Raw genomic sequence first — 143,642 nt, 5'->3', positions numbered from 1 at the left:
AGCTTCAGCTATAGTAAGAGTACTGTCAGATCTCCTCTGCCAGTAATGCAGATCAGGGAAATACATTCTGGGATGTGCACTGACTCTTCCTGTGGGCTAGGCAATGTGCTGGACACTGGGGGTGTTGAGGAGGCTGGGAGGGGAAAGGACACTGCCCCTGCCTGCAAGGAACAAGTGTTTACCTCCCTTTAAACATGTACATGTGATGGTCATGGTTTTGACCATGACAGAGGGCCAGCTGTACTCTCAGTCATAGGTGGGGTAATGTGATTGACTCTCAAGTCAGGCTGCCTTGGTTTCAAGACTGGCTCAGCCACTCGTTAGCTGTGTGACCTCAGACAAGTTACTTGATCTCTCTGATCAAGTTAAGTCTGATCTAAGTCTCAGTTTTCTTATCTCTGAAAGGTCCTTGCTTTCTAGAGTTGTGAAGATGAAAATTGTGTAATGCGTATGAATGTTTAGAATGGTGGTTTGCGTATGCTCAGTGCTGTAAGAGTATAAACTATGATTATTATTACTTAACATCTTTCTTTTTTGGGGAGGATGAAGTAGAAAAGCATAGCTTCATTGCTTTGCCAGGATTAACAGTTTTCTTTAAATAAATTTAGCTTATATATTAATTTAAAAAGAACTTAAGTCATTACTATAAATGAAAAGTCAACATAATTTTTCATTAATACTTGATAACCATAAAAACAAATATTAAAACGCAGCACTGTTATGAAATCTTAGGTTATGCCTGAATTTGCTCCCTCACTAAAGAGGAGGTAAAGCAAGGACTTCCAGTAATCGTGTATGGATGTGAGAGTTGGACCATAAAGAAGGCTGAACGCCAAGAATTAATGCTTTCAAATTGTGGTGCTGGAGAAGACTCTTGAGAGTCCCTTGAACTGCAAGGAGATCAAACCAGTCAATCCTAAAGGAAATCAACCCTGAATATTCATTGGAAGGACTGATGCTGAAGCTGAAACTCCAATACTTTGGCCACCTGATGTGAAGAGCTGACTCATTTGAAAAGACCCTGATGCTAGAAAAGATTGAGGGCAGGAGGATATTGGAATGACAGAGGATGAAATGGTTGGATGGCATCACCGACTCAGTGGACATGAGTTTGAGCAAACTCTGGGAGATGGTGAAGGACAGAGAGGCCTGGTGTGCTGCAGTCCATGGGGTTGCAAAGAGTCGAACACAACTTAGCGACTGAACAGCAAGGGCTAGAGGACTGAGAAATTGAAATCGGACTTTCTCGCTATGTGTCTGATTATTATTTGCACAGTGATCACCATCCACATCCTTCTCAAAGTGTGGTCTGAGGACCAGCAGCATCAGCATCCCTGGGGGGTGCTTGTTAGAGATGCATATCCTTAGGCCTCATCCCAGACCTCCTGACTCAGAACCAGCATCCTGGCAAGATCTCCAGGTGACCCATGGGCACATTATAACTTGAGAAGTCTGTTCTTTTGTTGCCAGATTTGCACGTTCCCACCCTTGGAGAGAGATGGGCTGAGTTCATTCTCTGTATTTTACACAAAAGGAGATTAAACTCCAAGAGCAGCCTGCCCAAGGTCATTTGATGACTTAAGAGCAACAGCAGTTCTGAATCCAGTTCTCCAGACTCGCTCTGCAGGGCGACGTCCTTGAGAGGAAGCCAAGCTTCACTCCATCGTTACTTACTGTGTGACCTTGAGTGCATTCTTTATCTCTCTGGGCCTTAATTTCCTTACCTGCCAAAGGGGACTGACAGTACTGCCCTTCCTCAGAGGTTGTGGTCAGGATCAAATGAAGTGATGCTCAGTCAGTGTTGCCTGCTGTTGTTTTTGTAGAAGACCTCAGGGCCTGCCTCTCCAAAGTCTGACTCAGCACCTGACCTCCGCTCAGCCTGGCTGTGATGGCCTCAGAGCTGTTGGTGGCCACGCTGGTGGCATCAGTGTGGCTCTTGTTTCTACCCCCTTTTGTTCTGCATGTTAGCGATGAGTCATTGATTGAACAAAGTAATTTAATATCTCAAGTCAGTGACTGTGCATCACTTGGTTGTATTCTGTGTGGTATTAACTTTTGGTTTTAATTAAATACAGGATTTTTTTTTTTTTTAAGCGATTAGCTGGTTTGCCAGGAAGAAACAGGAATTGTCTTGGCAAGTCCCAGATTCCACAATAACATACACAGTTGTCTCTTTGCTGTGAGGTTTTTGGAATAAGTGACCGCCAGGGGCCTTCTTCCTCCTCCAAGGAACAACAGAGCTGAAGCATTTCCTGATAATGAATTCTCACATCAAAACAATGTCTTTGCAGCCTTGTAACAGCTTCTCTTGTTTACTGAGTACACGCTGCCTGCCATGCTGTGCTTGGCCCCTTGTGGACATTTTCTTTCATGCTCAGAACAACCCTGTTGGTTAGTTAGATCATCTTGTCCTCACTTTTTTTTTAAGTTGAAGAATAATTCACATATCACAAAATTCACCATTTTAAAGTGTAACATTCTGTGGCTTTTAATATATTCACGGGTTGTATAACCATCACCTCGATCAATTTTGGAACGTATTCATCACCCAGAAAGGAACCCTGTATCACTAAGCAATTACTCCAGATTTCTCAAATCTCCCTCAGCCCCTGGCAACCCCCAGTCTCCTTTTGTCTCTGTAGATTTGCTTATCCTAGACGTTTTATGTAAAGAGAGTCATCCAGTATGTGGCCTCTTGTGATTGGTTTCCTTCCTTAACATAATTTTTTTGAGGTTCATCTTTTTTTTTTTTCCTGGCTGTGCTGGGTCTTCGTTGCCATGGGCAGGCTTTTCTCTAGTTGGGATGAGCGGGGACTGCTCTTGGTTGCGGCGCTTGGGCTGCTCCTTCAAGTGGCTTCTCTTGTTGCAGAGCACAGGCTCTGGGTTTGCAGGCTTCAGTAGCTGCAGCGTGTAGGCTTGGTGGGTGTGGCTTGCGGGCTCTAGAGCACCGTCTCAGTAGTGGCAGCACACAGGCCTGGTTGCTCCGCAGCATGTGGAATCTTCCCGGACCAGGGACTGAACCCTTGTTCCCTGCATTGGCAGGCAGATTCTTACCAACTGAGCCACCAGGAAAGTCCCGAGATTCATCCTGTTGTATCAGTACTTCATTCCTTTTTAAGGCCAAGTGATATTCCAGTGTATGGAGCTACCACCTTTTGCTTATCCATTCGTCAGTTGATATACATTTGAGCTAACTTCTACTTTTTTGAGCTACTTCTACTATTGCAAGTGGTGCTGCTGTGAACATGCATGTAGAGGATTTTGTGTGAATTTTTGTTCTCGCTTTATGGAAGGGGAAACTGAAGCTGGGGCTAAGTAACTTCCCTGAGACTCCATAGCACGAAAGCCTCGGCCCCAGAAAAGCCTCAGTTTGGATCTGGAGGAAGAGGGAGCTCTCAGGCACCTCTTCCTTCTTTACCTCTCTAGCTCTTCTTGTGTGGTTGGAGCATCTCCAACTGTTAGGTATGGTGGCTATTGGCTGGGGGCCAGAAGCTCAGCTTTGTTTTGGGAGGCAGACACTCTGCAGTCCCATCGTGTCTCAGAGAGGCTGGGACTCCTGCAGGAAGTCAAGAGAAAGCACCTCTGAGCTCCCGAGTCTCACATGTGCCGTGTTTGTGGTTGGGCTGTTGACGGTGCTCTGCGGTAGCCCTTCTGGGCTTGGCCCTCCAGGATTTTACCCCATTCCCCCCCGTCCCCATCAAGAGAGATCTCCACCAACCCAGCCTCCTTAGCCTGTTCCCATGGGTAGCTGGATGTTAGGGATGTTACTTTCTTTAAACTGAGGATAGTTGTAAGAAGTAATGTAAAAATATCACATAATACAGAGATCTGTAAAGTACATAGAAGAAACAACAAGCCCATGGTCATATTCAGGTTCAGTGGTCTCTCCCTGTCCCCAGAAGATGCTTTGCACCTTACCCCTTTCCTGAGTACCTTTCTGCCCTTCTCTAACTTCCTGCCAGGGCCCAGTATAACCGCTATTGAAGTGGAGTTTTCTGGACTTCTGCGATTACTCAGTGAGCTCTCCTGTGACCTTTCCTTTCCAGGTGGCATGAGACAGATGGAGAAAGGCCAGGAAAAGGCTGCTGTAGGGATTGGCAATTAAACACCAGCAAAATCCCCGAAAATGCCTAAAGTAGTTGTCTCTGAAGAATGGGGTTTGCCAGGAGGCAGTTGTCCAGGGATCCTTTTTATCTTAAACCTTCTACAGCTAGTTAGCTCTGTCAATGCTGTGTGCAGATAATAGGATACAGCCTAATTGTGTGCAGTGGTGCGTTGATGCCAGTCCTTGATGACTTGTTTCGCCTGCTCTCTGCATCCCACAGCTCCCAGCTTTAGAGACCAAATGGTCTTTCAGAGGCTGGCAGCCCTTTGCTTCTTACGCCAGGATGCCAGCTTCTAGCCCCAGCCCCTGATACATGCGGAGGTGCTGGAGTTTGATCTTCTGTAAGGCGTGCTGACTCTTCCCAGCAGGCCCATGTCTAAGTTTTCATTTTCATGTTTCAGAAAAATCTGTTTTCTTTATAAGTTCAGTTCAGTTGCTCAGTTATGTCTGACTCTTTGCATCTCCTTGGACTGCAGCATGGCAGGCCTCCCTGTCCATCACCAACTCCCAGAGCCTACTCAAACTCATGTCCATTGAGTCAGTGATGGCATCCAACCATCTCATCCTCTGTCATCCCCTTCTCCTCCTGCCTTCAATCCCTCCCAGCATCAGGGTCTTTTCAAATGAGTTGGCTCTTCGCATCAGGTGGCTAAAGTATTGGAGTTTCAGCTTCAACATTGGTCCTTCCAATGAATATTCAGGACTGATCTCCTTTAGGATGGATTGGTTGGATCTCCTTGCAGTCCAAGGGACTCTCAAGAGTCTTCTCCAATACCACAGTTCAAAAGCATCAATTCTTTGGTGCTCAGCTTTCTTTATAGTCCAATTCTCATATCCATACAGGACGACTGGAAAAACCACAGCTTTGACTAGACAGACCTTTGTTGGCAAAGTAACGTCTCTACTTTTTAATATGGTTTTCTCTATACCAGCCTCATGAATGAGAGTCTGCTGCCACTGAGGGCCTCCGATTTGAGTGCCTCACATCATCCCATGTGTTGTTCTGCTAAACTGAGCTCTCTCAGGGTAGACTGCCTGGGGTCACATTGCGGCTCTTCTGTTTAGCCCCTGTTTCTACAATGATGCCTGGAGGAAGAAATGACAACCCACTCCAGTATTCTTGCCTGGAGAATCCCATGGACAGAGTATCCTGGCAGGTTACAGTCCATGGGGTTACAAAGAGTCGGACACGACTGGGCGACTAACACACACTCTACAATGATGAAATGAGAATGAACTTAATAGTACCTTCTTCATGGGGTTGTTGTGAAGATTAAAGTGGACAAATTGTGTCAACTATTTAAAGTCTCAAGCATATAGGTGTGCCACATAAGGGTAAGCTATTATTATATTACTTTTGGGTTTTCTTTTTTTTTTTTTTGGCCGTACCATGAGGCATGTGGAATCTTAGTTCCCTGACCAGGGTTTGTACCCGTGCCTCCTGCAATGGAAGTGTGGAGTCTTAACCACTGGACCACCAGGGAAATCCCTATGTTACCTTTTTTAGGACTGTCTTCTGACCGTGGTAGGAGAGAGGGTGGTGTGGTGGACTCTGATGTGATGTAGTGTTGTGGAAAGACCATGGGCTTTTGGAGTTGGGTTTCTTGGTTCAAATCCCAGCTCTCTACTCATGGGCCTGGGTGACTTGAACCTCAGATCCCCCTGTTATAATACATGTTGCAGCATGTTCTAAGGCATGGACAATTCTGGAACACTTAGCTGCAGCTTGCAGCCTCTCCTCTTTGACAGGAGCACTGGCCAAAGGTCTTTGTTCAGTAGACTCATAGAGTCACAGAATGTCCAGCCTGGTTGAGAGTCCCCAGATCCCATGATCTAAACCCTCATTTACAGAAGAGAAAACAAGGCCCCTGGAGAAGCCTTTTCCCTGAGACCCCACGGCTAATAGCAGCGGGGCTGGGACGAGAATGTGGGCCTCCTGAACCCAGCCCAGCTGCTTCTACACCAGAGGTCACCTGTGCCTCTGTCAGAGTCAGAAACATGAACAAGCAAGAGAGAAGGATGAAGAGACAGTGGCTCTGTCTTGAAATCCCCCAATCTGATGAGAAGCGGGAGGCACCCAGGGCAAAATAACGTTCCCCATGTGAGCAAAGTCAAAGCCCCTGCACAGGCAGAGACCAGGCAGCTCTTAGTGCATGCAAGTTGCTTTCGCTGTCACCTTCATCACCATCCATCAGGGCCAGGAAACCACAGCTGGGGGCAGCCCAGTCTCTCTAAGCCAGGGTGATTCTCAAACTCAAGTTGGAGAGCTTGTTAAAACACAGATGGGGCTTCCCTGTGTGGCTCAGTGGTAAAGAATCCGCCTACCAATGCAGGAGACATAGGTTTGATCCCCTATCTGGGAAGATCCCACATGGCGCCGAGCAGCTAAGCTCGTGCCCTGCACCTGTTAAGCCCATGCTCTAGAGCCTGGGAACCATAAGTACTGTGCATCACAATTCCTGAAGCCTGTGCTCTGCCACAAGAGAAGCCACCTCAGTGAGAAGCTGGCGCACTGCAAGGGGAGAGTAGCCCCCGCTTGTCGCAACTATAGTAAAGGCCCAGCACAACCAAAAATAAAGAAAATTAAAAAACCGCCAGTAGGTGATCAGTGATAATAATAATAGTAAATTAACATCTTAAAACACACACAAACACAGATGGCTGGGCCCTGCCCCGAGAGCTTCTGATTCTGTAGGTCTGGAATGGGGACTGAGAATGTGTATTCACAATGGATTCTGGGGAGATGCTGTGGTCTAGGGGCCCTGCTTTGAGAACCACTGCATTGGACTAGTCCTTGCTACTGAGAGTGCTCCTTGGACCTGCCTGGTAGAAATACAGGATCTCAGGTCCCAACACAGACCTCACCATCAGAAGCCTTATCCTAATAGAAACCCTGGGTAATCTGTCAGCACAGTAAAGTTTGAGAGGTAACGGTGTGGTGCAGAGTTCTCTACCCCGGCTGTGTGTTAGGATCACCAGGGGAGCTTGAGAAACCCTGATCCTCAAGCCCTAGCTCACACTGTTTAAGTTAAAATCTCTGCGAATGAGACTAAGATATCAAGAGTTTGTAAAGCTCCCCTGGTGACTGGCTCATTGTGTCGCCAAGTCTGACAACCACCAGCTAGATTTCACAATGGCAGCCGTGAGGGGTCTCAGAGTGGATCAGCTCCAACCTCGGCATGTACCTGAGATGCGCACCAAGGGCATAAGAACCAAACGGTCTTGTCTGAGGTCCCAGAGCCAACTGAGTGACACATCCAGGCACTGGATAATTCTTTCACCAGCTCTTTCAACTCTTAAGCCTCCTTAATATAGCTCCATGGTAACTGTAATATACCAATGTCCATAGCAATCCATTGTAAATCTTGTAAGATCTGTCTGCTCATTGGAGCTCAAAATCTCTTGTTTCAGAGCAGCTGACCATCCTAAGTGACAGTTACATATCCTGGGGAGGCTGTGTACATAGGGGCACACTAGCTCAGGGCCGGCTATGCCACTTACTAACCAAGGCCACAGGCGTGCGTCTCAGATTCTTCTGAAAACAGGGATGGTGATAATAGTTCCCATCTCATGGAGCTGTTGTGAGGATTGAGTTAATATGGGACATGGGGCAGGGGAAGGGGAGAGTGGGACCAATTGGGAGATTGGGACTGACATGTATGCCCTACTATGTGTAAAATAGCGAGTGGGAAGCTGCTGCATAGCACAGGGTGCTCATCATCAGTGCTCTGGGATGACCTAGATGGGTAGGATGGGGCTGGGGAGGGAGGCCCAAGAGGCAGGGGATACATGTATACATATAGCTGATTCAAATCATTGTACAGCAGAGACTAACAACTTTATAAAGCAATTATACTCCAAAAAAATAATATTAAAAAGTAAAATGAGATGAAATACTGAAAAAAAAATGAGTAGATAGAAACAACCCTCTCCCCCAAATAGTTAATATAATACCACTTAACCATAAAAGAGGATGAAATTTTGCCATTTACAACATGGGTAGTCTTGGAGAGTATTATGCTTTGTGAAATAAGTCAGAGAAAGACATGCTTTTGTATGATACTGCTTATATGTGGAATCAAAAAAATCAATAAAATAAACTAATGAATATATGGGCTTCCCTGATAGCTCAGTTGGTAGAGAATCCGCCTACAATGCAGGAGACCCCAGTTCAATTCCTGGATTGGGAAGATCCGCTGGAGAAGGAATAGGCTACCCACTCCAGTATTCTTGGGCTTCTCTTGTGGCTCAAAGGGTAAAGAATCCGCCTGCAATGCCAGAGACCTGGGTTCGATCCCTGGGTTGGGATGATCCCCTGGAGAAGGGAAAGGCTACCCACTCCAGTATTCTGGTGTGGAGAATTCCATGGACTGTATAGTCCGGGGTTGCAGAGTCAGACACAACTGAGTGACTTTCACTTTCTTTTTTTCAATGAATATAACACCACCAAATAAACCAGACTGACAGATACAGAGAACAAACTAGTGGTTACCAGTGGAGAATGGGAAGCTGGGAAGGAAAACATAGGGGTAGTGAATTAAGAGGTACAAACTACTCTGGATGAAATAAATAAGCTACAAGGATATATTATATTGCACAGGGAATATAGCCAATACTTTATAAATACAGATAGAGTAAAACCTTTAAAAATTGTGAATCACTATGTTGTACACTTGAAACATAAAATATTGTACATCAACTAAAACTCAATAAAAAATAAAAAAATTTAAAGGTAGTATGACAGTGCTAAGTGGCTTGCACGTAGGAAGCCCTTTATGAATGTTGCTGCTGCTGCTAAGTCACTTGAGTCGTGTCCGACTCTGTGTGACCCCATAGATGGCAGCCCACCAGGCTCCCCCGTCCCTGGGATTCTCCAGGCAAGAACACTGGAGTGGGTTGCCATTTCCTCCTCCAATGCATGAAAGTGAAAAGTGAAAGTGAAGTCGCTCAGTCGTGTCCAACTCTTAGCGACCCCATGGACTGCAGCCCACCAGGCTCCTCCATCCATTGGATTCTCCAGGCAAGAGTACTGGAGTGGGATGCCATTGCCTTCTCCCTTATGAATGTTAATTATTGTTTAATTAGCTGGGGGACCTTGAATAAGTCATGTAGCCTTGAGCAATCCAGTCTTTAACTTCTCTGTGACTCAATTTCTTCCTCTGTTAAATGGGGGTAAGTACAGAACTGACCTTACAGAGTTCTTGTGGGGAGTAGATGCGATTGTAGGTCTGAGGCCCTGAGAAGTTTTAGACATACAGCTGGTGCCAGTGAGTGGTGGCTGTGGTCATGTTTTACAGACTGAAAGCCTGCACAGGAGTCAGTTCTGGCTTCAGCAGGGTCTGAGCTGGGCCAGTCCTGACTCTGAAGGGAGCATTGAAAACCATGGGGATTGAAGTTTCTGGCTGTTTTGCCTGGAGAAAAGCTTATCATGTCCTTCATCCTCATGTATATAACGCATTATCACTTGGGGGCAGATAGCTATATGTAATTCAAGAAGGCAGAAGGACTGCTAGGTAGTGGCAGGGTAACAGTTACCATACGGTTCATGAAAGAAGTCTCTAATAGTTAAAACCATTCTGTGAAAGGGAGGTGAGTGCCCCATCATCAGAGGCATTCAAGAAGAACTTTGTGGAGACAGTAAGAGAATTTCAGTTCTGAGTTGGAAGGCTGCATTACTCAGTATTTCCCAAGTTTGCTTATTGGTAACAGTCACCTAGGAATACTTGTTAAAAAACAAATTCCTTGCTGCCATTCTAGACCCACTGAGACAGAATCTCAAGGGTAGGTTTCTAGGACCCACCTCTCCAAATGGGAAGTTTGGAAAACATGGGTTAAAATGACATTCAACCTTCTAATCCTGAAAAAAAGATTCTATGGAAAAAGACTTTGTGAAAAGAGGTATTTTGTGAAAAAAGATATCCTGGGTGGGAGTGGTCACACTGGTGGCAGTTTTCCTTCTACAGCCTGGGGAGTCTTGTTTCTTGATCGGGCTGAGGAGCCCATGCACCTGCCGGCCGGAGTCCCTGACACTTCCTCCTCAGGCCCTGTGACTTGGTTACCCTCTCTGCTCCCACCACGGGGTCCTGTCACCAGGCCCACCTCTCAGCAGGGACTGAGCTGGGTCAGTTCTGAGTTTCTAAGGAACAATACCAGCTTGACTCAGCCCTCCTGATTTCCCACACAATGTTCTGTGTACTGCTAGGATTTTGCTTGTTTTGCCCAGCAGTTACTTCATTAGAATTTACAGGATAACCTTTAATGAAGGACTCAAGCATTTTGAGTTAAAAAGGTTCTTTATTAACACAAAACGCTATCCTGATTAGAGATTTGGAGACATGCAGTTTGACTTTCTTCCATTGATAGTTATAATTATGAGGCTAATTATGCCTTGGGTTTATTACAGTGCCTCCTGCCTAAAGGTCTCCTTTCTCCACTGTGGTTCAGGTGTCAGTGACAAGGGTACTGAGAACAGGTACACTTGCATCCGGCTGCCATTCAGATGATGGAGGACCCCATTGTTAGTATTCCCAAGCCCCTGATGGTGTCTGTGGGATTGTATGCACCACTAAGGAGCCTGAAATGCATTCGAGACTGGAACCTTCCTATCTCCTGAGCTCTAGGAAGTTACAGGAGGAGGCGGGGTTCAAAGGTCGAGCTCCAGAGGAATGAAGGTCTTTGCTCACACTGGGTTGCCTTCCCCGCTCCTCTCTAATTCTGGTAATCTCTCATCTGTCAGCGTGCAGCTGAATTTAGGGTAACCAGTTGTCATCTGCGATTAAGGAGGGGTCCACCAGGCTGTCAGGCTTTCGGTACTAAAACTGGCAACATCCTGGGCAAACTAGGACAAGTTGATCACCTTGCAGGAATCTTTGCCTTCCAGGTCTTTGTACTCCACATCATCTCCCTGAAATGACCTTGGACAATTCACCTATCACCACAGACCTCATTTTCCACCTGTGAGGGTAACTTAGGGTTGTTATGGGAATGTAAGGCATTAGTACGTAAAAAGGGCCTACTACTGTGCCTGGCATATAGTTAGTACAAGTAGCTCCGCTTGTTTTCTTTTGGTTGAATGAGACCTTGGAGATCACCTGGACTCCATCTGGTTCAGGAGTCCTCTCGGTGGTAACCCTGCCTGATCTCCCCATGATGTTGCACTCACTTCCTTACCTGGAGCCTTTTCCTTATGGCTGCTGAGCTAGCCCCAATCCTGCCAGCTCTGAGCACTCATAGAGAATGGGACTCTTGGTGACCTCCTGTGCCTCCTGGAGGATGACTCGCCTGTCTCCAGCCTGGCACTTCTTTTCCCTGGTCCTCCTCCCTTAGTGGGACTTGGCCCCCAGCTGTATCCTGGCTGTGTTTTCTGGAAGTCATGCTGTATGCCCCTGTGGACACTGAGCTTGACTCAACCCAAGGCTTGTCTCTACTTCACACAGGCGTAGTAGGTATAAAGGGTGCCCATCCTCTGAATTAGACCTGGAGAAGAAGTTCCTGAGGACAGAAGGCTCATGAAGAAGGCTGCGAGGCCTCTATCCCTGGATTGTGGGTGCTAAGGGGGAAAGTCCTACAGGAGTTTGTAGCCAAGGCCCTGGTTTCCCACTGAGCTGCTCAGCAGGGACTCCCCTTTCTCTGGCCTAGAACCAGACACCTGGGCACACTCTTGACTCAGCAGGGCAGGATAGCAAAATGGTTAGGACCCCTGGCTGCCTGATCAAGCCACATCCAAATCTTACACTAATTTTAGCTGAATGACCTTGGGCAAGTCATTGTATTTTCCTCATGTGCACAGAGAGGATAGGTCTGCCAGCCTAGCTTATATGAAATAGTGAGTGCTACTATTTATGGTTAATATCCCCACCCCCAGGGAATGGACATGAGGTGTTTTGCACCTTCTGTACAGATGGCAAGGTGACCGGGCAAGGCTGCGACTTGCTCCCACATATCTGGGTACCTGGATCTCCATACTCTTGTCCCAGTGACCATGGAGAGCTGTGCCCGAGATCACAGGCCTCTCCTCCCCACAGGGGAGGGGACTTCATGGGCCATTTTAGTGGCTGGTAACATGGCCTGGAGAGGGTGTTTGCATCACATCCCAGCAGGGCTTTTTGCAGGTATCCTTGGGGGCCTTTACCATCAAAGGCAACTAGACTGTTCTGAGCAGGAGCATCGTGGTACACCCTCCTCCCTGTGCACCAAAGGATGGAGGGAAACAGGCAGAGTCCCCAAGAACAAAATAATCATAGGGAAGCCACAGGGCACACTGCAAATGGTGCCTGGCACACAGTGGGGCCTGGATAGCTGTTTGCAGAGGATAAATGAAAGCAGCAGGTGTGGATGTACCCGGGCCCTCAGCACCCCTCAGGGGCCAGGCCATATGCTTCTGTGACTATTCGTGGGCAAGTGAAGCTGCAGAGGCCACGTGTTGCTTGTGCTGGGGAGTGGGAGAGTAGGGTGGTGTGCAGTGGGACAACATGTGGACAGCCCAGGTGGGAGGAACGAGGCTATGGGTTGGGCGTTTCATCTGCTTGGGAAGACAGCTGCTTTGAGCATTCTTGGGAATAAGTTGAGAGGCTTTGTGGCTTTTCTGCCTTCATTGAGAACATTTTCTGTCCCCACTTAGGAGAGCAGGGTGCCGTGTATGTTTCTTTGAGTAGTACTCAAGTCCTGAAAGTTCCATCTCATAACTTCGACTTCAGTCCAGGACAAAGAGCTACTGTCTTTTTTTCATGGGTCTGCCTTCTCTGTTTCTTGGATTGTTAAAGAACTGGCTGGCTTCAGTTTATCCTTGAATATGCCAGGTTATTTTTTCCAAAAAAAGTTATTTTTATGATGCATTTATTTTTCAGTTTTAAAGGTAGAGTATCACTGTATATACTGAAAATATTTTTATGCAAGTAAATAGTGGTACTTATTTTATATGAAATAAATAGCAGAACTATAAATAGTAATAAATTGCTCTAATCCTTTATAATAACTATTTAACATTCTGCTTAGATTTTCTTTCAGTCTTCTTTCCCAGGCATGTATACTTTTGCACATACTTGAAATTACTGTGTGAATATAATTTTTATATTCTGTTTTTAAAAAAACACCTAAATGCTGTAATATGAACTATTAAATGAGAAAAACAATGCACAGATGTAGGTTGATAATATTATTTAGGGAGCTCTACTAACACCTGGAGAGGGTGTGAGGCATGTGGAATGCCAGAACTCCAAGTAGAAAAACAGCCAGAGACCCAAGCAAGATATTCCATCAAGGTAAAAATGGTTAATTAATCATAAAAGGTAAACAGTCTTGTTATGACAGCAAAGGATATAATTTCCACTGATTATATTAGCAAAGATTTTTTGATGGTCCTCTTATTTGTTGGCCAGGATATATGTAAATTGATGTAAATATTCTGGAAAGAAGTTTGACAGCATATATCAGGGGCTATATATTTGTTTACTAATTATATTTTCTCGCTGGTGAATGTCTATCATCTGGTGGATTAATTTTTTAAATTGAGTTATATTGAGTATTTAAAATAATCAAGATAACAACTTATTCTATTTACAGATCCTTTTTCACAATCTGTTGCTTGCCTTATCTTCTTTTGAGCATCCAGGTGTGTTATATTTTTTTATAGTTAGGTTTGTTGATCTGTTTCTTTGTAGTCTTTATTGCTCCTACGTTGAAAAGTCATCCTCAATTAAGGGGCTGTATAAATGTTAAAGTCTGTTTACTTCTGATTATAAAGAAGGCTGAATGCCGAAGAATTGATGCTTTTGAACTGTGGTCTTGGAAAAGACTCTTGAGAGTCCCTTGGGCTGCAAGGAGATCCAACCAGTCCATCCTAAAGGAGATCAGTCCTGGGTGCTCATTGGAAGGACTGATATTGAAGCTGAAACTGCAATACTTTGGCCACCTGATGCGAAGAGCTGACTCATTTGAAAAGACCCTGATGCTGGGAAAGATTGGGGGCAGGAGGAGAAGGGGAAGACAGAGGATGAGATGGTTGGATGGCGTCACTGACTCAATTGACATGGGTTTGGGTGGACTCCGGGTGTTGGTGATAGACAGGGAGGCCTGGCGTGCTGCAGTTCATGGGGTCGCAAAGAGTCAGACATGACTGAGCGACTGAACTGAACTTCTGATATTTTGGTTTGATTTCAAAAAATATTAAAAATGTATTCTATCTAGAGTTTTATTTTCTTAGGTTAAGAGTCTTTTTCTCTCTTATTTTCCCAGAATTGTTCATTGGCTATGCTGACATCGGTTATTAACCCTTTTCTTCCCTAACTTATTTGTGAGGCCTCATTTAGCACTTATTAAATTATGACAGAGATCAAATTGCCAACATCCGCTGGATCATGGAAAAAGCAAGAAAGTTCCAGAAAAACATCTATTTCTGCTTTATTGACTATGCCAAAGCCTTTGACTGTGTGGATCACAATGAACTGTGGAAAATTCTGAAAGAGATGGGGATACCAGACCACCTGATGTGCCTCTTGGGAAATTTGTATGCAGCTCAGGAAGCAACAGTTAGAACTAGACATAGAACAACAGACTGGTTCAAAATCGAGAAAGGAGTATGTCAAGGCTGTATATTGTCACCCTGCTTATTTAACTTATATACAGAGTACATCATGAGAAATGCTGGGCTGGATGAAGCACAAGTTGGAATCAAGATTGCAGGAAGAAATATCAATAACCTCAGATATGCAGATGACAGCACCCTTATGGCAGAAAGCAAAGAACTAAAGAGCCTCTTGATGAAAGTGAAAGAGGAGAGTGAAAATGTTGGCTTAAAGCTCAACATTCAGAAAAATAAGGTCATGGCATCTGGTCCCATCACTTCATGGCAAATAGATGGGGAAACAGTGGCAGACTTTATTTTTCTGGGCTCCAAAGTCACTGCAGATGGTGACTGCAGCCATGAAATTAAAAGATGCTTACTCCTTGGAAGGAAAGTTATGACCAACCTAGATAGCATATTCAAAAGCAGAGACATTACTTTGTCAACAAAGGTCCGTCTAGTCAAGGCTATGGTTTTTCCAGTGGTCATGTATGGATGTGAGAGTTGGACTGTGAAGAAAGGTGAGTGCCAAAGAATTGATGCTTTTGAACTGTGGTGTTGGAGAAGCCTCTTGAGAGTCCCTTGGACTACAAGGAGGTCCAACCAGTCCATCCTCAAGGAGATCAGTCCTGAGTGTTCATTGTAAGGACTGATGTTGAAGCTGAAACTCCAATACTTTGGCCACCTGATGCAAAGAGCTGACTCATTGGAAAAGACCCTGATGCTGGGAAAGATTGAGGACAAGAGGAGAAGGGGACGTCAGAGGATGAGATGGTTAGATGGCATCACCAACTCGATGGACATGAGTCTGGGTAAAGTCTGGGAGTTGGTGATGGACAGGGAGGCCTGGTGTGCTGCAGTCCATGGGGTTGCAAGAGTCGGACATGACTGCATGACTGAACTAAACTGTTCAGTTCAGTTCAGTCACTCAGTTGTGTCCAACTCTTTGCAGCCCCATGGATTGCAGCACGCCAGGCTTCCCTGTCCATCACCAACTCCCAGAGTTCACTCAGACTCACGTCCATCGAGTTGGTGATGCCATCCAGCCATCTCATCCTCTGTCATCCCCTTCTCCTCCTGCCCCCAATGCCTCCCAGCATCAGAGTCTTTTCCAATGAGTCAACTCTTTGCATGAGGTGGCCAAAGTACTGGAGTTTCAGCTTTAGCGTCATTACTTCCAAAGAAATCCCAGGGCTGATCTCCTTCAGAATGGACTGGTTGGATCTCCTTGCAGTCCAAGGGACTGAAATTAGGGGCTGTATTTTCTGGACTGTAGATTTTCATTATATGATCTCTTTTCCTATTACCCTCTGTTTTAATCCCTGCAGCCTTATAAAATTGGTTATCTCCCTACTTTCTTCTCTTTTAGAGAGTCTTGCTTGCTTATTCCCTGGTTGAGATTTAAAACCATTTTATCAAGTTAAAAAAAAAAAACTTTTTTGGATTTGAGTCAGAATTGCATTAAACAATCTATAATTTACCTTCTTAAAAAAATCACCATTGTTATAGTATTTTGACTTGTTGTCAATGAATGTTATATATCTTCAGTGTACAAATCTATTTTTAAAAATATATTTGTGAACTTTCCTACTTTTCTTAATATTGGTCAAATGCATTTTCCATTATGATTAGCTCTATATTTTGTTTATTTATTTATTTATTTTTGTTTTATTATTTAAAATTTTTTTATTTTTCTGTATTTTTGAGCTCTATATTTTATATTATATTGCTGTTTGGGATAGGATCCTTAAAACTATATTTACTGTAGGCATTTAGGGATATTATTGAACTTTGCATGCTTAGTTTGATTAGCCACTTTGCTGAGATCTTTTTAATTTGTGTACCTTGTCAGATGACTGCTTTGTTGAGGTTATGCAGTCATTTCATATACACATAATCATCATTTTATCTGTTTCTGATAAAAAACTGTTTTTTTCTTTATCTGTTATGCTTTCTATTTCTTTGGCCAGAATGTCTATGACCGTATTTAGGGATACTGATGATGGAAGGCATCTTTATTTTGCTCTTTGTTTTAAAGGGAAAGCTTCTGACACTTTTCCTTGTTGTTCCCAGCAGGTCTGAGATCCATTGATTTTATCCACAGGGCCTGTTATGATTTATAACCACAACAAGAAACCTTTCTAGACCTTTGAGCATCTGGCACAAAGTACTAGGGGGCTCATTGTTTGGAAAGGTTTGCTTTGTCTAGAATCTTCAACTTGCCTCAAAGTTTGAGCCTGCAGGGCTGATCCAGTCCTCAATCTCTTTTTATTGAAAGTCTGACCTCTGGCATTCATTCCTCCCCATAAGACTTTGCACTCTCTTCTGCAAACCCCATCTTGCTGATCTAAGAGCAGGTCCCTGACATTGGACAGCAGCCGGGCTGAGGTCACCTAGCATAGCCCTGGACCAGAGGAAACAGTAAAGACACTTTTTTTTTTTTTTTGATTGAGCCTCAGGGCTTGTGAGATCTTAGTTCCTTGACCAAGAATTGAACCTGGGCCCCCTGCAGTGGAAGTTCAGAGTCCCAACCACTGGACCGCCAGGGGAGTCCCTAAAGACACTTAATGGGATGTCTTACCTCCCTGGTTCCTCAGTCTTTTGGATTTTTGCCCTTACCTCCATTTGCCCCCTTTCTATCCTCAGACCAGCTCAGTGAGGTCACCAGTAACTCTGTCCTGCCCACTGAGCCTGGTCCACCTCTGCTGGTAATGTTCTCTGGGGGTCTTCCTACTCCACTGGGAAAGTAGATGCAAAAGGAGGTTAATACAGTATGAGGTGAAGAGGTCTCTTTCAGGGACTGAAGCTTAGGGTTGTCAGGGAAGGCTTCGTGGAGGAGGTGACATTTGAGCTGCTCTTAGAGTCAGAATAGACATTCTGTGAAGCACATAAGGGTGAAGGGCTTCAGTTTTGATTATTTCCATAGACTGCATTATTGCTGCTGTTCAGAATAGGATCTTTTTCTTTCTTCTTTCCTCCCTCCCTTCCTTTCTTCCTGTCTTCTCCTCTTTAGAATACTTTAAAATATTTAAAATATGAATTAAAAAAATTTTTTTAGAATATAGTTGATTTATAATGTTGTGTTAGTTTCTGCTGTACTGCAAAATGAGTCAGTTATGAGTGAACATATATCCACTCTTTTTTAGATTCTTTCCCCATATAAGCCCTTACACAGTACTGAGTAGAATTCTCTATGCTAATCAGTAGGTCCTTATTAATTATCTGTTTTACATATAGTAGTGTGTATGTCAATCCCAATCTCAATTTATCCCTCTTCTCCACACCCCTCACCCCATAACCATAAGATTGTTTTCTCCATCTGTGACTCTATTTCTGTTTTGTAAATACGTTTATTTGTACCATTTTTTAAAATTCCACATATAAGTGATATCATACTCTTATATAACTGAGAAAGATTTGTTCTCTGTCTGACTTTCTTCACAGAATAAGATCTTTAAAAGCTGTCTTTTATTGTTGGCATATAGGAATGTTATTGAATTTTGTGTATTAATTTTGGAACAAGCTTCAAAGGCTTAGAGTCCTGGGGAAGTCTGGCCTCTTGAGGGAAAAGACCACAGTTTGCTGAGAGATGGATCAGTGCTGTCTGGGTCAGTGAGTGCTCCTGGCGGGGGCAATCACCAGTAATGCGGGCCTCCAGAAAGACTTCGAGAAGAGGTGGGATGGGACCTGGCCTTGAAGCATGGAGCATTGTGGGTAGGATGCGAAGGGGAGGGCAAAGTGGAAGATGAGTAGGGAAACAACATTTGTAGTAGGCCCACTATTTACCTGCTAGGCACTTGGTTAGTATATTGAGTACTGTATTTAAATATCATGTTATTTATTTTTGGCTGTGCTGGGTCTTCACTGCTCCAAAGGCTTTTCTCTAGTTGTGGTAAGTGGGGTCTACTCTCCAGCTTCAGTGCACAGGCCTCTTTGTGGTGCTTCTCTTGTTGCTGAGCACAGGCTCCAGGGTGCACTAGCTTCAGTAGTTGTGACATGTGGGCTCAGCAGTTACAGCTCCCAGGCTCTAGAGTACAGTCTTGAGTTGTGGTGCACGGGCTTAGTTGCTCTGTGGCAGGTGGGATCTTCTCAGGTCAGGGATGGAACTTGTGTCTCCTGCTTTGGCAGGTGAATTCTTTACCACTGAGCCACCAGGAAAGGCCCACTGAGTACTTTCTCTGATATTTACTTTTCCTGACTGCCTTACTAGGTAGACAATGATGTCTCCATTTTAAAGATGAGAAAACTGAGGCTCAGCAAAGGTAAGGGACTTAGATGAGCTGGACAGCTAATTTCCGAGCCTCCATACTTTCAATGTCTCTCTGCTGCTGTATATATGAAACAGCTTTATTGAGATATAATTCACATACCATATAGTCCATCCGTTTAAGGTGTACAGTTCAGTGGTTTTGAGTATATTCAGTGTGCAACTATCACCGCATTCAATTGTGGAACATTTGCATTACCCCTGCAAAGAAATCCCTCACCCCTCAGTACCCCCAGCCCTGGGTAACCAATAATCTACATCCTATCTTTACATTTGCCTGTTCTGGACCTTTCATGTAAATGGGCTCATACAGCATATTGTCCTTGGTGATAGGTTTATTTCACTTACCATAGTGTTTTTAAGGCCCGTCTATGGCTTAATGGTAAAGAATCCTCCTGCCAACCAGGAGATACGGGTTCGACCCCTGGATCAGGAATATCCCTGGAGAAGGAAACGACAACCCACTCCAGTATTCTTGCCTGGGAAATCCCATGGACAGAGGAGCCTGGTGAGCTACAGTCCATGGGGTCACAAAGAGTCAGATATGACTTAGCGACTAAACAACAGTATATATTGGTATTTTATTCCTTTCTGTTGCCAAACAAAATGAAAGTGAAAGTGAAGTCTCTCAGTCATGTCTGCCTCTTTGTGACCCCATAGACTGTAGCCTACCATAGCCTTCTCCATCCATGGGATTTTCCAGGCAAGAGTACCGGACTGGGTTGCCATTTCTTTCTCCAGGGGATCTTCCCAACCCAGGGATCGAACCTGGGTCTCCCCCTTTGCTGGCAGATGCTTTACCCTCTAAGCCACCAGGGAAGCCTGCCAAACAAAATGAGTATACCACATTTTATCTATTCATCTGTGGATGGACACATGAGTTGTTTCCATTTTTTGGCTATTATGAATAATGCGAGGATGAGATGGTTAGATAGTATCACTGTCTCAATGGACATGAGTTTGAGCACACTGTTAGGGAAGGACAGGCAAGCCTGGTGTGATGCAGTCCCTGGGGTCGCAAGGGTCAGACATGATTTAGCAACTGGACAACAACACCACGAGTAATGCTGCTGTGAATATGTGTACTGTTTTGTGTGGACACATGGTTTCATCTTTCCCAGATATACACCCAGGAGTAGAATTGCTGGATCATGTGCTAACTAGGTTTAACCATTCAAAGAACTACCAGACTATTCTTCAGAGAGGCTTCCCTGCTGCCTCTTGGACAGACCTATTTTCAGAGTGACAGGACAGGGAAGAAGGTGAAACCACAAAGTCTGTGTGAATTGCCTCTTTTCACAGAAGTAGACTGTTATAAAGCACTCTTAAGACTGTGACTTCACTGTTGAGTCTGATGATCCAGGAAGGACGTGTGGGTCCTGCAGGGCCTCAGGCACACGGCCATGTGGCCTGGTCGTTGGTGTGCTGGCAGAGCTCTGCCTTCTGCATTCTGGCTAGCAGGCTGTGCTATTAGAGAATGTGCTAGAATCAGCCCTAAGTTCAGGGCGCTAGATGGGGACAAGTGTGGTGAATGGTAACGAAGGCTCTTGGAGGAAAGAGGAGAAGGTCTCGAGCCTGGCACAGGGAATATGGGTCGGGGAGAAGGGAGGCAGTAGGAGAGACAGGGTCAGGGTCTTTGGGGTTGGGGGCAAGTCTGTGGTCAACTGTGGCTGCTAACTCTGGTCTTTGTCCTTTGACTGCAGACCTGGCCGAGTGCAAGCTGGTTTCCTTCCCCATCGGCATCTACAAGGTCCTGCGAAATGTCACTGACCAGATTCACCTCATCACGCTGGCCAACAACGAGCTCAAGGCCCTCACCAGCAAGTTCATGACCACGTTCTGTCAGCTCCGAGGTAGGCTGGGAGGGCATTCTGGCTCTTGCTCTGAAGGCTCCGACCCTCTCTGGGAACTGTCACCAGGGCTGGTCCCCTGGTCAGAGGGTCTCAGGAAACAACTCCCAAGGAGGGCCTTTAAGGGTGGACCCGTGTCCTCCCTGCAGCCTGGATATCTCCCCTACCTCTAGCTGGCTGTGAATCAGATTGACTCATGGTTAAGGCCATGGGTCCTGGAGTGATTCTTTTGTTTTGAATAGACCAGCAGGGTATTTGGGGTCTTGCAGCTCTGGAGTAGTTTTTTCTCGGTAGACTTGTTAACGAGCCCCCTTCTGCACCCCGCCAATCTAGCACTGTTTTCCCATGTGGCTTTTTCAGTTCAGGAGTGACATGTCAGGGATGTTGTTTTCTCTGCTGTGCACACGCAGAGCAAGTGGACTTGGGTGCTTGGCAGAGAGATGAGCAGGAGGCTGACAGGTGGGCGTTATGATGCATATGAAATTTCTCCTCCAGATGGAGGAGCAGAATGCAGTGGCCACTGCGTGTCCACTCCCTGCTCCTTCATCCTTCTGCGGGAGTTCACTGCTGCTCAGCCCAGTGACCTGTGGGGTGGAGCTGTAGCCTGGGGGCTTGGTGTGTGTTTGTGAAATGGTGGGGTGGGAGAGAGAATTGGGGAGGGCACAGAAGAGGTGATTCCTGCCTTCTGGAATTCTCTATGTGTTAGGGGCATGAAAGGGGTCTTAGAGTCTGTTTAAAGAAACCAGTATGTAAAATGCTGCTGATGGAATCTGAGGGACCTGAACAGCCTATTTCCTGCAGCTTCCCAGAGGAGATGTGGACTCTGGCGGAGCCCAGAGAGGAGAGGGAAACGTGAATTGGCAAACCTGGTCCAGGGACAGGAAGCAGCTTGGACAGTGGCTTGGGAGAAAGCTACAGGCGGGACCTGGGCTGGGTGCAGACACAAGGGCCGGGAGGAGGGATTGATCCGTGTGGTCGTTTCTGACTGAAGCTCACAAAGCTCATTGCATTTGTGTTTAAAATGTTAAAGTGCTTATGATGGGGGGTGAGTCAAGGAATCCCAGGGCTAGACATGTTTCCCCAGGAGCATCTGTGGATGGTTTTCACCAGGACCATTTTACCATCCTTCCTTTTCTGGTGGCTGCTTCTTTACACAGGTGAGATGGGTCCTAGCCAGGGGGGCCCTTGGACCAGCAGCTGTCAGCCTGGCTGAAATTAGAATCGATTTGCCTCGGCTTTACCCCAAGACCCATTGAATCAGAATGTCTGGGTGTGGGTCTGGGTGGAGGCATCTGTTAAAACCTAAATCAATCATTCTAAAGTGCTGGCAGCCAAAATTGAGACCGTAGTTTAGACCAACGCAAATGCCAAACTGAACTGAACTGAAATGCCAAAGAGACTAGCATGTAAGTTATGAGTGACTCAGATTGGTAATGATAAGGAGTGGTGGGTACTGTGGCCAACTGGTACCTGCCCTGCTCAGCTTCTGCCAGACGTGCCATGGGATTGTTCTTTTTTTCCTTCTATTTTTTGGCCACATCATGCAGCATGTGGGAACTTAGCTCCCCAACTGGGGATCAAACCTGTGCCTCCTGCAGTGAAAGTGTGGAGTCTCAACCTCTGGACCATCAGGAAAGTCCCTGGGATTGTTCTGATTATTTTATTCAATTGAAGCTAGAAAGATGGGTCTTTATGTGAAATTTATCCATTTTTACTTTAACGTGGAAGCCAATAAAACACATTTTGCAAGTTAGACTTAGCCAGTTGAGAGAATCTCCCATAAAATATTAGAGCTGTTTCTGCCATCTCATCTCACAGTGGAAACAGAAGGTCAGGGAAAGAAGCGATGTGTCCAGGGTCTTCTAGCAGGACACTCACATCACCCACTCCGCAGGCGGGATTGCCTTTCCAGACCACCTGCATTAGTTAGCTCAAGGGCCTCCTGGAGAGGACTTGACATTTGGCAGCACCTTGTGGAATGAGTGAGCAGGCCCTTTCCTGGGGACACAGCAGCAAGTACCAGAGAAATACACTTAGGGTCCCTATATTTGTGCCTCAGTTGTGAAAATATGCTTACCATGATACCCTTCCATCAGTCAGTCGTGAAAATGTACTTATCATGATACCCTTCCATCAGAGGTCTGAGGTCTGTTGAAGGATGCTGTTTGCCCTCCCTCCTGTGCTCTGGTACTCCTGCCTCCCCTATACCACCTTGGATTACAAAGAGAAGGCCCTGGTGTGCCCAGTGATTGGACTTCACAGAGGCAGCAGTGGACCCAGGGAGGGTGACCAGGAATAGAGGGGCTGGAGCGGAGAGACTCACCTGGCTTCTACAGTGATGTCTCTGGGTCCCAACCTTTATTCTGGTTTCTCTTTCAAATAGAAAAACCTTTTCCTTTCAAGTGTGACAAGGAGGCTTGAATAGGCTTTGCTAGGCTCCTCATCTCCTGCTAGCATCCTCTTGTGGGTTCTTGACAGAGAAGGTTGGCTGCCTCAGTGTTGGGGAGAGAGCGGCCTGCTTACTCCATGCCTGTGCCTGTCAAGTGGTCTCCTGTGGGTACTCTGGACACTTCTTTTGCTGGAGTCATGGGCCCATTTGAAGTTGGATGGGTTTTTTTTTTTTTTTTTCACTTTATTTTTTAGCCACATCATGCAGCAGGCAGGATCTTAGTTCCCCAATCAGGGATCCAACTTGTGCCCCGCCCACCACCCTCTGCAGTGGAAGTGCTAGGTCCTAACCACTGGGAAACCAGGGTTGTCTTTAATGGTTACATCCCCTTGACATCTTTCACCCAACTTATAGTGGGAAAAAGCAAGATCTGAGATGGACAATGGCACAGATCGTATCTGTCCAAAGGGCAAGTAGGCTCTGCTGAGAGTGGGTCCCTATGTCTGGTTGTGGCTCCTCTGGCTCACCTCCTCCTCCCATGTTCCCATCTCTCCACTTCCTCCTGATGCAGGTCATTCAGGTCTTTTTATTGAGTGTATCCTGAGTCTGCCAGGCCAGAGGTGTCCAAGACACACCTGCAGAAATAGACAAAGACCATCCAAATGAGAACCAGCAGAGGCATTTCATTCAGAGCTTGCTCTAGCCAGGGATTCAGCCACTGTCACTTGCATTTAGCAGGGAGTCAAAGGCAGACAGAGGAGTGGGAAGGCTTTATAGTGGATGAAAGGGAGAAGGCTTCAGGTGTGCCTGAAGGCAGGCTGGGAGCCCAGGGAAGCTGGAGGCAGGCGGGCCAGCTGGCTGCAGGGCGTCCTGTGTGATTGCTTAGGATGTACTTCTGGCTGTCTCCTCTTGGTCCTAAATGGAATATTGGGATAAACATTAGGGAAACTCAGTAATCAAGTTCTGGCCATTGGGGGCCAACTGTTACAGAGGATGTTATTTGTCTTCTTGGATAGTTGATGGAGATGGTAGTCTGACTGCCTACAAGTCTGACTTAACAGAAGGCTAGCTTCCTGGGTGGTTGCTTTACTAACCGGATGATTTCCTGGACAGGATGCTGCAGGTTGTGGGTCACAGATCTATTTTTATACTTGGTCTGGCCATTGTCTGTGTGTATATTCAGTCTCACAGCCTGCTTTTCAGCTCAGTTCACTGGCTTCTCCTGAGCACCTGTTCTGGGCCTGGCAAGGGCATGAACCAGTGACTAATAACACTGGACCCAAATTCCCTGGGCACTTAGCACCCCCAGCTCCACACTGAGGGTTTTACATGCGTCATCTCATTTCACTGTCATAGTGTTGCAGGAAGGGGGACCCCTTCCAGGGCCCAAAACTAGGCTCTTGTCTAACCCTCAGAAATGAATTGTCCGAGGAGACACATGTGCTGACAAAGCAAGAGATTTTATTGGGAAAGGGCACCTGGGTGGAGAGCAGTAGGGTGAGGGAACCCAGGAGAACAGTTCTGCCACATGGCTTGCAGTCTTGGGTTTTATGGTGATGGGATTAGTTTCCGGATTGTCTTTAGCCAATCATTCTGACTGAGAGTCCTTCCTGGTGGTACACGCCTTGTTCAGCCAAGATGGATGCCAGAGAGAAGGATTCTGGGAGGTGGTTGGACGCGTGGTGTCTCCTTTTGACCTTTCCCGAACTCTTCCAGTTGGTGGAGGCTTATTAGTTCCCTGTTCCTTACCAGGACCTCCTGTCGTAAAACACGCATGCACATGGTTACTACGGTGCCTGGCCAGGGTGGGCGGTTTCAGTCAGTGTGCTTCCCCTAACAATAGCAGTGACACTTGGAAGGATAAGAAAACCAAGAGCTAGACCTTGAAGAGCTCACAGTCTCCCAAGGAGGCAGGTGTGTAAGCACAGAAGTGAAGTGAAGTGAAGTTGCTCAGTCGTGTCCGACTCTTTGCGACCCCGTGGACTGTAGCCCACCAGGCTCCTCCGTCCATGAGATTCTCCAGGCAAGAATACTGGAGTGGGTTGCCATTTATAATGTAAGGGGATGTTTACTCCAAGTCTGGAGCCTCTGGGAAGTCAGTACACTTATTATCTTTGTTTTCCATGAGGAAACTGAGGCACAGAGAGCTTAAGGAACTTGCCCGAGGTCACACAGTGAGAGGATGGGGAGGACTGTGGGTCCAGATCCAGAGCTCCTTAATAAACTACTGACGGGAGTAAGTGTTTGCACAGTTTTGCAACTTGCTGCTTTTACTTGGCAATAGATTTTAGGAACTGGTTCACGTCGGTACAGTGAGACCCACATTATCCTTTTCATGGGGGTGGGACGATTAGCACTTGAGTTTAGTCTGTCCCAGACTCATCAGTTAGAAGAGTTTTCTCCAAGAAGTGGATGTGGCTTTCAGAAACTTCACTCTGTTCCCCTCTGTCCCCCACAGGTAGCAACTGTCTCTGTGCGAAGCATCTTCAGTGCTGAGTATGGGCCATTTGAAGGACAATGATTGTCCCACCCAACCCACTGACTCTGCCCTGCAGGAGGGCCCTAGCAGGCAGAACAGTAATTGCTCAATGATGCAGGGTCCCAGCAGCCAAGATGCTGATTGATACTCAGTGGGTGGGTATTTTTGGAGCTGGCACATTCCTTTACCACCAGGCTGAGTAATTACTACAGGCCGGCCACATCTGTCCCTTAATGGAATCGGCAGGGCTTGTCTCTCCCCTGGGGTCAGTCTGAGGCCCCTGAATCAGCCCTGACAATTGTTCAAGATAAGGATGATGCAGAAGTAATAAGAGGAGCTTGGGGGAAGGAGAGATCCATCTAGCCAACACCAGAAACCACAGTTCAGAAGAGATAGTAAATAAGGGAATGTCAGGCCTGTCTGCTCTCAGGCGGGGGACAGTCTGGGGAGTGGGATAGAGAAAGTTCTCCCAGAGCCCCTGTCTGTCCTCAGAGCCCAGGTTGTTTGACTCTGAACCCTGGCACAAAACAGCAGGAAGAAATATGCGGAGCTCCTTGAATATATAGCTCCCTGGGCCAAGAGGGCATTGAGACCCTGGGCATAATTGTGAAAGTCTGATTGATTTTCCTGGAAGCCACATGTCCCAGCAGCAACCGCCTTCTCTTCTTTTACCTTTTGAGTCTTGCCTTTAATGTTAGCTTTTAATTTTTTTTCCCCACAAAAAGCTCCATAATCCAGTAATTAAGTCTTGTGGATCTCATAACCCTCTAACAGAAATAGTTCCATTTATTGAGTGCTTCTACTTTTCAGAGATTATCCTTTTCATTTTCAAATATGGGACCGAGCACACAGTAGGTGCTTAATAAATGTATATATTTTGCCACACATCCTGCTTTTCACAAGACTCACAACTCATTCTCACAGCCATGCTGTGAATGGGCAGGGAGGACCTTCTCACGGAGGCTGTTCAGGGAGAGGATGGGCCTAAGGACACATGACGAGTTAGGTCAGTACCAGCTCCTCTTGTTTTTTAGCCCATCATTCATGCACCACTAAGTAAGCAGAGACTTGCTAAGGATCTACTCTGAGGACAGGTGCAGCAGGAACTAGGCACGCAAAAGTGGAAAAAGAAGGCCCACTTCTCATGGGGAAGCTGGCTGGGGTTTGCACCCTAGCTTGGGGGTTGGGAGAGGAGAGTCAGATTAGCTAGGGGAGAGGGTGGGGTTCTGTGTGACCTTGGACAAGTTATTTCATCTCTCAGTAAACTGGAGGTAGCAGATGATAGTAAAATGAAAATGATGATTGTGTGTAAACCCCAGAAAACTAGTGCCTGGAGCAGAGTGCTGCTCCTTAGATGTTAGCCATCATTATTCCTTTTTGTTTCAAGCCCCATATCCTGAAAGACTGGGCATCTGGCATAAGAGCTCTTGCCTGGAACCCCCTCCCCCATCCAATCCCAGCACTTCAATACTTTGTTAACCCAGCAGGAGCCTGACTCACTGGCGTGGGTTCACACTGCCTTCCTAGTGCAGATCTGGGCCCCCTTTGAAGATCAGTAATAGAAAGCTTTCCCTTCCTTGCCAGTTTCAGCACAGCCCCTCCGATTACCCTAACGCAACCAAGGAGCTGAACGCCAAGGGTGCAAACCCTGCTTTCCAGCCACAATTCCCTCTGCGCCTTTTGCTTTTCAATGATGCTTCTGAGCTGGTGGGGAGGCTGCCTTTCAGGCCAACTCAGCTCCTCCTTCTTGCAGCTGAGCATCACCTTAGACCCTGGAGCTGAAAAAAAGGCTGGACTTCAGAGAGCAACCTTCCCTGGGGAACAAGAAGCTGGGCAGGGGTGTGATTTTGTAGCCCCAAGTCTCAATCTTGACAGCAGTGATCTCTAGAGGAGGATACACCAAGCGATGATTTGGAAACCTGCCTTGGCTTTATTGAGTAAAAAAGCAGGAATCAAAAGAGCATATAGGCTATGATTCCATTTTTAAAAAATATTTATTTGGGTGCACTGGGGCTTAGCTGAGGCATGTGGGATCTTTAGCTGTGGCATGAGAACTCTTAGTTACGGTATGTGGGATCTAGTTCCCTGACCAAGGATTGAATCTGGGCCACCTGCATTGGGAGCACGGAGTCTTAGCCACTGGACCACCAGGGAAGTCCTCCTCCATTTGTTTTTATAATATCTATCCATCCATCTATCTATTAGTATGTACATAGGAAAATATAGACTAGTGAATACCAGACAACTGTGGTTCTAGGGGTGGAAACAGGATTTTCATTTTCCGTGTTCCATATTTTTGTGATGTCTCTATTTTTACAATGAGCACGCATTGCTTTTTATCAGAAGATGCGTTTAAAATGAAACAAACTGTATCGGTTACGATAGGCCCGTTTTGGATTAAAGTGAAAGTAAAAGTCGCTCAGTTTTGTCCGACTCTCTGCGACCCCATGGACTGTAGCCTGCCAGGCTCCTCTGTCTGTGGAATTCTACAGGCAAGTATACTGGAGTGGGTTGCCATTCCCTTCTCCAGGGCATCTTCCCAACCCAGGGATCAAACCGGGGTCTCCTGCATTGCAGGTAGATTCTTTACCATCTGAGCTACCAGGGAAGCCTCAGTTTTGCATTAGGAACTCAGACAGTAAAGCATCTGCCTACAATGTGGGAAACCTGGGTTTGATTCCTGGGTCAGGAGGATCCCCTGGAGAAGGAAATGGCAACCCACTCCAGTACTCTTGCCTGGAAAATCCCATAGACAGAGGATCCTAGTAGGCTACAGCCCATTGGGTTGCAAAGAGTCAGACACGACTGAGCGATATAACTTAATTTTAAATCTCAGTGGCTTCAAACAACAAAATCTTGTATTTACAGTTGGGATAGCATTGAGTGTCTGTGATGGTTATTGGCACTGTTCACATGCCTGAGTGCTAGGCGACTTGCTGTCTTCAGTGGTGATGGAGGACTAGACCTGAATCTTCTTGAGAAGATAACTCAGCACAAATATGGCCCAGGAGGTCTGTGCACAGAGTGGGGAAAATATTAAAACAGTGACAACAATAATCTCCCTTGATGATAGTAAATTTCAGCAAGAACATCTAATTTTAAGTAGCACATCTTTCTGAAGCTTCTCCCGGATAAACCAACTGCAAACGTTGTCCGTGGTAGCCAGCCAGGCGACCCTGTGTGTGTCAGGAGGGTGTGGAGAGTCAGTAGGTGGCACGACTACAATTGCAGAACCTAGAGCCACACTGGCCTCAGGGCAGAACCTGGCTCTGCTGTTTCTAATGTCCTGATCTATATGATGCGATCCATTCTACACCATTCAGTGGGTCATCGTAAGGATTAAGTTGAGGTAAAACATGGTAACATTGAACAGAGGGTACCGACATGTGGTGAGTATTCAAGACGGTTTGCTCTATTGATCATTATGTAATCGGTCCCCTGTGCCGTCATGTCCCGATCCTGTCTGCTCCTCCCAAGACGACCTGAGGTATCCAGATAGTGCATGCCAGGAGGATCTGTTGTACTTTTGGGATGGACCACCTAATGAGCAAATAATCTGTAATTTGATAGGAGTAAAAGTTGCCCTTTTCTAGAATGGGGTTCACCCAGATGGAATCAAGCCAGAAAGTCATGAGGAGAAAAAGAGCTTAGGAAGAAGAACCTGCTGTTCAGAGTGGTTCTTGAGCAAACACTGCTGAAACAGGAATGCCTTGTTTGTCTTGGAGTTTTTTCTAAAGTTTTTATTTACTTATTTTATTATTTATTTTTGGCTGTGCTGGGTCTTCTTTCCGTGTATGGGCTTTCTCTAGTTGTGGCGAGTGGGGGGTACTCTCCAGGTGTGGTGCACAGGCTTCTCGTTGTGGTGGCTTCTCTTGTTGCACAGCATGGGCTCTGGGGCACTTGAGCTTCAGTAGTTGTGGTTTACGGGCTCCAGAGCACAGGCTCAGAAGTTGTGGTGCATGGGCTTAGTTGCCCCGAGGCATGTGGAATCTCCCCAGAGAAGGAATTGAACCTGCGTTGGCAGGTGTATACCTAACCAATGGACCACCAGGGAAGTCCTAACTTCGGCTTTTTAATTAACCTCATTGATGAGGGAGCAGTCTTGACCTTCTGACACCTGGGTTGTTGACGTTGGTTTGTAAAGCTTGGAAGAGAAAGCCTCCCACGGGTCTGTCAGGCTCTGAGCCTGAACAGAAGATCCCTGCCCTCCCGCTTCTCCCCCAACCCTGAGAGGAGAGGACGTGATGATGCAAAAGCCTGGGGATGATGTTCATTGTAGCCACACATGATGGCAAGGAATTTAAAGAGCCTTTGAGTCATGAATGCAGCAAGACAGAGATGTGGAGAAAAGCTATTGAACAGCAAAGAAATAGAGCTGGCAGGGCACGCTGTGCTTTCATTAAAACGCTGTCAGTCAGATGAAAAGCTTTCAGCTTCTCAACTGCGGAGATGCCCCTGGCTGATCCCAGGCACATCTCCCCAGCAGGACTCGCAGACTGTGCTCTGCATGGAGGTGTCTCCAGCCTCCACCAGAGGCTCTGCTCCCTGAAGGCTCCACTCAGCCCTGACCTGATATCAGTGCCTGAATGGACCCCTCCCCGACCCCACCCCTGAGGAAGTGGAACTGTCATTCCATCCCTCCCTTCCTTCTCTTATCCGTGAATCTCAGGGAACATGGGGAACATCTGACCACCTGTTGGGATCTGCCAGGTGTGTGTGCCTTTGGGCAGGTTATTTGATCTCTGTGATCCTCAGTGCTCTCATCCATAAATTGGGAGATATTTGTGAGATTTCATGAACAACTAATACATTGCCTGGGACATAGCATCACTCATTAAATATTCACACCTGTCTCCTCACCTTGGTCATGTTTATCCCATGTTTGGTGACCAGTACCAGGACATCCAGGCCATCCCAATCCTGGCTTCTCTGCCACCTGGAGGTGTAATCTTGGCAAATTGCTTAACCTCTCTAAGTCACCATTTCTGCTTCCATCAAATGGAACAGAGTAAGACAAATCTTGCAGAGCTGTTCTGAGGATCAAATGAGACAATAAGTATCGCTCCTGGTGGCGTCTGGGACTCATAGTAAGTAACAAAGGAAAAAGGAGCTCCTGTTACCACTTCTGTAGTACCACAGTGGAGTCCAGCAAGATGATGTTGTGTGACTTCTCCTGTGTTGTGTGAAGATCATCCCAGAGGATGTTCCAGGGCAGCCGGGGCCTGGATCCGAGTGTGAGTGCTGGACCTGCAGATCCTCAGCCTAATCATAAAGGGTCTGGATTACCTGGGGGAGGAGGCCTTGGGGATCCACTGAAGAATTACAAGCTCAGAGCTGTGCTCATGAAGTGAAATAGGTCCCACTGTGCAGTGTTGATTGGAAAGGGGCTGGAGGCAAGAGTCCAGGGAGGAGGCTGCCAGAGTGGTCCAGGTGAGAGGGATTGGGAGGAACAAAATCAAGAGCCTGTTTGAGCTGCAGTAAGGAAAGCCTGTCTGGTCATTCTGGATACCTCAATGCAGGGATTCTGTGGCCCCTAAATCAGCCTCAGGAAGGACCCCAGATGTGCCATCCTGAACAGGGGTGAGAGCCTTGCTTTCCAAAGCCAAAAGCAGGGCACCCAGCTGGAATGATGGGTGGCAGTGGTCAGGGTTACCCCTCCTTTTGCATGACTATGGAATTCGCCCTTTGGGAAGACTTCCTTTGGATCTGGGTTTCCTCGCTGCTTTCCTGGCCCAGGCGGCCAGCAGTCACTGTGGTCTCTGGGTTGTTTCCACTTCCCCCCTCCTTACTCTTCCTTCCCCACCTGGCAGAACTCCGCCTGGAAGGGAACTTCCTGCACCGCCTTCCCAGTGAGGTCAGCACCCTGCAGCACCTCAAGACCATCGACCTGTCCCGGAACCAGTTCCACGACTTCCCCGAGCAGCTCACCACCCTGCCTGCGCTGGAGAACATCAATCTGGAAGAGAATGAGATTGTGGGTGAGTGGACCCAGCCCATGGCCCTGCCCCTCCTCTGTCTGCAGAGCCTGCCCTGAGCTCCCTTGCCTGAGGTGAGGCTCACAGGGCCTTCTGGGGCACAACGGATGGGGCTCTGGAGGCAGAGTTTCATAGACAAGAGTGCAAGGTTGGGCTTTCTGGTCTGAGATTCCTGAGTACAGGGCATTGAGCCTAGAAAGGTAACTATTATGAGGTCCTGCTGCCTGCCAGGGGCTAGGCTGGACACTTGCTTTCACCTGGCAGGTAGAAGGTCTTGGCTTTTCACACCGCAAGCCCTGAACTAGTTGGGCCACCTTGGACCTCAAGCTCTCCTCTTGTCTCCATCTGCCAGCCTTGGCTGCCTTTACAACCCTTCAGCACAGACCTTCTATGTGTTAACTCCTGCCTGAGCTCCTGGCTCTCCCTCCCTGGCTTCACAGAAGCTCTTTGCCATGATTAAGCAGGAGCTCCTGGGCAAACAAGTTCAGAACAGCCTCTCTGTACCTTCCAGTACAAATACTCTCCCCCTCAGGGAAGCAGGAGGTCTCTCCCTCCGAGTTGGAGGTGTGCCTCCTGCAAACAGCAGACCCCAGCAAGCTGGATTCCTCTGAGGTGGAAGAGGGGTTCCTTTCTTCCTTTGGTAACACTTGCATACCTCTTGGTCTCATTAGACCTCAGCATCCTCTCCAACTGCTGTCTAGCCCCTCCAAGGGAGAGCCCGGCACTCACAGGGTACCTCAGCGCCCCTCCTCCTCGGCTCCTCCTGCTGCTGCTTTGGCAGGCTCTGGAAGCCCATCTCCAGCTCCATGTCGCCTTCTCTCACGTGGCCTCTAATGTTGATGGTTAATAATAACCCCCTTCAGTTATGCATTCACTTTTGTAAGCTCTTTTGCAGGCATTATGCTATTAGATTAAAAGCAAGAGGCCTCTGGTGGTTCGGTGCTGCCTGGTGCACTGGTGAGCCTCCCTTCTATCAAGGATGCTGCCTGCAGGGCTCAGGCTCTGGCTGAGTGGGAGGGGGAGCCAGCTAAGCTCTGAATTTCGGGGTCCATCCTTTTACAGGTGTGTAAACTGAGGCTCAGAGAGGTCATGAGAGAGCATGGGGTTACACAGTGAGATCACAGAAATGCCAGGCTAAGAGTGCATGATTCTAAAACTCAGCCCTATGCCTGGAGAGGGCTTCCCTTGTCTGGCCTCTGGGAAGGCCCTGGGAGTGGGCTCTGGTTCAGACTTGCCGTCCCAAGACCAGGATCACTGAGTTGCTGGCCCCTGGATTGGCACCCCCTGGGCCACTTGGGCCCTTGTGCTGTCTTTAAGCAGAAGTACCTGTTTACTGTAAAGCTCCTGACCACCTAGGGCTTCCCTGGTAGCTCAGTTGGTAAAGAATCCGCCTGCAATGCAGGAGACCCTGGTTCAATTCCTGGGTCGGGAAGATCCTCCAGAGAAGGGATAGGCTACCCACTCCAGTATTCTTGGGCTTCCCTGGTGGCTCAGCTGGTAAAGAATCAACCTGAAATGCCTGCAGTGTAGGAGACCTGGGTTCGATCCCTGGGTTGGGAAGATCCCCTGGAGAAGAGAAAGGCTACCCACTCCAATATTCTGACTTGGAGAATCCCATGGACTGTATAGACATTACTTTGCTGACAAAGGTCTGTCTAGTCAAAGCTATGGTTTTTCCAGTAGTCATGTATGGATGTGAGAGTTGGACTTTACAGAAAGCTGAGCACCAAAGAATTGATCCTTTTGAACTGTGGTGTTGGAGAATACTCTTGAGAGTCCCTTGGACTGCAAGGAAATCAAACCAGTCCATCCTAAAGGAAATCAGTCCTGAATATTCATTGGAAGGACTGATGTTGAAGCTGAAACTCCAGTATTTTGGCCATTTGATGCGAAGAACTGACTCATTTGAAAGGACCCTGATGCTGGGAAAGATTGAAGGTAGGAGGAGAAGGGGATGACAGAGGATGAGATGGTTGGATGGCATCACCTACTCAATGGACATGAGTTTGAGCAATCTCCAGGAGCTGGTGATGGGCAGGGAAGCCTGGTGTGCTGCAGTCCATGGGGTTGCAAAGAGTCGGACATAACTAAGTGACTGAACTGAACTGTATAGTCCAGGGAGTGGCAGAGTCAGACGTGACTGAGCGACTTTGACTTTGCAGATCACTGGGGTCTTGCCCTGAGCTCTTGATTCTTGGCCAGGCCCTCCTTGCTGGGCCCTTCCTCTGCTGCCTTTTGTTCTTTGAGGCATTCCCGATGTCTGCTGCTTTTCCAAACGGGGCAGTAACCAAGAAAGGACTACTTGTTTGGGCTAATGTCAAGACCAGAGCTGGGTGGGTAGCTGCAGGCAGGCAGGTCAGGATAAGTATTGGCCATTGGCTTCCTCACTTCCTGACTGTATCTTTGAAAGACTTGCATCCCTTCTCTAAGCTTCTGCTGCTTCTCCGCTTTCATGTGGTGGTTCTCCGACCCTCCCCAAACCCCTGCCCCAGAAGGTGGCTTTTCCTCAAGCAGGAGAGCAGGGTGAGTGGGCATCTCTGCTGGCTGTAGTATAAGAAATGCCTCTCCCCAAAATGAGAAGTACAGGGTGACAGATCCCCTAATCTTACCCCCTCCAGCAAGGCTGACAACATTCCTTAGCAGTAACAGCTCCCAGAACCTAGATCAGCTGTTTTGATTTATTCTTTTGTACACATATCTCTTCCTTTCTACAGAGTGACGGTAATAACTCTGCACATGGAAGCATCTTGCAGTTTACCAGGAATGCTCATGTGCAGGCCCAAGACAAGAGCGTGATTATCCCATTTGATAGATGTAGAAACTGACGCACTAAGATTCCCCCGGCCTTCATGGTCAGGTGTCTATTGTACATCTGGCCAGGTAACAGAGACTTCAGCCACTGGGCTGTGTTTCCCAGTCAGTTCCTGCTGCCCAGGCCTGGGGGACATGGGGAGACTGGGGAATGCCCCTGCCTCCAAGTTTTCCCCAAGTGCCCAGCGGCTCCTAGAGGTGCTTGGCTGATCCCAGGACTGCTCCACTGTGGGATGCCCTGGGTGTTCTCCCTGCACCAGGTGGAGAGGGGGGCACACGGAGGCAGTGGTGGTTCCTTGCCGGAATCTCCTCACTTCTACGTTCTACCTCTCTCCAGCCCACCCTAGTTACTTGGATGGTTTCCTGACTCCCAGACCAGTGGAAGACCAGGCCACAGCCTTTGCAGCCCAGGTTGGAGGGAGGAGGGCTGTAATCACAGTGAAGTAGGTGAGGGCTGCACACTCCTTCATTATGGAAATAGCTTTGTACTGTTCGCTTGTTGTAGCTGATCTCCCACAGGAGCTCATTGGGATAATTGTGGTAGGAACTTAGGATGTCTTGAGTGTGGCTTATTTTTCCCCTCAGAGCTCTCAGAGGGGATTGGAAGATTTTCAAAAAAAATGTTTTCTAAAGAAATAAATTGGAGGTGCATGAATCTCCTTAAAGCTTTAGTTCTGTAAGTAGAGAACAAGCAGCTCTGAAACAAGCTCCAGGTGCATCTGAAGGGACCTCCTCAAAAGATGTCTCTGGCCCAGCCTCAGGAAGGCCTGGAAGCTTCCAAGAGCAGTAGCATCATCTTTTTTTTAATTTTAATATATTTTTTTTCCATTTATTTATTTGGCTGCGCCGGGTCTCACCTGCAGCACGCAGCATCTTCAATCTTCATTGCAGTGTGTGGGATCTCCAGACAAGGCATGCTGAGACTTTAGTTCCAGCTTGTGAACTCTTAGTTGCGGCATGCAGGATCTAGTCCCCTGACCAGGGATCGAACCCAGGCCCCCCTGCATTGGGAGCACCGAGTCTTAGCACTGGACCACCAGGGAAGTCCCCAGCAGCGGCATCTTGTTTCTGAACAGTGCCACTGGCTGGCACTCTCTGGGCCATGATGCGGGGAGTGGCTCGGCTCAGGTCCAGGGAGGGGAGAAGACACAGGGCCTCATCAGCGTATGCAGGCTGGGAGATGCAGGGGCACTGCCCTCTGCTTTCTGGTCCAACTGCGGGTGGCGGGAGGATGGTCGTCCTTGGTGCTCACTGGTAGCCGGAGGCCCTCAGGTCGAGGATCTGGGTGGCACGTGGCGGCCTCATTGCTGCTGCCTCCTACAGACAGTCCTCTGGTTTGTGTGTGACTTGGCTTTTGAGTCCTGTCATCTCCAGAGCCAGTGTGAGTGTGGTGTCTGCATGCAGCTGGCTTGCAGCTGGTTGGGAGCACAGTGCAGAGCAGGAATCCCAAAGCTCGAAGGCTCTCTGAAATGACTGACACTGAATAGGGCCGATTGTTTCAAATTGCCAGCTGTGACCCACTAGTAAGCTGTGAGACCAGCATGTGCTGGAGTTCCTCACCTGTAGCATGGTACACACTGCTTTGTGACTTTATAACAGTTTTTCTTTATGCCTGCATGAATATAGGTACTGGGTCATGATGTAAAATATATTTCTTTTTTTTTTTGGCCACTCCACGAGGCTTGTGGAATCTTAGTTCCCTGACCAGGGATCAAACCCGTGCCCCCCACAGTGGAAGTGTGGAGTCCTAACCCCTGGACCCCCAGGGAAGTCCTAAAATGTATTTCTTGCTGTGAGTCGCAATGAGAAAATAACAAAAGCTGCTTCTCTGAGTGGTCTCACAGCGACCTGGGGTCTGTGCTCAGCTGGCCTAGCTCCCTGTCCTTCCGCTCTCGTCCCTCAACTACACTGCGCTCTTCCCTCCTCCCATGTCCACCCGCATCTATGTCCATCTTGGTCACCACCACTGCGTCCTCCTGGCGACTAGCTGCTGGGGTGGTGGAAGGATGGGCAGTGGGGCCTCAGCTGGGGGGATGATCTCAGCTCTCCTCTCACCTGAGTGTGAAGCCACGCAGATGCTAGGCTCAATGCTACCTGACTGTCTATCCCCATCTCACCTCACCTCACACACACTGCACGGCCTGAGCTCATAGTCCAGAAGTCCTGCCTCTGTTCTTATCATTCTCTCTGCCTCGGTCCTAACCCCCCAAGTGCAGGTCCGGGCCTGGTGCACATGAACAGGAAGTGGTGCAAGTGACAGGACTCTGCCTCCCCCACTCGCTGGCTCCCAGCACACACACCGCAAGTGCCCCCATCCGGATGGGAGGCTTCCTGGCTCCTTGGAGACAAGCCTGCCAGGACATGGTTTTCTCCAGGCACTCCTGAGAGAGAGAAAAGGGTTTGTAGCTTAGAGTGTTTATTCCAAAAGCAATGCATCACAGGTTTCTGGGATATGGAATGGTTCTTGTATTTTCCAAACCAAAAAGAGGTATATGGAAACTTCTGCGTGTGTATAAACAAGACTGCTTGGGGAGAGACAGTCTCTGCAGAGGTAGGGGCTACAGAGATGAAGGAGATACAGATCCTGACCTCAAGCAGCTTGCAGACAGTCGGGGAGGTCTGAGTGGAAGTGGAGAGTAAACTGCTAGATAAGACATGGTTGGGGGACTTCCCTGGTGGTCTCGTGGTTATGACTCCTTGCTTCCACTGCAGGGGGCGTGAGTTCGATCCCTGGTCAGGAACTAGGATCCTGCATGTCTTTCGGCACAGCCAAAAAAAGACCAGACGTGGTCAGAAGGGCTGAGGGTGGCCATCCAACTATCCTTGTGAGGCGGGGTTCCCAAGAGAGCCCTGGGAAAGTTTCAGAGGAGGTGGAAGTGTTTAGTCTGACTGTGAATGGTGACATGAGGAGAAGATGGGTCACTCATCCTATGAAAGCCAGGGAGTCAGTGCTTTATCCCAGCAGCTGTCATAGAGGGCTTGAAGGTGGGTGCTGAAGCAGCGTTCACGCCTAAGAACTTGGAAGTACTTGATGCTACAGAGCAATTCAACACGTTCCTGGAACATGTGGGGGTGAAGGGAAACCAAGTATTGCAGAACCTTCATTTTGCTAAGTAGGAGGCTGTTTTGGCTAAGCTAGAATTTCACTTTTTGTCACCCTCAGTTCACTGTTTTTTTGTTTTGTTTTTTACCTGATGCATTCACTGTTCCAGAGAGAGCAAGAGATCATAGGAAAAGAAAATCTTGTTAAGAATTTAACAAATAGAGCAATGGTACTTTTAAAAGGAAAAGTACAGATATCCTTGGCTTTTCAAAGGTTTGCTTTACATCTCTTCATTTCACTTTGATTTCACTAGTCAAAGAAATCTGAAAAGGATTTTCACTTTTATGAAAACTAGGAAAAGTGCAAACAGCATTCAGCATTCATTTTGCAGCAAGTGCTAATAGAGGAAGCCCCTACCCTGAGCAGGGAGAGTGGCCCCGCCAAGCTTCTTCCCGGGATCCCCACTCAGCATCAAGCCGCCATTGCTTTGAACTGTGTCTGTGAGCATCTGTGCTATATCTCCATTTATTTTGTGTGTCTGTTAGTAAGTGAAAGTGAAAGTCGCTCAGTCATGTCTGACTCTTTGCAACCCCATGGACTATATAGTCCATGGAATTCTCCAGGCCAGAAAACTGGAGTGGATAGCCTTTCCCTTCTCCAGGGGATTTTCCCAACCCAAGAATTGAACCTAGGTCTCCTGCATTACAGATGGATTCTTTACCAGCTGAGCCACATGGGAAGCCCAAGAATACTGGAGTGGGTAGCCTTTCCCTTCTCCAGCAGATCTTCCCAACCCAGGAATCAAACCAGGGTCTCCTGCATTGCAGGCAGATTCTTTACCAGCTGAGCTATCAGGGAACAAGATGTGTCCTAAGGTGATCACTTCTTCACTTTATACCATTTCTGCTTTCAAAAGCTTTTATGTGAACTCTCTGCTTTTGGCTGGCGGGGCACATCTGTATCTGTATTACATAGAGATGCTTTGGGCTGCACTTGCTTAATTCTGCCCAATACAGTTTCACTTCTTACTGTTGAGCCCAACAATTCTCGGAGTCAGTGGGGGCAGGGGTGGTCCCAGGACCAGCAGCATCATCTTAGAACTTGATAGAAATACATATTTTTAGGCCCCTCCCCAGACCTCCTCAATCAGAAACTGGGGGAGAGAAGTGACCTCATCAGTCAGAAACTGGGGGAGGGAAGTGGACAGCAAATGGTTTTGTTTTCTTATTTTGACCTGTGGGATCTCATTTCCCCAACCAGGGATTGAACACAGGCCATGGCAGTGAAAGTGTTAAATCCTAACCACTAGACCACCACCTGATATGAAGAGCCGACTTATTGGAAAAGACCCCAGTGCTGGGAAAGACTGAAAGCAGGAGGAGAAGGGGATGACAGAGGATGAGATGGTTAGATGGCATCACCAATTCAATTGACATGAGTTTGAGCAAGCTCAGGGAGTTGGTGAAGGACTCACAAAGAGTCAGACATGACTGAGCGCCTGAACAACAACAGACCACCAGGGAACTCCCTAGCAATTTATATGAATAATCACCGACCCTGCCCCCAAATGATGCAGATGCATGCTGAAGTTTGAGAACCCCCATCGGAGGCTCTGGCTTCTCCAAGTGCCACCCAGAGGCAGGGTGGGTATCACCGGTTAGAAATTCAGGACCATGGACAGAGGAGCCTGGTGGGCTACAGTCCATAGAGTCAGACATGACTGAGTGACTAACACTTTCTCCTGGGCATGGCTCAGTGTGTAAAGAATCTGCCTGCAATGCAGGAGATGTCAGAGACGTGAGTTCAATTCCTGGGTCAGAAAGATCCCCTGGAGGAGGGCATGGCAACACACCCCAGGAGTCTTACCTGGAGAACTCCATGGACAGAGGAGCCTGGTGGGCTATAGTCCATGGGGCCACAAAGGGTTGGACACGACTGAAGTGACTGAGCACACACAGGCTTCACCTCCAACCTCCTGAGAAAGACACCCAGATGCTTTCTATGCATCGCAGGACCTTTTTCCTAAAGCTCCCAGTGCCATCTCTAGGCAGCTGACTGTGCTCATTGGCCCTGCCATCCTCCCAAGCACAATGCTCCTTAAGCTTCATGGAATTCCTCAGGGTACCCGCCACAGATCCCCATTTGGATCCCTCTGGAGCACTTGTTAAAAAGGAAGGCTCCTGGGTCTCCTCTCAGACCCACCACATCAGATTTTGTGTGGATGGGACCCAGGAATCTGCCTTTCTAACACATGCCATGGGCGAGGCAGTGGTGTGTTGATTGAGAATCTCTGTGCAACTGATGTCTCTATCATTCTCTCCTTTCCTCACATCTATCCAGCTAGTGCCTAGTACAGCCCACTCTGCTTCCTGAATCATCTACTGCAACTGGTTCTTCCTTTCACACTTCACAACCCCCACCCTTGACTCCCAGTCTTTCATCATTGTTTATCTGGTGCCATGGCGCCAGCCCTCAAACATAAGGTTTCCACAAAGTACAGGACCCTCATCCCCTGGGATACAAGGGTGAGGGTGGGGGGCACCATGGAGACTTGGAGGGAGCACTCCCAGCCCAAGGGGACACCTACACGCCTGCCATGGCCCAGGCCCTCTGTCGCAGTAACTTCTCCCTCCTCTGGGAAGGTGGTGGGGGGGAAGAGGCAGATCCCTGCAGGGAACCACAGCTTCACTCTGGTCTCCATCAATACAAGAGAGTCTCCAGAGTGCCCTCCCTTAGCCTGGGGCACAGGTGCCCACTAGGGCCTCGGGATCGCCTCCCCCGCATTGATGTCTTGTGCCAGCCTCACCCCGTTTCACGGAATTAGCTGATGAGCATCACAGGAGCAGAGAGGCATGGCTTTATTTCACTTTGGGGCTCTACCAGGCTGCCCCTTGCTGGGAGGTCCTGCAGGCTCTGTTGTTCTGGGAGCTCTCGACAGGATGGGGAGATGAGCCACAAACGCGGAGTACCAAGTGCTAAGTGAGAGGCCACGTGGCAGCTGAGCAGGGAAGGGCTTCCTGGGGAGCAGGAGTGAGTGGGACCCAGTCCTTTTGTTCCGAAGCACAGCCTCTCTGTGCCTCTGGGGGGACAAAAGGCAACTTCTTTCATAAGAGCCCAGGAAATAGTTTTTAAATAGAGGAAACCCTAGAAAAGCCGAAGTGGAACTAATGTTCTATTTGATCTAAAAAGATAAAATCACACTGATTTAAAAATCTAACAGTCATGGCTGCTTGACACTGCTCTTCTGTAATCCTCCTTTAATTTGTTCAGGCCTCTCTTCTGGATAGGAGGTGTTACCTTCACTTGACAGCTAAGAGACAGGCTCAGAGAGATTAAACAGATTGCACAGGGGTGTGGTGGAGGCAGGATTTGAACCCAGGTCTTTGGCACTCCTGGGCCCACACTGTCTTTGGTGTTCCAGAGCTTGCCAGGTCTACCTGTGATGGGAGTGGAGGGTGTGGGTGGCGCCCAGAGAAGCGTGTGCAGGTCCACATGTCTGGTGGCACCAGGACGCTGTTGGCCAGGTCACAAGGGGAGAGTTTTCTTACACAGGCCTTGCTCAGCCCTGGCATGATCCCTGTGGTGGCAGAGAAAGGAGCTCTCCCTGCAAGGAGTCACACTACAAGGGCTTTTAGCTGGTATTTACAAGGAGCTAATTGGCAAGCACACTTCCTCTAGCTTCCTGCCTGCCAGAGAAGGCTGTTAACATGTGCGTGTGTATGTGTGTGTATGTGTGTGTGTGTGTGTGCGTGTGTGTGCATGCGAGTGTGTGTGTGTTTTAGCCGCTTGGTCGTGTTAGACTCTTTGCGACTCCATGGACTATGGCCTGCCAGGCTTCTCTGTCCGTGGAATTCTCCAGGCAAGAATACTGGAGTGGGTTGTCATTCCCTTCTCCAGAGGCTCTTTCCAACCCAGGGGTTGAACCTGGGTCTCCTGCATTGCAGGTGAATTCTTTACTGTCTGAGCTACCAGGGAAGCCCTGTTAACCCCTAAGACATGTCAAAACAGAGAGGGTCTGGGAAGACAATGTCAAATCCCTGACACTAGACTCCTGCACACAAATCCTCCTGCCCCTGGTTCTTGGGCTCTAAGCCTGTCTGAGGGGAAATGGAAAGAACCCTGGGCACTAGGTTTGAATTCCCCCCTTCCCCACCCTCCGAGCATACAACAGTCTGAGCCTTGCCCTACCCCTTCCACCAAGCACTAAGTGTTACAGTGCCCAGGAGAAGAGAATTCACCCTCCAGGGTGGCAGCTGTCTGTGTGGCACAGTGGACTCATGCCCTCTGCCCAGTACGCCCTTGTCCAGCACCAGCAGAGCGCTGCCGCATACCCCACGAGCAGTGAGCACTCAGTGCACACATCGATCGTGAAGCCATCGTTAGACACAGCGTAGGAGTGCATGCTGGCTGTGGAGCCTCTTGAGGGAGAAGCTGGGAGTAAACAAACAGTCTTCAACATCAATTAGACTTGGCCCCCAGATGTGGAGGGGAGGGAAGCTCTTGTTGCAGCTCCTGCCCACGTGTGTCTGCCTGGAGGGAACTAGCAAGCCAATTCTCTGCCCAAATGGCATTCCCTGTGCCAACCAGTGAGTGGTAAAACCTTGATTACCCAGAACCTCCAATTATCCAGGATGCTCGTGACGCTCTGTCGGTAGTACACAAGAGAAGAGCAAGAAAAGTTCTCTGACATTTGCTTCAGTTCATTTCAGTTCAGTCGCTCAGTCGTGTCTGACTCTTTGCGACCCCATGAATCGCAGCACGCCAGGCCTCCCTGTCCGTCACCAACTCCCGGAGTTCACTCAAACTCATGTCCATCGAGTCGGTGATGCCGTCCAGCCATCTCATCCTCTGTCATCCCCTTCTCATCCTGCCCCCAATCCCTCCCAGCATCAGAGTCTTTTCCAATGAGTCAACTCTTCGCATGAGGTGGCCAAAGTACTGGAGTTTCAGCTTTAGCATCAGTCCTTCCAATGAACACCCAGGACTGATCTCTTTTAGAATGGACTGGTTGGATCTCCTTGCAGTCCAAGGGACTCTCAAGAGTCTTCTCCAACACCACAGTTCAAAAGCATCAATTCTTCGGCGTTCAGCTTTCTTCACAGTCCAACTCTCGCATCCATACATGACCACTGGAAAAACCATAGCTTTGACTAGACGGACCTTTGTTGGCAAAGTAATGTCTCTGCTTTTTAATGTACTGTCTAGGTTGGTCATAACTTTCCTTCCAAGGAGTAAGCGTCTTTTAATTTCAGGGCTGCAATCACCATCTGCAGTGATTTTGGAGCCCCAAAAAATAAAGTCTGACACTGTTTCCACTGTTTCCCCATCTATTTGCCATGAAGTGATGGGACTGGATGCCATGATCTTAGTTTTCTGAATGTTGAGCTTTAAGCCAACTTTTTCACTCTCCTCTTTCACTTTCATCAAGAGGTTTTTTAGTTCCTCTTCACTTTCTGCCATAAGGGTGGTGTCATCTGCTTAAAACAAAGCAATTCCATGCGGCCTTAGACAAGCCAGTCTAAGAGACAGGCTGTGCCTGTCTCTATCCAGGGTGCTGGATAGCAGCCCAAATGCTCTGACTCTCAGAACTCAGCCTTGCAAGGGTCTTATTCAGGGAGTAAGAGGCTCCCAGGGGCACAGACAGATTTAGGCATTGGAGAAATGTTCATTCACCAGCTGTTTTTTGATTGAGCAGCTTGCTCTGCACTAGGCACTGTGCTGGAGATAGAGATGGACAAAGCACGCTCCCTGTTCTTGCGGGGCTCGTGGCATGTCAGTTACCCTGGCTGATACTTAGTGATTGTTTACTTCACATCTGGATCTTCTCTAAGCATTTTCAAGTGTGCTTTTGTTTAACGTGGGCGACAGCCTTATGTTGTTGTTGCTTAGTTGCTAGGTCATGTCTGACTCTTTGCGACCCCATGGACTGCAGCATGCCAGTCTCCTCTGTCCTTCACTATCTCCTGGAGTTTGCTCAAATTCATGTCCGTTGAATCAGCGATGCTATTTAACCATTTCAACCTCTTCTGCACCCTTCTCCTTTTGCCTTCAATTTTTCCCTTTGAGGCAGGTCCTATTATTCTCCCCAGGTGAGGAAACCAAAGCTCAAGGAAGTTAAGTAACTTGGCCAAGGTCATGCTTCCTGGACAAAACCAGGATCCCAGCCCAGACAGTCCTCTCCAGAACCCCAGCTGTTGAGGACAGTGCTTTGCATAAGAAGAGGGACTATAGCTGGAGGGAGATTGAAAGCCACAGGAAAATTATGGCTGAAGCACGTAACTTTGGTTGGAGGAAAATTCCCTTGGGAAGGAGAGACCGGGGGTAAGGTAATGAGGCAGGACTTCCTAAGCCATGAGTTCAGGCAATCAGCCTGGCTCTTGGCGGGTGCGCCCCACACAGTGCAGCAGATGGGCCGCGTCCTGGGATGGAAGTGCTAGATGAATGTTTTCATCAGATTCTGTCATTAAGCCTCACCAGAAGACCAGTGGTACTCAAACTAGCTTTGCATTCAAATCACCTGGGAGATTTCAGAATACCTGTGTCCCGGCCATACCCCATGCCAGTTAAGTCAGAATCTCTGATGGAGGGTTTGGGGCTTGATGATTTTTTTTTAAAGCTCCCCAATGATTCCAATGTGTAGGCAAGGTAGAATCACTGAGCTAAACCGGAACCTTCCAACAACAAACATTCCATCCCTCAAGAAACTATAACCTCCTTCCTTCTCCCTATGTCAGCTGTGTGTGTGTGCGCACGTGTTGCTTAGCTACATCAGGATGAGAAGAGCAATCAGCCCAACCATGAGAGCTGACAGTTGGCTGGGAGGGTGGCAGAGGTGAGCACTGAGGACTTGCCTCTTGGCCTGTGTTCCCACTGACCCTACTGGGCCCCGGGCATGGTGCTGCTGTCGAACAAACCGCCCCTCCTGATTTCCTTGTCGCACACCTAGCGTTTTCATTTATAATTGAACCAAAGGCAACTGAGAGCATGTAGACAGCAAAACCGTGGGCCAGTTCCCAAAGTTCAGGTTTATTCCAAAGAATCATAGTGTAAACAGACAGGATGGGCCTGAGCTCTGGCACCCTGTGCTCAGGAGCCTGTGGTCCTGCCTGGGTGGGCTACTTGACTTGGCTCCCCAGTACTGGACATGCTCACTCAAGTTCAATGACCTCACCGTGGTAGCTTGAAATTGACCATGGAGGGTATATTTATACCATGAAAAAACTGGCAAATTCTTGGAATTCCCTGGTGGTCCAGTGGTTAGGACTCAGGGCTTTCGCTGCTGGGGGCCTGGGTTCAATCCCTGATCAGGGAACTAAGATCCCACTGCGTGTTAGTCTCTCAGTTGTGTCTGACTCTTTGAGACTCCATGGGCTGTATATAGCCTTCCAGGCTCCTCTGTCCATGGAATTCTCCAGGCAAGAACACTGGAGTGGGTTGCCATCCCACTGTGTAGTACAACCAAAAAAAAAGAAAAAGAAAGAAAACCTTGGCAAAGGCCACAAATCAGGGATGTTTCTGTGCAGTAAGTGGAGTGTTAAACCTTAGCCAGCACATCACTTCCTTGTTGGTGCCCTACCACCCCTCCCACGTCCCCTCCACCACCACCTTTAACTCATTTTGTTTTCTAAAAGCTGGTTTCCCTGGTGAGGCCCTCCCTTACTCATTCCCACCTAGTGCTTACCTTAAGAGCGTTTCTTCTTATTTTTCCAATTTATAAAGGAGATCTTATTTCACTGACAATGATCTTAAGTCTGAGCAGAAAGAGTTGTAAAGTTGGTAGCAGTAGGCTTAGGTTCTGACCATGGAGAGGATTTACAAAGGAGCCACAGAGGAGCCATTCACACGTCTGCCCCAACCCAGGAGAAGAGCTTTCAGGAGGCCATTCCTTTTCTATCCCACGTTACCCCTCACTTCTAGACTGTTGGTGTACACACAGCAGATGAGGCGGCTCTTGTCCTCCATCCTCCAGCTGCAAGGAAGGGACCGGCAGACAATGGGAGGCCACAGCAAAACTGCCATTGTTTCCTGAGGCCCTCCCAGAGCTTCTAACTGAAACAGTTGGAGGAGCAGAGGGGTGGGGGTGGGCTGGTGCAGGGACTTCAGTGGGGAGGGGGAGGGACACAGGAGAGCAAAAGGGGAAATCTGCCCTGGAAGACAAATTGCCAGGCTTGGGCCAGGCAATCTGAGTTCCTTACTTGGCTGTCTCCAGGGCAGCCAGAAATAGGACTATGTTATTTCTTTATTTTTAATTTCTTGTTTATTTATTTTGGACAAAGTCTCCAGCATGCGGCATCTTAGTTCCCTGACCAGGGATTGAACCCATGCCCCCTGCACTGGGAGCACAGAGTCTGACCACTAGATCTCCAGGGAAGTCCCAACCGTGTTATTTCTGAAGAGAATCGTTATGACCTGGCTTTGACTGCATATCAGATCTGGGCTGGGGAGTGCCTCTGGCAGGCAGACGCACTAGAAGCCACGGGCCCACCTTGCTGACCAGCCTGCGATGAGGAGGAGGGAATCACAGTGGGGCTTTTCTCCTTCTGTGTTTTTCTTTCCCCGGAACCCTGCCCTTAGGGAAACAGTGTCTCAAGGGTCATTGGTGGATTCCTTAAAACACTGTGCTCCCCATCCTCTTGATGGGGTGCCTAGCATGCTCTCTGCACCTTCTTGGGGAGCACTGTCTGGTCCCTTCTGGGGGCCTCTGTAGCCTTATGAGGCAGAGGACCATTTAAAGATGAGAGGTTGGGGTTCAGAGAGGTTAGGGGCCCACCTGAGGCTGCACAACTCCAAGTGGCAGATCTGAGGTCAGGGCCTGAATCCCTGCCCCATCCTCTCCCCCAATGGCCTCTCTTCACCAGAGGACTTGGAACTGCCGCACACAGCCTGCCCTGCGGGACTCGGCCTGCAGGACTGTTGGGTGCGTGTCTCCCGTGCTGCCTGAGCGCAGGGGCAGCTTCAGCTTTCTCCCTGTGCCGCGCCCGCCCCAGCACCCAGGGCTCAGCCCAGTGCTCTGTGGGGTGGAGGAGGCTCAGGCATGGCCCCCACCCGGTCTTCTGAAGGGACAGCCCTGGCTGTGAGTGTACCCCGGGAGCCTCCTTGTTACAGGCACGATTCTCCATCCCACCAGTTTACCATAGTTTGGCTGCTTGTGTCCTGTGGCATTTCAGATGGGGCTGGAAGCTCGGTATCCTTGATCGTAGCTGTTGCAGGCTCCAGGCACCAGGAGCTGTGGCAGGGCTGAGGAATGGGGACGGCTCTGGCTGCCAGGCCAGCCTGGATTCTCGAGCATGAATGTGCCTGCAGCACCCCCGCCCCACCCAGGGAGACTAAGATAGCCCCTGTGTGCTGACCACCAGGACTGGGACACTGCCCCTGCATCTTTACCCAGCATCCCAGGTCCCACTGAAGGAGGCAGCAGGCTCCCTACTCACTGCTCGGGATTCCTTGGGGATTGAGGCAGAGATGCTGAAAAAAATCCTGAAAATTCAGGCATTCTGGCTGGAAGGGTTATCTTCTGAATCAGAAGTGAGACTGCCAGCCATGTGTAAGCGTTGCTTACAGTGTTGATCCAGCCTGGGCAGCCCACAGGGCCCCATGATTTGTGTCTAAGCTGCCAAGAAAACTGGCAGACTGGGGCCCTAGGCCACCAGGCTGGGGAGCCTCTGATCCCAATTCCGGAAGGGACCAGAGGGGCTCAGCTCCACCCAAAGTGGGAATCAGAAGTCCCACTGGCCTCTGCTGTGACTTCTGGAGCTCACTCAGTAACAATTGCCACTTCCCTGGGCCCAGACTCCTCCTGTCAGCATCCTTTTAGACCAGAGGTGCCACACATATGAAGAATCATGCTGTGGAGGGATCATTTTTATCATCTTGTGTCTAGCTTGTGCCCCTGGCATGAAACAAGTTTGCCAGTCAATAGTGCCAATGATTAGTGAAGAGAATTCAAGCTAACCTTGGAGGAGTAATTTTCTCTAAATACTGTCCATTCTGATGCTGCTATTATTATTTTAAGCTTCCACAGACATAAGCAGGAGTCTGGGAGGGCTGTCTGCGGTGGAAAGAGGGTTGGAGTCATCTCTCATTTTCTGGAATAATAAAAGTTGGAAACAATCTGAATGTCTTTAACAGTGGAAACGTGAGCCAAAGCATGATTGCTCCATTCTTTGGACCACCAAGTGGCCATAATACTGTCACTGACTTGTACCTGAAAAGATGTTCACAATGTGTCATCAAGAAAAACTATGTTATGGCATAGTATCTAGGAGGCCATTTTTGAAACATAGTTGTGAACAAACATACGTACACACACATACACGTGTAAAAAAGTTGGTAAGGCCATATACCTCACATTAAGTAATTGGTTCTACATGGTGAAACATGGATGATTTTATTTCTGCTCATCAATATTTTCTCATTTTCCAAATTGGATTATTGTGCTAAAGAACTAGTAACCTATCACAGCCTTGGCCCACAGAGGCCTGGCCCTGACTAGCAAAAGTGCCCAGAGTGGGTCAGATCAGAGGAAGGGTCCCAACTCTTCAAAGTACTGAAGTTAGAGTTGTTTAATCATATGGTGTTGATGGCGGGTCCACTGTGTGCCCAGCCCAGGTTGGTTTTAACTAGGAACTTGTGATCTAGTTCAGGAGGTAAAACGTTCAGTCATTTATTCGTTCATTCACTCATCCAACAAATAGCTACTGAGCGCCTGTGGGCACTGTGCCAGCCAGGTACTGTACTTACAGCGTGAGCATAGTCCCAGAGTGTGATGTAAGATACGTTCTCCCATAAAGTGGTTCAGGAGTTTGGATGGGGACCAGAGGGAGTGACAGAGGAGGGGGCCTTTGAGCTGGAATGTGAGGATCCACAAGACTCGGTGAATGGGGATGAGGGTATGCCCCATGGGAGGGATGAGCTGGGGCTCTTCTTCCTCTCCAGGTGTGCCAAAGTCCGAAGATCTGGCTTCTGTTAGCAGCATGATGCCAATGTACCATGTAGCCCTGGGGAGCTTATGTAACCTCTCTAAGCCTCAGTTTTACCACCCACAAAATGCAGATCATTTCATATCCTCCCCTCCACCCTCCAGCCACGTCCCTCTCTTCTTAGGATGCCTGAAGACTGAATGTTCTCCTTTGCGCTTTATCCAGAAACTCTCCATTTGCCTCTTGGGCTTATTGTTTGATAGCCTGGCTAGGCCAGTTGTTGATTCTGCCAGCTTTAATGCAGTCTGTTGGCCCCATTGGTTCTTCCTCTAAGCTGCTCAAATGACCTCCATGGTTAAATCAGGGGAAAGAAATACACTTAATCCCACGCCATCACTCTCCTCCAGGCAGAGCCATTTGGAGAACGCCAAAGACTCTGAAGAGGCCAACTCCGTGGGTGGTACTTGGAAATGACAGGCTGAGAACTCAGGGAGCGCTGAAAACTCAGGGAGCGCTGCTCTCTCTAGGCCTGGAGTCACACAGATTTGCTCTAAGGCTGGGCTGCAGCAGGTCCTCATGCCATGCCCAGCAAACCTCGGCAGGGGCATCACAGGGAGACCCTCCTCCCCATCTCAGGCACACTGGCCACTTTACAATCCTCAGGCCTCCCTAGCTGCAGGATGGAGGAGTCATATAGTTCAGAGAGAGAAAAGTCCTTAGCAACCCCTAGTTCTTGCTTGAAAGCAGGCCAGGGTGAACAGACATCACTTAGGGGATGGTAGACAATGGGGAACCTGATTAGGTATTGAGAGTGAAACTTTCTGGCTCAACCAACTTAGCAGAATTCTTGCTAACATTAAACATGAGTGATGAACACTGAAATTCAAAAGTCAGGCCTAGTTGAAAAATCCAAGGGAGCTAGAGTAGAGTCAGAGAATCATTGTCAGCATAGAGAATCTATCGTTCAGTTTCCTTATCTGCCAAATGGGTCACTATGAAGGACCATCTAGTGCAGGGCCTCAAATATCAGTTCCCAGAATCAGCCTCTTTTCTGGGGCCCATTTTATTAATAACAATGTGTTAACCTCCCTGGGCCTTGATTATCTCCTGTGTCACCTGGAATATAATGGTAAATACTCTGTGAAATGACCTGAGTTTTTAAAAAAATAATTAATTAATTTTAATTGGAGGATAATTTCTTTACAGTATTGTGGTGATTATTGCTATACATCAACGTGAATCATCCACGAGTGCACGTGTCTCCCCATCCTGAATGTCCCCCCCACCTCCCTCCCCACCCCATCCTTCTGTATTGTCCCAGAGCACCAGCTTTGAGTACCCTGCTTCATGCCTCGAACTTGCACTGATGACCTGACTTTTAAAAGAAAATTGTTTATTATTGACTGCTCCAGGTCTTTCGTTGCTGCGTGCGGCTTTCGCTAGTTGTGAGTGGGGGCTACTCTTCCTTGCAGTGTATGAGCCTCGCATTGCAACGGCTTCTCTTGTTGCAGAGCACAGGCTGTAGGGTGGGGGCGCTCAGTAGTTGCGACTCGGGGGCTCTAGAGCATAAGCTCAGTAGTTTTGGCGCATGGGGCTTAGTTGCTCCAAGGCATATGGAATCTTCCTGGACCAGAGATGGAACCTGTGTCACCTACCTTGGCAGGCAGATTCTTATCCGCTGTGCCACCAGGGTGGTCCATGAACTGACTTCTTAAAAGCCCAAGGCAAGAGGATTTTCTTATCTGGGCCATCCGGGGCAGAGGGGATGATGTCTGTCCCGCGTACCCAGCTGCTAGATGTGCTGTCGGCCATGGCTGGTACAAAGCTGGTGTGCTCACACAGAGAAGGGGAAGCTTCCAAGTCATTAGTCCTTCTCTTCCCAGCCACTGTTGGTAGGGCACTTGGGAGCTCACTGTACATGAAGAGAGACCAGGAATTCCACAGGCAGCCCCTTCCTTTGGCTCCCACTCCTGCAGCACCCACCCACCCAGTAAGGAGCATAGAGGAAGAGGCTGCTAGCAGCTGGGTGATGTGACATTAACATGCGGATGTGCTGCAGAGAAAGCAGAAGCTGAGTGGGCATCGATAGCAGTTGATCTTGCTTTTCCTCCACTCCCAGGAACAGCGTCTGCTCACAGCCTAGTGATCTGGAGATGCCTCATCTCTGCGTCTTTCCCCCGCTGAGCCTGCGTGTTTGCCTTGGGCTCTGGGTCCCTCCCCATCAGCTCCTTCATGGCTCCTGTCCTCTCATCTATCACGTAGGTTCCTGTCTGTCAAACGGAGCCCCCCTAGCAGCGCTCCCGCCAGTCTTGCTTGGGACCCAGCTCCCGGCCGTGACCCACCCTAGTAACTCCCTGCCCGCTGCCCAGAACATGTTTTTGTGCCCACCATGTCTACGTGCCACCTATGGTGTTTGGCCCTGGGGATTCAAGGACAAAGAAAAGACTCTACTCTTAGGAGGTTAAGAATTTCTCCTGCCTCCAGCACTAGACCCTTGGTCTAATTGATAGAGCCAGTCCCCAGGGAGCTCAGAGCCAGTCACCCCAGAGTACTAAAGGGAGAGCAAACTCTTGTGACCTGTGATTAGATGTTTGATGTTACCATCACAAAAAGATTGTGACTTGCTGAAGGCTCAGATGATGGGGAACATTTTTTTTTTTAGCAATAAAGTATTTTAAAATTAAGGTACGTGTATATATTTTTAGACATAATGCTATTGCATATTTAATAGACTACAGGGTAGGGTAACAACTTTTATATGCACTGGGAAACCAAAATATTCAGATGACTCCCTTTGTTGAGATATTCACTTTGTTGCGGTGGGCTGGAACCAAACCCGCAGTGTCTCTGAGCAATGATTGCACAGATATTCTCTTTCATCCTTAAACAACTATGTCAGGTATATACTGTTATTATCCTGATATGAAGTTCATTTTATTATTTTTTAATTAAAGTATAGTTTTAGGTATATAGTGAAGTGATTCAGCTATACATATATTAATATATACTTTTTTCAGGTTTCTTACCCACATAGATTATTACAAGATAATGAAGATAGCTTCCTATGCTATACAGTAAATCCTTGTTATTTTTTTATATATAGTGGCGTGGATCTGTTAATCCCATATTCCTAATTTATCGCTCCTCTACTCTGCCTTGGGATTCCCAGGTGGCTTGGTGGTAAAGAATCCAGTGCCAATGCAGGAGACACAGGAGACTAGGGTTCAATCCCTGGGTCAGGAAGATTCCCCTGGAGAAGGAAATGGCAACCCACTCTAGTATTCTTGACTGGAAAATCCCATGGGCAGAGGAGCCTGGCAGGCTACAGTTCATGGGGTTGCAGAGTCGAACACCACTGAGTGCACACACATGCACCCCGCCTCTCCCCTTGGATAACCATGAATGCGCTTTATATGTCTGTGAGCCTGCTTTTGTTTTGTAAATAACTTAATTTGTATTATATTTTAGATCCCACACAGAAATGATATATGGTATTTGTCTGTTTCTATCTGACTTACTTCACTCAGTATATTATTCTTTAGGTCTATCTGTGTTGCTACAAATGACATTATTTCATTGTTTTTTCATGGCTGCATAGTATTCCATCATGTCACACACGACATCTTCTTCATCCACTCTTCTGTTGATGCACACTTAGGTTGCGTCCATGTCCTGGCTATTGTAAACAGTACTACTATGAACATTATGTTGCGTATATCTTTTCAAATTAGAGTTTCTGTCTTTTCTATATATAGGACATGAAATTTAGTAATCTGCTTTAGGCACACAGCTGTTATGTGGCTGACCTGGGACTGGAACCAGAGACTGAGTGATTCTAAAGTTTAGGTGTGAGGAACTGTAAATGTTACCAAGTTTTAGTATAGCTTTAAAGAAAATGTGATAAAATTAACCATTTTAAAAATGTCCAGTTAAGGGGCATTTGATACATTGACACTGCTCTGCAACTGTCAACTGTGTCTAGTTCCAAAATACTTTATCACCCCAAAGGAGGCCCTGCACCCATTAAGTAGTCCCTCTCCAATCCTTCCTTCCCCAGTCCCTGGCAACCACTAATCTACTCTCCATCCCTATGGTTTTGCCTATTCTGGACATTTCATAAGAATAGAATCATGCACTCTGTGATCTCTTACGTCTGGCTTCTTTCATTCGGCATAACGTTTTTCAGGTTCATCTATGTTGTAGCCTGTGTCAAGCTAATATTCCATGGTTTGTCTGTACTGCTTTTTGTTTATCCATTCATCATTTGTGGACACCAGCTATTGTGAATAGTGCTGCTGTGAACACATGTACACAGTATTTTGAGTACCTATTTGCAATTCGGTGAATTCCACTCAGGAGTGGCATGGCTGGGATAAGTGGTAATCCTGTGTTTAATAGGATGCTTTCCTGCCTGTGGTTGTATCTCCCTGGTGGGTCCCAATGGCCCCTCACACAGGGCTGGGTACCTAGTGCTCAGCCCACATCCAGTGAGTGAATCCATCATCCTTCTTCTCTGTCCGCGTGTCCCCAACCCCCTAACCTGTCCCTTTCTCCCTGACAGACGTGCCCGTGGAGAAGCTGGCTGCCATGCCTGCCTTGCACCTCATCAACCTGCGCTTCAACCCTCTGAACGCCGAGGTGCGCGTCATCGCCCCACCACTTATCAAGTTCGACATGCTCATGTCTCCAGAGGGCGCCCGGGCCCCCCCACCCTAGGCCTGCCTCCTCATGCCCACCCAGCAAGGGACAGAGGCCACCTGGCCTGGCACCCTAGGGGAGGGAGTCCCATGGGCCTGTGTGAGGCCAAGCTTGGGGGGCTGGGGGCGGGCGGGCTGAGTAGAGCGTGGTGGGAGGGTGCGGCGGTCCGGGATAGATAGCGTAGAGCAGTAGTGGGCCCTGAAGTACCTGGATGGAGGAGGCAAGGAGGGGCTTGGAGCCCAGACTCCCCCCACTCACAGCTTCTGTGCAAACCTGAGCAGGTCCTCTGAGCCTTACAATTTGAGAAAGGGGGCAATGGCAGGGGCTTTTGCCTCCTTTTGGCTCCGAGAAGGCTTTTGGCAGAACACATACCTCCAAGTTACCTTCAAGTCATCAGTACCTTCTGGGCCCATGGATGAGCATTGCTGCGCACTTTCCGGGCCCTTGTGGGTTTGAGGCCTTGTTTCTAGTGCTGAGAGCCAGCAGCTGCCCTGAGAGTGACAGAAGACAACCTCCATCTATTTATTGTTTCCTGAGGACCGACCTGGATGAGGCCCTCCACTGTGCTCTGTCCTCAGCCCTCTGGGCCCCTGGATTGGCGCAAACCAGAACTAGGAGTCACGGGAAAGCTGCGGAGAGAGTGTGGCCCAGCGCTGTGGCACGGCTGAGAATGTTTGTGTAGGGGCCCAAGGACCGGTGGGAGCATATCAAGTAGGCTCTATGCTTCCCCATGACTAAGAAATCAGTGGCGTTGGAAGTCCAGACTGCTCCATCCCTCACCCGTGGTGCCCAGGTTTGCCTGGCATCAGTCCTGCTGCGGGAACGGCGACCCAGAGAGAAACATGGCCATTTGCACCTGTGCCACCCTCAACAGTCGCCCTCAGACAGTTGGCTGACTGCCTTGTCATTGGTCCACGTGGGGGCAGAAGGCACCACGGACCACTGGATTTGTGACCAGCCAGTTCCCAGGCTGCCGCCATCCAGAGCCCTGATGACCTAGTCATCTCTAGGCCCTCGATCTGGAGTCTAGGGTGTGGCCAGGTAATTGTGTGACCAGCCATCTCTGTGTGCCCGGGACTGGGGTTTCCTGGGACGTGGGACTTTCAGTGCTAACACTGGGACAGCATCTGGCAAATGGGCAACTGGTCCCTCCATGGGGCCTGGGGCTCTGGCTTCCTGACCACACCTGTGGTTTGGACAACTACTGACCCCGTGATCCCTAGATATATCTACCTCCCACCTTCTCATCTGTGGAGCTAGCAGACTCAGAGCCCAGAGCCCACCTGGCCTGATCTACAGGAGACAGTGGAGGCCTCAGGACTTGCAGCAAGCTGGACTACCCGGATCCTACATCTGTGGACTACTGGCCCTCTTCCCATCCTGAGGTTATGCTGTTCAGAGCTCAGACCACTGCTCAGAGCACTAACCCGTTCTCAGAATGCTCCCAGGCTCATTCCCCCTCCCTGGCTCCACGACCTGCCCCTGCCCAGGCCTTTGGTCTTGGCAAGAGGCTGACTGGTTGGGCCACTGTTGGCCCATTGCTTGAGTGATCAGTGTTCGCTCTGCTCATCTTCCAAGGCCTTGTTGGTGAAGCTTTGGGGGAAAGTGTTTTCAGGTTGAGGAGGCTGAAATGGGATCTTCTAGGGCTTCGGAGTTCAGCCCTGGACGGTAGGGACAAGTGGGCAAGCCTGTGGTCCAGCCCAGGCTGGTTGGGATACCCTAGACTGTGTCCTGGAGTGGGGTTTTCCTTGTCAAAGAAGGGGTGCACTTTTCTGGCATGCAGGAAGACACTGTATGGCCAGAGCCTTGCAGCTCTAGTGTGGTCTGTGGGGAAGGCTGCAGAGTTGGCATCCATGGGAGCGTGATAGAAATGCAGAATCCCAGGCCCCATTCTACACTTCTGGAACCAGAAACTGCATTTCAGAAGATCGCCAGCTGATTCCCACAAACGGGGGCCTGGGGCGATCCTGGGGACATTCTCAGAGTCAAGGGTGAAGGTTCTCAGCTCTCCCTGTGCACCATCGGTGGAGTCTGAGTCTGCTTATGCCCCCCTAAACCAGCCCCCAGAGCCCCTGGGCCCCTTTGATTTTTCCAGAGGCTGCGTGGTGCTCCCAGTGAAGGGACTGACCCAAAGCCGCCAGGAGAGGAGAGCCAGCTTTGCTTGGCCTTCCTGGCTAACCTCTGCTGCTTCCCCAGGTCATCGCCTAAGGCCCTTAGACAGGGTGGCTTCTGGAAGCTGTTTTCTACTCTGCTTGGAGAGTTTGCCCATGCCTGCTGGGAAAGCTTGGGCAGTCAGAGAAGGCCCCACATCAAAGCCCACTGTGTGAGTGAGCCCTTTGCTTCAGGCTGCAATAAAGAATGCGTTGGTTTCATCTGCCTGTTGGTGTTTGATTCATTCTCATGCACAGATCTCACGTGGCCCAGGTGGTGACCCCATTCACCGGCAAAGAGGAGGGGCTGCCCCTCTGATTGAAATTATGGGGTAAAGCAGCTTGCGGCTTGGAATATTCACAGTGGGCAGAGGCACAGGCAGGCAGAGTTGATGCCTGCCCTGACACTGTGCGGCTGCAGAGGTCTAAACATCAGTCTGGGGGGACCTGGTACCTGCAGAAGGATGAAGGGGCCCACTGTCCCCGCCTTGCCATTTCTCCCTGACTGATGCCAGAAATTATACCCTTAGTGGTTCATTTCTCAGGGTCTAAAGTTCTCGAGGAGAGGTCTCAGGACCAGCCAGGGAGCTGATTAGAGATCTCACCCCAACTCCACAGCTACAGAATCAGATCCTCCAGAGGTAGAGCCCAGCACTGCACTTTAATGATTTTTAACTCCACGTATTCTGATGCAGGTGAGAAACTGCTCCTGGGTTCAAGGTTTAAGTCAGTTTTCGTTTTCTGAATCTGGGAGATCAGCCTGAGTTTGCCTTGAGTTTTAGGCCGGCCTTGCCATCACTTTTGTTTAACAAACACATGTAGAGCTTAGTGCACACCAGGCAGTGTCTAAGCATGTTATGGATATTAACTCATTTAATCTACCTAACAACAGTAGTGAGTTCTGTGCATTGGACAAATTCCTTTCCTGTCTCTGGACCCTGTTTGCTGTCTGTAAAGGGAAGGGGCTGTAAGGAGATCCCCAAGGGGCTTTCTAGAACTCACTCTGTCTGTGGTTCTGGGGGCTTCACTATAGCTGTGTCTTTGGACCAGCCTGGACTCAGGCTGCCACTCACCCCACCCCAAAGGTCGAACAGAAGACTCCTCCGACTCTGTTTTTTCTTGCTGAATGCTGGCTCACCAAAAATATCATAGGCTGAGAGCTGTTGGTCAGACAGAGCCGAGGCAACTCTTTTCCAGGTCGGGGAGATCCTTACCACGCCTTCCCAGTGTGCCAGCATAGGGAGGGCACAGTCACAAGATTTCCGAGTCTGGTTTCAGGTGGGGCTTTCCGTGCAGGGAAGGATGCCTTGACTAGGATAGCATAAAGATCGTGATAGAGTTTAGGATCGGTGGACACAACAAGGAGACTTTTTGAGGCGAGGGGTTCAAAGAGTCTTAAGATGTAAGCTCTTAAAGACTTAAATGTAAGATCAGAAACTATAAAACTCTTAGAGGAAAACATAGGCAGAACACTCGATGACAAAGCAGTATCTTCTATGACCCACCTCCTAGAGTAATGGAAATAAAAACAAAAATAAACAAGTGGGACCTAATTAAACTCAAAAGCTTTTGCACAGTAAAGGAAACTACAAACAAGGTGAAAAGACAACCCTCAGAATGGGAGAGACTGACAAAGAATTAATTTCCAAAATATACAAGCAGCTCATACAACTCAACACCAGAAAAACAACCCAATCAAAAAGTGGGAAAGAGACCTAAACACATTTCTCCAAAGAAGACATACAGATGGCTAACAAACACATGAAAAGATGCTCAACGTCACTCATTAGAGAAATGCAAATCAAAACTACAATGAGATATCACCCTGCACCAGTCAGAATGGCTATCATCAAAAAGTCTACAAACAATAAATGCTGGAGAGGGTGTGGAGAAAAGGAAACCCTCTTGCATTGCTGGTGGGAATGTAAATTGATGCAAATCAATGTAAAGTGATACAGCCACTATGGAAGACAGTATGGAGATTCCTTAAAAAACTAGGAATAAAATCACCATATGACCCAGCAATCCCACTCCTAGACATATACTCTTGAGAAAACCATAATTGAAAAAGACACATGTACCCCAACGTTCATTGCAGTGCTATTTACAATAGCTAGGACAGGAAAGCAACCTAGATGTCCATCAACAGATGAATGGATAAAGAAGCTGTGGTACATATACTTAATGGAATATTACTCAGCCATAAAAGGGAGCACATTTGAGTCAGTTCTGATGAGGTGGACAAACGTAGAGCCTATTACACAGAGTAGAGTAAATCAGAAATGTAACTATCATATGTTCTCGCATATATATGGAATCTGGAAAGTTGGTACTGGTGAATTAATTTTCAGGGCAGCAATGGAGAAACAGAAAACAGACCTAAGGACACAGGGAGGGGAGGAGGAAGAGGGTGAGATGTATGGAGAGAGAAACATGGAAATTTACAATACCATATGCAAAACAGATAGCCAGCAGGAATTTTCTGTATGACTCAGGGAATTCAAACAGGGGCTCTGTGATAATCTAGAAGGGTGGGGTAGGGAGGGAGATGGGAGGTTTGGGAAGGAGAGGAAATGGGTGTACCTATGGCTGATTCTTGTTGATGTATGACAGAAAATCACAAATTCTGTAAAGCAATTATCCTCCAATTAAAAAAAGTGAAAAAGAAATATTTATTAAAAGGAAAAAAAGATGTAAATTTTTTTCTTTCTTTTTTTTTTTTTTTGGCTGTGCTGAGTGACATGTGGGATCTTAGTTTTCTGACCAAGGATTGAACCTGTGCCCCCTGCATTGGGAATAGTTTCTTAACACTGGATGGCCAGTGAAGTCTCTGTAAGCTCTCTTTTGATGCTGTTTACTAAAGAGTTCAGAGAAGGAAATGGCACCCCACTCCAGTACACCTGCCTGGAGAATCCCAGGGACGGGGGAGCCTGGTGGGATGCCATCTATGGGGTCTCACAGAGTCAGACACGACTGAAGCGACTTAGCAGCAGCAGCAGCAACTAAAGAGTTAGGCAGTTTGATGTTCCTTTAAATGATGGTTTCAGGAATTTCCTAGAATGAACAATACAGTGATTTACAACTTTTACTCTCTGGGCGAGAATTTCCTGGATTAGTACAGTTGTGTTGAATATGATAAGATACAAGGACTTATTAATGTTGACAGGAAGATGTGTGGGGCTAGAGGGCTGCTTTGCCTGAGAATACAGCTGACATATAACATTATATTAGTTTCAGGTGTATAACAGTGATTCCCTATGTGCATAAACTGTGAAATGACCATCACAGTAAGTCTAGTTAACATCCATCACCACACATAGGGGGTTTTGGTTTTCATTCTGCCCCAGGTTCAGTGTTGGACCCTAGGCCTGACTTTGGAGTTACACTTTACTGACTGTAAAGGGTACCCTTTACTTACCCTTTCCCCTTTACTTTACTGAAACGTTCCTGTCCCTTCTCAGAAAGCTGGCCCTGGGACGGGGAGCAGTTCCTGGAAAGGTGAGCATTGGCAGGGGCCCAGAAGTTCTGGCCAGAGTGCTGGGAGAGATGCCAAGGCCAAGAAGGGCAGGCCTGGGAGTCTGCATCACTGGGCCACTGGGCAGGACATGAGCTGGTCTGGGTCCAAGAGCAGTCAGATCACTCTGTGGACATGAGCCTCAGGGATGGGTGGGCTGAACCTGTCCCTCAGAAAAGGGGCACAAGTCTAGCTGCTCTAGGTCTGAGCAGGAGCACTCATTGGGCCCCTACTGTTTATCAGCTCTGGGCAGTGCTTCTATGTCTTCTTGCTTACTATCAGCAACACATCCTTGGTCCTCACTCTGCAGACAAGGACAGCCTTAGGCCCTAGGGGTTAATGTGTGCCTTGGAAGAAGTGGAGCTGGGGTTTGAGCTGGGAGGCTGGCTGGGATGGGAGATGCCATTGCTTTTTCCAACTCACATGTTCTTTCTCCCATCACATTCCTATGAAGACCCCCTGCTTTTCTCATCCATAAAATGGTGCTAAGACTGCCTCCCGTCATGCCTCAGGTGGTAGAGGTAAGTATCCCTTGGCGGTCAGCCGTATGCCCACTTCATACACCTAAGAGCTTCCTCATCCTTCTGCTTACACCGGCCCTTGTGTGGGCTCAACTCGAGTGCCCTGACAAGAACCTGTCTCTCAGGGAAGCACAGAGCTGTCCGTCACGCACCCCTGGAGGACATCTGGATGCTGATGGGAGATTTCATCCACAGGAAATGAGAAGACTGACAGTTCACTGGTCCCCCATCTTCACAGCTCAGGAATCTAGGAGGTTCTGCGTTGGGCCGCCAAGGACAACTAATAACTCGTGTAACTCAGAGCCTTGGCCAGGAGTCAGCTGAGGCTCATGCTCCTCTGTGTACACCCTCTCTCCTCTAGATGGAAAACACTTACATTAGGGTGTCTTCAGGGGTGGGCCCTGCAGAACTGCCACAGGACACAACTCTGATGGGTGCCAGTCATGATGCATTCTAGCTCACTGGCACCAGTTACCTAGAAAATGGGTTCCCAGGTGGTTCGGTGGTAAAGAATCCACCTACCAAAGCAGGATATGCAGGTGCGATCCCTGGGTCGGGAAGATCACTTGGAGAAGGGCAACCCACTCCAGTGTTCTTGCTAGGAAAATCCCTGGACAGAGAAGCCTGGTGGGCTACCGTCCATAGGGTTGCAAAGAGTCAGACACAACTGAAGCGACTGAGCGCACATGCCCTCACAAGCCATGGTGTCGTGGCTGGGCTTTTCCTAATGGAGTGCTGGGTGCCAGTGTGCACTAGCCTACCACTGTGACCACTGCTTTCGGCTTAGCATCACCCTCTCCCTGTGATCCTATTCCAACCCTTGATAGGATTTCGAGAAGGATTCCTATACCCAAAGTTGAGAAGTTGGAGGGGGCTCTTGCTCTTGGTGTGGTCTTCAGATGAGCTGCATCAACAGCCCCTGGGGGGATGTTAGACCCAGAGGATGGGTCCCTCCCCAGACCTTCTGAATCAGAATCTGCGTGTTTTCTTTTTCAAGAAAATTCTGAAGTTTTAATTAGCATTTAATCAGCATTCATTAGTCCTTCTATTCACTGATATTGAAACTTGCAAGTAAAAATGACAAGATTCATTTCATTATCTTATCTGATGTCCACTTTAAAGGACAATGATACAGTTCTCATGTGATAAATTTCATACTGCTCAAGCTGCTAAAAATGAGTAAAAAATTAAGTATCTGGAAACAGGATTATCAAGAATAGTTTAAACCAATCCTCTTTCATCTCCTGGATTGGAAACTACTTTGACCCTTAACAAAATCAGCATTTTTCTGTTATCGTAACCTTGAACAGACAACAGGGCTGTGCACGAATAGGGTAGATACAAGTTAGAGAATACGGGGAGGGAGAAAAAGCGTAATTTACAAAGCACTGTCTGGTGTGAATTTTTTAGTGAATTCTCTGAGGAAAACTGGGCACACAGAGATGAGTAAGAAAGCCCTAGGTCCTGGGAGAAATGGAAGAGGAAACAGTTTGAGAAAACTGAGAAGGGAAGTTCAAGGACTAGGCGAGGTTGTTGAGTAGTTGGGTGTTTACCCAACAGTAACCGGCACATCTCCTACCTCCAGCGCTCAGGCTCTTTCTGAGGAGGCAACACTCTCGACAGTTTCCTATTCACACCCCTAGACTCATTGATACATATTCACATCATATCTCACTTGTTAATGGCTTTACCCAAACGGCAGTATATTATACACACTGACTGCTCTGCACTTCACTTTTTTCATTTAACAAAATAAATTGAAGACTTGTTCCATTTTGATACGTAATAAAGTCACTTGCTTCTTTTTAATGGGTGAAAAATATTCCATTGTATCAATGTGCCATCACTTATCCAGTCCTCAGCCAACCCTGACAGAGATACAGAGTTTAGTCTAAAAAGTCAAATATAAGTGAGAAAACGTATTCTTATATATTCCCTTTTACATACAAAATAAGGATCATTTTGGATCTTATATCTGCTAAATCAAACTGGATATTCATAGGTCCGGGACTTATTTCATGATCTACTTCAGTGATGAGAAGATGCCTAGAATCACTATCCATATTTGCCATTTTTCTCAGACTCTAAGAACAGTTCTATGAAGACCTACAAGACCTTCTAGAACTAACACCCAAAAAAGATATCCTTTTCATTATAGGGAAGGTGAAGGTGAAGTTGCTCAGTCATGTACGACTCTCTGCAACCCCGTGGACTGTAGCCTACCAGGCTTCTCCGTCCATGGGATTCTGCAGGCAAGAATACTGGAGTGGTTTACCATTTCCTTCTCCAGGGGATCTTCCCAACCCAGGGATGGAACCCAGGTATCCCGCCTTGGAGGCAGACACTTTAACCTCTGAGCCACCAGGGAAGCCCTTCATTATAGGGAACCGGAATGCAAAAGTAGGAAGTCAAGAAGCACCTGGAGTAATTTGGCCTTGGGGTACAGAATGAAGCAGGGCAAAGGCTAATAAGAGTTCTGCCAAGAGAATGCACTGGTCATAGCAAACACCCTCTTCCAAACACAAGAGAAGACTCTACACATGGACATCACCAGATGATTGACACTGAAGTCAGATTGATTATATTCTTTGCACCCAAAGATGGAGAAGCTCTACACAGCAAAAACAAGACTGGGAGCTGACTGTGGCTCAGATCATGAACTCCTTATTGCCAAATTCAGACTGAAATTGAAGAAAGTGGAGAAAGCCACTAGACCATTCAGGTATGGCCTAAATCAAATCCCTTATGACTATACAGTGAAAGTGAGAAATAGATTTAAGGGACTAGATCTGATAGACAGAGTGCCTGATGAACTATGGATAGAGGTTCGTGACAGTGTACAGGAGATAGGAATCAAGACCATCCCCAAGAAAAAGAAATGCAAAAAAGCAAAATGGCTGTCTGAGGAGGCCTTACAAATGGCTGTGAAAAGACAGGAAGCGAAAAGCAAAGGAGAAAAGGAAAGATATAAGCATCTGAATGCAGAGTTCCAAAGAATAGCAAGGAGAGATGAGAAAGCCTTCCTCAGCGATCAATGCAAAGAAATAGACGAAAACAATAGAATGGGAAAGACTAGAGATCTCTTCAAGAAAATTAGAGATACCAAGGGAACATTTCATGCAAAGATGGGCTCAATAAAGGACAGAAATGGTAGGGACCTAACAGAAGCAGGAGATATTAAGAAGAGGTGGCAAGAATACACAGAAGAACTGTACAAAAAAGAGCTTCACGACCCAGATAATCATGATGGTGTGATCACTCACCTAGAGCCAGACATCCTGGAATGTGAAGTCAAGTGGGCCTTAGGAAGCATCACTATTAACAAACCTAGTGGAGGTGATGGAATTCCAGTTGAGCTATTTCAAATTGTGAAAGAGGATGCTGTGAAAGTGCTGCACTCAATATGCCAGCAAATTTGGAAAACTCAGCAGTGGCCACAGGACTGGAAGAGGTCAGTTTTCATTCCAATCCCAAAGAAAGGCAATGCCAAAGAATGTTCAAACTACCACACATTTGCACTCATCTCACATGCTAGTAAAGTGATGCTTAAAATTCTCCAAGCCAGGCTTCAGCAATATGTGAACCGTGAACTTCCTGATGTTCAAGCTGGTTTTAGAAAAGGCAGAGGAACCAGAGATCAAATTGCCAACATCCGCTGGATTATCAAAAAAGCAAAAGAGTTCCAGAAAAATATCTATTTCTGCTTTAGTGACTATGCCAAAGCCTTCAACTGTGTGGATCACAATAAACTGCAGAAAATTCTGAAAGAGATGGGAATACCAGACCTCCTGACCTGCCTCTTGAGAAACCTGTATGTGGGTCAGGAAGCAACAGTTAGAACTGGACATGGAACAACAGACTGGTTCCAAATAGGAAAAGGAGTATGTCTAGCCTGTATATTGTCACCTTGCTTATTTAACTTATATGCAGGGTACATCATGAGAAATGCTGGGCTGGAGGAAACACAAGCTGGAATCAAGATTGCTGGGAGAAATCTCAATAACCTCAGATATGCAGATGACACCACCCTTATGGCAGAAAGCAAAGAAAAACTAAAGAGCCTCTTGATGAAAGTGAAAGAAGAGAGTGAAAAAGATGGCTTAAAGCTCAACATTCAGAAAAATAAGGTCATGGCATCTGGTCCCATCACTTCATGGCAAATAGATGAGGAAACAGTGGAAACAGTGGCTGACTATTTTTCTGGGCTCCAAAATCACTGCAAATGGTGATTGCAGCCACAAAATTAAAAGATGCTTACTCCTTGGAAGGAAAGTTATGACCAACCTAGACAGCACATTAAAAAGCAGAGACATTACTTTGTCAACAAAGGTCTGTCTAGTCAAGGCTATGGTTTTTCCAGTGGTCATGTATGGATGTGAGAGTTGGACTATAAAGAAAGCTGAGCACCGAAGAATTGATGCTTTTGAACTGTGGTGTTGGAGAAGACTCTTGAGAGTCCCTTGGACTGCAAGGAGATCCAACCAGTCCATCCTAAAGGAGATCAGTCCTGAATGTTCATTGGAAGGACTGATGCTGAAGCTGAAACTCCAATACTTTGGCCACCTGATGCAAAGAGTTGACTCTTTTGAAAAGACCCTGATGCTGGGAAAGATTGAGGGCAGGAGGAGAAGGGGACGACAGAGGATGAGATGGTTGGATGGCATCACCGACTCAATGGACATGGGTTTGGGTGGACTCCGGGTGTTGGTGATGGACAGGGAGGCCTGGCGTGCTGCAGTTCTCGGGGTCACAAAGAGGCGGACACGACTGAGTGACTGAACTGAATTAAGCACTAAAGAAGGGTGTCCTAAGCAGGCCAAGCCCAGAAACTCAGAGAGCTCAGTGGGAAGGAGGACACCCTTCCCCAGTCTGCTCACCTTGCTGCAGCCCAGAATCTGTGTTTTAACCACCACCACCCCGTCTCCCCCAACATGATTCACAAGGGCTTCCTTTGCGGCTCAGCTGGTAAAGAATCCACCTGAAATGCCTGCCTTGTGGGAGACCTGGATTCGATCCCTGGGTTGAGAAGATCCCCTGGAGAAGGGAAAGGCTACCCACTCCAGTATTCTGGCCTGGAGAATTCCATGGAGTCGCAAAGCGTCGGACACGACTGAGCGACTTTCACATGATCCATGGGCATATTCAAGTTTGAGAAGCTTGACTTTTGATGACTCTGTGATCCCCTCTCATATTCTCAAAGTGCCTGTGATAGGCAGTGCCAAAGTGTGATTTTCAGAAGCTAAAAGCATGACTTTTATAAATACAGGGTGATCATGTGTCAGAGATTTTATTCAGCTCATTAATGAGGGAACCAAGACAGTAAAGCTGATTCCCAGGGCATTTGCATAATCCTGGAAGAAAAAATAATGTTGAAATATGATCACCTTTACATGCAACACTGGTCAGTGTCCTACAAGGCAATAAACAGCCAACGGTGGGGTTGACATTCTTTTCTACTGGACACAAATCCACAAATTACCATGTAACCTCTGAGCATCCATGTCCTTAAGCAATGGTAACGGACAGAGCCACAGGGGAACATTTCGTGGGCAAGCCCTTCAAACAGAGCTTCACGCATACATGCAGTTACCATCTTGGCCTCATCTCTAGGTTTTGGGTACTCTTTTCTAATGACCGATTCTCCTGCAAGGATGTTAATATTCCTAGGACCAAGCTGAACCAAGCTGAACCACCTGCTCTGTGTTTCTGGTAAAGGATGGGAACCATCCACAGACGGCAGGGAGAGGAAAGAGCCAGAGGTTCACAGAGGAGGTGAAAAGAAGCTAAACTAAAATCCATATCAGCAGCTCACCACCCATATGTGACTGTGCAGAGTGCTTCCCTGCAGGGTGGGAGGGAGCTACTCTTTTTATTTCAATTTTCCAGGTGAAACACTGAGAACTGGAGACGACAGAGAACCTGGTCAAGGTCAGACATTAATCGGTGGGGCAACCAAACCAAGTCCATATTTCCAGGGATTGGTGACCAGGGCCTGGGAAATGGTTTACAAAAGGCTCTGTCTTGTCTGAAGGAGGCCCTGCTGCCCCCAGAGAGCTGTCCACCTCTCCCAAAAGACCTCAACACTTTGCCAGTACTTCTCTGGTCCTGTGATGCTGACCTGACCCCACCTTGACCTAGAAGCCTTCAACCCACCCCCAATCATCAGGGCATAGGACCCCAGCCAGAGAGCTGCAGTTTCTTGGTGTGACCCCAGCCCCTCCTCCTGAGGGGACTCTTGAACCTGGGTTCTCAGAGAAGGTAGACCCCAGAGTGGGAAGTTCTTCTGGTCCATAGCTCTCCCACTTTACAGAGGGGAACATTGAGCTCCAGAGAGAGTGTTCCAGAGGGCAGGTGGAGCCCTTACCCAACGATATGCAGCTCAGAACCCAGAAGAATGCTCAGGCTTCTGGCTCCGGCCTTGGGTTCTTTCTGGGGTCCTTGCTGGGTCCTTAGCTCTTCTGCTTGGCACTTCTGGCCTCTCCTTCCGTCCTCTCCTTCCGTCCTGGCTGTGCTGTGGGAAGTGAGTCAGCTTGTCATTAAACACAAACATAAACACAAATAACTCTTCCTTGGGGAGAGCTCATTGATTAGCATTTTAAACCAGTTTGAAGGAAGTGTTGGCTGGCGAAGGAGAAAGAGGGGCACCTCCTGACTCCCAGGAAGGGAGCCCACTCTGGCCCAAACCTCGGTCTCTCGGAAGCTCCCCGGCCTCACTCTTCGCAGGGTTATTCCTGCCCCCGCCACCCAACAGATGCTGAAAATGCTGGCAGTGTCACTGCTTCCTGAGAGCCATGTTGCCGCCAGGCTGAGACCCCGCTTCCCCTCCCCTGTGGATGCTGATCCTTTATGAAATAGTGGCAACACCAATGGCCTCCCTCACCCCAAAGGCCTGGATGCATTTCCAGCCAGGGAGAGAGATCGAGTCTCCCACTGGAGGTGCTGACTTTCCTGCCACTGGAGAGGCATCCTACAGCGCACCCTGTGGCTTCATGTCAGCCCTCCGCGTGGGCACCTCCCAATTCCCTTGGGCATCTCAGAGCACACCTCTATATGCTTAGAGGAGAGGGGGTGCCCGGGAGAGGCCTGTTCGTGCACCCACAAGGAAGGATGCTAGGGTATAGCAGCAAACAACCAAGGATCTCTGCTCCTGGTTGGGACAGAGAAGGAGTGATTATAGGCTAGTTAGGGAGACAGGTGTGGGAAGGGAACTAGTACTTCAGTACCAAGACAGTGCGGAGAAGGCAATGGCACCCCACTCCAGTACTTTTGCCTAGAAAATCCCATGGACAGAGGAGCCTGGTGGGCTGCAGTCCATGGGGTCGCTAGAGTCGGACACGACTGAACAACTTCACTTTCACTTTTCACTTTCATGCATTGGAGAAGGAAATGGCAACCCACTCCAGTGTTCTTGCCTGGAGAATCCCAGGGATGGGGAAGCCTGGTGGGCTGCTGTCTATGGGGTCGCGCAGAGTCGGACACGACTGAAGCGATTTAGCAGCAGCAGCAGCAGCATCAAGACAGTGATTCTCAAACTTTGCTGTACAGTAGAATCACCTGGGGATCTTTAAAAACTATTATCCGGTGATGTAATTGGTATAGGGTGTGGCCTCAGCATGGAGTGGGTGGGGCTTAAAGTCTTCAAGGTGAGACTAACAGGGAAAGGTTGGTCTAATAGCTGCTCTAGAAATGTGGGAGCAGAGAGGATGGGACAAGGGACTGGCTGATGGGCAGGTGAGGAGAGATAGGTATATCAGGAGGTAGCCAGGCAGTGGGAACAGAACAAAGGCATGGAGCACTTAAACAGGAAGAGCAGGGATGCTCACTGAGGGACGTTTGGGTGATCAAGGGAGAAACAGTAGGACTCGAGGCTGCAGGTTGTGAGGGGCTTGTATGGCATATGGAGGAGGTTTTGTTTTGTCTTTTGGCCTCGCAGTATGCAGGATCTTAATTCTCTGACTAGGGACTGAACCCATGCCCCCTGCAGTGGAAGCAGAGTGTCCTAACCACTGGACCACTAGGGAAGTCCCTGGAGGAATTTAGGTTTCCTCTGGGAGGTACCTGGACATCCACAGAAGGGGCACAACTAGATTCATGATTTGGGAATAGTATGGGGGTGAGCCACAGACAAGGGGATCATTCATTCACTCGCTCACTCACTCATTCATTTCTCCCCCTAGCTGATGGTGAGCTCCATGAGACCAGGACCTTTGTGGAAGGGGAAAAGCCAAGAAGGGGCTTGCAGTGCGTCTCTGTCTTGCCCTTCTAATACCCTTTTTGGGTATTAGAATCACCCAGAAAGTTTTGAAAAAGTACTGATTCCTAGGCCCTGCCTGCCAGAAACTTGATTCAATTGGTCTGCACTAGGAGATCCAACCAGTCCATTCTGAAGGAGATCAGCCCTGAGTGTTGTTTGGAAGGAATGACACTAAAGCTGAAACTCCAGTACTTTGGGCACCTCATGCGAAGAGTTGACTCATTGGAAAAGACTCTGATGCTGGGAGGGATTGGGGGCAGGAGGAGAAGGGGACAACAGAGGATGAGATGGCTGGATGGCATCACTGACTCGATGGACGTGAGTTTGAGTGAACTCCGAGAGATGGTGAAGGACAGGAAGGCCTGGCTTGCTGCAATTCATGGGGTTGCAAAGAGTCGGACACGACTGAGCGACTGAACTGAACTGATGGTCCCAGCACTGGTGACTTTTTTTTAAATTTTATTTTATTTTTAAACTTTACATAATTGTATTAGTTTTGCCAAATATCAAAATGAATCTTTTAAATTCCTGTGTAGGATTCTAATGTGCAGCCAAGGTTGAGAACCACTGGCCTGTAGAGATTCAAGAACTTGCAAAAGGGCCTCGAGCTGAATTCAGTCCACAGATGTATTTTGTTTGGCCTGCACAATGTTTAAAAGTAATTTTGAGTTAGTTGCCCAACCATTTAAAATTAAGAGCTGAAATTCATGAAAAATATCTGGGTTTCCGGCTTCTGAAAAAATCAGAAAAGCTGGCAACCCTGAGCCTACATTCTGATGGCAGCGATCTCCAGGAGCTGGGTGGAAGAAGCCAGGCAGGAGTGCCTTGTGGCCGTGCCTGGCCACATTCATTTATGCATTGGCCTCCTCTGTCCAGCCCTCGTAGGGCCCTGAGTCTGTCACCAGGTTAGTGTTCAGGCCGTGCAGGGTGGGGGTGGGGGGTCTTTCCCTGGGAGGACAGCACAGCAGGAGGAACAGCCAGCAGGGGACGGGAGGGATGATGAGCCGATTTGTAAAGAGGCAGAACTTTTCCATCTTGTGTTCACTGGGAGCTAGGAATGCGAGGACTGGGAGACCAGATTAGCAATCACTAAATGATTTGCTTCCAATCCATCTCCCTCTTCACACTGATGCCCAGAGAGGTTGAACCACTTGCTCGAGGTTACACAGCAAGTAGAACTTGTTCTAGAACCAGAGGCTCCTGATGCCCAGACACAGCATCACACATGGCACACTGTCAGCCTGAACCTCAGCCAGGCTGCCCCTAAGCCTCAGCTCCCCTACATTCACTACAGCCCATTAAACCCTCCCGCCCGTGGCTGATGGTTACTGCTTTGCTCAGGCTTTTGCCTCTTTGACTTCCCTCAGTGTCCCCCGGAAAGCTTGATTTCAGATCTCTTTCTGTCTCCTCCCCCTTCCCTTCAGACCCTTTTCCAAGCAGGTGTCCACACAGGTTCCAGTCAGCATAGGAAGCTCTTCTCCCTTCAAGGGCCTTCTCAATCTTATGACCCCATGCCACCTCCTGGCATCCAGCTTTTCAGATGAAAATCAGTTTCCAGGAAGGTGGAACTGATGGTTAGAACACTCCCCGGGACACAACACAGGGGTCCAGCTACAGCTATTGGGGGTGGGGTGGGATGGGGAGCAGCGCCTCTGAAATGAAGGGCTTGACTAAAATGGGTAGAGTGGGAAGCCCTGAAAGACAAAGGGCTCCCCAAATGAGCAGGGGTTGCTTCTAAGCCTTGGATGACCACACTCATAATTTCTCAGATGCTCTCAAATGGCCAAGAACCTTGAAGGTAGGCTAGGGTGAAGGGCAACAGAGCCAATGCCCTACAAGTCCCCAGGAGTGCTCTTTCCTCTACTGTCCAGCTGTGTCATATTGGGTAAGGCATTAACCTCCGTGGTTTCACGTGTTAAATAAGAGCAATGATGCTTTGCTTGGCTGGATGGTCAGGTGACCCTAGGAGGCGGCATGATCTGAAACAGAGCAGTGGTGGGCAGGTTTCCTGGGAGGTTCTTTGGAGTAGGAAGGGGAGTGAAAGGTGACACCTTTAAAATTTGCATGGAAAGGCTTTTTTACTCGAGCTATCTGTTCCACCTCCACCCGTAACTTTGGGGAGAAGGAAGGTCACTGGGTCTGTGGCCCTTGACTTTTAATCCTCACAGCAGTCTTGAGAAGAAGATGATAAATTCCTTTTTAAAGATGTGGAAAATGAGGTTAAAGGGCCTAAATGACTTACGCAGGGCTGCACGGATAATAAATGGTGGAAACTAATTTCACACCCATATCTTTCTGTCCATGGCACTACCCTGTCTGGCCCTCAAAGGCTGAACTGCTGAGTTTGTTTTGAATGGTACCACTTGTCCTTGGACATGGCACAAAGATTCTGATGGTGAAGGAAAGAAGTCTGTAGAAGAGGAAAGAGAAGGTCAGGAAAGTGGCTCTGATTCAGAACCATTCAAATAAAAAAGAGGGTAAGTGGGGGGAACTGATTATGAGCTTACGTTAATGCACTAAAATGATGTGGCTGCTAAAGAAAGAAGAAAGGGAGGGGGGAAAAGGGGGAACCAAAAAAGGTGAAACTGAACCATTAAAAGCCCACGTAATAAATATAGCTCACATTTATTTAGCACCTACTATGCCAGGCAGTGTTTTAAGTGCTTTGCTATATATTAGGCTCAGTGGTTAAGAATCTGCCTGCAATGCAGAAAACTGCCGGCGGTGCAGGAGATGTGGGTTCCATCCCTGGGGCAGGAAGATCCTGCGGAGAAGGAAATGCAACCCACTCCAGTATACTTGCCTGGGAAATCCCATGGACAGAGGGGCCTGGTGGGGTCGCAAGAGTTGGACATGACTTAGCACCACCAGGTACTATTATCATCCCTATTTTGTAAATGGAGGGAAACCGAGGCCCAATGAGGTTATATAACTTTTCCAGAGTCACACATAAAATAAATGGCAGGGCTGGAGCATGCAGAGTTTATAGCCGATTCCTAAACTCTGCATTGCTCAAAAGGGCCTGATAAGACCTGTCCCAGTCCTGGGTGCTGACTGTCAGGGAAACTTTGAACACTTCCTCAGTAAGGTGGACTCAAGATAGTAATGATATAAACAACTTATACTGATATCTTGTGTCAAGTGCTATTCCAAGAGCTTTACATAGAGGAACTTCTTTCATCTTCACAACTCTAGGAGATAGGCTATCATCCCCATTTACAGATGAAACTGAGGCAAGTCACAGGAAGCCAAAAGTCTAAAGAAACTCCGATGTTTCCCCTGCAGAAGGGCAGACCTGAGGGGGCGCCCTCCCTCCTGCAGGCTCTCTGAAGGGCTTTCCTGGGGAAGACAGAACGAATGGAAGACAGAAATACCCACCGCTGGCCATTAGGATTAAGACATTTGCCCAGTCAGGATTATACTCAGTGTCCTCTAAGGCCCCTCCAGTCCCGAGACTCCACCAGCCATTTGGGTCAGAGAATGGGCTAGAGGGATAAGGGAGGCTAGGAAGTGGCCTGGTGGGAATCATTTCCCTAGAGTCCCTCCAGGATAAACCCCAGAGCTCCCCACTAAAGAGAAGAAAGGGCCATTCACTCTCTTCCATCTGCCTGGAACCTGGGATCTTCATTCAAATGACAAGTCTATGGTGGTGCCTGACCAGGGCTGGAATGGTGGGAGGGAAGTAGCCTCTCATCCAGCCCAAGGGACCACTTACTGGGCATCTACTACATGCTGGGCAGAAACTTTGACATCATCTCATTTACTTCCCTCAAAACAATTTCACAAACGCAGAAACTGAGGCTCAGCTGCAGGTAAGACACTTGCCCAGGAGTAGACATCTGGGATTATCTGTCTACCGACACACTGTCCGTTGCTCTCCTCGCCTTATGTTGTATGACAGCTGCCTCTCATCCCCTTCTCAGGAGGGCCTCAGGGTCCTGTCCACCAGGGTGCTTGGCTGGGGGTCAGGCTCCTCTACGATGTGGACAAGGAGTAGGGGACAGGCGCTGGGATGGGGGTCCCAGGGAGAGGGACACAGAGTTATGTCGCAGCCGGGGCTGCAGTGGTCAGTGGGTTGTCCTCTACTTTGGAGGGGTGCTCCGTCTCTGCGGAGGGAGCCACATCTGGGAAGAGGCCGGGGGCCGGGCGCGTGGGCAAGGGGGCGCTGCGGCGACACAGGTGTGCCGGGTGCCATGACGACCGCGCGGTGCAGCGCGAGCCCCCTCCCCCTGGCTCGGGAGCGCGAGCGGCGGGCAGCCGGCGGCGGGCAGTAGAGCCTAGAGCCGGGCGGGCGGGCAGCTGCGCGGCTCGGGAGCCTTCCATCCCGGCTGCTGCCCGCGCGGCGAGGGGAGGAAGACCCCGCTCTGGGCTAGGGCCTGCGAGCGCCGGACTGTGAGGCAAGGGCGCGCGCCCTCAACCCAGCACCGGAGACCCCCTGTCCCTTGCCGGTTCGCAGGGGCCCGCTGCCTCCCTCCGTCGGGGACCGTCCTGGAGCAGGGCAGAGTGGGCAGGATGGATGGTGAGTGACCCCGGGGCTGAGGCTAGGGGCGAGTGGATGGGTACTGAGGAGCTCTTAGCTAAGAGAGAGGGGAGGGGAGGGGGTGTCCTGATCGCAGAGGGCTGTCCAGAGCCCAACACTGTGACTCTGAGTGTGTGTGTGTGTGTGTGTGTGTGTGTGACAGTCAGACACACACTGAGAGAGGGAGAAAGACCTAGAGTGCTTTGTAGAGTGTGTGCCTGAATATGTGTGTGTGAGACAGAGAGAGGTAGGGGAAAGACCCAGAAGCCTCTATGCCCCGAGTGCCTAGAACACTCCCTCCTGCCTGAGAGGGGGCTCCTTTGAAACTAGGTGAGGACAGCTTGCCTATTAGCGTTAAAGGAACTGTCATTCCTTCCAGGCGGCAAAGTCGGAGAGATGGAATTCTAGACAAGGTCTCCTCCATGCAAAATTTCCCTCCCTGGGAGAAAGGAGAGGAAACTATGGACCTGACCTCCAGAACTTTAAGGCAGGGGTCCCCAACCTCTGGGATCTAATGCTTGGTGACCTGAAGTGGAGCTGATGCGATAATAATAGAAATAAAAGTGCCCAATAAATGTAACGCATTTGAATCATCCCCAAACCATCCCACCTTTCCACCCCTCTTACCCCCCTACCCCCCGACCCCTGTCCTGGTCTGTGGAAAAATTGTCTTCCATAAAGCTGTTTGCTCCAGCCTTACCAGGTTGGGAGCCAGACCTCTGTCTCAGCTGGTGTAGGCAAAGGAAACCATCTTTTAGCTAAGGAACTGGAGAATCCAGGGCTGGTCCACTGGCTTGCTGGGTGATTTGGGGATTTGCCTAAATCTCTCTGTGCGAGGTGGTGCTAGTGGTAAAGAATCTGCCTACCAGTGCAGGAGACCTAAGAGACGTGAGTTCGGTCCCTGGGTTGGGAAGAGCCCCTGGTGGAGGGCATGACAACCCACACTAGTATTCTTGCCTGGAAAATCCCATGGACAGAGGAGCCTAGTGGGCTACAGTACATAGGGTCACAGAGTCAGACACGACTGAAGCGACTTATCACGCACGCACTTTGTGCAACTGGTTACCTATCTCTTGAATGGAGAAACTTACATTCGGCTGGACTCACAGTGTGGCTGTGAGGGTAAAATCAGACAAGATGTGTTGAATAAAATCATACCGTAAAAGAAGGCTGCTCCAGGAGGTAATAAAACCCGGAAATTCCAAGCCAGTACAATTGCAAACATGGCTGGCAAGAAAGAAAAGGGAGTTTTACAGAACACGGTGTGCAGCTGCACCTGTTGCTTTCCAATGAGCTAGGGTTGAAAAGTGCACACACACAAGATTCAATGAGAAATGCAGAACTCAAGATGCGTCTAGACGATTAGTGGGATCTGGAAGGATAGTGTTAGCAAAGCACGGAAGCCTCCGTGAACAGAAGCCAAGGAAAACTGGTAAAGACAGAGCAAAGTGCTTTCAAAGTTTGCATAAGGATAGCAGAGGAACCTGCGTTGGGCTTGGGCTTGTGGTGCATGTAACCTTAACACACAAGGGAGGGCAGCCTAGCAGGCCGCACAGGCAATTTTACTTCAAATGGTGAAATGAGGGACCTAAGGGGGAGATTGAAGCCCAAGATAAGTGATGGGATAAGGCATCAAGCCACATATAATCTAATAGCAGACAAATAGCATCCCAGGGACCTGGAGGCATTCTCCGATGTGGGCATTCTCTGATGTAATCTTTGTCTTAGAGGAAATGACAGAGAATGAAGTGCCAGACGACTGAAGATAGGCAAATGTCCTGATTTTCAGAAAGGAAGAAAAGGTAGATAAAAACAAGCCCTAAACTGCTAAGAAAAATATTGACCTGTATTTAAAATTTCAGAATAAATTATCAAACACTTAGTGAACACTTGTTCAGTCACTAAGTCATGTCCGACTCTCTGTGACCCCATGGACTGCAGCATGCCAGGCTTCCCTGTCCTTCACTATCTCCCGGAGTTTGCTCAAGCTCATGTCCAATGAGTCAGTGATGACATCCAACCATCTCATCCTCTGTCGTCCCCTTCTCTTCCTGCCCTCAATCACTCCCAGCATCAGTCATTTCCAATGAGTCAGTTCTTTGCATCAGGTGGCCAAAATATTGGAACTTCAGCTTCAGCATCAGCCCTTCCAATGAATATCCAGGGTTGATTTCCTTTAGGATTGACTTGTTTGATCTCCTCGCTGTCCAAGGGACTCTCAAGAGTTCTCCAGCACCACAGTTCAAAAGCATCAGTTCTTTGGCGCTCAGCCTTCTTTATGGTCCAACTCTCATATCTGTACATGACTACTGGAAAAACCATAGTTTTCTCTATACAGACCTAAGTTGGCAAAGTAATGTCTCTGGTTTTTAATATGCTGTCTGGTTTTGTCATAGCTTTTCTTCCAAGGAGCAAGTGTCTTTTAATTTCATGGCTGCAGTCACCATCTGCAATGATTTTGGAACCCAACTAAATGAAGTCTGTAACTGTGTCCATTGTTTCCCCATCTATTTGCCATGATGTGATGGGACTGGATGCCATGATCTTCGTTTTTTGAATGTTGAATTTTAAGCCAGCTTTTTCATTCTCCTCTTTCACCTCCATCAAGAGGCTCTTTAGTTCCTCTTTGCTTTCTGCCATAAGGGTGGGGTCATCTGTATATCTGAGTTTATTGATATTTCTCCCAGCAGTCTTGATTCCAGCTTGTGATTCATCCAGCCCAGCATTTTGCTTGATGTACTCTGCATATAAGTTAAACAAGCAGGGTAACAATATACAGCCTTGACATACTCGTTTCCCCATTTGGAACCAGTCCATTGTTCCATGTTCCATGCTAACTGTTGCTTCTCGACCTGCATACAGATTTCTCAGGAGGCAGATAAGGTGGTCTGGTATTCCCATCTCTTTCAGAATTGTCCACAGTTTGTTGTGATCCATATAGTCAAAGGCTTTAGCATAGTCAATGAAGCAGAAGTAGGTGTTTATCTGGAATTCTCTTGCTTTTTTCTATGATCCAACAGATGTTGGCAATTTGATCTCTGGTTCCTCTGCCTTTTCTATAATTCAGCTTGTAAACCTGGAAGTTCTTGGCTCACATACTGTTGAAGGATTTGAAGGATTACCTTGCTAGCATGTGAAATGAGCATAATTATCTGGTAGTTTGAACATTCTTTGGCATTGGCCTTCTTTGGGATTGGGATGAAAACTGACTTTTTGTAGTCCTATGGCCATTGCTGAGTTTTCCAAATTTGCTGGTGTATTGAGTGCAGCATTTTAATAGCATCATCTTTTAGGATTTGAAATAGCTCAGCTGGAATTCCATCACCTCTACTAGCTTTGTTTGTAGTAATGCTTCCTAAGGCCCACTTGATTTCACACTCCAGGATGTCTGGCTTTAGGTGAGTGATCACATCATCACGGTTATCCGGTTCATTAAGATCTTTTTTGTGCAGTTTTTCTGTGTATTCTTGCCACCTCTTCTTAATCTCTTCTGTTTCTGTTAGGTCCTTACTGTTTCTGTCCTTTATTGTGTCCATCTTTGCATAAAACATTCCCTTTGTATCTCTAATTCTCTTGAGATCTCTAGCCTTTCCCATTCTATTGTTTTCTATTTCTTTGCATTGTTCACTTAAGAAGGTTTTCTTATCTCTCCTTGATATTCTTTGCACTCTGCATTCAGTTGGGTATATCTTTCCCTTTCTCCTTTGCCTTTTGCTTCTCTCTTCTTTCCTCAGCTGTTTGTAAGGCCTCCTCAGACAACCATTTTGACTTGCTGCATTTCTTTTTCTTGGGGATGGTTTTGGTCACTGTCTCCTGTACATTGTTACAAACCTCCATCCATCGTTCTTCAGGCACTCTGTCTACAAGATCTAATCCTTCAATCTGTTTGTCACTTCCACTGTATAATCATAAAGGATTTGATTTAGGTCATACCTGAATAGCCTAGTGGTTTTCCGTACCTTCTTTAATTTAAGGCTGAATTCTGCAATAAGGAGCTGATGATCTGAGCCACAGTCAGCTCCAGGTCTTGTTTTTGCTGACTTAGAAGACAATAAAGCGATCAGACATCACAGAATTTTTTCAAAGGAGGCATCTTGTACACTTGCAAAGATATGTGCATAAGCATTTTCATCACAGTGCAAAATTAGAAATCATCTAATGTCCCTAAGTTAAGTAAATTAAATGATGAGAGCACTTGCAACAGCATACTATATGAGTTGTAATTAGGATTTTATTTACTGGTATGAAAATATATTTACTACCTACTGTAAGTAACTTTTTAAAAAGCAGGCTTTAGAACACACATGTAGTATGATCTCCTTTATGCAAAATTAAATAGGCTTATTATTAAATGTATATGTAAAGTATATGCAAAGAGATGGTCACTAGTATCTTTGGGTGCTCCTGCTTCTGAAAGTATACCCTAAGAGAAGGAGCTGGTGCCTGAAAGCAGAAGTCAGGAGACTGAGATGGGAAAAGGAGAAAAGGCAAGAACAGAACTGAGCTTCAAAGAAAGCAAAACAGAGAGCCCTGGTGTTGGCTTCATGAGATGCTGGAAATGCAGGGTACAGTCAGTCGACTTGGCCAGAACCTTTGGGATGTGGCTGGGAGCATCACAAAGGCAATGGCCACGGGGGCATCTCTTGGTGTGAAATTTCAGGGATGTTTATTTCACTTTTCTTTTGTAGTGCTCAGAACTGCTTTATAGTAAACATATTGCCTTTTTTATAAAAACAAAAAATTTTTTTCAAAATCAAAGAAAAAAATGTAGTAATGTAGTAGTCATTAGGGGCCAATATTAGTGCTAAAACCAACTCAGGCTAAACCTCCCACATTTCCTCTTTCACACTGGGTTTCTAAGAGGTAGAAAGATGAATTACGAGATTTTAGCAGGACCCTGCTAAGATCTCTCATGAGAGCCCTTGAAACTGAGCTGTGTCAAAGGGGCTGGAGGACTGATGACAAGACTTTGTATTAACTTTAATGCAGCTTAGAGGGCCTTCAGACTTTGACCTTGACATTGATGTTAAATAATTGAGAGGGAAAACGAAAGGCATGCTCGTCACATCTGTGGTTAAGAGCCGTAACACCCACATAGCAACAGGTTCAAAATTTAAATTAGGGTATGTTAACATTCTGGAACACTGGATCAAACCCAAGAAAATGAAATGTAAAGTAAATTGCAAAGACCTGAATTTAGGTCCAAAAAAATCAATTGCATACATTTGAAAGAGAGGAGATCTGGCTTGTAATCTTGAGGAAAGTTTCTGGGGAGATAAAAACCAACTGCCTGACGGACATGGGCCCAAAACTCCCACTTACTGAAAAGACCCTGAGATGTTGAGAGTGGGGGAAAAAGGCCGGGAGAGGGGGATGACCTTGGGGACAGGGGCCCATTCTTGTTCAAGGAGCAGAACTGGAACAGGTGGGGGACAAGTTGCAGTAAGACAACTCAACAACAGGAAGAATTTTCTGGCGCTCAGAGTTGGTCTAGAAGCTGTGTCCTTGCCAGGTCGAATTAAGCAAGGGTTACTGACTGGCTGGATACTGACTGGAGGGCAGAAGGAGGTATTCTTGGGTGGCTGGACCAACAATAGGGCCTGGAGGATCTCTGAGGGCCTGCAGACAGACACTGCAGTCTGTCTGTCCTCCTGCAGAGTTGCTGGATCAGCCGGGCAGTAGTCCGTCTCAGGCCTTCCCCACTGGGCCTTGGCTGCGTGGTGTGCTATGCAGTGAGGCATCAGAGGGCACAGTTCCCACCCTGCTCCCAGCCCAGCCCCAGTCTAGTGGCTTCCTCAGAGCCTCTGGCAGCCTCCAGAGCTGCCTGCCCAGCCTGGGATCTCTGTGGCTGAGGGAGGCCAGAGGCGAGGAGGATGTCTGCTCACACTGCCTGGTGTGGGAGACCTGTGGGGAAGAGGCCCATGCAGGGGAAGGTTGCCAGAGAGAGGAGCAAGCTAGCTGGTTTCCCTCCAGCGCAGGACACAGAAATTTCTTGGAAATCCAGGTGGGTTCTGCTTCCCATGCCCCCAAAAGTGCTGCCAGTGGGGCCGTCAGAGTTGAGAACCAGAGCTGTCGTGAATATTTTAATCATATTTATCAGAGTTTCCTTATGATGAGAAAGGTTAGATCTCAAGTTAGTGCAAAGGAAAAAGAAATTACTTAAAACACACTGTTACACACTGTTAATGTCTTTTGTTTGTTCTGGGGTTTTTTGGTCATTTGTTCACACACACACACACACACACACACTTTTATATGGAACACAGTTTATAATGCTTCTACCTACTATTTTGTAACTATTGCCACCTTGGTCAGCATTTCCTCCCACCATTAGAACTTGTTCTATTTCTTAAGTAAATCCCTAAAAGTGGACTGGCTGGCTCTTCGAGTGGGTCTTGGATCAGGGTGCTGGATGGATGTGCCCCGTTTGCAAAGGCTGAGCTGATGTGTGTCCTTCCAACCCCCACAGTGCAGAGCCACCCCCTGGGGTCACCAAGCGCTTTTCCTCTCTGCCAGTCTGATTGATGGCATGCTCACCCAGTGTTCTTTTAAAATTGCATTTCTTTGATTACAAATGAATTTTTCGTCTCATGTGTTTATTAGCCATTGTACTGTGCTCTTTTGTGTTCTTCAGAAGGTCAGGCCGTGTTCACCCTGAGGCTCTCAGGAAGTGGGCGCTGAATGGTGTAGTTCAGTTCAGTCACTCAGTTGTGTCCGACTGTTTGTGACCCCATGGGCTGCAGCATGCCAGGCTTCCCTGTCCATCACCAACTCCCAGAGCTTACTCAAACTCATATCCATCGAGTCAGTGATGCCATCCAACCATCTCATCTTCTATCAACCCTTTCTCCTCCTGCCTTCAATCTTTCCCAGCATCATGGTCTTTTCCAATGAGTCAGTTCTTTGCATCAGGTGGCCAAAGTATTGGAGTTTCAGCTTCAGCATCAGTCCTTCCAATGAACATTCAGGACTGATCTCCTTTAGGATGGACTGGTTGGATCTCCTTGCAGTCCAAGGGACTCTCAAGAGTCTTCTCCAACATCACAGTTCAAAAGCATCAATTCCTCCGCGCTCAGCTTTCTTTATAGTCCAACTCTCACATCCATACATGACTACTGGAAAAAACATAGCCTTGACTAGAAGGACCTTTGTTGGCAAAGTAATGTCTCTGCTTTTTAATATGTTGTCTGCTGCTGCTGCTGCTGCTAAGTTGCTTCAGTCGTGTCCGACTCTGTGCGACCCCACAGACGGCAGCCCACTAGGCTCCTCCATCCCTGGGAATCTTCAGGCAAGAACACCGGAGTGGGTTGCCATTGCCTTCTCCAATGCATGAAAGTGAAAAGTGAAAGTGAAGTCACTCAGTCGTCCCCGACTCTTCGCGACCCCATGGACTGCAGTGCACCAGGCCCCTCTGTCCATGGGACTTTCCAGGCAAGAGCACTGGAGTGGGCTGCCATTGCCTTCTCCAATATGCTGTCTAGGTTGGTCATAATGGTATAGGAGTGAGGAGTGAAGTTGCTCAGTCGTGTCCGACTCTTTGAGACCCCATAGACTGTAGCGTCGAAGAAGGCAATGGCACCCCACTCCAGTACTCTTGCCTGGAAAATCCCATGGACGGAGGAGCCTGGTAGGCTGCAGTCCATGGGGTCGCTAAGAGTTGGACACAACTGAGCGACTTCACTTTCACTTTCCACTTTCCTGCATTGGAGAAGGAAATGACAACCCACTCCAGTGTTCTTGCCTGGAGAATCCCAGGGATGGGGGAGCCTGGTGGGCTGCCGTCTATGGGGTCGCACAGAGTCGGACACGACTGAAGCGACTTAGCAGCAGCAGCAGCAGACTGTAGCGTACCAGGCTCCTCTGTCCATGGGATTTTCCAGGCAATAGTACTGGAGTGGATTGCCATTTCCTTCGCCAGGGGATCTTCCCAACCCAGGACTCGAACTTGGGTCTCCCGCATTGAAGACAGACGCTTCAACGTCTGAGCCACCAGGTAACTAACTGGGTCTCTAATCTAGGGCTGAGCTCTGTGTGGTACCAGGGCAGACCAGTAGGTGGCGCTAACGATGCAGTCATTAGTGGGAGAACTGTGAACTTGGAGTACCCAGCTGGATTCCGTGCTCTGGACCTTCATTTTGGTGTTGCCTTCTCTCTCACACATCTTCCAGGCTTTTCAGGGAGGCCCACAACAAGAGTATTATAAAATATTACCCTCGGATCCATTGTGCAGTTTAATACCATCAGCACAGCTGCTGCTGGGTTAACACATTGAGTGTTGTGTGTCCCGCATTGTGTCAAGTTTTCTTCACATATCTCACTTTTTTCAGTAAGTGTGAGCTTATCTCCATTTTGGGCTTCCCTTGTGGTTCAGCTGGTAAAGAATCCGCCTGCAATGCAGGAGACCTGGGTTTGATGCCTAGGTTGGGAAGATTCCCTGGAGAGGAGAAAGGCTACCTACTCCAGTATTCTGGCGTAGAGAATTTCATGGACAGTCCATGCGATAGCAAATAGTCGGACACGACTGAGCGACTTTCAGTTTCTTTCACTTTCTCTCCATTTTACTAGTGAGGACTCTGGTTTCCAGAGAGGTGACATGACCTACCCGAGGTCACAGCCAGGAATTGTGTGTTTCCACTCTAAAGACAAGAACAGTAACCTCCCACGCAGATGAGGAGATGTCTTACTTTTGCTGCTGTAACAAAATACCATAGACTGGGTGGCTTTTATGCCTATGTGCATGCTCTGTCGCTCTGTTGTGTCCAACTCTTTGCGATCTCATGGACTGTAGCCCTCCAGGCCCCTCTTGTCCATGAAATTTTTCCGGCAAGAATACTGGAGCAGGTTACCATTTCCTACTCCAGGGGATCTCCCCGACTCAGGGATCAAACCCGTATCCCTTGCGGTCTCTTCCCTTGGCAGGCGTATTCTTTCCCACTGCGCCACCTTGTGGCTGTTAAACAGCAGAAACTGACCTGTTACAGATCTGGAGACTGGCAAGTCCAAGATCGAGGTACAGATTCAGTGTCTGGTGAGGATCCTGTTGTTGGTTTATACACAGCTTCCTGTGTCCTTATGTGGTGGAAGGGACGAGGGAGCTCTCTGAGGTCTTTTTAAAATGAAGGCACTAATCCTATTCAAGAGAGCTTGCCCTTGTGACCTAATTAGAGTTGACCCTTGAACAACACGGGTCTGAAGTGCACTGCTTCATTTATACACAGATTTTTTTCCCAATAGATGCATACTACTGTACTACATGATCTGAGGCTTGTTGAATCCATGCATGGATTCGCAGGACTGACTGTAAATTTATATTCAGGGCTGACTGAGCTGAATTTAAAGTCATATTTGGATTTTTGACCGCACAGGAGTCAGAGCCCCGAATCACCCCCATGCATTTTTCAAGGGTCAGCTATGCCTCCCGAAGGCCCTGCTTCCAAATACCATCACACTGGGTATGAATTTTGAGGAGACACAAATATTCTGTCTATTGCCTGAAGTCAGGAGAAAAGAGGGCTGGGACTTACCAGTCTATGTGCATCCACTACCTCCAGGGTCTTTGGGCTAAGACCTTCAGCTCTGTGGTTCCCAGACTGGAGTGTCCATTGGAATCATGGGGAAGATACATTAAAACAGAGATATCTGGGTTTCTGGTTCTCTAGATCAGGGGTGATTCCTGAGAATATGCATTTCTAGCAAGTCCCAGGTGATGCTGATGCTGCTGGTCAGGGACTACACACTGAGAACCAGGGCTTCCTCATCTTCTCTGGCCCCAGACTTTCAGTGGCTCAGAGCTTAATCTCTGAGATCATGAGAATGCCCTGGAGGAAAGGGGAATGGCATAATTGGGTAGAGCGGATGAAATTTTCACAGGCTGTAATGTATCCACAAGGGCACCAGGCGGATCCCCAGAAGGACAAGTCCAGTTGTTAATGAGGTCTCCAGCTTCTGGTATGGGGTCCAGATGGGGTGGGAGGCCTGCCTGCCTCCAACCCATCTCACCACCAGCCAGGGGAATTGCCAGGAATAGGAAGGAGTTTAACTAAATTGAGAATAAATCAGTCTACAGTGCTGGAAACTGTCCTAAGTGTAGAGACTGATGCTCAGGCTCAGCCAAGGGTCCAGGGATGGGCAGGGTTGCTCCCAGACACTTCTCAGGGCCAGCCTTTGGGATATGAGCTCACTAAGCAGTCCCTTGAAACCAAGTGAAAGGTAGCAGGGCAAACACACAGGCTAGAATTTAGTTGGGCAGGTTTTGACAATTTCCTCTGCTCATCCACACCCATAGATTTCCCCAAGTTGTTCAGGTTGATTTTGAGGCTCAGCAAGAGTGAGCTAACTAAGGAGGCTCCCAACAGACTGTGGTGGGGGTTCTTTCCAGAGGACCCTGGAAAAGGCCTCTCAACACTAGCAACGCCAGCCTTGAGCAGGACCCTGTCACCTGACATCAGGATCTGCCTTTCCTTCCTTTTTCTCTTCATACATGTATTTATCCTCTTAACAACCATTTAGTAAACCATTTATTAACAACAAATGATCAGGCCCTGCTGAGATGCTGAGGATATCTTCCCATCAATGAGAAAGAAAAGATCCTTCCTCTCCAGGAGCTGATTTTCAAAGTTGGAGGAAAAAAAAATCCAATAAAACTGGGGGGGAAGAAAATATTGGCAGATGGAAGAAAATAAGCAAGATGCCATGAGAGATAATAGTGGGCACCTAAATTAAATAATCAGGTCATGCTTCTCCAAGAAGACAGTATTTAAGCTGAACGCTAAAGGAGGGGGAAAGGCAGAGGGACTAGGAAGAGATAAAGGTGTTGAGATTGGAAAGAGCAAGAGTTCGTTGGAGGCATCAAGAGGGGACCAGAGCACAAAGGACAAAGGGGAGGGTAGCAGGGGGATGAGGCCAGATCGATGGCAACAGGAATCAGACCATGCAGTAAGGAGTTTGGGTTGTATATGAGATGCAATGAGGAGTCTAGGCAACAGTTAGTGGCTCCTGCTGAAAACATTGGTGAAAGCTAATGAGAAAGGCTCCTTGATAGAGGAGGGATCAAGCTGACATCACTTAAGCCCACTGTTCAACCTTAGCATTAAGAAAGAGACCACCAGGGAGTTCCCTGGTGACCTAGTGGTTAAGATTCCAGGTTTTCACCACTGCAGCCCAGGATTCTGCAAGCTGCAGCCAAAAAAAAAAAAAAAAAAAAAAAAGAGAGAGAGAGAGAGAAAGTCCACCAGACATAATCAGATCAAGCCTCTAGATCTAATTGTTATTTACAGGAAATACAGCAGACAGAGAGCAGAATGTGTAAAATGACATCAAGAGGGGGCAATCAGCAAAATCCAGTCTGTGAGAAATTCTACAGACAAATGACCCAGACATTTATATGATCCCAAGAGAGACCTGCAGAAGGGCCACTCAGATGACTAAGCCACAGTGCCATGTCACTAGATTTTGGGGTGGTTTGCCACATAATAATACATAATAGAAATGGAAATCTCATTTGGATCCTTACTCAGACAAACCAGTTATTTAAAAAATTCTGTAAATCCTTCAGTAAAAAATAAATTAGTTAAAATATCTAACAATGAGGGAATTTTGAATGCTGCATAATTGATAATATTGTGACACAATGGTTAATTTTGACACTGGATTATGGATTTTTTGAGTCCTACATTTTAGAAACACAATCTGAAATATTTATGAACAAAAGAGAAGTGATTGTGCTTCAAAATCATCCAAGGAGAGGTGTGGGTATGGATGAAGCAATATTGGCCTTGAGATGGTAATTGTTGAAGGTGAATAATGTACGCTTGGAGGTTCTTCATACCCTTCTCTCGTCATGGTTCATTAAACTATATACTCTTATATACATTCACCCTTACATTCTCTCTTGTACATGTTTGTCATATTAAAATAAAGATGTTCGGGTACAATCGGATGCCCCTGGAGGGCCTAAGCAGATCATTTCCTTCACCAAGTAGTATCATTTCCTTCTCACTGTGCACCCAACACTCCCAGCGTCTCCTCCTCCACTGGCACACCCTTCTCCTCTGACCCGAGTGCCCCCTGCACCTGCTGGTCCCTGTGACCCCACCATGCCAGCTTATTAGCCTGTGCTTCCCCCAGGGTCTTTCTAGTCTCTGGTCCCAAGGCTCCTGTGGGCCTCCAGGCCAGTGGCTGAGCTCTATATGCAACAGAAGACTCCCCAGTGACTCCTCATCTCCTGAACAGGCCCCATTCAGTCCCAGAGGAAAGCAGGAGGAGAGTTTACAAGACAATATCATGAGTCACCACAACTAATGACTTCCCAGAAGATTTGTGGTTGGACACTCAGCCACTCCTTCCAAAGGTGACTGGGGAAACACACACTGAAGCCTGAGGCACATTAGAGACACAGAACCACGGCAACTCAGCTGCAGAGATTAGTGTTCTCTTGAGCAAGTCTGGGAACCCCTCTGGTCACAGTCCTGCCATTTCAAATGGGGTTAATACCTAACCTATTTACCTCATGAGATAGCAGGAAGGATTGGAACAAATAACAGATAAGGAAAAGTGAAAATGTTAGTTGCTCAGTCATGTCCAACTCTTGGTGACCCCTATATCCTGCCAGGCTCCTCTGTCTATGGGATTCTCCCCGCAAGAATATTGGAGTGGGTTGCCTTGCCCTTCTTCGGGGGAGCTTCCCAACACAGGGATTGAACCTGAGTCTCCTACACTGCAGGCAGATTCTTTACCATCTTTACCACCAGGGAAGCCCAGTAGATATGGAAACTCTTTGCTAAAAGCTGTGCAAATGAAGCAGCTGATACCACGATGGGAGAAGGTGAAGGATGGGTGGTGGCCTTGGCTTTGGATGGTCTGAAGAATTGAATGTGTGCCTTTGATCCTCAGCCCTGGTTCAGAGGCCCCTTTTAGTCTTCCTCCCTCTACTGCCTTCTTGTCTTCCACAACTAAAGTCTGTGGCGATGATGAGGAGGGACGCCAAAGATATTGAGGGTGTAATAGGATCCCAGAAGAAAACAGGTGGTGCACTCAGGAAGGGTTTAACTGAAGAGAATTTGGTAGAGACTCTTGACAGCGGGGAGAGGAGGGCAAGAGAATCAGCATGGGATGGTGATGCACACAGGGATGGCCAACCACAGGAAGCTGTCGCTGCAGAGGGGGAACCTTGTCATTGCAGCCCTGCAGGAACTAGAGCCGTGGAAGAGGAGTTACCCAGCCAGAGCTGCACCCATAAAGACAGCCCCATGGGCAGACCTGGTCCAGGCAGGGAGGGAATCAGGAGATAAATACCCTGACCTCTCTCTCCTCCACTCCTTCAATCTCCTTCAGTGCCTCCCATTGGCTGAAACCCAGTTAAAAAACCAGAAGGCAGGGAATAGAATCTAAAAAAGAGTGGAGATACATATATATATGAAAGTGAAGTAGCTCAGTTGTGTCTGACTCTTTGCAAGCCCGTTGACTGTAGCTGTAGCCTACCAGGCTCCTCCGTCCATGGGATTCTCCAGGCAAGAATACTGGGGTGGGTTGCCATTTCCTTCTCCAGGGGATCTTCCTGACCCAGGGATCGAACCCAGGTCTCCCACATTGCAGGCAGACGCTTTAACCTCTGAGCCACCAGGGAAGCCTATATATGTATATACATACATACATACATACATGTATAACTGACTCACTTTTGCCGTACAGCAGAAACAACACTATGAATGAACTGTACTCCAACAACAACAACAACAAAAATGACCCAGAGAGCAAGGGAACCTGGCTGACATAGGTTCCTGAGAGGTCAGCCTCTGGGGCAGAGAGCAGGGCTGAGAAGTATGGGGCCTGGATGCGGCACAGTGGGACTGTGTGCAATTGGAGAGTGACCAACATTGGGAAATGAAATGACAGGTGGACAAGCGGGTTGGGAGGTGTGAGATCACGGTCTGAGTGGGTGTGAGATCAGGGTCTGAGTGGCTGTGAGTTGAAAGTCTTGGATCGGTGAATCCAGTTGCAATTGGAGTTGAGCTCATGCCCAGGTGCTGGGCATGGTCAGGGTCTGGAGCACAGAAGGATCTCCCAGTGGTGAGAAGTCAGTCATCTCTTCTTCACCTAAGATCCTGACCTGTGTGCTCCTTTGTGCCTAGGGGAGCCCGCCCAGCCTTCCAACAGCAGCTGGCCCCCAAGTGAGAATGGGAGTGATGCTGAGGCCACCCCGGCTGCAAACCTCACCTTCTCCTCCTACTACCAGCACTCCTCCCCAGTGGCTGCCATGTTCATTGTGGCCTATGTACTCATCTTCCTCCTCTGCATGGTGGGCAATACCCTGGTCTGCTTCATCGTGCTCAAGAACCGGCACATGCACACTGTCACCAACATGTTTATCCTCAACCTGGCCATCAGCGACCTGCTGGTGGGCATCTTCTGCATGCCCACCACCCTTGTGGACAACCTCATCACTGGTGAGTAGGGGCAATAGAGGCAGCTTCCCCCTGAAATCGTGGCTGGCCTGGTCTCCTGGCCAAGGTGCCATTGTCTCAAACTCCCCAGTCTTATGGCTGAGGGATTAGACTAGAAATAACAGATACAATGAATTAACCATTTGCTTTGTTCCAGGCTTTGTGTGACTTATTCTTCCTGCATTATTTTAACTAATCCTCACAACAATCCAATGAAGAATTGTTATCCCCAATTGATGGATGAGGAAACTGAGGCTCTGAGTGATTAAGGGGTGGTTCTGTAGTTTACACAACTAAGTGTCTGTATTTCTAACCACTGCACCATTCAGTCCTACTCTCCAGGGGAGCTCCCATCTAGTTCTGGGCAGAACTAGAACCAGCAGGAAGAAGTGCTAAGATGGCAGGTTTCCTCTGAATAGGGACCTAAATTTGAGATGTTCTCCACGATAAAAAGTTCCTGCCTACAGGTATTGTGCTCCCTGTCACTGGGAGTGTCTAAGTAGGGACTGGCCGGCTGTTTAGCAGGGATCTGGTAGAGGGATTCAAGCAGAACTAGGCCACTTGACTTCTAAATTCCCGCCCAGCATCTAAAAATGTCAGAAGGATCCCACTATCATCTACCTTCTCCCAGGATTCACTTTTCTTGTTTCAGAGTAAGGCGCCACAGAGTCTAGGTGGGAAGGACTAGTTTCCAGAGCTGGGGAGACCCCTAGAGGTCTGTGCCTGCAGCTTCTGTGCTCAGAGCTCCCAGAAACTTAGGATTCAGAGCCTGGACAGCCCCATTTGGAGTGACTTCGGTGTCTCTGTGGTATAGTTGGTTAGCACGTTGGACTGTTAACTGAAAGGCTAGTGGTTCGAGCCCACCCAAGGATGCTCCCCATTATGCCAGCCATTTGGGCTTGCCAGGTGACTCAGCAATAAAGCATCTGCCTGGAATGCAGGAGATACAGGAGATGCAAATTCTATCCCTGGGGTTGGGAAGCTCCCCTGGAGGAGGAAATGACAACCCACTCCAGTATTCTTGCCTGGAGAATCCCATGGACAGTGGAGCCTGGCAGGCTGTAGTCCATGGGATCACAAAGAGTCAGACACGACTGAGCACACACGGCCACACACTACAGCGGATGTGAGGCTGGGGACTCACAAACCCAGAAAGTGAAGCCAGGGCTGTCACTTCCCCCGTGGCTGTCCTCTGGCTAAGCCTGGTGGGATCTTTAATCACAGCTGAATCACAGGTTCCTTCAGGGATGTTGAACAGAGGCTGTGCATCCTTCTTCCCAAAACACACACAAACATGTGCGTGCACACACACCTGCACATGTGCATACACAGATGTGCACACACGCATGCTCACTCACCAGTTAACAATAGTGTGATGGGGTCACTAGTTGGTTACAGTAGTGTCTGCCAGTCCTTTTTTATCTGTATAAACCATTGTTTATTCAACAACTTCTTAATGTGGGCATTTAGAGTTTCTCTGATATTTTGCAGCCACAACAGTGCTACAATTAATAACCCTGTGCATATGTATTTTGTGTCATCAGAGGTGTAGATTCAGAGTAGAGTGAGACTGTTAGATCAAAAGACAAGTGCATAAATTAGGCATTGCCTAGATCCCCTCCAGAAGGACTGTAATGCTTTGCATTCCCACCAGTGATGTCTGAGAGCTCCTATTTCTCCACAGCAAGTATCATTTGCGTTTTTCTAATTATGAATGAGGTTTGAACATTTTTTCATGTTTTTCCATCTGCTCTCTACAGCGATATTGACTTTCCACACATTTAAACTCCCTGGCACCCAGATCAAACTCTCAGCACTGATCCATAGTGATTTAGAGACAAAGAGATTGTAAATTAATCTCCCCCTTCATTTTCACATCTGTAAAAAGGAGACAGTAATGGGGCTGGAGTCAGGACTGAGCGGGCCAGTGCCTGGTACCTTGTAAGGGTACAGACAGAAAATCAACACGGCAGAGGCCATTGGTGAAAGAAGACCCCAGTCTTGGGAGATGACTCCTGTCCACAGGCACAACAGACAAGAACAAGCTGCCCCTTCCCATCCCAGGCCTACAGGGCTGGAAACACCAGGTAGTTACCAACACAGGGCCGCAGGCAGCCAAGAGGTGAACCTGGCTACCAGTCCTGAAAGCAGGTGGGACCCAGGTCTCATGAGAAAGCAGAAGCTCAGGGGTCAGAGTGAGGACATCAGGTAGGATGGGCTGGAGCTGCTTATACCTCCCCCACTTGTGAGTCAGGATGGATCTGTCCTAGTGGGTCTCCACTTCGGCTGCCACTTAAATCTCCTGGGTCAATTTGGAAAATATGGTGGTCTGAGTCCCACCCTTAGAGATTCTGTTTGTGATTAGTCTGGCATGGTCCTGGGCACTGATCCTTTTCCAAGCTCTCTGTTGATTCTAGTGAGCAGCCAGGTTTGAGAACTACTGGCCTCAAACTTGGAGCTGGGCTATGGGAGCAGAAATCCAGGCAGGGCTGGATGGATCTAAAGCTCATGGAGAAAAATTGCTGGTCGGTATAAAGGCTGTCTCTAGTAGGACTGACCACGGAGGTACCGGCCGGTCAGCTCCTCACTCCTGGAAGTGTGTAAGCAGAGGTGGAATGACAACCTAGCTTGACTGGAGGGAAGATACAAGCCACAGAGGGGACTGGCCCAGGTGGCTGGAGGTCTCTGGCTCTTTGTGGATGAGGCGTCTCTCACTTTGTAGTGGCCTCTGTCATTGCAGGCTGGCCCTTTGACAACGCCACGTGCAAGATGAGCGGCTTGGTGCAGGGCATGTCAGTGTCTGCTTCCGTTTTCACGCTGGTGGCTATTGCTGTGGAAAGGTGAGAGGGTTCCTGGCTGGGTTACCCTGGGCTGACTGGGGCACAGCATGAGGACTAGCTGCTGTTTCCACTGCTGGGCCTGCTATAAGGCCAGGACTGCTCTGCGATCTGTGGTCCTGAGCCACAGAGGGAAGGGTGGTGGGGCTGCCTGCCCTCTAGAATTGGGGGACTGCAGAGGATACTGCCACCTCTTTCTGGAAGACCTTGAGGCAGCTTCTGAGGAGGTTTAAAAGGTATTCTTGGGCCCTAAGAGGAGCTTGGGGACAGTCCTTGTCTCCTGAGGGGTAGACCTCCTTGCTGGTCCCTGACTCCCCAACTCCACCATCTTCTGCTGCTTCTGGTCTTTCAGCCTCAGATTCCATCAGAGTCTCTGATAAGTGTGGTTCTGCTAAATAGAATGGAGCCAGGGACCAAGCAGCTTGCAATACAACTGACCCAGTTGCAAGAGGGTCCTCCTCCCTCTCCGAGAGCCCTTTCAATAAGGGTGCTTATCCCAGAGCAAGGGAGGCAGGCAGGTAAGTTGGAGGGCTGCCTAGCTGGATGACTTTGGGTAGGTCATTTAACTACATTGAGCCTCCATCTTGTCACCTGTCAAATAGTCCACACCCTATTGGCTGGCTGGGAGGCTTCAGTGAACTTCTGTTTGTAAAGCTGATACATACTACCTGGTATGGAGACCATATGTCAGCAGTTAATAGCATTCTATTTCATCTTTACACCCACACCCCCCTCCTTGTCTTCTTCCAAACTCAGGCACTACTAGCTGCACCCTTCCTAGAATCTAGTGTCCTCATCGTCCTTCCACCTCTGCCCTCATCAAATCCAGTCTTTTGTGACCCAGTGAAGAAGGCAGCTGGGGAGATAGAACTGGGTCCCCATCTGCAAGGCCACTAATTAGCTGGGTAATTGGGGGAAGTCCTCCTTCATTGGTCTTCATTTTGTTGTCATTGTTAACGATGACAATGTCTCCCAGTGGTGTTTGGGTATTCTTCAAGTTCCTATCTCCTCCGGGAACTCTTCCTGGTCTGTCCTAGGATCCTTCTCCATTCATTAAGTGCTATTGCACTTAGAGCCAGCACTGTGTGCTTTAAGAATTCTTTGTTTTCTGGCAGTTCCTTATTTGATGTTATGAAACCAGGAGGTCAAAGTTAGGTAGGTTGAGAAAGTAAGGCTTGAGGCAAGCTGTGGGAAAAGTGGAAAGTGCTGTCAGGTGAGGAAAAGGGTAGGAGGGAGGAGAGCAGGACAGTTTGGTGAAGGGGAAAGAGCAGTTGGCTGGGAGTCAGCTCTAGGCCTGTGTTCTAGCGCAGGTTTAGCCCTTAAATTGCCCCATGACTTTCCTAAACTAGATGGACACCTTTGACCAGGAGAACTGGGCCTAGGTATTTTTAAAAACACTTCAGGAGATTCTAATGCACAATGAGGGTTTACAGCTGCCGGTTTATATGGCATAGTGGAGCAAGACAAATCTGTATTCAAGCTTGGTCCTTGGTACTAGCTAGCTGTGTGACCCTGAGCCAGTTACTTAACACCTCTGAATCCCATATGTAAAGTAAGGGTGTAATAATAATCACAGCTGAGACATCCTAAGGAGGAAATGGTGCAGAACTGTCTTGATACTATGGAGGCACTGTTGGAAGGATGCTGGCTAAGATGATATAGGGAGAACCTGTCACATAGACTCCACACCTGACCTCCCAAGGTTTTCTGGAGAAGCCATAAACAGCTAAAATTTGTTTTCTTTGATACACCTACCCAATCGGTCTACTCAGGGACAGAATCTGCCAGCTAAGTCACTGCTAGCTGCCAGCTATTCAGTTTATCCTCCAAAATGCACTAACAGGATTCAGTTCTTGTGAAACCTGCCCTTTTGTCTTGTTCCATGGCCACCCAACCTTGGAGTTGATCGCCCTACAGGTGAGAAACCAATTTCCTTGTCAACGAACATAATTAACACCCGAGTCTTCTTTGACACCACCTAAGGTGCAATGGTGGAGGTGAAGTGCCCCAACCCTGCCACCCCCCAGCCCTCTGCCCTCCAGGGGTTGGCGCTCATCCCTGGGACCCTTGGGACCCTCCCAGCCCCCTGCTTTTCTTTCCTCCGTCGCCGCAGGTTCCGCTGCATCGTGCACCCCTTCCGCGAGAAGCTGACCCTGCGGAAGGCGCTGGTCACCATCGCGGTTATCTGGGCGCTGGCCCTGCTCATCATGTGCCCCTCGGCCGTCACGCTGACCGTCACGCGCGAGGAGCATCACTTCATGGTGGACGCCCGCAACCGCTCCTACCCGCTCTACTCGTGCTGGGAGGCCTGGCCCGAGAAGGGCATGCGCAAGGTCTACACGGCCGTGCTCTTCTCGCATATCTACCTGGCGCCGCTGGCGCTGATCGTGGTCATGTACGCGCGCATCGCCCGCAAGCTGTGCCAGGCCCCGGGGCCCGCGTGCGCCGGCGGCGAGGAGGCGGCGGGGGAGGGCGGGCGAGGCGCGCGGCGCAGGGCGCGAGTGGTGCACATGCTGGTCATGGTGGCGCTGTTCTTCACGCTGTCCTGGCTGCCGCTCTGGGCGCTGCTGCTCCTCATCGACTACGGGCAGCTGAGCGAGCCGCAGCTACACCTGGTTACCGCCTACGCCTTCCCCTTCGCCCACTGGCTGGCCTTCTTCAACAGCAGCGCCAACCCCATCATCTACGGCTACTTCAACGAGAACTTCCGCCGAGGCTTCCAGGCCGCCTTCCGCGCCCAGCTCTGCGCGCCGCCGTGGGGGAGCCACCGGGAGGCCTACTCCCAGCGGGCCAGCCGGCTCCTGCGCACGCGGGTGTTCGTGGAGGTGCAGCCCAGCGACTCAGGCCTGCCCTCCGAGTCGGGGCCGAGCAGCGGGCCCCCCAGGCCCGGCCGTCTCCCGCTGCGCAATGGCCGCGTGGCCCACCATAGCTTGGCCGCCGAGGGTCCCGGCTGCTCCCATCTGCCCCTCACCATCCCAGCCTGGGACATTTGAGGGGGATGCGGAGCGCAGGCCTCTGAACCCGAGGGCCACGACCGCACATGTGACACCCAGGCATGACAGCGTCTGGTGTGGTGTTAGGAGAGGCTGCCATATGTCTCCCTCTCAAACACAAGGCAGTGAGCAGTTGTTCGTGGAATCTTCTCTGTTACCTTCCCCCTCAGAAAGAGGCAGAGGAGGGGAAAGAGAGAGGCGCTGTTTCCCTGAAAGCCTCTGCAGCAGAAGCCACAGGCATCATTAGGCATCGTCTCACTGAATTCTCACACTTTGGGGATAGGGTTTCTTATCCCCCTTCTGGGCCTTCCCTGGTGGCTCACTGGTAAAGAATCGGCTTGCCAAGTAGGAGATGCCAGTTGAATCCCTGGGTTGGGAATATCCCTGGAGAAGGAAATGGCAACCCACTCCAGTATTCTTGCCTGAGAAATCCCACGGACAGAGGGGCCTGGCAGGCTACAGTCCATGGGGTCGCAAAAGAGTTGGACACAACTTAGCGACTAAACAATAACATACCCCCTCTACGGGTGCAAAACTGAGGCTGGAAGAGGAGATGAGACTAGTCTGTCTCTCATCTAGAGCCTGCATGACTCCAGTGCCTGCCTGTCTGGTTTTGACCATCTCCAGCTGCCTCCAGAAGGGCCCCTTAGGGCGGAGCACAGTGAAAAATGTGAACTCTAATTAAACATTTGGGAAGAAATGAAAAGCAAAGCTGGTCTGTCTGTCCATCTGATGCTTGGTGTCCATGTCCTGGAGTCTCCTATATATGATTGAAGCCACTCCCCTGATCCCTTCCCAAGAGAACACAGTGTGTTCTGTGTAGGTCTGTCTTGTTTGTTTCAAGAAGTGTTCAGGGCCATTCTCTTCTCCCCAAAGTACCATTAACAGGACGTCACGCCTGAGCATGAGCTCTATAAAGAAAGCTGAGCACCGAAGTATTGACGCTTTTGAACTGTGGTGTTGGAGAAGACTCTTGAGAGTCCCTTGGACTGCAAGAAGATCAAACCAGTCAATCCTAAAGGAAATCAGTCCTGAATATTAATTGAAAGGACTGATGCTGAAGCTGAAACTCCAATATTTTGGCCACCTGATGCGAAGAAGTGACTCATTGGAAAAGACCCTGATGCTGGGAAAGATTGAGGGCAGGAGGAGAAGGGGACAACAGAGGATGAGTTGGTTGGATGGCATCACCAACTTGATGGACGTGAGTGAGCAAGCTCCAGGAGTTGGTGACGGACAGGGAGGCCTCGTGCTGCAGTCCATTGGGTCGCAAAGAGTTGGACTCGACTGAGCGACTGAACTGAGCTGAACTGATGCCTGAGCAATTGCAGAACAATCCCTGGGGAGCCTGTGTCAATTGCAGAGAGTCTGGGTCTGAGCCCAGAGAAGGGGTTGTCTGCCCTCCCTCCTCTCTCATAGGACCCACCACCATCACCCAGACCCAGGTCAGAGCTCACAATGTGAAAGGCAGCTGCAGGGTCACAAGAAGCATCAGTTTATTTATGCACAGACAGGAGGAAAGGAGAGCAGAGCACCCACTTTCAGCCTTCCAAAATACATCTGCTCACTAGAGCTACAAGTACACAACATTCCCAAGGCCCTTTCCCTGCTCCCTCCAAGGGATTGTGGGGGCAAAGTTGGCCAACCAAAGCTATGGTGTCCCCTGAGGCCTCTGGGATGACAAGCACTAAACCTCTCCCCAGCATGGATAACTCATGTGCCCTAAAAAAGGATGGGATCCACCCCTTGTTTGCTCTGGCTCTCACCAGCATGCCTGCATCACCTTGAGGAGAGAGGCTTCTCTCCAGGAGGTGGGAGGAGTTGGGATTACCCTGTGATCCTTGCATGGCCCCAGTCATCTGTAGTTAACTGGATACTTCCTCCTTATCTCTATAGAACACACACTGTTGCCAGAATTTTAGTGAATAAATAAGAAACATTTCCAGGGCAGAGAATGTGACTCTGAGGCTCCACTAGTTTTCTTAATTGACACTGGATGACTTAATCCTGTTGACTCCACTCTAAGTACTAACTAGATGTAGGGGCAGAAGAAAACTCCTAAGCCATTGTACAGTGTTTTCTACAAGCATGTCCCCAGACACGTTTGATCCATGCAAATGCGCTGAAGGAGATGTTGCCATTCTCAAAGTAACTGAGGCTCAAAAGGACTAAAAGGGGAAGGGCCACGGTGGGGGTGGGGGGCAGGGTTTGAGTTAGAATTTGTCTTCTGATGGTTTCTTCCCATGCCCCTTCCTGCCTCTCAAGGAAGGTGGATTGGGGAGGAGAGGTGGAAATTCCCACAAATGCTGTTTGCGTGATGGTGAGCCAGAATGCTCACAGAACCAGCAATCGCACCTTCCCTCCCCAAGCTCTTGGTCTGGGAAATGAGAGTCTATTGTGTTTACTCTTGTAATATCTGGCTTGCGCTGTTCTGTGTATGCTATCTATAACCCATGAATGGAGCAGGCTGCCAAGATCCATCATGACCCCACCCCAGTCAAGGTGTCTAGGAATGACGGATGAGGGTCTCAGGAAAGGGTGTGCCATCCTGTTCCTCATTCGCTAGTACGTGTCTGGGACCCACTTCTGGTCCTCTCTCAGTGTTCTGTGTCACTAGAGTATAGGCTGGAGAATTCCCGGCTGCTTGCCTTAAAGAACTCTGACGCCAGGCTCTAAAAACAGACCAGAGAAAGGACCATCTTAAACCCAAAGCTTGTCCCTGTGGCTGAGGGATCTGTTGGGAGACACTGTCTGGTCTTTCCTCCAGTGCGTGTTTTTCCCTTAGCATGGCCTCCCCAACCACAGAATCACAGCCTAGGGGGAGACCAGGGCACTCACCCAAGCCAACCTTCTATCAAGGCCCCTTTGTTTCACTTTTCCCCAAAGATGCCATGCTTTGAAAGACAGGATTGGCCAAAAGAAAAAATAAAAAATTGCACCAGGCCATAATTCATATGTTTGCTGGTATTTTCATTTCTTTTCTAAAAAAAAATCCATCAAGGCTGTGTCTGCTTGTTCAGATTTGATTTGATTCAGGCATGACTTGATGCTTTCAGGAGAGGTGAGGCCTTGTGGGTATCTGTGGAGCATTTGGTTTCTTGTGTATGTGGCAAAACACATATACAACATAAAATTTATCCTGTAACTATTTTTAAGTGTACAGTTCAGTGGCATTGAGTGCCTTCACACTGCTGTATAACCGTCACTATCCATTTGCAGAACTTTTTTTAACATCCCAAACTGCAACTCTGTACCCATTAAACAATGACTCCCTGTTTCTTCCTGCCTCTGGTAACTGCCATTCTACTTTCTGTCTCAATGAATTCGATCACTCTAGGTACCTTGTAGGGGTGAAATCACACAGGACTTGTCCTTTTGCAATTGGCTTATTTCACTGAGTATAATGTGTTCAAGATTTGTCTGTGTTGTAGAAGGTGTCATGTTCTTCCTTTCAAAGGTTGAGTAATAGTCCATTGTATGGATATACCAGTCATTATCCATTCATCCGGTGGTGGACATTTGGGTTGCTTCCTCATTTTGACTATCGTGAATAATGTGTGGAGGTTTCAGATGCTAGACAAAGTTCCCGAAAATAGTGTCTGTGTGAGCCCTGAGAACAGAGGCCCCAGGTTGGGACCCAGGATCTCTTCTGACTTGGCATGTATGGGTGATGAAGCAGCGATTCAAGGAAAGCTATGATTTGTCTTATTCTCCTAGCCCACCCCAGCTGCTCTGAGCTGGGTTTTACTTCTTGACCAGAGTGGCTAGAAAATCGTATGTTCCCTCCACGAGACGCTATTTTATGAAGATGTTTTTCTAAGTATAGCTTTATTATTCTGGCTGGTATCCTATGACCCAGCACCTGGCCTCTCAGGGCCCCTGTCCAGTTGCCCCAGGGTACACGAGGGTGAGTAGCGTGGACTTCTGCCCATGTGCTGCCATTTGCCTGCAGGTTGGCTGGGTCTCCTAAGGTGCCTGCCTTTTCACAGGCAGCAAGTTTGGAAATGAATTGGATGTGTGATGGGGGAAAGGGCCAAAGGCCTGCGGACACTGAGCATCCCCACCCCAGAGGAACTCTTGGAGGGACTCCGTGTCCTGTCCTGCCACTTGCAGCACGAGCGGTCATTCTAATCATGGGTCTTCGCTGATGAATGGCCTCTTGACTTCACCACGCAGCACTCAACAAGGCCAACGGGAGCTGGAGGCGGATGCCCAGCCTGGGCCCCGCACACCACAGTCTGCCGGCCGTAGGCCGAGGACTTTCTCTTGGGGCGCAGGGGATGCATGATTTGGGTTGGAATGGAGGGCAGAGTTGGCAAAGTCGGATGAGAGCCCCCCTATCATTAGCCTACTGTGTATTCATCCAGAAAGCCAGGTGAGAGCCAAGCTGAGAGCTGGATAGACAAAGCATTGCTATTAAGCACTGTACCTTTCTGCATGTTTCCTCAGCTCACCCCTCTGAAGTGCCACTGAGGAAAGACAAATGAGAAGGAGGTGACCCAAATGGGCTTCACTGCAAGCAAACAATGTTGAATCCACAATAGATTCCTTGTTGAATAACCCAGTTATTTATGTTTATGACATTTTATTGTTTCTCTTTTTCTCTCTCTACACAAACACTCCATTGTGGAAATTTTACAAGATTTAGATAAACAAAGAGAAGAAAATAAAAAGCACCCAAATCTAGCCACAAGAGATAATTGTGGAATGATTTTCTATGTGTATATATGTTTAAAAATTTTATAACAGCTTTATTAAGGCATACTTTACATGCAGTAAAATTCACCCACCTTAACTGTACATTTTGATGAGTTCTAGCTATTGTATACAGTCATGTAACCACCACTACACTCAAGATATTTCCAGAATCTCCCCCAAATTCCCTTGTGCCAATTGGTAGTCAACCTTCTCAGCTCCTCCTGGCCCCAGATAACCACTCATTTGATTTTGGAAGGTCATCTACTTGGGTAGCTTTTTGATCTGGCTTATTTCACTTTTGATCTGGCTTATTTCACTTTTGATCTGGCTTATTTCACTTAGAGTAATGCTTTTGAGATTCATCCATGTTGAAGCATAAATCAACAAACAATAAAGTTTGTTCCTTTCTGTACCTGGGTAGTATTCCATTGTATGGCTCTATGATATTTTATTTGTCTATTCATCAGTGGATAGATATTTGAGTTGTTAACACTTTTTATGAATTTATGAATTATGAATAATGCTGCTATGAACACACATAAGTCCTTATATGTATATATGTTTTCAGTTCTACTGAGTAACCTAGGAGTGGGTTGGGTTGAGAGCAAGTGTATAGTTTTACTATGCAAGAAACTGCCAAAGTATTTTCCAAAGTTGCTGTGCCATTTTGCAGTCCCATCAGCAGTATACAAGCACTCTAGTTGTTCTTGCCAACACTGAGTAGTATCAGTGTTTAGAAAATTTTCCTGATGACTAGGGATGCTGGGCATCTTTCCATATGCTTATTGGTCATTCTTATATCTTTTATTTACAGTGTTTTCAAATATATCTTAAAAAATATGATTATGTTGAAATGTAATTATACAATATGATTATATCGTAGAGACTTTAGTACAAAAAGTTGCCCTGAATCTAAGAGGAATTTATTACTAAATAGAAGATTTTAAAATCTATCAAGAATGGGTCTAAAGCAAGATTTGTTGTTCAGTCGCTAAGTCATGTCCAACTCTTTGTGACCTCATGGACAGCAGCACATCAGGCTCCCCTGTCCTTCACTATCTCCTGGACTTTGCTCAAATTCATGTCCATTGAGTCAGTGATGCTATCTAACCATCTCATCCTTTAAAACAAGACAGACCCTTTGAAAGGATCCTCTGGATAGAAGGTGTTTAGGGGTGGAGGGCTATTTTAATAGGTTATTAGAAATGGCCTCTCTAAGGACTGAGATTTGAATATAGATATGAATCAAGTGAGAGACAGAGCCATGGGAATAACTGAGAAAAGAACAACCCAACCAGATAATATGTGCAAAGGCCCTGAGAAAGGAGAGGAATCAACAGGAAAGGAATTCATGCATATCAAAATGGTACTGAATTTCAAAAATTACATTTCTGGTCAACTCAAACCATTTACTGAGGGCCTGTTAAAAACCAGGCACTGTATTGAATGCTTTATGCTGCTGCTGCTGCTGCTGCTATGTCGCGGCAGTCGTGTCTGACTCTGTGCGACCTCATAGACGGCAGCCCACCAGGCTCCCCCATCCCTGGGATTCTCCAAGCAAGAATATTGGAGTGGGTTGCCATTTCCTTCTCCAGTGCATGAAAGTGGAAAGTCAAAGTGAAGTCGCTCAGTCGTGTCCGACTCTGAGTGACTGCATGGACTGCGGCCCCACCAGGCTCCTCCGTCCATGGGATTTTTCAGGCAAGAGTACTGGAGTGGGGTGCCATTGCCTTCTCCGGAATGCTTTATGACTGCTGTTTATCTCTCACAACAGAGCATAAGCTCCATGAGGACAGGAGCTATTGTCTATTTCACTCACTTTTGTGGGCTCAGATCTAGGATACTGCCCGGGACATAGGAGGCACTCAATAAATGTCTGTTGAATTAATGAAATAAGTACATAAACAGGTATTTTAAAATTATTCCCATATTATAGACGGAAAAAGCAAGTCTCAAAGAAGTTAAGTAACTTACTGAAGGTCACATAACTAGATGGTGCTGAAGCTGAGCCTCAAATCTTGGTGCATCTGACCAGCAAGCCCAGATTTTTGCCACTCTCTCAAGCTGCTGTGAATTCTCCTTCCTATATTTGGGAAACAGGTTCAAAATGAAAGAAAGAGGCTTGATGGAAGTCCCCTTTAATCCTAAAAAATAAAGCCAGCAAGGTTCCAGACTGCTGTTTTGGCCAGAAGACCATATTTTCATCACATTCAGTGGCTTCCACAGATTTGAGATGGAAGAAACACCAGCAGTTTAAGTAAATGATGTACATTTAGTCTGATTCAGTACCATGTCAAGCCTTCATGGCAGCCATGGGCTGAAAGAAATTATCCTCTGACTCCTCTGCCCTGGGGTCATTGATGAGATGAAAGCTGCTGAACTGGCCGTCGGGCCCACCTTGAGTTGTTTGTGTTCTCTTGTTAACTGCAGTGCCCAGGCCTTTGAATCCCAACACCAACAAATGCTGCTATTGTCATGTGTACGCAACCAAATAAATGTGGGTGGAAAAACCCAAGCTTGGTGATTTGAGCAAATTTGTTTATCTGTCACATAGCCAATGGTGGTGTTAAATCATTCTCTGTTTGAGCAGTAATTAATCCCCACTGCCCCCTGTCTTGCTCTATTCAGGGAGGGAAGAACATGTTGTAGCATGAGTTAGGATTTCATTCCTTTTTCAGGCTATTTGTCTATTTTAGCCAAGATGTTTTGACTTCAAGTAACAGAAATACCCAAATTAGTAGGTTTAAACTCTAAGAAGTGTATTATCTAATGCAGTAAGAGATTCAGAGGCAAACTAATTCCAGGCTTAGTTAAGTCAGTATCTCAAAGACCTCTCAAGAACTCAAGTTCTTTCCATCATTTGATTTGCTAATCTCTGCATGTCAGCTTGGTTCTCAGGCAAACTCTCTTGATGTTTGATGCCTATAAGAGGGCTACAGCAGTTTTAGTTATTTGTATTGGTCAGTTTTGGCTAGATTATGATGCTATGCATGCATGCATGGATGCTCAGTTGCTCAGTCATGTTCAACTCTTTGCCACCCCATGGACTATAGCCCATCAGGCTCATCTGTCCATGGAATTTTCCAGGCAAGAATACTGGAGTGGATTGCCATTTCTTCGTCCAGGAGATCGTCCCAATCCAGGAATCAGACCTGTGTCTCCTACATTGGCAGGTTGATTCTTTACCACTGAGCCACTAGGAAGCCCAGATTATGATGTTACAACAACTTTTAAAATTTCTGTGGCTTCAAACAACAAGTATTCAGAAGTATTCTCTCCTTTTAAGATAAAACCTTTCCTGGAAATACTCTGGGCAGCCTTCCCTTTATCCCATTGGGAAGAATTGTATCACATTCGCATGCCTGAAACAAATACTAACAACCTTGATTGTTTTAGCTTATTTAAAATGCATTTCTTTGTGGGCATAGGAAAAGAAGGATAAATTAGGAGTTTGGGATTAATATATACACACTACTATATATATAAAACAGATAAGCAACAAGATTTACTGTATAGGGAATTATACTTAATATTTTGCAATAATCTATAAGGATAAAGGGCTTTCCTGGTGGCTCAGCCATAAAGAATCTGCCTGCAATGCAGAAGACTCAGATTTGATCCTTGGGTCAGGAAGAGCCCCTGGAGGAGGGCATGGCAACCCGCTCCAGTATTCTTGCCTGGAGAATTCCATGGACAGAGGAGCCTGGTGGGCGACAGTCCATAGGGTCACAAAGACTCGGACATGACTGAAGTAATTGACCACACAGGCACGCGTAAGGGGAAAGAATCTGAAAAAGAATGGATAGATATATATGTGTGACTGAATCACTTTGCTGTACACCTGAAACTAATACTATGTTGCAAATCTACTATATTCAATTAAAAAAAAACATAAAAATAAAATGCATTTCTTGAAGACAGTGGAGGGGCTGGCTGCCCTGAAGCAAAGGTATGCATAGAGGAATAGATGCCTGAACAAACTTAGGATTCTTTTAGAAAAGAGAAGGTGATATGGTTATTGGGCAGCAACTAGCAGTGTTTCCTATAATATTCAAAACTAAAGTCATCATTTTTCTTACCCTCCATCCTAACCAAACTATCTCAGTAAATGACACACCATTCAACCAATTGTTGTAGCCAGAAACCTAGAAATCATCCTCAAATCCATCTTGCTCATCTTCCACTCTGTCCAGCCAGTGATCACTTCCACTGAATCTACGTTGAACACAGCTCTGTAATCACTCATCTCTTTTGCCACCCAAGTCCAGGGCACCACCATCGATTACCTGGGTCACTGCAACAGACTTCTCATGGTTCTCTCTGCCTGTTCTTGCTAAACTTGAATCCAGGCTTCAAGCTGCTAACAGAGCCACTTACAAACTTTTGTGTGTGTGTTTTATTTATTTATTTGGCTGCGTTGGGTCTTAGTTGTGGCATGTGGGATCTTTGCTGCGTCATATAGATCTTTCACTGAGGCGCATAGACTATAGTTCTGGTGCTTGGGCTTAGTTGCTCCACGGCATGTAGGATCTTAGTTCCCCAACCAGGGATGGAACCGGAATCCCCTGCATTGCAAGGGGAATTCTTAACCACTGGACCACTAGGGAAGTCCCCAGAGCTACTTTTAAAAGCAATTCGGATCATGTCACTTTCCTGCTAAAAACACTTACAGGTTTTTCATTGGTCCTTCAGAAAAAGTCCAATCCTTGTATCATGCCTCCCAAGGCCCTCTGTCATTTAACTTTGACCTCTTCTCTGGTTTCATCTCTTAATACACTCTTCCTGACTTCTATCTTCTCCTTTTTCCTTTATTAACCACTTCTTATCTTTTAGGTCATAGATTAAGGATCATTTCTTTGAAAAGTTTCCCTGCTCCTATAATGCAAATCCTTGTACCTCCTTTATCACTCTGCTTATCCAAACCTTTTTTCTTTTTTGGCCTTGCCCCCACAGCTTGTGGGATCTATTAAGTTCCCCGACCACAGATTGAACCTGGGCCATGGCAGTGAAAGCCTGGAATTCCAACCACTAGGTCACCAGGGAACAGCCTCTACTTATCCAAACTTATTGCACATATTTGTTGAAGTCTGTCTTCCCTTCAGACTATAAGTTCTGTGGGGCCCACAACCATGTCTTTTCAAGCACTACAATCCTACCACCTAGCAGCGACAACAGTCACGAGTGTTAAATAAAACGTAGTTATAAATTTGAAAGTTTTCCTGCTATAGGACCTATAGGTGGTAGTTAACACCAAACATATACATGAGATAACCTAGGGAGAGGGCATCTCTAGAGAGAAAGGACATGAGAAGTTAGAAAAATAATGATGATCCAGACGAAGAGATGGCTAAAGGGGAGAATGAGAAAGGAGTGGCCAGAGAAGCAGGAGGGATGTCAGAAGAAAATGCAGTCATAAAGCCAAGGAAGAGAGAGGGCATCAGGAAGTTGGAGGTGCCTAACAGGGCTGACTACAGCAAACAGCAGGATATGGACTAAAAAGCACCATTGGATCCAGTTACAGAGTAAGAGAGACAACATTTGAGAACAGCTGGGTTCATCCTTTGTCAAACTGTTATACTTAAGAAGGTATTTTTGCTCTCCTTTTCATCAACTCCTCTACCGATTGTTCTGGCAAAGAGTCATTAAACACCTACTCTAGGCCAGGTACTGTACTCGGCTCCAGAGAGATATGATAAAGAGAACAAGGTCCAAAGGGCCTGTGGGCTCACCACACCTGCCTGCAAGGCAAAGTTACATAGCACTGACTTGTGCCCAAGCGAAGGCAGGATTTGGTTTTTTACTGGGGTTGAGTACTGATTGGCTCTCCCAGGACATTCAATGAAACAAGAGCTAGTGTGCAAGTCCAGAGGTCAGCAAGACTTTATTTTCTTGCTCTTAGTAGCAGGAAGCAAAAGGGAAAGTGCATATGGCACACTATTGCATCATTTCTATCTGTTCACAAGTCAGTTACACATGAGATTCTGGGGTTTTTCTAAGAAAACTAGCTCCATCTGCTTAAAGGTAGAAAACTGACAGTGCAGTTCAACTTCCACACCCTTTTAAGAAACTCTCTGAAGGTGAGCCTACTTAGTGTGCACTCCAGAGTATCTTTAGCTTTCAGTAACATGTTGCATTACTGACTGAACTACTGCTCTACTTTCTTTTTCCTGCCCTTGTGTTCCACTTACGGTAAAGCTGTGTGGTGTAGTGTTTAAAAGGTCGGTGAGTCATGGCTTTCTGAAGATTAATGCGAGTTTGGATGGAGACAAGGGAAGGATACTCCCAGTAACTGGAAAATTAACTTACTAGGTTTTCATTTAATACAGGGAACATCTCATTTTACATATTAGACATTGTTTTTTGGGGAAAAAGAGTTTAAATCAAAATATCTTTGACGCACATTATCTTTTATGGCCTAGAAAATCAAAATTATTTAAAGAGGCCCAACCCATCAAAAATTTTAAATAAAACTAGACATTCTCTGAAATAACTTTGTAATCAAATTAGTGAATAATTATTGCTTAGTTTGAGGATTTTGAAATTTACATTAAAAACCCAACATACAGAACTGGGGATGTAAGTGATGTAAATTATCTGCCCATAATGTCAATCAGACTTTAGCTTTTGGGGGCTGGCCTAACACCATGAAACAGTGGTATAAAAATAAGCTTCAAAGAGCTTGTGCCTGAGAGAAATGTCCTCAAGGACTCTGAGTTCAGGCCTGGACTTTTCCAATGCTTCCATTTGAAGTCCTAAGAGAGTGGGGAGTGTTGCCCAAGCAGAGGGTGCAGACTTAATCCTCTGCAGATAAGGGTGGGAGTAACAAGTTACACTTCCTGAGTGCTTACAAGCCAGCTCTTCCTTTCTTTTCCTCATTTGCAATTTTTTTGGCCACACCACGTGGCACGTGGGATCGAATCCGCGCCCCCTTCAGTAGATGGGCAGAGTCTTAATCACTGGACATCTAGGGATGTTCCTCCCTAGATGGACGGATCTTCACGTCCATCAGCTCGGTTCATCATCCCTGCAGCCTTTGAAAACTTTACTCTGACCAGCTCCATTTCCCAGGTGAGAAACTGAGAGGTTAACAGCAATTTGCTCGATGTCACACGCTAGAAAGTGATGGAGCTCCTACCTGGCTGGGAGCCATTACAGCCTGGTGTCAGTAATATGCCTTATCTTTGCTTAAACGGGTCAGAAAACTGGCACAGATCTTCAGGTAAAGCAGCTGACTCCTATTAAACGTCTTTTGGGATAAGGAATTACCCTGCGGAGAAGGGTATGTGAGTCAAAGGTGAGCTCCCAGTGTGCGCGAGATGTCGACAGTCAATTCCTAGGTGGTCCAAGCTGAGAACTGGTTACCCTCCTGGGTCAGATGCACAAAGCCCGCCAGGTCAGAAGGATCACGGCCAAAGCCGGCCGCCAGCCACGTGGCCCAGCCTGCGAGCTGAGCGCCGGTCAGCGGAGGCGCGGCCCGAGGGGGTGGAGCTAGGGCGCCCGGACTCGCCAGCCTTACGAAGTGCGCCTGCGCACGGGGTGGGCTCGAGCGCGCCAGCGGCGTTAAAGGCGGCTCCCCGCCCTGCTAGCCGCGCCAGTCTCTGCAGTGCGCAGGCGCGGAGCTCATTTCTTGTCAATCGGCGCCGCGTGCGGGCGTGTGGCTCTGTAGCAATAGCGGCGGCGGCGGCGGCGGCGGCGGCTGTTCTCTGGCGCGATGAGCGGCTTCAGCAGCGAGGAGCGCGCGGCGCCCTTCACCCTCGAGTACCGAGTCTTCCTCAGTGAGTGTCGGAGGCCCACGGCCCCTCCCTGCCAGCCCGCCCATTCATTCCAGGGCCTCGCTTCGGCTCCGGCTCCAGCAGTTGCGGCCCGCGCTCGGCTCGCTGTCCCGGGCGCCGGCCGGCCTCCTCCTCCGGTCCCGGGGACCTGGGCGGCGGGTCTGGGAGGGTCTGGCCCACATTTCACACGTCCCGCTCGCGCGTCGGACGGCGTGGATAGGCGTTCCCCTTTCACACGCCCGATTGGACCTGAACCTGCGCCAGGCTAATTTCGCAGGTGTCCGGCTCAGGCAGTGTCTGATGGGAAAAGGAAATCACTGAGCCACCCTAAATAAGGTGTCTTGGGCTAAGCTAATCCCCGTAAGAGGATTATTCAATTCGGAGGAACGGGGTGGGGGAGAGGAGGTGATGGTGGAGACATCCTAAGACCTTAATTCCTCCACTGTAGCTCAGATTGTGGGGACCTGGAGGAGTCAAGTCCAGGCCCACGTCCTACAGATGGGGAAACTAAGGCCCGGATCAGGAGCGGTCAGTAGAGTACTGGACCGGTCCCTCTGAGGTCCCAGTGGCGCTTCTGTCTCCTTGAGGCTTGGTTTCCCATAGCCCTGATGCTGGAAAGATGCCTTATGAAACAGAAAGCTGTTCCCCTCCCGTCAAACAGGTGACGTCAGTCGGGCAAGCATGAGTAAGAAAGTGCCAAGTTTTGGCCCCTGGGCCGTGGGATCGCGTCTAAGGGCTACCCACCCAAAGTCTGCTGTAGGCTCCGCTTTCCTTTAGCCTCCTAGGTGGGGGAAAGCTATCTCTTGTTTATCTTTATCTTCTTACCACCCCCCCCCCTCCACCCTGCCAAGATTATTAGAGATAAGGGAGGCGTTTCTGTTTTAACTGCTTCACTATTTTGTTCCAAAGGAAATGGGCAGGTGCCTTGAGTTCTATGAGTTCCGGGTATGAAGAGCAGTAAAGAGACGGGAAGAGGGTATACATGGTTAATACTGAAAGAACAAAGCTCCTAGCCTAAAGTAGCCTGGTGTTAGAGGAAAAAGAAAGTGAGCTATTAAGTTACACAACTAGTTGAAGTTTAGACTGCCATTTAAAATCGAAAAAAAGTGTGGGACCTCCCCCACCCATTTTATGAATTTCGGGATTCAGCAACAAGGGCAGTGCAGAAACCTTTGACAAATAATTCACTGAGCAGTTTTTCTGGAGTTAGTGTTGGCTCCAGAATTTCTCTGTAGGAGGGACTTAGAGAAGTGACTCTAGTTTGAAGGTTCGGGGATGATTACGGTAATCGTTTTCAAGTTATATTTATAGAAGAAAAACAATTTTTACTCAGATTATGCACAGGTAGTGATGCATTGGAGAAGGAAATGGCAACCCACTCCAGTGTTCTTGCCTGGAGAATCCCAGGGACGGGGTAGCCTTGTGGGCTGCCGTCTACGGGGGTCGCACAGAGTCAGACATGACTGAAGCGACTTAGCAGCAGCAGCAGCAGTGAGTACTATATAATTTTAATTAAAAAAATTATAGACTTCTTAGCATCCTTCTTTAATAAGAGAAGCTTTTACCTCTATAATGTTAATTTGCCAATCTTTTTAAAACTGATAGTGGGTTGGATTACAAGTCACTGTTGACTCTGAAGGGTCATGGGGACGGTCACTGCTCAATTTTTCCTATTCCACCTTGATTTTTAATCATGAAGGAATGCAGTGTGGACTAAGCCTTAAGTTTCCTAAAGAATAGTGAGGAAGTTTTAGAAGTAGTTTTTGGATATGGTAGCTAGTTCTCTAGAATACAGAAATTGCCTGTTAAAGTGAGTTACAACTAGATTATCCTTAAGAAAAATTATGATCTCAGATGGCTCTGTCTCCCTGGAAATACCACTTAAAGCAACACAGTTTACCCAGGTATGTCATTAGCTCTGTTAACTGATGTAAGGTCAAACAGCTTGCTTGCCTTTTGTATACCAGACACTGCAGACAGGCTCTGGGGTACACAGGTTTGTAAAGCAGTCCCCACCCTCACCAGAGGTTAGTATCTTCTAGACCCCTAAGGAACAAGTAGAATGAAAACCTAACCTGGTCTTGGAGCAGTCAAGTATAAAACCAGTTTCTCTGGGGTGGGAATAAAATCTGGCGAGTGGTGTTGATATGGGGAGGAGAGGGTATGTGGGATATCTCTATACCTTTTTCTCAACTTTGTTGTAAATCTAAACGTTCTCTTAAAAAGTCTTGAAAAACGTGTACTTCATGCATCTGGTAATGTAATTAACAAATAAAAGTAATATTTTCTAATTGATTTTGCAGAAAATGAAAAAGGACAATATATCTCTCCATTTCATGATATTCCAATTTATGCAGATAAGGTAAGACCTCATTCTCTGACCATAGTCTCTTTGCTCAGCTCAGTTTGACATGTGGATTTTCTTATATGTCTTAACAAGTGCTTAAAATGCCTCATTGTGCTACAAGTTAAAGGTGCGTTGACTAAAAAGGAGACTGTCTTCAATTCAGATTTTTTGGTTAGAAGAAGCAGCTATAATTTGGAGAAGGAGTAGAGGAACAGAAACAAATGTATTAAAGCTGCCTGGGTTAAAAAAAAAAACCCACCAGAATTGCTGGTAACTCTTTTAGTTTTTATTTTCATTTTTGCCTTTTTATATTTCCTAATCTTTTTGCAAAGAACATGTATTATTTGTGCAAATTTAAATAGTTTTTTTTTTTAAAGCCATTTCTTGTTTTATGCTCCCTCCCAGTAGGAAAAGTTTATACATATTTAGGAACTGACACAAGGACAAATGTCTGATTCTTTTTTATACCTTTAAGGTTTTTGTTTTTTATTCAGCCAGGAAGCTTGACCCACAGTGAGTGCAAATCTTTTAGATGTTAATACATAATACCTGTGAATATCACATTCCAGTGTTTGTCTAGAATAATAAAGATGAAATCTCATCCTTATGTGTGCTGAGTCTTACTTTTTTTCTCTGCTGGACTATCAGAAATAGATAAATTCATTGTACTTCTACCAGGAAATTGCTACAGTTCTGTCCTGACACTTGGACACTGGCAGAAAATCTAATCTGTGTGTTGCTTCTGAGTAGCCTGCCTGAGCTGGGCTCTAACTGGAGGCAGTGGAGCAAACAGCCCGAGGCCAATTTTGTGGTATAGTTACCGGAGAGACCTCTAATTGGCATGTGTTCTCTGGTGGGATTCTCAAAGCTGTACTTACTCAGAACCTTTTAATTTGTTACCTCTGATTTCCTGGGAGTTGATATGAACTGCAGAATCCTTGTTTCCTCTTGAATTGGCGTCGTTTGGTTGACTTGGCATCATTTGGTTGGCTTGAATTGTCTTGTATAATTAGTAATCAAAGTACTTTGCAGTTACATTTCAGACCATTTTGAATAATCAAGAGGTATAAAATGATGACCCTAAGTTTATTGACACCTTGACATACAGATGTAGTAAGGAAGGAAACCATTTTCTTGACATCTAGCTGGGTGGGTGGGTGGGTGGGTGGGTGTGTGTGTGTGTGTGTGTGTGTGTGTGTGTGTGTGTGTGTTCATAGTATCTTAGCCTGTTTGGGTTGCTGTAACAAAGTACCTAGACTGGGTAGCTTATAAAGAGCAGAAATTTGTTGCTTGCAGTTCTGAAGGCTAGAAGGCTGACATCAGGGTGCCAGCATGTCTGGGCAAGGGTCCTTTTCTGGTCATGGAGTTCTAGCTGTTTGTGTGGTGGAAGGAGCCTCTTTTATAAGGCACTGATCTGATTGACGAGGATTCCACCCTTATGTCTTAAGCATTTCCCAAAGGTCACACCTACTGTACCCTCACTCTTGAGGGTTAAGATTCCAACATACGAGTTTTGGAGGGACAGAAACATGTAGCCCATAGCTGTAAGTTATTGGACAGTATTCTAGCCAAGGACCAGAAAAATCATAGCAGTTACGGTGCCTAATCTTGTTGCTGCTACAAGTTACCCCAAAATAGGAAGCTGAGGTTACTTTTTGATGTTGTGTAAAACATCTTCACTCTGGTTACCCTGCAACTCCTTAATGTCTTACACAGGACTGGTTGTATCTATAATCTGGGATTACTGAAGTGAAGAGTCTGCCTTTGTACCATCCTGGTGGTGGTGGTGTAATTGCTAAGTCATGTCTGACTCTTGCAACCCACCAGGCTCCCCTGTCCATGGGATTTCCCAGGCAAGAATACTGGAGTGGTTTGCTATTTCCTTCTGCAGGGCATCTTCCGCACCCAGGGATTGAACCTGATCTCCTGCATTGCAAGCGGTCTCCTGCAATGCTGGGGATTCCTTACCTCTGAGCCAGCAGGGAAGCCCCTTTGTACTATCCTGGGCTGGCTTAAAAGCACAAGTTCTGGCAATGACAATGGATTTCACCAGTGGTCGAGACCTCAGTGAACTGAAGACTCCTGCCTTAGAGGCAGGAAAGAGTCGTTTTTGTTTTGTTTTTAAGGAAGTTTAGTCTATACAAAACATGGGTGTGGTACACATAACTTATTTTGGATTCTAGCCTAAATAAAAGATCTGATTAATTCCATTGTTTACAGAAGAGTGTGATTTTTTGGGGAAAAAAAAATTCAGTATGAATTAGTTTATGTAAATACATTTCTGTGTGGGTACACATAGACTTTATCCCTAATGTGCCCTGCAGTTTGAGGGATGACAATGAGGGAATGTGCCTTTAACACAACTCAGCTCTACAAGGAAAAAATGCCCAAAGGCTTGTATTCTACTCCATATCAGGACCTTTCAATGTAGGTAGAATTTGGGAATTCTGGAGTGGTTCAGTGCTTAAGACTCCTGCTTAGACTATGGGAGGCATGGGTTTGATCCCTAGTTGGGGAAGTAAGATTCTGCATGCTATATGGCGAGGCCAAAAAAAAAAAAAAAAACGTGGACAGTAAGTATTTGATTTCTTATTATGTGTCATTAGATAATTGATCAGCCAGTTCTGGAAATCTCTGTGACTCGGATACCCTCCTTGGGTTATTTCTAGACCCACTGGGTGCAAGTGAAGGAGGCACTCACTGGATGTTTAATTGTAGGGATACCCTTTGCTCTGGGTCTATTTTGGGATCAAATATAAAAACATCTGTAGCCCAAAGTGTATTCTGACTTAAAACTTCTGAGATAACAGAAAATTTAAATATCCAGAACGTAAACAGGAATAACGGTGTGAAACACTGGGTAGATTAAAAAGCTTTATCAAAATCAAGCTACATCAAAACCTTAAAGTGCTCAAGTATCATGAGTTGATGTTCTAATTTTAGAAGTTTGGTATCTTCTATTCCATATCTTAAACTTCTGTGTTAAATACCAGTTGTAACCATATAGGCTTCTGTAATGGTTTTCAGGTGACTGTTGGGAGAATATGTAAATACGGAACTTTTTGCCTTTAAAACAGCCAAGCTTCTAGTCAAATGGGTGGTTGCTCTAGAAACTGGACAGGATATTTTCTGCAGTTGTGTACCATTCTTAACTTTTTAAAGATACTATCTTACTATACCTGAAATTTCTAGAGGAGATATGCCACCCAAGTGGATGCTTTTTAGATTATTGTTGACCCTTGAGCAATGTGGGATTAAGGCCCCTGCTGGCCTATGATTTACAGTTGGCCCCCTGTATTCCTCCCTATCTGGGGATTCAATTGACAGATCAGGTAGTTCTGTAGTATATTTACTATTGGAAAAAATCCACATATAAGTGAACCTACACGGTTCAAACCCAAAGTGTTGTTCCAAGGTCAGTGGTACTCACTTCCTTACAGGGTTTGCTTTGTTTTGAATTTTCTATTTGTTTTTATAGACAGTTTTATAAATGAAACTTTAAAGAATGTCACTAAATTAATAATTTAAATACTGTTCCGCTTCTCCAACATTATATGTATATAGACTGGTTGGAGTTTTGTTTTGTATTTCCCAAAGTGAAGTTAGAACTGGGAACATAGATGAAAAGTGATAGCAATTAAAACTTAATTGGCATGTCGTAACTAAGAATAAACTCCTATTTTTCTCCCCTCAGATGACCTTTAAGATGGCTAAATTTTAAAAACAGATATCCTGACCATAATCTCTGGTTTATCAATTTTGTCAAAAAGGTAAAGTTATAAAACAAACTTGAAACAAACTCATAAAGAGAACAAACTCGTGGTTGCCTGAACAGGGATGAGGGAAGTGGTTACGGGAGATTGAGGTACAATCTTCCAGTTATAAAATAAGTTATGAGGATGTAGTACAGCATGGGGAATATAGTTAATAATATTGTAATCACTTTGTATGGTGACAGATGGCAACTAGACTTATCATGGTGATGATTTTATAATGTATATAAATATCAAATCACCATGTGGTACTCCTGAAACTCACATATTTTAAGTCAATTATATATCAATCAAAAAAATAAATGAAAAGACAAAATTTTTTGGATGGATTTGACTAAAAAAAAAGTTGTGATGATTAAATATGCATGTAATGTGCATTCATAATGCCTGGCTTATAAAGTCTAAATATACAATAACCAAAAAAAACACACAAAAAACCCCCACAATAGGATGATGTTAACCACAGCGACTGGCTCTGTCTGAAGCCTTTCAGAGCTCTAGTGTAGAAAGATCACTGAACTGGGAGTAAGAAACCTTGGGTTTAGTCCTGGTTTTGCCACTAACTATCTTGGTCATATTGAGCAAGTTGCCTCACCTCTGAGCACTGTTGGTTTTAGTGGGTGTTTTAGATTACATTTAGCACCATGCTAAAGCCCTTATGTGGATTATCTCCTTTAGCCGACATTCCAATCTCCAGGCTGGGTTCTTTCATTAACTTAGTTGTCCAGGATTACCAACCAGCATTCATAAGCAGCAGTGGCAGGGTGCACACCCAGCTGTTAGAACCTGTCGTGTTAACCATTGAGCCACACGGGCTCAACTGAGAATGGGTGGTAGATTTTCCTCTGTGTTTTTTGGTGTTTTCCAGATTTTCTACAGTTGATATCTCTTTGATGTTTATAAAGGAAAAAAGCGGGGAGGAGAAGCAGGAAAAAGAAAAAAAAGATTTGCTTAATTTTTTTTAACTTAGAATTCAAAAGAAATGAGTAAGAACTTTTTTTATTTGGGAAGGCTATAAACTCCTCTAGTTTGGGGATTCTTGGTGGCCTTGAGACCCTGGAATACTCATTGATGAGTTTCTGAGGTTCTGAAATCTTTCTGAAATTGCAGTTTGGTGTAAGTGTGCATTTTTCTTGAAAGAGGTTCTATGGTCAAAATTCTTAGTCATTGCAAATCATAGGAAAGGTTGACAGCTTGATATGCAGACTCTTGCTTGATTTTATAAAGATAAGAAAAACAGATATGGTTAAGCTATCTATTTCCAAAATTTAGTCATCTTAAAGCTCATCTGAAGGGAAAAAATAGGAGCTTATTATGTCAATTAAGTTTTACTATTTTATATGTGTGTGGTATATGGCAGTGTACGTTACCAAATACAAGAGCTTTTTGAAACTGCTATGAGTAAAAATGTGTGTGATTGGAAAACAAATGAGCATTACTGAATCGTGTTTGTTTTTAAATTTTAATGGGTTAACTATCTTCCCTGGACACTTAATTTGTTGAGAAAATTTTTTTTTGGTTGATGTAAATCATGTTTTCCTTTGTGAAATTATAATTTAAATGAACAAGGGGCACACAAGTGAACTTTGGTAATCACATTTCTTTTGTGTCAGCTTCTCCAATAGACTTTTGTTACTTGTCATTGAAAGAATTTCAGGAGCCCATTTTTAAAAATTTATTTTTCAGCTCTATTAAGATATAATTGTCGAATAGTCATTGTATTTAAGGTGTTCAGTGCGATGTTTGGTATATGTAAACATTGTGAAATGATCCTCTTAATCATGTTCATTAACCTCTCCATCCACCTCATTTATTTTGGGTGTGTTTGGTAAGATCTGCTATCTTAGCAGAATTCATAGAACCATGCTATATATACATTAGGTCTCCTGAACTTATCATGCTTATAACTGAAAGTCTGTACATTTCAGACTGGGGGGATCAACATTCCCCCCATTTCTCCTACCCCTATGCTGCTGCTAACTCACTTCAGTCGTGTCTGACTCTGTGCGTCCCCATAGGTGGCAGCCCAACAGGCTCCCCCAGCCCTGGCAACTATCATTCTACTTTCTGTTTCTATGAGCTCAACTTTTTTAGATTCCACATATGAGTGAGGTTATGTAGTATTCGTTTTTCTCTGACTTAATTCCTTGAGCATAGTATCTTCCACATTCATCCGTATTATCATAAATGGCAGGGTTTCCTTTTTTTTTTAAAGGCTGAATATTCCACTTGCGTGTGTGCGTGCACGTGTATCACATCTTCTTTATCCCCTCACCCACTGATGGACACTTAGATTGTTTCCATATCTTGGCTATTGTGAATAATGCTGCAGTGAGCAACGCAGTAACGATCTCTCTTTGGGATTCTGATTTACTTTCTTTTGGACACATACCCAGAAGTGCGACTGCTGGATCATATGTGATAGTTTTCTTGTGTGTGTTTTGAGGCACCGCCATGCATTTTCCATAAGGGCCAATTTACAACCCCATCAACAGCGCACAGGAGGAACTCGTTTACTTTTAACAATTTAGGATATATCCTGTAATCTCAGAACTGACTTTGAAGTCAACTTAAAACCAGGTGTTCCTTAGTGAGTACTTAATAGGATAAAAATACTGTTAGAAATGATATCTGCTGTACCTTTACAAAAGCACCTTTATGGGAGTAGAGCATTTCCTTACTAAATACATGGACTCTTCTAATAGGAATTTTATATTTCAAAAATACTCTAGAGGTTAGGAAAAAAAATAAGGTAAGCTGCCCTTTTTTTTTTTTTTCAGCCTCTTCATATCTACTGTTGATAAATTTAGAAGAAAATTCTATTACCACTTTTTTTTTCCCCTAATTTTATTGCAAAACAGAAAAATAAAAGGATGGTGGAATCAGTATGAGTTCGTATTTCTTCCTAAGTCTGGTATTTACTTGGTTTCTGAAGTTATTTAGAGAAACACATGAAGAATCAACATGGAAATGCTAATTTAAGCCACTTATGCAATTTTGCAGTACAGCAAGTCATGTTCACCAGATTTCAGATCCAGTGTTGGGAAAAGATCATAAGTCTCCCAATAAAGACACATTTAACGTTACTACTAAGTTTCATGGATGGGATGTAATTAAGAACATATTCCCTATATATGTACTTAATGATGTTAATAGTTACACTTTACCTAATAGTCATAGCCTATTCATTAGTAAATGACCTGTCGGACTACTGACTTGATTGCCAAGAAAATTCACCAGTTTGGAAATGAGACCTATGCTCACTGTAATACTCCTGGCTAATCAATGAAGTTAGAAACCTGATTGAGATATAGGTTGATTTCTTCTATTTCTAAAGCAATTTTATTTTAAATCTTTTTGATTAATGGAACGCTATGATTTAGAATTTCTGGTCTCCTTAGAATCTGGACAGCTATAGCATTAACATTTTCATCTTACTGATGAAATGATTATAAATCTGGGCAGTCAGACTGATGGCTATGTTTCAGACTTTGGAAGCTGTGGTTTGTCTTTCCCCTGCTTCCTACAGCCTTGTCAAGGTCATCCTACTAGGAATTAGTAGGATGTGGCTTCTTAGAAATTAGCTACTAATTTCTAAATTAGCTAATTTCTAAGAAGTACCAAACCTTCAGGCTTTCTTTCTCTGAAACTGTAAACAGGGAGCTGAAGGCTTGATGCCAGAGCAGGAATTTAGAATCCAAAACACAGTAGAAGTGGAGAACAGTTCTGAGAAGCCTTAACAATGGGAATAACAAGATAATAAATCCAGCATTGAGCTAAGTAATAGTTGAAACCAGTTAGGATTAAAGAAAGAAAGCATGAATTTTTAGGTAGTACTTAACTGCCATAAACACTGGAAATATTAGAATGCATAATTTTTTCCATTTTTTTAATTTGTAAAATACACATAACATAAAATCGACTGTCGTAACCACTTGGAAGTATAGAGCTCAGAGGTATTAAGTACATTCATCTTGTTTTGCAACCGTCACCACTCTACATCTCCAGAACTCTTTTCATCTCGCAAAACTTACATTCTGTATACCCAGTAAACAATAATTTCCCATTCTCCCCCATCCCCAACACCCTGGAAACCACCATTCGGCTCCCTATCTCTATGGGTTCGACTTCTCTAGATACCTCCTGTGAGTGGAATCATAGAGTAATTTGTCTTTTTGTGACTGGCTTATTTCACTTAGCATAACATCCTCAGGGCTTATCCCTGTTGTGGCATGTGTCAGCATTTCTTTCCCTTTTAAGGCTGAATGGTATTCTGTTGTATGTACATACCACATTTTGCTTATCCATTCTTGCCTTGAAGGACACTTGGATGCTTCTGGGTTTTAGCTGTTGTGAACGATGCTGCCCCAAACATGGGTGTAGGGATCTCTTCAAGACCTGCTTTCAATTCTGGGGGTGCGGGGTATATACCCAGAAGTGGAATGGCTGGATCATATGGTAATTCTGTTTTTAATTTTTTGAGGAGCCACCATACTGTTTTCCACAGTGGCTGTACCATTTTACATTCCTATCAACAGTGTGTAAGAGTTCCAAATAGAATGCATTATGTTTTAACAGAAAAAGTGTTGCTTTTTTTTCCCCAGTAGCAGTGGAGTGATTGGTTGGATTTCTCATATCAGTTGCCCTGAAAATCCTGAGGATCATTGTGTGCCTAGTGGCAGCTCCCTGAACTGCAGACATGGTGTCTAGGAGAAACAAACTGTTCTTTACTAGTAGTTCCTTCTAAAGAATAAGAACATCTTCCCTTTTTAAATATCAAAATAATTGGAAAACACCCTCTTTTGATAATAATTGATGGGGAAAGTAGTGACTGAAAGTTATTACGCATTCATTACTTTAAAAAAAGAATCAGTAATCACTACGGTAGCTACCTACACTTGAAAAATCGCTAAACATTCATTTTACACAGGTCCTCACCTAGATGTGTGGACTTCAGGCTATAGCCTGAGGCCTGTAAGCTAAGTGATATGGTTCAGAAATCCGAACTCTTCGGGAGCTGAAAAAGCTTGAAATCTGTTCACTGCTTGTATCTGGCACAAAACAGTGGTGCTCAATACATATCTGTTGATGAAAAATGAATGAACGGTCTCTGGGGCTTCTTGCAGGATACTCCCTGCTATTTTTGGCTCAGCTAATTTCTAAGAAGTACCAAACCTTCAGGCTTTCAGAGTTCTTCTGTTTTCAGTAGTTGTTTCCTGAAAGATGTTCTGTTTCCAGTAATGTTGTTTCTTTCTCTTTTTCTACATTCTTAATAGTTTATGTAGGTTTGTAGTATTAGATAATGTGGTTTTTGAGGATCTCTATGTGTTTATCATTTAATAAAGTGTTCAATGTATTTTCCAAACTTTGAATCAATGATTTTTATTTGCTCCTTTTTTTTACTTGAGGTGTTTTATTCATTTGTTGATATTTTATTTTAAAAGATTAGCCAGTATCCCAGACTTAGAACAAACTTCTGGTCTCCAGAAAGTAAGAATGAGGGCAGGAGATAGATAGGGAGTTTGAGATCGACATGTACACACTGCTATATTTAAAATGGATAACCAAGAAGGTCCTACTGTGTAGCATAGGGAACTCTGCTCAGTGTTAGGTGGCAGCCTGGGTGGGAGGGCAGTTTGGAGGAAAATGGATAAATTTATACGTATGGCTGAGTCTGTTTGGTGTCCACCAGAAACTATCACAATACTGTTAATCAGCTATATTTTAATACAAAATAGTGAAATCGCTCAGTCGTGTCCGACTCTTTACGACCCCATGGACTGTAGCCCACCAGGCTCCTCCGTCCATGGGATTCTCCAGGCAAGAATACTGGAGTGGGTTCCATTTCCTTCTCCAGGGGATCTTCCCGACCTAGGGATTGAACCCACGTCTCCCGCATTGCGGGCAGACGCTTTAACCTATAAAGTTTAAGAAAAGCCAGTTTCCTTGGTGTTCTGGTCTCAGGTAATCTTTTCATGTAGTAACAGCGCCATCTTGTGGACCTTAAGGGTATTACTACTGTACACTTTTAAGTTCTGACTTGTTTGCGAATGTGCAGATCTTTCATTTTAACACCTGAGGCGTAGACGTGGTGCTAGCTACTAGACGCTTCCAGTGAGTAGAATGACATGTAATCACATATTGAGTCTGAGGTTTCCTACCCATGAATAATGTGTTACTTTTTCTAAAACCATACAGTATGACTTCAGGGATAGAGCAGTATACTAAGTCCTGGATTTAAATAATGTCTCCATATTTTGGGCTTCCGTGGTAACTCAGCTGGTAAAAAATCAGCCTGCAATGCAGGAGACCCTGGTTCGATCCCTGGGTTGGGAAGATCCCCTGGAGGAGGGCATGGCAACCCACTCCATATTGTGGCCTGGAGAATCCCCATGGACAGAGCCTGGCGGGCTACAGTCCATGGGTTGGCAAAGAGTTGGATACAACTGAGCAACTAAGCACAACATAGCACCATTCTTTGGGTTTTTTATGCTGTATAGAGTAGGTGTCAGAAGGCTTGGAGCAGAAACTGAGGAATACTATAGTCTCCCTTAGTTTGACCAAGAACCTAAATAAGTGACAGAAGTTTTAGCCTCTTGAATATAAATCTGTGTAGCTTTCTGCTTAGCCAAAGTAGCAGCAAGGTAATTACTGTCTGGAAACCTTTGGCTTATTTCCTGTACTGATCGTCATCAGTCCCTGTTTTTTGATGCAAAGTAGCAAAGAAGTCAGACTCGACTGAGCGACTTCACTTTCACTTTTCACTTTCATGCATTGGAGAAGGAAATGGCAACCCACTCCAGTGTTCTTGCCTGGAGAATCCCAGGGACGGGGGAGCCTGGTGGGCTGCCGTCTATGGGGTTGCACAGAGTCGGACACGACTGAAGTGACTTAGCAGCAGCAGCAGCAAAGAAGTAATTCTAATAAGTGTGTCATTAAGTGATTTTCATTTTAAATCATTGTTTAAAATATGCATTTTTAGAAAAGTAATGGCAGATTTGGCATCATGTGCGCCCTTTTATAGAAGTTTTAAACTGAAAAACTGCATTTAAAATTTTATTCCATGGTAAAAAATAATTTTACAACTATTTAAAGTATAGTTTTATTTAGAGACTCTTTCAAGTTGATACTTGACTCTGGTATACAAAGGAGGTAACAAAGTGATTTTTCTTTAATTGGGTTTTCAGACAGTAAGCATCTGAGTTTTTTTTTTAATATATCATTCAATTTCAAATAGTTTAAGGCTGTAAACTGATTACAGTAGAACTGTCATTGGTTAAAATATTTTTGGAGCATAGTGTTTTATCTTCATAGTATTTTATATACAGAATACTATAAAATACTTCACAGTATTTTATATACAGAAGAGCCATACAAAAAGGATCTTCATGACCCAGATAACCACAATGATGTGATTACTTACCTAGAGCCAGACATCCTGGAATGCAAAGTCAAGTGGGCCTTACGAAGCATCACTATAAACAAAGCTAGTGGAGGTGATGAATTCCAGTTGAGCTATTTCAATTCCTAAAAGATGATGCTGTTAATGTGCTGCAGTCAATATACCAGCAAATTTGGAAAACTCAGCAGTGGACACAGGACTGGAAAAAGGTCAGTTTTCAACCCAATCCCAAAGAAAAGCAATGCCAAAGAATGTTTAAACTACAGCACAATTGCACTCATCTCACACACTAGCAAAGTAATGCTCAAAATTCTCCAAGCCAGGCTTCAGCAGTATGTGAACCATGAACTTCCAGATGTTCAAGCTGGATTTAGAAAAGGCAGAGGAACCAGAGATCAAATTGCCAACATCTGTCGGATCATCGGAAAAGCAAGAGTTCCAGAAAAACATCTATTTCTGCTTTATCGATTACACCAAAGCCTTTGACTGTGTGGATCATAACAAACTAGAAAATTCTGAAAGAGATGGGACTACCAGACCACCTGACCTGCCTCCTGAGAAATCGGTATGCAGGTCAAGAAGCAACGGTTAGAACCAGACATGGAACAACAGACTGGTTCAAAATTGGGAAACGAGTATGTCAAGGCTGTATATTATCACCCTGCTTATTTAACTTATATATGCAAAGTATATCATGCAAAATACTGGGCTGGATGAATCACAAGCTGGAATCAAGATTGCCAGGAGAAATATCAATAACCTCAGATATGCAGATGACACCACCCTTATGGCAGAAAGCAAAGAACTAAAGAGCTTCTTGATGAAAGTGAAAGAGGAGAGTGAAAAAGTTGGCTTAAAGCTCAACATTCAGAAAACAAAGATCATGCCATCCAGTCCCATCACTTCATGGCAAATAGATGAGGAAACAATGGAAACAGTGAGAGACTTTATTTTGGGGGGCTCCAAAATCACTGCAAATGGTGACTGCAGCCTTGAAATTAAAAGATGCTTCCTCCTTGGAAGAAAAGCTATGACCAACCTAGACAGCATATTAACAAGCAGAGACATTACTTTGCCAACAAAGGTCAAAGCTATGGTTTTTCCAGTAGTCATGTATGGATGTGAGAGTTGGACTATAAAGAAAGCTGAGCACAGAAGAATTGATGCTTTTGAACTGTGGTGTTGGAGAAGACTCTTGAGAGTCTCTTGGACTGCAAGGAGATCCAACCAGTCAATCCTACAGGAAGTCCGTCCTGAATATTCATTGGAAGAACTGATGCTGAAGCAGAAACTCCAATACTTTAGCCATCTGATGCGTAGAGCTGACTCATTTGAAAAGACCCTGATGCCGGGAAAGATTGAAGGTAGGAGGAGAAGGGGATGACAGAGGAAGAGATGATTGGATGGCATCACCGACTCGATGGACATGAGTTTGAGCAAGCTCCCACGGATTTGGTGATGGACAGGGAAGCCTGGAGTGCTGCAGTCCATGCGGTCACAAAGAGTCGGACACAACTGAGCAACTGCACTTATCTTCAGTGTCAGGCTTCTTGTCTTTTTGAGGAGTACCTGATTTTTTAAACAGCTCCCCTTGTAGCTCAGCTGGCAAAGAATCTGCCTGTAGTGTGGGAATCCTGGGTTTGATCCCCGGGTTGGGGACATCCCCTGGAGAAGGGAAAGGCTAACCACTCCAGTTCTGGCCTGGGGGATTCCATGGACAGTATAGTCCATGGGGTTGCAAAGAGTTGGACATGACTGAGTGACTTTCAGTGATTTTAAAAAAAGACAAGAAGTTTGACACTGAAGGTAAAATAACTATGTTCCAAAAATATTTTAACCATACCTGATTTTTAAAAGGCTTCTCTGCTGGCTCAGATGGTGAAGAATCTGCCTGCAATGCAGGAGACCTGAGTTCAATCCCTGGGTTGGGAAAATCCCCTGGACAAGGGAATGGCCACACGCTCCAGTATTCTTGCCTGGAGAATCCCATGGACAGAGCATCCTGACGAGCTACAGTCCATGGGGTCACAAGGAGTCGGACACGACTGAACAACTAACATTTCACTTTTTATTTTATCTCCAGTGCCAAACTTCTTTTGAGGAGTACCTGATTTTTAAAATCAGCCAAATTGGGGTTTCCCTGGTGGCTCAGTGATAAAGAATCTTTTCTGGCAATGAGGGAGACGCAGGTTTGATTCATGGCCCAGGAAGATCCCACGTGCTGTGGAGCAACTAAGCCCGTGCACCATAGCTGCTGAGCCTGGACTCGAGAGCCCGGGAGCCACAATTACTGAGCCCATGTGCCCAGAGCCCGTGCTCTACAAAAGGAGAAGCTGCCACAAGGAGAAGCCGGAGCACCACAACTAGAGAGTGCTCCCACTCACTGCAGCTAGAGAAAAGGCCCCTGCAGCAGTGCAGACCCAGCACAGCCAAAAATAAATAAAATTATTTTTAAAAAAACATAAAAACAGCAAGATTGGGAGAATAATGTGGGTGGGTAATCAAGCTGATTGATTTTGTTTGTTCTGATTTGGGGTTTGTCCTATACACCGCCTCTGAGATAGAAGCTTTTGATAGATTACTCAAAAGCATTTTGAATAATTGCACTGTTGCTGGAGGAAATGCATAGCTTTTGGAGACGGTTGCTTTGAAGATGGCCCTCCTCAGAGACACAAGTTCTGCTATGTTTAACACTGTTTTCTTTATAGGAACATTCTTTGCGTTCCGTCCTTACAACATTTTATTAAGAGACTCAGTATGTTTATTGAAGGGAGAGGACAGAGGAGCGCCAGTGACCATCTCCCCTTCTCTGTTTTTCAGGAAGTGTTTCACATGGTCGTTGAAGTGCCGCGCTGGTCGAATGCAAAAATGGAGGTATGTTTCAGCTTTGCTAGTCAGATACTGGTTGTCAGTTTTGCTCTGGTCACACCGAGTTGCTCAAGGGTTAAACAGCTGAAGTCCAAGGCTGTCGTCTTTCTAGTCCCAGTCGGTTTTCCAGTTGTATCTCCCCTTGCCTGCCTGTCTTCCTTCTGTGCCCCAGCTAAACTCAACCATTTATTCTGTACAAATACGCTACACTTTTTCTTTTCCCACGCCTTTGCTTCTGGCACTCCCCAAACCCAGAATCACCTTTTTCTCTTCTGTCTTCTCTCTCTAATTCCTTTGTTGACTCCTCCATGTAGTTAACAGGCTTGCTTCAGTCAGCCCAGCCATAAAAATAATTTTATTGGAATTTCTGTCACATTGTATTAATTTATTCTGATGACACCTAATAAATTTGGCTTTTTGTTGTGGATATCCATAATATTTTCTATCACCTAAGCTTTTTGACAGTAATAAAACTTTATATGTAATAGACAAATATTTGACTAATTCTAAAGGCTTTAAAGGAAAGCTGAAGTTAGATATTTTCTCAAATGTTAGGATTTATTCTAGCTAATTTTAATTTTTGCTTTCTGGAATTAGTAAATGTTCTTTTCCCCATCTTGTTCGTTCCTGTGTACCTCAAATAAATTTTCCACTTACAGGCTGATTATGATGAAACTTTTATTTTAAATTATGAAAGTGTTCAGGGTAAAAATATATCATGTAAATGGAACTAAGGGATGCCTATTTCATAATTCCTTAAATCCCTATTTGAATAGTATTTTAGATACAAATATACAATGATTTGAAATTTTTTGTTTCAGATTGCTACAAAGGACCCTTTAAACCCAATTAAACAAGATGTGAAGAAAGGAAAACTCCGTTATGTTGCAAATCTGTTCCCTTATAAAGGATATATCTGGAACTACGGTGCCATCCCTCAGGTCTGTCTCTGTGCAGTTGTGAGGAATGTACTTTTCAGCTTAGCTTATGAAAATTTAACCTACTACTTAAAAAAAAGACTTAAATACCTATAAAAAGTTGTTCCTATCAGATCAGATCAGTCGCTCAGTCGTGTCCGACTCTTTGCGACCCCATGAATCGCAGCACGCCAGGCCTCTCTGTCCCTCACCAACTCCCGGAGTTCACTCAGACTCATATCCATCGGGTCAGTGATGCCATCCAGCCATCTCATCCTCTGTCGTCCCCTTCTCCTCCTGCCCCCAATCCCTCCCAGCATCAGAGTCTTTTCTAATGAGTCAACTCTTTGCATGAGGTGGCCACAAGTACTGGAGTTTCAGCTTTAGCATCATTCCTTCCAAAGAAATCCCAGGGCTGATCTCCTTCAGAATGGACTGGTTGGATCTCCTTGCAGTCCAAGGGACTCTCAAGAGTCTTCTCCAACACCACAGTTCAAAAGCATCAATTCTTTGGCGCTCAGCTTTCTTCACAGTCCAACTCTCACATCCATACATGACCACAGGAAAAACCATAGCCTTGACTAGACGAACCTTTGTTGGCAAAGTAATGTCTCTGCTTTTGAATATGCTGTCTAGGTTGGTCATAACTTTCCTTCCAAGGAGTAAGTGTCTTTTAATTTCATGGCTGCAGTCACCATCTGCAGTGATTTTGGAGCCCAGAAAAATAAAGTCTGACACTGTTTCCACTGTTTCCCCATCTATTTCCCATGAAGTGATGGGACCGGATGCCCTGATCTTCGTTTTCTGAATGTTGAGCTTTAAGCCAACTTTTTCACTTTCCACTTTCACTTTCATCAAGAGGCTTTTCAGTTCCTCTTCACTTTCTGCCATAAGGGTGGTGTCATCTGCATATCTGAGGTTATTGATATTTCTCCCAGCAATCTTGATTCCAGCTTGTGTTTCTTCCAGTCCAGCGTTTCTCATGATGTACTCTGCATATAAGTTAAATAAACAGGGTGACAATATACAGCCTTGACGAACTCCTTTTCCTATTTGGAACCAGTCTATTGTTCCATGTCCAGGTCTAACTGTTGCTTCCTGACCTGCATACAAATTTCTCAAGAGGCAGGTCAGGTGGTCTGGTATTCCCATCTCTTTCAGAATTTTCCACAGTTTATTGTGATCCACACAGTCAAAGGCTTTGGCATAGTCAATAAAGCAGAAATAGATGTTTTTCTGGAACTCTCTTCCTTTTTCCATGATCCAGTGGAGTAGATTATAAAAACATAGGGGGTAATTAACTCATTTTAATACTTCCTTAAATAACTTATTTTCAAGATAAACTAAAAGGTAACTCTTTCACATTTGAAAGTTTGTTCTTTGAAATATCTATTTTTTTTGAACATGGACTGGTTATAAACTACACAAATTCTTTCATTACAGATAGAGTAGCAGATCTATTACAAAACTAGAGCTTAAAAGCACTGATTTTTTTTGCACCATCTGGAAGAGGGTACAAATCCTAAGTCTGCCACTTTCTAGATTTCCTAACTTGCTTCTGCTTCTTCCTCCCTGAGATGGTAATATTCCCCCCTGAAATATTCTAGTGCATAGCTCATGTGGCTGTTTGAGGAATCAAGCACTTAGAACCTGGGACATATAAGTTCTCACAGCTGTTGACTTTTATCTCTATCATCCAGATTTCTCCTTTGTGGTAAAGTAATAATGGAGTTCTGTTTTCCTAAGGAGTCGTCCGTTTGAGGTGAGGGGATATCTGCATTGTTTACCAATTTATCCCTAGCACGACAGCAGTGTGTATGGGCTCTTATTTCATATTTGAATAAAGAATCACTAGAATTCAGTATGCATTACTGAAGGTATACTAAATTCCGGTTTGATTAAACCCACGCTGTGACACTTAAGATTTCTAAATATTCAGTTTATTTTCTTCCTGCTGATAGTTTGTTTTTATTAACCATTAAGTCTACTAAGTGGAATCTACTGTGAAACAACCTGTAAGCTACTAAAACATAGGGCAAACCCATCTAGCTTGTGACATGAAAGTCACTCAGTCATGTCCGACTCTTTGTGAGCCCATGGACTAGACAGTCCATGGAATTCTCCAGGCCAGAATACTAGAGTGGGTAGCTGTTCCCTTCTCCAGAGGACCTTCCCAACCGAGGGACTGAACCCAGGTCTCGCGCATTGCGGGCGGATTCTTTACCCGCTGAGCCACCAGGGAAGCCCGTCTAGCTTGGGAGGTAATCACCGAGTCTAGGCACAGCGCCTCACCGTGTGCTGCCGTTGATTCACTGTTTAGCCTTGAGACGTCGTCCCTCTGGGAGAACATTGCTGAAATACCTCACTGTTCTGTAGGTTGAATTTGGTTTTGTTGGGTCTGGTCTTTTCCCCATCACTTTTATCTCCCTGCCTTTACTCCAGCAGAGTAAGCAAGCAAATCCAAGAAGTGTGCTCTGGGTTGGGAGGGCAACGAACCAAAGCAGCAGCTGCACTTCAAACTGGACTTCCTGGCGAGCACAGCGCGTCCTTTCCCCGGCGCCGGGCTCTGTGAGCACTCTGCCTCACGGTTTAGCAGGAAAGAAACCCGGCCGTTTACATTTTCAGCAAATCCTGATTAAACTTCTCATTCTTGATCCTGACCGGTGATGGCGTTTTTGCCACCAGCACATGTCATTTCCATCTTGATATTACCCGTCTCTGCTTGGAGACATCTTTTAAAGAAAGTCCAGTTAATAGAATAAGTACTAAGAGTTCACCAAAGCAGTTTTCTTTGAATACATTTTTTTAAGTGAACATCTGGGTCTACATTTGTGTTTGCGTATTGTCTCAGTTATTAGATAGTTGGGTTTTTTCTGTTTAAAATAGGATCATTATCCATTTTAAAGCTTAACAGGAGCCCAACATTTAATTAAGGTTACTGTGGTAGTTAAGACATGAATAAAGGATTCATTTTAATGAGGAATAAATAGCTGAAGATTCCTATTTTGCAGAACGATCACGGGATGTTGTCTTTTAGTGCCAACATGATCCACTTTTGTCATTAACACATGCAGGAATAATACACTCTGAAGTTTTATTTTTATTGTTTTTTAGACTTGGGAAGACCCAGGACACAATGACAAGCACACTGGCTGTTGCGGTGACAATGACCCCATCGATGTGTGTGAGATCGGAAGCAAGGTGATGGAGCCTACAGCGTCTTTCTCTAGTGCCGAGATGAGAGCGATGAAATCCACAAAGTTCTTACTTTAAAAACCATTGTAAATAATATATATGAATGTCAGTGAAGTAATGATGTCTCTTTGGGTTATAAAAGCTTCCATTCCATTCTAAGCATTTGTACATTATAATTTGTAATTTAAACCTAGCCTAGGAAAAGATGTATAGTATATGCATGTGTGTGGAGGAACTAGACATGTTCTGCATTGCTTTAAAGGGCAGATGAGGAGTCAGTGGATGAGGGTACCAGGAGGCAACAAGGCAAACCCTGCCTCAGGATTTGGAGTGACTAATGAATTGGCCCCATGGGGGTTAAATAACCCCACATGTTGGGGGTTTATGGTAGGGATTCCTCTATCAAGTAGAGTTGCTCTAAGGTTCTAGCTATGGTTATTTTCCTTTTTTTTTTTTAATGGTTATTTTCTTTATGATCTTTCCCAGCCTCAAGAAAAGAGTAAGCAACTGAAAAGAAAGTTGTCATTCAGTTGCTTAAGTCATAAAGTTCAGGCTTATTGTATGACTTACCTAACTCAGTGACTTCTATAAAATAAAAGGTAAAGAGGGTGCATTAAAATAGGTGTTTGAAACAAACTCTGGAGCACTTATTCTTCAGCACAAGCAATGACAGTTTAAAAACCTGAATCAGCCTCAGCTCTGATAGGATTAGTGGGCATTCACTTGTTTAGCTTTTTAAAAATTGCTTACAGGAACCATCTTAAGTTTGTAGAAATTTGGCGTCTTCCTCATTTCCTATTATCCACCACGTGAAACTGTTCTTCCAGAGTCTGATTCTGTAGTTTTGACCTAGCTGTGGTTTTTGACTCTCAGGTGTGTGCACGAGGGGAGATTATCAGAGTGAAAGTTCTGGGCATTCTGGCTATGATTGACGAAGGGGAAACCGACTGGAAAGTCATTGCCATTAATGTGGAAGATCCTGATGCAGCCAATTACAATGGTAAGAAAATATGTAGGGTCCGAACCTGACCCCGTACGAGACTTGACCTGTGATGACAGTCGCTAAGCCCACGCCTTCAGACCGTTCAAGGACGGAGGAGCAAGCCATTTGACAGCACAGCGCTGTGCTTCCTGCTGCTGAACTCCTGTGGTTAGCTAAGTAAACGTTCTCTTCATTCCAGGAAAGAAGAAATCTGGTAGTTTGTCTTTCCTGTTTTCTTCTTTCCTTTTCCACATGCTAGCACTTACTTGCTCTATTTTTAAAAAATAAAAAAATTGAGATATGCATGCCACATGTCATAAAATTCATCATTGTAAAGTTTGCAGTTCCATGGGTTTGATACATGCACTAGGCTGTTAACCGCCACCACTGTCTGATTCTAGATCATTTTTACCATTCCAAAAGAAAATCCCACATGCGTTAACAATCACTCCCTATCTCCCCTTCCCTCAGGCCCTGGCAACCACCTACCTATTGCCTGTCTCTATGGATCTGCTTGATCTGAACATTTCACATAAATGGAGTCACATGATATCTGACTTCCTTCACTTAGTATACTGTTTTCAGGGTTCATCTACTTTGTAATGTGTATCAGTACTTTATCCCCCCCTTTTTTGGTGCTAAAATTAACATAAAGTTCAGTCTTGACTATTTTAAAGTGTAGAATTCAGTGGCATTTAGTACATTCACAATGTTGTGCAACCATCACCACTTATCTCATTTCAGAACATTCTCATCACCCTGAAGGAAAACTCTGTACCTTTAAGTACTTAGTCACCCCCTGTTCCCTCCTCCTCCGAGGCCCGACATTCACTTACCTGTTTACGTCTCTGTGAATTTGCCTATTTTGGATATGTCATATACATGGAATTGTAAAATACATGGCCTTCTGTGTCTGGTTTCTTTTTACTTAGGTTTTCTAGGTTTATCCATCTTGTAGCATGTATTAGTACTTATTTTTTTAATGCCTGAGTTATATTCTGTGGTGTGGATATATATCATGTTGTGTTGATCCATTCCTCTGTTGATGGGCATTTGGATTCTTTTTGGCTATTAGGAATAGCGCTGCTGCTATGAACATTCCTGTATAAGTTTTTGTGTGGACATGTATTTTTAATCCTCTTGGGTGAGCAAGCTCCAGGAGTTGGTGATGGACAGGGAAGCCTGGCGTGCTGCAGTCCATGGGGTCGCAGGGTCAAACACAACTGCGTGACTGAACTGACTGACTGGGTGTGTATACCTAAGAGGGGAGTTTCTGAGTGAAATGGTTAACTCTTAATGTTTAGCCCCGATGGTGGTTTAGTTGCTACGTCAAATCCAGCTCTTGCAACCCCATGGACTGTAGCCCACCAGGCTTCTCTGTCCATGGAAATCTCCTGGCAAGAATTCTAGGGTGGGCTGCCATTTCCTTCTTCTGGATCTTCCCGACTCAGGGACTGAACTGGGGTCTCCTGCATTGTGGGTGGATTGTTCATCAACTGAGCTACCAGGGAAGTCCCATGTTTAGCCCCTTGAGGAACTGCCAGATTTTTCCCAAAGCAGCTGCACCATCTTACAGTCCTCAAAGGCTTCCAATTTTTCTGCTTCCTTGCCAGCATTAGTTACTTATCTTTTTAAAGTATAGCCATTCTAATGGGGTGTATCATCATATTTTTGAGCTATAAGAGTCCTTCTATGTTTTGGATGCTAGACCTTTATCAGATATATATGATTTGTCTGTATTTTCTTCCATTTTGTGGATTTGTCCTTTTGTTTTCTTAATGGTGTCCTTTGAAGTACTCATGGTTTTCATTTTGATGTAGTCTATTTTCTCTTTTATTGCTGTGCTTTTGGTATCATATTTAAGAAACCATTGCCTAATCTAACGTCACAAAGTTGTTTCCTTCTAAGAATTTTATAAATTTAACTCTTACATTATTCCTTTCTGTTGTTATTTTTACCTTTCAGAGTATCATCTCATATATGTTTAAATATGTGCATATTTGCATATATATATATACAAACTCTTTTAACACCAACTCTTTAACAGTGCAATAGGAAAAAAAGATGGAGACTGACTTTTTCTTTCAGATACTTCTGTATTATTTAAATTTTAAATTTTATACATTGAGAGTGCATTCCTTCATTTAGTCTTGATCCTGTTGATCACTGTGTCCATTTTCACACGTGCTGTTTACACAAGACTTCAGTTCAGTTCAGTCACTCAATCGTGTCTGACTCTTTGTAACCCCATGGACTGCAGCATCCCAAGCCTCCCTGTCCATCACCAACTCCTGGAGTTTACTCAAACTCATGCCCATTGAGTCTGTGATGCCATCCAACAATCTCACCCTCTGTCATCCCCTTCTCCTCCTGCCCTCAATCTTTCCCAGCATCAGGGTCTTTTCAAATGAGTCAGCTGTACGCAACAGATGGTAAAAGTATTGGAGTTTCAGCTTCAGCATCAGTCCTTCTCAAGAATATTTAGGACTGACTTCCTTTAGGATGGACTGGTGGGATCTCCTTGCAGTCCAAGGGACTCTCAAGAGTCTTCTCCAACACCACAGTTCAAAAGCATCAATTCTTCAGTGCTCAGCTTTCTTTATAGTCCAACTCTCACATCCATACATGACTACTGGAAAAACCATAGCCTTGACTAGATGGACCTTTGTTGGCAAAGTAATGTCTCTGCTTTTTAATATGTTGTCTAGGTTGGTCATAGCTTTTCTTCCAAGGAGCAAGCATCTTTTAATTTCATGGCTGCAGTCACCATCTGCAGTGATTTTGGAGCCCCCCAAAATAAAGTCTCTCACTGTTTCCACTGTTTCCCCATCTATTTGCCATGAAGTGATGTGAATCTACGGCATGATCTTAGTTTTCTGAATGTTGAGCTTTAAGCCAACTTTTTCACTCTCCTCTTTCACTTTCATCAAGAGGCTCTTTAGTTCTTCTTCACTTTCTACCATAAGGGTGGTGTTATCTGCATGTCTGAGGTTATTGATATTTCTCCCAGCAATCTTGATTCCAGCTTGTGCTTCTTCCAGCCCAGCATTTCTCATGATGTACTCTGCATATAAGTTAAATGACAATATACAGCTTTAACATACTTCTTTCCCGATTTGGAAACAGTCTGTTGTTCCATGTCCAGTTCTATGTTCATGAGAACGTAGTTCACAGGAGGCAGGTCAGGTGATCTGGTATTCCCATCTCTTTCAGAGTTGTCCACAGTTTATTGTGATCCATACAGTCAAAGGTTTTGGCATAGTCAATAAAGCAGAAATAGATGTTTTCCTGGAACTCTCTTGCTTTTTCGATGATCCAGCGGACGTTGGCAATTTGATCTCTGGTTCCTCTGCCCTTTCTGAAACCAGCTTGAACATCTGGAAGTTAGGGTTCACGTATTGTTGAAGCCTGGCTTGCAGAATTTTGAGCATTACTTTAATAGCATGTGAGATGAGTGCAATTGTGTGGTAGTTTGAGCATTCTTTGGCATTGCCTTTCTTTGGGATTGGAATGAAAACTGACCTTTTCCAGTCCTGTGGCCACTGCTGAGTTTTCCAAGTTTGCTGGCATATTGAGCGCAGCACTTTTACAGCATCATCTTTTAGGATTTGAAATAGCTCAGCTGGAATTCCATCACCTCCACTAGCTTTGTTTGTAGTGATGCTTCCTAAGGCCCACTTGACTTCGCATTCTAGGATATCTGGCTCTAGGTGAGTGATCACACCATCATGAGTATCTGGGTCATGAAGATCTTTTTTGTACAGCTCTTCTGTGTATTCTTGCCACCTCTTCTTAATATCTTCTGCTTCTGTTAGGTCCATACGATTTCTGTCCTTTATTGAGCCCATCTTTGCATGAAATGTTCTCTTGGTATCTCTAATTTTCTTGAAGGGATCTCTAGTCTTTCCCATTCTATTGTTTTCCTCTGTTTCTTTGCCCTGATCACTGAGGAAGGCTTTCTTATCTCTTCTTGCTATTCTTTGGAACTCTGCATTCAAATGGGAATATCTTTCCTTTTCTCCTTTACTTTTTGCTTCTCTTCTTTTCACAGCTATTTGTAAGGCCTCCCCAGTCAGCCATTTTGCTTTTTTGCATGTTTTTTTCTTGGGGATGGTCTTGCTCCTTGTCTCCTGTACAGTGTCCCAAACCTCCGTCCATAGTTCATCAGGCACTCGATCTATCAGATCTAGTCCCTTAAATCTAGTTCTCACTGCCACTGTATAATCGGTAGGGATTTGATTTAGGTCATACCTGAATGGTCTAGTGGTTTTCCCTACTTTCTTCAATTTAAGTCTGAATTTGCAACAAGAAGTTCATGATCTGTGCCATAGTCAGCTCCTGGTCTTGTTTTTGCTGACTGTATAGAACTTCACCATCTTTGGCTGCAAAGAATATAATCAATCTGATTTCGGTGTTGACCATCTGATGATGTCCATGTGTAGAATCTTCTCTTGTGTTGTTGGAAGAGAGTGTTTGCTATGACCAGTGTGTTCTCTTGGCAAGACTCTATTAGGCTTTGCTCTGCTTCATTCTGTACTCCAAGGCCAAATTTGCCTGTTACCCCAGGTGTTTCTTGACTTCCTACTTTTGCATTCCAGTCCCCTATAATGAAAAGGACGTCTTTTTTGGGTGTTAGTTCTAAAAGGTCTTGTAGGTCTTCATAGAACCATTCAACTTCAGCTTCTTCAGCGTTACTGGTTGGGGCATAGACTTGGATTACTGTGATGTTGAATGGTTTGCCCTGGAAACGAACAGAGATCATTCTGTCGTTTTTGAGATTGCATCCAGGTACTCCATTTTGGACTCTTTTGTTGACCATGATGGCTACTCCATTTCTTCTGAGGGATTCCTGCCCACAGTAGTAGATATAATGGTCATCTGAGTTAAATTCACCCATTCCAGTCCATTTTAGTTTGCTGATTCCTAGAATGTCTGCATTCACTCTTGCCATCTCCTGTTTGACCACTTCCAATTTGCCTTGATTCATGGACCTAACATTCCAGGTTCCTATGCAATATTGCTCTTTACAGCTTCAGACCTTGCTTCCATCACCAGTCACATCCACAACTGGGTGTTGTTTTTGCTTTGGCTCTGTCTTTTCATTCTTTCTGGGGTTATTTTTCCACTGATCTCCAGTGGCATATTGGGCACATACCGACCTGGGGAGTTCATCTTTCAGTGTCCTATCTTTTTGCCTTTTCATACTGTTCATGGGGTTCTCAAGGCAAGAATACTGAAGTGGTTTGCAGTTCCATTCTCCAGTGGACCACATTTTGTCAGAACTTTCCACCATGACCTGTCTGTGGGTGCCTACATGGCATGCCTACATGGCATGGCTTATAGTTTCATTGAGTTAGACAAGGTGTCTTGCTGGGGCTTCTCCTTTGCCCTTGGACGTGGGGTATCTCCTCACAACCGCTTCAGTGCCTACTGTATTACTGGGGTTTCTCTGCCCTTGAATGTGGGGTATCTCCACATGGAGATGTGTACACAAGGGTACACATGCTAAAATAGTGTGCTTTGGCCACAGTTAATGAAGCCACACCATCATTACATCAGCAGCATTTTCTGGGTGTCATTCTCTTGCAGTCAATGTTGTTAGAACCCTGAAAGTTTCTCTGTGGTGCAAGCTGTATACAGCTTTCCTTAAATGTCAGTGTAAGGCAGTGTCCGTCATCTGTTATAACTGGAAGAGAATTAAGTAGAGAGAGCACTTGACAAGCCACAACTTTGGGGGGAATATACACAGAGCCATGGGGGAGGATGGCCGACCCACCAAAGTGACCAAGTTGGCCATGCTGATCCTCTCTGACATTGTGGGGCCCACGACAGCCCGCCACCCGCCTGCTGCAGTTGTGGGCGTCAGGAAAGTGAGCATTTCTTGCTGCTCATGGTTGTGGGCTGATTAGAGGCTGAACCCAAGGAACAGCACAGAAGTGATATATAAAGTACAACAGGGGGAACAAAAATTGAAGTTTTTCTTACTTTTTTTTTTCCTGGGTCTGGTATCCAGGGTTCCCTAGTCTGGGTCCAGCATACCTTTCGATATCTGGATCAAAAAAAAGTCAAACAGTTCATCAGTTCTTACATTTTTCCTTACTATGATAGAATACAGAAATATGTTAGATCTTTGTCTCTAGTTTTTGGCAAAGAACTAAATCCCTTGGAATTTCCTGAGTGATGAGTGTGTCTTTTATTCACAGTGAGACTCTTTCATTATACCTGAGTTTGTGCTAATAAGGGGACTTAAGGTGGGGCCCCTAGCTAGCCTCAGACAGGCTCAGTCAACAGAAAAGCTGAATGATTAGAGGGTGGGAACTTTTAGCCCCAACCACTGACCCCTGGAACTGGGAGGGGAGGCTCCATGAAAAGTCTGGAATCATGAGATGTGGAGCCCTTCTGAGATGGTGAGCACACTGCAGTGCTGGGAGGGTGGCATGCCTCCCTCCGCCCCCACAGGACATGGGAACTACACCGTCCATCCCCCACACTGGGTCCTAAGCATCTCTTCCATTGGACTGTTCCTGAGTTGTATCCTTTATACTAAACCAGTAAACATAAGCTCAGTGTTTTCTTGAGTTTTATGAGTCTTTCTGGCAAATTATCAAACCCAAGGAGAGAGTTGTAGGAAACTGATTTATAGCAAGTGGTCATGGCTTGGAATTTGCCACCAACGTCTGAAGTGGGATCACTGCTGTGGAACTGAGCCCTCGAACTGTGGGGCCTGACTGCATCAGTCAGTGCCATGACTGAACGGAACTGTCAGACTTGCATTTGGTGCCTAAAGAATAGAACTGGATGGGAAATGTGTTGGAAGACAACATACTCTTGCATTTTGGATTTCTGGATTTTCAAACTATTTCTGTATCAGATGATACCTTTTACATGAATTATAAGTTCCTTGAAATTTATCAGTGTTTAAACATTTCCCAGTTCACTTTGTAAACTTTTCCTACTTTAAGTGGTACGCTGATAATAAAATGCATGATTTTCTTTAACTATATACATTATAAATTGTGCTTAAGCCAAGTTTATATTATAGAAATATGAATAAGCTGTTGTTGAACGTATTCCTCCTTCCAGTTACAATTTTCCTGATGGATTTTTTTTTTTTTTTTGTACTTGTATCTTCTATTTGTTTGCATGGAAAAGCAATTTGGTCATTTAAACTTGAATTTGATGGCACTGAGGCTCGACATTGATGATGACTATACAGAAACTTAAAAACATTTTTTTTTTTTACAGAGGACACTTTTTTTTTGGCCAGAACTACAGTATTGTGATATTGAATGCCTATACTGTAGAGTGAGGAAAGCTTATTCACATGTAACAAGTAACCTATCAGTGAACATATGTAATGCATTTTTTCTTGTCTTTTAGTACGTCATTGGAGAGTGATCCTCAAGTACAACCTCAACCTCTCTTTTAGTATCTTTTATCCTTCTCTTTGGAGAAGGGCATGGCAACCCACTCCAGTATTCTTGCCTGGAGAATCCCATGGACAGAGGAGCCTGGAGGGCTACAGTCCATGGAATCACAAAGAGTTGGACATGACTGAGCAACTGAAACACACATCCTTCTCTTAGGGCTTCACTGGTGACTCAGTGGTAAAGAATCTGCCTGCATTGCAGGAGACGCAGGTTTGAGCCCTGGGAAGTTACACACGCTTGCCAAACTATTCTCTCATGCAGCCCCCAGTCATTTCTCCCTCCTCTTATTTAATAGGAATTATTGTGGTACTGATTGTTCTCTTAATACTTAATGTCAGAGCTATTCATGGAGAAGGCAATGGCACCCCACTCCAGTACTCTTGCCTGGAAAATCCCATGGACGGAGGACCCTGGTGGGCCGCGGTCCATGGGGTCGCTAAGAGTCGGACACGACTGAGCGACTTTACTTTCACTTTTCACTTTCATGCATTGGAGAAGGAAATGGCAACCCACTCCAGTGTTCTTGCCTGGAGAATCCCAGGGACGGGGGAGCCTGGTGGGCTGCCGTCTATGGGGTCACACAGAGTCGGAGACGACTGAAGTGACTTAGCAGCAGCAGCATTGTGGTACTGATTGTTCTCTTAGTACTTATTGTCAGAGCTATTCTAAGACACTAGATGATTTTCTTTTAATGTGTATATATGTTCTCTTCTCAAAAAGATATTAGTTCTAACATTATTTGAACTTTTTTGACAATCCATCCTATAGCTCTTCAAAGTATTTGGTATTTTTATTGAATGCATAAATAATTACATATACATCTTGCAATCTGAGAAGAGAATCTTATTCTCTTCTTAGATATTAATGATGTCAAGCGGCTGAAACCTGGCTACCTGGAAGCTACTGTGGATTGGTTTAGGAGGTACAAGGTTCCAGATGGAAAACCCGAGAATGAGTTTGCTTTCAATGCAGAATTTAAAGATAAGGTAAGGTGTCACTCAGAACTGAAGCTGTAGGCCTATCTGTATTGAGACATAATTTAACCACATTGTTACCATCTAAAGACTGACTATATGACCTATAAAATAGCTGTTTAAAGACACAAGACAGGCTTTATGTTGATTTGTTCATTTAAATGGTTTTCCTCCATTTTTGATACAAGGAAATGATTCAAAAGAGATGAAGCTCTCATGCTTTGGTAAAATATTGATAATAAAAAAAGAACAGGGATGTTCCCTGGTGGTGAGGGGTTAAGACTGTGTTCACAGCAAGTACCATGGGTTCTAGCCCTGGTTGGGAAACTAATCCCACATGCCATGCACCGTGCCCAAAATTAGAAAAGAAAAGAACTTGTTTCTGTATTCTAATGAATATCTCTTTAAATTATAGAACTTTGCAATTGACATTATTGAAAGCACTCATGACTATTGGAGAGCATTAGTGACTAAGAAAACTGATGGAAAAGGCATCAGCTGGTAAGCATTAACTCTTTTCTCCACGTTTAACACACAAAGCAGACTAGCTTACTCCAGATATGTTAATAACCTTAACATATTGTACCATTACATTCACTTAGGAAAGAGATAACTAGTTTTATCAGTACTTAAGTCAATAGAAAGTGTAGACTGAAAGAAAAACCACACAACGTAAAGGTGAGTTACAGTTTATTTGAGGACAATTTATCTTCTATTTATATAGAAATATAAATAAGCTGTTATTGAACATATAGCCCAGGAGATAGCCTCTCAGATAGCCCTAAAGAACTACCGCAGAGATGTAAGGGAGGAGCCAAGAGCAATATAAACTTTTTTTTTTTTGGCTGGGAAAACATGTAGTCAAGCATAAAAAGCTGACTGCTAATCATAAAGAAGAGGCATCTCAAGTTAATGATTTCAGTGCTTTTATGAGAAGAGGCAAGAATCTGGGGTCATTTGAAATTTTTTCTTAGAAATTCGTGTTAACTATTTAGGGGCCAGTATACCCAGATCTTTCCTGTTCTTCTCCATCCTGAATTCCCCTCGGCACACCGTCAGCAGGTGACCGTAGTGGCTAATGGCTCGATCCTTGTAGAACTGGAATATCGCAGGCAACATTTTTTTCTTTGCAGAAAGTAAAAAAAAAAAAAAAGCCACAAAGATACTCTGAATAAGTACAAACTAAAATTATAAAGGGGAGAGTGAGATCAGAGCTTTGTTAGGGTAACTGGGGAAAACTGCCTAGCATCAGGGTGCTCAGAATGGGTTGAGTACAAGGGTTGGTATTCTCCGATGTAAATATATAGGATCATCACAACTAAACCAGGATCTACCATGCACATTGAATTAACTACTACTACTTCTACTACTACTACTACTAACTAATACTGATTGAGCAGTTAATATTTGCCAAGCATGCAACAGAGATACGGGGAGATTAAACTTAACCAAGGTCATACCACAGTAAGTGTTTTGGAGTGAGGACTTGCATCCAAGTCTGTGTGGCCCCAGCTTATTTTTAGTATAATATACTCCCTCTTTTAAAGATTATAAGAGAATGGCCACCATTACCACTTAACTAGTGTTGTTCTGAAAATACTAGCTGATGAAGTAAATAGGAGAAAGAAATAAGATGCAGGAATACTGGAAAAGGGGGAAGCAAATTGTTGCAGATGATATGACTGTGTACACAGAAAACCCTAGAAAAAAGAATTCTATAAGGTGGAGGATTACAAAATGAGTATATATGCACATTGCTAGCTTTGTATTGGAGAAGGCAATGGCACCCCACTCCAGTACTCTTGCCTGGAAAATCCCATGGGTGGAGGAGCCTGGTGGGCTGCAGTCCATGGGGTTGCTAAGAGTCGTACACGACTGAGCGACTTCACTTTCATTTTTTCACTTTCATGCATTGGAGAAGGAAATGGCAACCCACTCCAGTGTTCTTGCCTGGAGAATCCCAGGGACGGGGGAGCCTGGTGGGCTGCCATCTATGGGGTCGCACAGAGTCGGACACGACTGAAGTGACTTAGCAGCAGCAGCAGCTTTGTATATGAACATAACAGAAACTATAATGGAGGAAAGGATCCCATGTAGAATAGTGTTTAAGAAAAAAAAGTATAAATAAGAAATCTGAAGGACCCAGAAGAAGAAAACTTCAAAACTCTATACAGAAATATAAAAGATGTTAAATATAAAGGTATCATATATTCATGAATAACATTCAGTTTCATCTAAGAAAAAAAATTGCAGGTCAGAATAGTGACAGAAATCCTGAAAAAAACAAGGGTAGTGGTGGTGAGGTTTGCACCAACTGCCTATTTAAGGAGAAAATAAGGCTAGATCTCTGTCTTGCCCTTTACGTTCCTTTCTTCCTCCAAGTTTGCACACTGGCAGCCACCCTCGTGCTGTGGCAGCTTTTCGTTGCTGAGAGGTGCTGTCACTAGGCAGGTACTCCTGTACAAGTAGCCCAGCACCAACCAGTGTTCTTAACCCCAGCTACTTTCTACCCACATGTTAATTGGCACTGGCTGCCAGCATGAGTTTGCAACTCTTGTCTTATGTCAGTGTTTAATTCCAGACAGATAAACTGTAATGTGAGAAAATTCTAGAAAAAGACTAGGTGAATTTAATTCATTAGCTTAGTAGTAGGGAAGACCTTTCTAAACAGAAGACAGACTCAAAATCCAGAAAAGAAAGATTTACTTATGATTTTTTTATGTATCAGGAGGCAGTTCTTCCCAGTTTTTTCTTAACACCTGACAAAGGACTAAATTTCTTAATTTATAAATAACTTACTCAAATTGATAAAAGAAAGAATACTAATAGAGGGAGAGAAAAAGAGAAAGTAAGTTTACATATAAGAAGATGTGCAGCCTCACTTTATAATTTAAAATGCAGCTCAGAAAGATAGTGTTATCCTTCAGTAGATCTGCAAAGTTAAAAAAAAAAAAAATTACACCCATGGCGGATGCATGTTGATGTACGGCAAAACCAATGCAATATTGTAAAGTAAAAAAAATAAATAAATAAAAATAAAATAAAAAAAAATTAAATGATAGCCTGGAGTGGCAACATTTATATGTAGTTGTGAGAGTTTGAATGGGGACAGCCTTTGTGAGGGCAGTTTGACAGTAGTCAGTCCCTAGGGTTTTGTTTTTTTTTTTTGATTGGAGGATAATTGCTTTACAATGTTGTGTTGGTTTCTGGTGAATAACATGTAAATCAGCCATTAATCTCAAAATTTTAAATTCTTCTATTTCTTTGTAGCATTACTACTAGGAATGTATCCTATAGATATAGTCCTGAAAGATGTAGGTATAAGGATGTTCATTGCAGTGTCATTTATAATATCAAACAAGTTAGAAACAACCAAATTGTAATGATTAAGCAATTCATATAACAGAACAGTATATGGCACATTATTCTCTAGATGTTGATATGGAATGATGTCCAAAATATATTAAATGAGAAAAGCAAAGTCCATAGCAGTATACTTATCATAGTGTGATCCCATTTATGCAAGGTAAGATATACATACACACCCCAGCCTCTGTTTATATTATAAATGTCTTTTCTGGAGGGAGAAAAGAACTATAGGAAATTCTCAGGAATCTTCAGTAAGTCGGGATAATGTCTTGTAAAATAAAAACATCTGTCTCTCCACAAACATAAGAAAAACTGAGCACACACACACCTTTGTATGAAAATGTACAATCATGAGACTTTGCTTTTAATATCATCTCTATTTTGTGGTATCCTATTGTTTCTGTGGAAATGGCCTTAGCACATGTTAAGTAACAGGTGGCTGAATATTTTTTCTTTTTCATAGAATATTTTTGATTATAACCACTTAATAGTATACAATAATTCAATATGAAGGAAATTTTGAATCATAGTTAACCAAAACAAGTTTTTAAAAAATCACTTTAATCTCAGTTTTTCCATAGATACTCTTAGTGACATGTAGAGTTTTCTCTTTTTACAGTCCTTTTTAAGTATATTTTCAAAAATAATCATATTGTATGTATAATATATGGGCTTCCCAGGTGGCACAGTGGTAAAGAACCCATCCACCTGCTAATGCAGGAGACACAGGAGATGTAGGTTTGATCCCTGGGTTGGGAATAGCCCCTGGAGTAGGAAATGGCAGCCCACTCCAGTATTCTTGCTGGGATAATCCCATGGACAGAGGAGTTTGGTGGGCTATAGTCCATGGGGTCGTAAAGAGTAAGACAGAGCGACTAAACAAATGCACATATATAATATATACATTTTGTTTTGTGGTTTAGAAAAGTTAACACTACAAGCATTTGTTATGTAATTAAATATATAATATAAATATTCCATCTGTATATTGTTCTGTCTGATGGATAAATCATTTTTAATCATCTCTGTTGTTGGACATTTTGGTTACTTCCAGCTTTTCAATTTTATCAATAGTGAAATCATGTATGTTGAACATCTTTGTACATAATTATTTAAGTCTCTGAGTTTGGAGAGGTGGAATTTGTCTATCAAAGTGTATGTGCTTTTTAAAAGGTTTTGGACACATTTTTTTTTTTTTTTTTTGGTGTTTTAAAATTTTTTTTAAAATTTTGTTGTGGACATATTTTACCAGATTATTTTTCAGGAATATTGAACCAGGTGTTGCTCCTGCCAGGTGTCAGCACCGACAGAAACCAGATTTTTGTGTTTTTGTTTTTTTTTTTTTTCATTTTATCTAATTAGGAAAGATAGGCTTCTCATTTTAATTTGCATTTCTTAGCTCTTTCAAATAATTACAAAGCACTCAATCACAGATTTTAAAATCTGAACTTGTTCAAGTATTTGAGTAAAATCTACCTTAAGAATAGCTGTATCTTGCCAAAATAAATAATCAAAATGTTTAATATAGGTGAGGAATCTTTCAACGCCAAACTTGAATCTCACCTGACCTACCAACTTCAACTTGTCATTTTTAACACAAGTTTTAATGAGAGAAGTTTTTGGTAGTGTGACACTTTCCCTTTGTGTAACAGCATGAACACCACGGTGTCTGAGAGCCCCTTCCAGTGTGATCCTGATGCTGCCAAAGCCATTGTGGATGCTGTAAGTAAAGGTTTCCTGGGAAAAAAACAAACTCGGTGGCCAAAAAATACGGTGTTGAATGGGGAGGGAAAGTAGGTTCAATAAATATTTGAGGGTGTCGTGTACGTCTGTTACGGTGTGAGGTCTTGAAATTACAAACCATAAACTCAGGTAGACATTGGACTGAGGGAAACCTGAGGAGAATCCTAGTCAACCCTAACCTGGGCAGATAGCAAGCTAGGACAGTCTGTAAGACTCAGAGTGACTCTAGAATGTTCTAAATAACCCAAGGGCCTGGGTACTTATCATAAGCCATTTTTCATAAGAGTACCAATGGGAACTTATGTGGTTTGGTCATAGCAAAGATGGAGAAAGTCATCCGATTTCAGGTATCATTGCAAGAGTGGTTTTAGTCCTAGAGAGACTTTCAGGTGAGGTAATAAATCATCCATCAAAGAAATAATCTGATTTTGATTAACTTAAAGACTGAAGCTTGTCTAAAATTATTCTCATTTATAATGTTAGACGAGAAAAACAAAAGAAAATGAGGTCTGAGTTTACTGACTTGTATAGTACAAGGGAAAAAGACAATTTAATGATGAAGCCAGTACATTTAGATTTATTTTTATTTGTATATAAATTTTTACAAAGTTGAGATAAATTAAAAGGGGAAAGCCATTGGTTAACGACCATTACTTTTCAATAAGAACATTCTGCCTACATTTTATATATATGTATGTATATATAAAGTCTATATATACATATGTTTTTCAATTATTTAAAAAAAAATTTTTATTAATTATTCTCCTGTGTGTCATTAAAAGCCAAGAGGTTTTTAATTTGTTAGCATTTCTTAGCAGTAGAGCAAGCTTTGCATTGTTCCCATCTGGTGTAAATTATTTTTAGAACTTAAAATTGGAGATAGTTGTCTTCTGTTAACATTCCTTTTAATCTTTCTGTCAATATACTTTTTTAGCGTATTCTTTTTCCGGAATTAGACTAATACATTTTAATATTGTATTTTAGTTACCGCCACCATGTGAATCTGCCTGCACAATACCAACAGATGGTAAGATCTATATTCTAGTAAAATTACATTAAACATTATGCATACATGTATATCCATAGATACATCTTACATACCACATACATACAGAGAGAGGAGAATGGGGAGAAGCAGCATTCTGTGCTTTGAGGCACAGGTGGGAAAAAGATGGCTGTACGTACCCCTTTAGGGCCACCCCCTGTGACAGCGTTTCCAAATCATGACCCACTGTTCTCTGAGTTCCTGGTAGATGCCTCGTGGAGGCTGGAGCAGCCTGGGCTCTGCATCCCTGTCTGGCCACAGGCTGATTCACCCAGAAAACAGTTCTTTCCATCTTTAGATATTAGGATTCTCTATAAGGTTCTTCTGGTGAGAATTGCCTATCTATAGGATCAGCCATCAAGAGTAAGGATGTTTAGTTGCTCAGTCGTGTCTGACTCTGCGACCCCATGGACTATAGCCCACCAGGCTCCTCTGTCCATGGGATTTCCCAAGCAAGAATACTGGAGTGGGTTGCCATTTCCTTCTCCACAAGAGTAAGGAAGCCCAAAACAAAACACTGATAAATTACCTGTTTTGGTAATTTAGTGAAGCTATGCATGTATGTAGATTTGTTTTAATGGAATCCATAGCAGGATATATTAAAGCAAGTATATTATTCACTCTTATATGTTGGGTGTAATTTTGATTCTTAACAGGGATTCTAATTTGTTTTTCTTTTTCCTGACTACAGTGGATAAGTGGTTCCATCACCAGAAAAACTAAGGAAATTTCTCTGGAATACAAGCTGATATTGTTGCATCCTACTTGTCGGAAAGTGTTAGATGTGATAGTAGCTTTTCCAAGCTTTAAATTCATAGAACTAATCAATCAGATTCTGCTGTCACCAATCCAGTATATTCATACATTATCTATCTAAGAGCATTTATCATGTCAACTAAGGTAACTTTTAGTTCCTGCTTAAATATCAAGGCGGTTGTAGTTTGGAAGTCATCTGTGACTGAGTATGCAAGATAAGTACATATTGGATGTATATGTTTGCTATGGTTAGGAAATAAAAATTATTTTGTTTCAACTTGGTTTATGACATTTTTATTTTAATCTGAAGTCTAACACTACCAAGCAGGCTTGGGTGCTGTTTGGTATTTGCTTTCTATGACTGATCTTACAATTCAGTTTTACTAGACTAAAAACTCACTTTTTTTAGGCACCTGAAAATGAAATCCCTTGTATTTACAGTAGTTCTTGATACTCTGCTCTTGCCTAATTCCTGTCGTCTCATTGTGAGCCATCAGTCAGAATAGTTCTGTGATTAAATTTGTGGACTTCGGAGCTCTGCAGACCTGAGTTTTTAATGCTACATGATCTACTTACTTAGCTCTGTAATCTCAGGTCAGGTACCAAACACCCAACTCTAGCTCCCTTGTTTGTAAAAGAGATGCAATTTGTGTAAAGGCATTATTAAGCATTCAGATTGTTTTAATTGAAAAATTTTTTGAGATCATTATAAAATCACATGCAGTTGTTAAATAATACAGAGAGACTTTCTCTATACCTTTCCCCCCAAAGGTAAGTTTGTAAAACTACAATATAATAATACAACCAGGATATGGCCCTGATAGTCTACCCATCTTCCTCAGATTTCCCAGTTTTACTTGTACTCATCTGTATGGTGTGTTTTTCTGTATAATAACCTGTGTATGCTTTTGTATGCTACTAGATACTTAACACTTCTAATATCACAAAGACCCCTGGTGTTATCTTTTTACAACCACACCCGCCTCTGATTACATGTATCTGTAGTTCATTCTTTTTATTCATTCCTTTTTATTGCTGAGTAGTATGTTATGTATGCCAGAGGCTGTTCACCTTGGAGACCTGCAGATATGGGTGTGGCCTAGCGTGAGATTCACACCCTCTCCCCCGGATGTATGTATTGTTTTATGGTATGTATAAACCATTTCACCTGTGAAGGACATCTAAGCTCATTCCAGTTTCTGACTATTAAAGCTGCAAGGACTTACCAATGTCTAAGACTCCACACTCCCAGTGCAGGGGGCCCAGGTTTGTTCACTGGTTAGGGAACTAGGTCCCACATGCTGAAGCTCAGGAGTTCGCATGCCACAATCAAGATCCCACGTGCCACAACTAAGACCCAGTACAGCCAAATAAATAAATATAAAAAATAAAGCTGCTGCAAATATTCATGTACGTATTTTTGTGTCAATATAACTTTTCACTGTAATTGCTAAGTCATCTCATGGATGCATAGATTTGGTTTTATAAAATGCTGCCAAACTGTTTTCTTGAGTGGCTATACTATTCTACACTTCCTATAGCAATGTATGAGAGATTCCGTTTCTCTGCGTCCTTGCCAGCGTTTGGTTTATCACTATTTTTTATTTTAGCTGTTCTGTTAGGTGTGCAGTGATATCTTGTTGCGCTTTTCATTTGCATTTCTCTAATTGCTAGTTATGTAAAACACCTTTTCCTGTGTTTATTTGCCATCTTCTTTGGTTAAATATTTGTTCCTACCTTTTATGCATTTTCTGATTAGATTTTTCTTCCCAGCGTTAAATGTTGAAAGTCCTTTGTCAGATATGTAGTTGCAAACATTTTCTCCCATTCTGTGACTTTTCATTCTCTTTACATGGGCTTTTACAGAACAGATTTTTAAATTTGATAAAGTCTCCTGTATCAAATTCTCTTTTAATGAATTATGCTCTTGGTATCAAGTTTAAGAATTCTTTACCTAGATCCCAAAGAATGTCTTCAAATGTTTTATAGCTTTACATTTAAGTCTATGATCCCTTTTGAGTTTATTTTTGTATGAGGTTTAGGGC

At 45.7% G+C, this 143,642-nt stretch overlaps 3 protein-coding genes across 3 annotated transcripts in view; all 3 read left to right on the top strand.

Moving 5' to 3' along the window:
• LRRC20 (leucine rich repeat containing 20) overlaps positions 1 to 55,469 on the top strand; it is a 71,800-nt gene extending 16,331 nt beyond the window's left edge. Inside the window, exons 3-5 of the mRNA XM_055535045.1 lie at positions 20,637 to 20,786; positions 31,462 to 31,629; positions 52,961 to 55,469. Coding sequence (XP_055391020.1) covers positions 20,637 to 20,786; positions 31,462 to 31,629; positions 52,961 to 53,115 — 473 coding nt within the window. The 3' untranslated portion in view covers positions 53,116 to 55,469. The remainder of the gene's footprint in view (positions 1 to 20,636; positions 20,787 to 31,461; positions 31,630 to 52,960) is intronic.
• Positions 55,470 to 85,023: 29,554 nt separating this feature from the next.
• On the top strand, positions 85,024 to 93,042 carry NPFFR1 (neuropeptide FF receptor 1). Its single transcript, XM_055586667.1, has 4 exons — positions 85,024 to 85,078; positions 86,185 to 86,499; positions 89,237 to 89,336; positions 91,447 to 93,042. Exons 1-4 carry the CDS (start codon positions 85,024 to 85,026, stop codon positions 92,324 to 92,326), a joined length of 1,350 nt encoding a protein of 449 aa, XP_055442642.1. The 3' UTR covers positions 92,327 to 93,042.
• An 11,550-nt stretch (positions 93,043 to 104,592) lies between these two features.
• Positions 104,593 to 141,874, top strand: PPA1 (inorganic pyrophosphatase 1). Its single transcript, XM_055535005.1, has 11 exons — positions 104,593 to 104,799; positions 107,100 to 107,158; positions 121,139 to 121,192; positions 122,008 to 122,127; positions 125,218 to 125,304; positions 126,172 to 126,298; positions 134,569 to 134,696; positions 135,100 to 135,185; positions 139,706 to 139,775; positions 140,781 to 140,823; positions 141,533 to 141,874. Exons 1-11 carry the CDS (start codon positions 104,736 to 104,738, stop codon positions 141,562 to 141,564), a joined length of 870 nt encoding a protein of 289 aa, XP_055390980.1. The 5' UTR covers positions 104,593 to 104,735; the 3' UTR covers positions 141,565 to 141,874.
• Positions 141,875 to 143,642: the final 1,768 nt, after the last annotated feature.

This window comes from Bubalus kerabau, chromosome 1, assembly GCF_029407905.1.
Source record: "Bubalus kerabau isolate K-KA32 ecotype Philippines breed swamp buffalo chromosome 1, PCC_UOA_SB_1v2, whole genome shotgun sequence".
Classification (NCBI taxonomy): domain Eukaryota; kingdom Metazoa; phylum Chordata; class Mammalia; order Artiodactyla; family Bovidae; genus Bubalus; species Bubalus kerabau.
This window is presented reverse-complemented; position numbering and strand designations above follow the sequence as displayed.

Excerpts from the sequence above, each read along its gene's own strand:
- NPFFR1 (XM_055586667.1), top strand. The coding sequence starts at position 85,024 with ATGAGGAGGGACGCCAAAGATATTGAGGGTGTAATAGGATCCCAGAAG. Across the intron at positions 86,500-89,236 it reads TGTGGACAACCTCATCACTG|GCTGGCCCTTTGACAACGCC; the intron begins GTGAGTAGGGGC and ends CTGTCATTGCAG. Across the intron at positions 89,337-91,446 it reads GTGGCTATTGCTGTGGAAAG|GTTCCGCTGCATCGTGCACC; the intron begins GTGAGAGGGTTC and ends CCGTCGCCGCAG.
- PPA1 (XM_055535005.1), top strand. The coding sequence starts at position 104,736 with ATGAGCGGCTTCAGCAGCGAGGAGCGCGCGGCGCCCTTCACCCTCGAG. Across the intron at positions 134,697-135,099 it reads ATGCAGAATTTAAAGATAAG|AACTTTGCAATTGACATTAT; the intron begins GTAAGGTGTCAC and ends TTTAAATTATAG. Across the intron at positions 140,824-141,532 it reads CTGCACAATACCAACAGATG|TGGATAAGTGGTTCCATCAC; the intron begins GTAAGATCTATA and ends TCCTGACTACAG.